The sequence below is a fragment of the Megalops cyprinoides genome, chromosome 18 (genome assembly GCF_013368585.1).
Source record: "Megalops cyprinoides isolate fMegCyp1 chromosome 18, fMegCyp1.pri, whole genome shotgun sequence".
Classification (NCBI taxonomy): Eukaryota; Metazoa; Chordata; class Actinopteri; order Elopiformes; family Megalopidae; genus Megalops; species Megalops cyprinoides.
The window spans coordinates 29,654,029-29,769,389 of record NC_050600.1 but is presented as its reverse complement, the minus strand read 5'-3'; the positions used below and the strand labels follow the sequence as shown (position 1 = coordinate 29,769,389).

At 42.9% G+C, this 115,361-nt stretch overlaps 4 protein-coding genes and 1 non-coding gene across 12 annotated transcripts; 2 read left to right on the top strand and 3 right to left on the bottom strand.

The window, feature by feature from the left end:
• Window positions 1-6,197: 6,197 nt before the first annotated feature.
• On the bottom strand, window positions 6,198-34,349 carry st3gal5 (ST3 beta-galactoside alpha-2,3-sialyltransferase 5). The gene is made up of 7 exons (XM_036551325.1): window positions 34,137-34,349; window positions 31,163-31,286; window positions 13,749-13,866; window positions 13,076-13,413; window positions 12,662-12,848; window positions 12,275-12,433; window positions 6,198-7,948 (listed from the first exon to the last, which is right to left on the bottom strand). The coding sequence occupies exons 2-7, from the start codon at window positions 31,267-31,269 to the stop codon at window positions 7,691-7,693; spliced, it is 1,167 nt and encodes a 388-aa protein (XP_036407218.1). The 5' UTR covers window positions 31,270-31,286; window positions 34,137-34,349; the 3' UTR covers window positions 6,198-7,690.
• Window positions 34,350-36,220: 1,871 nt separating this feature from the next.
• Window positions 36,221-76,832, bottom strand: polr1a (RNA polymerase I subunit A). 4 transcript variants are annotated; one of them, XM_036550806.1, is made up of 34 exons: window positions 76,636-76,832; window positions 75,475-75,679; window positions 74,389-74,538; window positions 71,883-71,990; window positions 71,676-71,761; window positions 70,752-70,867; window positions 70,035-70,121; window positions 66,198-66,306; window positions 65,639-65,801; window positions 65,041-65,214; window positions 64,681-64,803; window positions 63,686-63,913; window positions 62,977-63,231; window positions 62,002-62,193; window positions 61,265-61,414; window positions 60,689-60,872; window positions 60,126-60,208; window positions 59,810-59,968; window positions 57,899-57,997; window positions 57,088-57,240; window positions 48,714-48,796; window positions 48,331-48,496; window positions 47,701-47,922; window positions 46,788-47,002; window positions 46,247-46,414; window positions 45,715-45,850; window positions 45,153-45,310; window positions 44,919-45,048; window positions 43,156-43,272; window positions 42,758-43,033; window positions 39,352-39,552; window positions 39,151-39,268; window positions 38,228-38,392; window positions 36,221-36,486 (listed from the first exon to the last, which is right to left on the bottom strand). In XM_036550806.1, the coding sequence occupies exons 1-34, from the start codon at window positions 76,710-76,712 to the stop codon at window positions 36,386-36,388; spliced, it is 5,157 nt and encodes a 1,718-aa protein (XP_036406699.1). In that variant the 5' UTR covers window positions 76,713-76,832; the 3' UTR covers window positions 36,221-36,385. The 4 variants fall into 4 exon arrangements, with proteins under 4 accessions (XP_036406699.1, XP_036406700.1, XP_036406702.1 ...); XM_036550807.1 differs by having other exon boundaries at window positions 63,686-63,883; XM_036550809.1 differs by having other exon boundaries at window positions 75,571-75,679.
• Window positions 76,833-76,838: 6 nt separating this feature from the next.
• On the top strand, window positions 76,839-88,612 carry ptcd3 (pentatricopeptide repeat domain 3). Its single transcript, XM_036550810.1, has 24 exons — window positions 76,839-77,150; window positions 77,413-77,465; window positions 77,832-77,871; window positions 78,000-78,045; window positions 78,128-78,196; window positions 78,429-78,533; window positions 78,852-78,975; window positions 79,147-79,262; window positions 79,372-79,451; window positions 80,271-80,358; window positions 80,506-80,566; window positions 81,521-81,603; window positions 81,691-81,835; window positions 82,166-82,216; window positions 82,493-82,582; window positions 82,949-82,977; window positions 83,081-83,187; window positions 86,122-86,200; window positions 86,291-86,381; window positions 86,644-86,729; window positions 86,831-86,979; window positions 87,687-87,728; window positions 87,935-88,093; window positions 88,513-88,612. The coding sequence occupies exons 1-24, from the start codon at window positions 77,062-77,064 to the stop codon at window positions 88,580-88,582; spliced, it is 2,052 nt and encodes a 683-aa protein (XP_036406703.1). The 5' UTR covers window positions 76,839-77,061; the 3' UTR covers window positions 88,583-88,612.
• LOC118793772 lies at window positions 85,841-85,983 on the top strand. Its single transcript, XR_005005708.1, has one exon. It is a non-coding gene; the product is annotated as a small nucleolar RNA SNORD94 (small nucleolar RNA).
• Window positions 88,613-89,424: 812 nt separating the features above from the next.
• immt (inner membrane protein, mitochondrial (mitofilin)) lies at window positions 89,425-114,476 on the bottom strand. Of its 5 annotated transcripts, none has more exons than XM_036551068.1 (15): window positions 114,276-114,476; window positions 111,572-111,645; window positions 110,380-110,569; window positions 110,006-110,156; window positions 105,769-105,903; window positions 103,428-103,544; window positions 102,772-102,908; window positions 99,493-99,596; window positions 97,594-97,729; window positions 96,997-97,126; window positions 95,270-95,284; window positions 92,351-92,574; window positions 91,529-91,660; window positions 91,069-91,198; window positions 89,425-90,610 (listed from the first exon to the last, which is right to left on the bottom strand). In XM_036551068.1, the coding sequence occupies exons 1-15, from the start codon at window positions 114,315-114,317 to the stop codon at window positions 90,003-90,005; spliced, it is 2,325 nt and encodes a 774-aa protein (XP_036406961.1). In that variant the 5' UTR covers window positions 114,318-114,476; the 3' UTR covers window positions 89,425-90,002. The 5 variants fall into 5 exon arrangements, with proteins under 5 accessions (XP_036406961.1, XP_036406962.1, XP_036406963.1 ...); XM_036551069.1 differs by having other exon boundaries at window positions 92,351-92,571; XM_036551070.1 differs by lacking the exon at window positions 95,270-95,284.
• Between the last annotated feature and the right edge of the window lie 885 nt (window positions 114,477-115,361).

Below are 115,361 nucleotides of genomic sequence, written 5' to 3'. Positions count from 1 at the left end.
CAGTGCAGCCGGACTATCACAGGCTGCTGCTCTGTGTGGATAACGTTTATTGGAAGCTAGATAGGCATTCTGGCAAATACACAGTACCCTCCAAAAGTATGTTAATAATAGAACAGAATGTAATTTTTGTCATTAACTTAAGGTTTTTGGATTTGAAATGAAAAGATGATAGTTTCTACTTTTATTTCACATTCAACTTTTATTTAATGATCTTCACATGCACATACATTTTACCATTTTAGAGAAATGGCTGTTTTTGTGCTGAGTGCCCCCTTTTTCAGGTGTGCAAAAGTAAGTTAACGAATAACTGACAGGTGTAACTCATTGCTCAGGTGTTTCCTTTTGCATTGACTGTTCACACGTAAAAGGGCAGTGGGTGTCTAGCCTTGATCTTTTCATCTGTGGAGATTGCATTTGGTGCAAGAAGGCATGCAACAGCATGAAAAAGAGAACTATGGTAGAAAAACAGCTAATCTGTAAGAAGAGAGAACAAAAAAAGTCATTAAGAACCATAGCACAGGAAATGGCTCTATCAAGTACAGCAGTTTGGAAAGTTCTGGAAAAAAAAGAAACCACTGGCGGACTTCAAAATAAACACAGAGCAGGTCACCCATAGAAAAAAAAAAAACTGCAGCTGATGACAGAAAAACCCTAAAACCACGGTCAGTGACATTGCCACCAATCTATAGAGTGCAGGTGTGAAAGTATCACAATCCACTGTTCGCAGAAGACTTCGACAGCAGAATTATAGAGGGTATACTGAAAGATACAAACGTCTTAGCAAGAATCGAAAGGCTAGATTAGAATTCGCCAAAAATACAGAGACGAGCCAGAAGCGTTTTGGAGCAAAGTTTTATGGACAGCTGAGACCAAAATAAACCTTCACCAAAGTGAAGGGAAGCCAAAAGTGTGGAGAAAGATAGGAACTGCCCATGATCCAAACCATTCCACCTCATCTGTGAAATATGGGAGGTAATGTCACGGCCTGGACATGTATGGCTGCTTCTGGAACTGGCTCACTTGTCCTTATTGATTATGTAACAGATGATGGCAGCAGTAGGATGAGTTTAGAAGGGTACAGACGGATTGTGTCTGGCTATGTACAAAGTAGGGCTGGGCGGTATGGCCTAAAATTTATATCACGGTATAATTTGAAGCACGGACAGTAATGGTATATATCACCGTATATTTGTTTTTCTTAACATTTCAATATAAATGCTTCTGAAAGGGTGAAGCACTGGTATGGCATCTGCATGGTAGCTATTACTGTACTCTCAACTGTATTACTAGGACATATTTCATAGTACAGAGGTATTTTAAGAGCGTTTATTGTGCAAAACTAAAAATAAATAGAAAAATACAAAACCTTTTCTCAAGTAACTTCCATCTCTGAAAAACACTTTTTATGAAGTACAATAAAATCAAGCTGCACAAAGTGAAAATAAAAACTGACTAAGGGATTAAAGTTCTCCATCACTACAAGAATTGGATTCCAGAGAGGCCATGTATGAGATCAGTGTAGATCCGAAGGGGGGAAAAAAAAAAGCGAGGGGAGGGGGGTGTTACAGGATTTAGGAATCGCGCTACCAGGTGATAGGTAGCCGATTTGTACAGACATACAATCTACTTGGATGCCGGTTATCCCATCGAAACAATTGGAGGCGCTAATATAGCTCCACGGTGTACTGAAGTAGGCTAATCAATTAATCACGTCTTGGTGGACACGCGCACATTCAACTTTAGTCTACACACAAGCCAACGTTCGATTAACACCAAAACATACATTTATAAACGTGACAAAATACCTCAAAACCCCCAAAGTATGAGAGTCTTAATGTCCAGCAAGCAAAAGAAATAGTTCAAATACGAACAAAAATCAAGATTGCATTTGAAGTCTAAGTTTGTGATGAAGGAGGAGCGAGAAGCCGCAGTTCAAAAAGGAGCAACCTGCAATCTGACCACTCTGACGAACGCGAAGAAAGCAATCCTTTTGCAACCACCCACATCTTCCGACCGAGAATAATCCACAAGGAAAAGTTTATTCCAGTAGCTAAGAATCGTGACAGTTTGCAATCAGATGAGCCTGAACGCCATGTTCACCTGTATGCGCACACTAATTTCCCCTCATCCCTAGCACTTGGCCTGTGAGGACGTCCTATCCGTCTTCATTATACAATACCACCAACTGATAGCACACACAATGCATAGCATAATTCAAGAGTAATGGAAAGAGAATAACATGTTATTAGAAGAAAATAACATGCAGATAGACTTTTAATGGGTGGTCATTATAGTGGGACATAGGGGTTTTGAAGGGTTTTGTCACGTCGTTGTATGTAGGCTACATTTTGTGAGGTTAGGCTACTGCTTTGTGTGTGTGTGAGCGAGAGAGAATGGGTGCGCGTCTGACAGTAGCGCAAAGTCACGGTGCCCCGTAGGCTATACAGCCGCCAGGCTCACAGCGTCCTGGACAACAATAATTTAATGCTTCAGAAAATTCAGATTAATCACTATCAGGTCAGCAAAGATTTGTGTATCTAGATAAAGCTTAGTATCGTGTCTTTTTAATGAAGTTACACCTAGATCTGTGAGGGATCTACCAGTCAACATGGTATGGTCAAAATACATACCGGTATACTTTCTATACCAGGGCTCTCCAACCTTTTTTCATCGGAGAGCTACTTTGAAAAAATGAAAGTGGCCGAGAGCTACTCATGTCTTAAATTACTCACACTTATTCACATAACGTATCAAAACACAGTATGCAGCATAAATGAGTACACCCTCTCTTAAACCTAACAAATTCAGTGATTTCTCTTTACAAATAAGACATATTTGCGGTTCCTATATGATGTAATGTTCCTGCAACTTTCCTTTATCAGTTATCAATGATATGTCAATACTAAACAGGAAAATATGATTTTCTTGTCAAAAAAGGCCATGTTGCAAAAATGAGTACATCCTCCTGAAATTTACAAAATAACATTTAATAAAATGTTTTTTTTTGGTGCTTGTTAAGGGCAATTGATCACCAGATGAGTCTGTTGAACCATCCCACTCAAACAGGTGTAATTGGTTGACAATTAAAGTGGCACTTAACCCACTGAATCACTCTCAGACTTAATGCTGACAATGGCACTATATGGGAGAGAATTGTCTGGAGACTTGAGAAAAAGAATTATTTCACTGCACAAGGGTACAAGAGAATTAGCACATCATTGTTATTAAGTCAGAACACAGTAGCAAAAGTGATACAGAAATTCAAAAAGGATAGAAACGACCAGGTCCTTGTCGTAAGCTTTCACCTTGTGATGAGCGAGGTTGAGAAAAGAGCAGGAGAATCGGCAAGCAAGTGCCTCAGAGCTGGCAAAAGCTGTGGAAAGCCAAACTGGAGTGACTGTTTCATCTCACACAGTAAGACGCACCCTGCACAGAAATGGAATGAATGGTTGTCGTCCACGCAGGAAGCCACTGCTGAAGCCAAAGAACAAGAAAGCCCATTTCGCCTTTGCCAAGGCCCATATTGACAAAGGTGAAGACTTTTGGGAATCCATACTCTGGTCTGATGACACCAAAGTCAGTCTTTTTGGATCTAATGGCATTCAAAATGTATGGTGTCGCAAAGGGGAGAAGTACAGTGTATGGTCCCCACAGTGAAGTATGGCAGTGGTAAAGTTCTTATATGGGGATGTATGAGTGCTGGAGGTGTGGGGGAATTGTACTTCATTGATGGCATCATGAATTCACAGATTTACTGCAAAATCTTGAAAGAGAAGATGCTACCCTCTCTCCACACCCTGGGTCGTCTGGCACTTTTTCAACATGACAATGACCCTAAACATTCTTCCAAGGCCACTGCTGCATTTCTAAGGAAGAACAAGGTGAAAGTGCTGCAGTGGCCATGTATGTCACCCAACCTCAACCCCTTTGAGCACCTGTGGGGAATTTTGAAGAGACAAGTTGAGCAGCTCTCATCCTCCAGTAGTGGAACAGGATAGACGGGACAACTTGTCGCAAACTTGTACACTCGATGCCAAGAAGGGTCAGTGCAGTACTTAAAAGTAAGGGAGGACATACTAAGTACTAGAATATTACATACTTGTTGGATTGAATCAAGGGTGTAATCATCTTTGCAACCTTAGATTTAAGCAAAGTTGCCTAATTTACTTATTTTGCAGATATTGATGACATATCTTTCCATGTTGTTAAGTATATGTTTAATAAATTTCAATTTTGTCATCTTCCTATGAATTGTATTGGTGATCATTTTGAAAAAAAAGGTTTATGTTCAAAGGGGGTGTACTCATTTATGCTGTATACTGTACATGTATCAAATGTTAATATCCAAAGCTCACTTTTTGGATCAAAAACATCTTAAAATCACATCAATAGCATGTCAAATGTATGTTCTGTATCCATATTTCAAATTTCAACGTGTCAAGCTCACATAATATATCAAAACATCTTAAATTCACATCAAAGTCATAGAAAACATAACTACGTGTTTATGATGTGAGATGTCAGACAAATTTGGTGATCATTGGACACTGTTTTGGAACATTAAGCCACGTTAAGCCTTTTCCTTATGTTAGGAGAGTTTTGTGGAACAGCACGGCGTTTGATCCGGAGACACGCGATGTGTATTCGAATACAAAGCACTGCCGCTACATCCAATCGGAGCCAAACTGCGCCTCTTGTGAACCCTACGGAGCCAATTAGGTTACAGGGCTCAGGAAATACCCAATTAGAGAGGGAGCTGTTTAGCTATGCACAGCTCCACAAAACCAATCAGAAACAGCACCCACTGGTCATCATAACTCATATGTAAATGTGCCTGCTATTAACTGCATAAAAATGAACTAAATGCTATGCCTGTCGAACTTCTGCTCAATGCTGATGTTCCCACGGCCGGTTGTGCAAATAAACCTTCCTGTCTTTTTCTACAAACATCGAGTCTGCTTCTTTGTCGTAAAGAAACACGTTTGGTGTTCGGGACTTGTACTAACACTTATAATGGGCGTCAATAGAGAGGAAAACGCTTGCATGTAAGATAACGTCCATAGTCATAGGATTGAGGTTTTTATTTTCTGACAGGTGGAAGTGTTTATGACAAGACATGTCCAAGAGAAATTTGGTGTTCACTGACCACCGTTTTGGAACATTAAGCCACGTTAAGCCTTTTCACGTTTAGAGTTTTAGAATGTCCCTGAAGTGGTGCTGAATGTTGCATCTTTTACCAACTGAAACGCTGGTACCGCAGATGAGGCGCACACACTTGTCCTTCACATTCGCGGGGAAAAAAAAAAAAAAACTCGCATTCCCATTCCTCATGGAAATAGTACGTTTTCTGCTTTTCTTGGCCTGGCCACTTTTTGTTCATCATAAATCTGGCTATTTATAAGCTAAACTAGTTTGCTAACACCACCAAACTCCTTGCTTTAGCTCACTATCAACCTCAGTAGCTAGCCTACAGCGTAACTGACGTGACAACGTGTTGACAATCTAGCCAGTGTAGCTTATTTGATTGACAGCTGATATCATTTTGTGTTGATTGGATTGAAATGGGAAGAGGTTTCCAGGGTGCATTTATTTGTCAGATTTTTTAAAAGAATCTTCGAACCTTTTTGCGAGCTACTCAAAAACATGCAGCGAGCTACCGGTAGCTCGCGAGCGACGTGTTGGGAGTCCCATGTTCTATACTGTTTATACTGTCCACCCCTTCAGCAATTCCTCCAATCTCATTGGTTGGTGCTTCATCCTGCAACAAGACAATGACCCCAAACACTCTGTCATTGATAAAAGCTTTGCTTGCATGGGCAAAGTGGAAAGTTTTAGACTGGCCAAGTTAGTCACCAGATCTAAATCCAATTCTATATCCATTTTCCTTTGAAGAGGAGATCAAAGGCATAGAGCCCCCATAACAAACATCAACTGAAAGCAGCTGCAGTGAAGGCATGGAAAAGCATTTCCAAAGAAGAGACCACATGTTTGGTAATGTCAATGGGTCACAGACTTGATGCAGTCATTGCATCAAAGGGCTATGCAACCAAATATTGGACCTTATCACTTTGATTTGTTTTAAAACAAAGTTTTAAAGTTTTGCACATCTGAAAAAAGGGGACTCTAAAATGATAAAAATGTATGTGCATGTAAATAGCACAAAATAAAAGCTACAAGCTAGTCTCTACTTTTGTCTCAGTCATTGTTTGATCTCAAATGCAAATGCCTAAAGTAGCAAAAATATCAAATTCCACTCTACCATTAACATACTTTTGTAGGGCACTTTACATTTCACACAAGACTTAAAGACTTGGCCAAACTCAAGCAAACAGTAGTGGAGAATCTTCCCTGCTGGAGACCTGTGCTGCTCCCAGGTCTTAATGTTCCTGCCGGCTGCCATCTGTTTCACAACCACTGTGTTCCTGAGCGGCTCACACCCCAGCTCCAACATTTGTTACATAATACCCTTGTTCTTGGTGTACTTTGGTTAATGAAACATGCATTTCATATGGTCACCTTATTATTACCAGAGACCTAAATAACATGCCACCCAAAGGGACGTGTTCATCAGCACAGTACTATTGTAGCAAAAACTACCAAAAAACAGAAAAAAACTAAACATCAACTTCAGCTGAAACATGCACAAAATGCACACCTTGCTGCTCACAGGTATCTCGCAGGCTGTCAGGAGCAGAGTAGCACCTATCCTCAAATCAGCGCCAACTTCAGTGTGGTGCACTGTGGGACTTGTAGTGTGGCTGTCCTCTAACAGTGTAGGTTGTCACACTGAGATGCATCAGATGCAAGTGTCATTCCAAACAGATGATCGCCAAGAAAAAAAAAAAAAAAAAAACATACAAAGCAAAACTCATATCGCTTCAGAACAATTAACACTTAACTACATTTGTGTGCATTTCCTGAAGAAAATGTGATGTGTGGTTGCCCGTTTGCATTATTGACCATACGTGCAAATTTGTATGCATTGGAGTTGCTCCGTTTAAGATAGGTAAATGTCGAGATGCAAGCTCCCTCGTTATAAGGGAGTTTGTTATACAACTATAAATTTATAAAAGTACAAGCACACCAATGGTGAATGAACTTCTGGCAGCCACACTAATAAGGGACGCAAGAACAGTAGTGTGCTTGCCCTTCAGGCAACCACACTAATAATTTAACAAGCTATCAATGTGTTTCCTTTTCTGGGGATTTCTTAACCAAGGTATAACCATATTGCATTATTAAATAAATACATACATTAATCACTTTGTTTACAACATTATGTATTTTTGGTCAGGAAAATTCTCCTTCAGGAGATTTCTCCATTGGTGGTGGCTATAAAGGTAGTGGCAACTTCTGTAGCACTGCCTACTGTTGTATTTGCTAGAGATTTCTGATGGCACAAAGAACCATTTGAGTAAGAAAAACCATTTGAAAGAGATGCTTGGAATGAATAAGGCAATTTGGAGAGGCAGGATGTGTTCTTCGGCTGAGCTCCTCCCAAGCAGTGACATTCCGGAGCAGTCCCTATCCTCGGTGGCAAGGTCAGCGTGTCGTCTCCAGAGGCAGCCTCCCTATCCACGCCAGCCCGTGCCTGTGGATGCCAGCACTGTACTCAGTACAGTAAGCCAAGGCTCTCAGTTCCAAACTCCCTCTGTCAGTCTGTACTCGGCGCCGTTTAAAAGGGTCCTCCTCATTTGGCGCAAAAACTGCAGTGCACGCCTCCCGTGAGGTCGGAGATGACCCCAGCCTCCGCTAGTTGCCGCAGCAGCATCCTCTCACGGTCCACGTTGTGCATGGGCTGCTGCAGCATGCTGGCCATGGGCAGGCTGTCGTAGTAGTGCAGTGGCACCCCCTCCTGGCTCAGGTTGTACCCGAAACCAGCCAGGCTGACCTCATCACACAGGTAAGTGGCCAGGTTGAGGGCAGAGACCCCTATCGTGGGGACGTTCTGCGGGGGAAACACGGGTAGGGTGAGTCAGGTGACAGCCCAGAGCAAAGCCAATCGTCGCTGTCGCACTGGAACTCCAGGGAGTGGGTCCTTCTGCAGAAATGCTGCTACTAAGTAGCTGGGTATGCCTCTCTAGTGTAATTCTATCACACCAAACATACTTATGTACAGCAACACAGTGACCGCCCTGATTAAGCTGGTACATATAGCTTGTGTGTTGTATAAAAAATGTGACTGCTCCATTTGTCTACACAGATGAGGAACAGCATTATTATAATTGTATTATTATGTCACACACACAGACACAAAAGAAGCAGATGCCAAATGGTCACAGTGACAATCATAAAACAGGCTGGCTTAAGCCTGATTTATGCTTCTGCGTCGAATCGACGGTGTGCCCCCGCAGAGCCCTCTGCGTCGCCGCGTACCCCTCCGCTGTCGCCTGACGTGCACCTCCAAAAAACTAACTTTGCGTCGAGGCGACGCAAACCGCAAGGGCTGTGATTGGTCCACTCAGTACATCATTTCTGGCATTTAGCTTTTCTGGTTTCTCCCTCCCGCTATACCGCCATTTTTAAAGTTCTCGTATTGGAGTTGTTTTCCGCGCGATAACCATAGATCAAGTTGAGGAGTGTTTAACCGAAAAAGTACGAAAATACTAATAATCAACATTTGCAATAAAAGCATTTGTTGTTCTACATCAATCATCTCCAGCTCCAACAACACTCTTTCCCTTTCGGTCGCCATTGTTCACTGTGAGCGGAAAATCGAAGCGGGAAGCTAAACAATCAACGAGTTTCGCAATTGACCCTTCAGAAACCACACATCCCCTAGCATTATGGCGGTGAATTGCACAGCGACGCAGAGCAATGAATTCAACCCCGACGCAAAACTTTGAAAGGTTCACGACGGCGTTGAAGCGACGGCAGGGGTACGACGCAGAAGCATAAACCAAGCTTTAGCCTAGTGCAACAAGGTGAAGGGTGTGGCACAGGGCAGGGGGCCGGGTACAGTATACATTATGGCAAGAATGGCACCCTCTGCTGGAGAGCAGGGCTCCTGCCGCTCTCCCACCCTTCCAGACCTGCCACCAATCAATCCACAGTGGAAGCCAACCAATCGAGGCACAGCACAAAGGGAACTCAGCTCTTTAGTTTAGAGGTGAGTTTTTATCCTCTGTCTGACCGGACTGATTCTGAGAGGTCTGGACTGCTGACCCTGCTTTAGACTTGGATAGATACTGAGAGGGTTTTAACATATGTGCTGTGGTTTTTTTTTTGTTTCCTTTCACTCTTGCTTTCTCATTCAATGTTAGGATGGGCGGTTCTTCTAGAACACCTGGTTTGGGGGTTTTTCATTAAGCAACAGCTGCATTTGGAAGTTTTCAGCAGTGCTAGCATTTGTTTCATTTTCTGTTTCATTGTGTAGCAAACAGCCACCACACCCGCTCTTCTGTCATGCTAGCGTGGCAAGTACAGATGAAAGCTGGGCTACAACAAAGTACTACATGTAAAGGCTAAATACATATTTACTGTTTGCAATACCATTTGCAAAGAGCAAAAAAAATGCACAAATGCAACAACTTTATGCAAATACTGATGTCAAGTTCTTACCAGTTGCTGTCTGTGGGGCAGGGTGGGGACAGGGGACAGGGGACAGGGGACAGGGCTAAGGCTTCCATCTCTGCGGGAAAGCTGTGAGAAGGTGCACTCACCTACATGGCTCCTTACAAACACAGACACTGTAGGGTCTGCACCCTTTCACTGGCTCTACTCCTACCGTCTCTCCAAACCCCCTCAGCCCTGAGAGCCTTTTCTCTACCTCTCTGAGGCTGAATGCTCCATACACTGTCATGTCATGTCTCTCCGAATAATAATAAAAATAAAAATAATAAATTTTTAAATTATTATTAGTATTATTATTAATAATACTAAGTAGAAGAATTCCCATGAAATCACAGCGTGAAGGTTGCGTTTGATGTGGTTATAGTCCAACAAAAGGATTGTTGCTCGAGGTTGTTGACCCCCCCCCCCCGGAGGAAGTGAGGTGGAGGAGGGATGCTGTGAACAGCTCATGCAGAAAGGAAGCGCTAAGTGGGGTATTTATAGTCATGGAGGAGACCAGTTTGTTTGTGTTTGGGCAATAGCCCAAAATAGCACAGCCTACACTGGCTACCTGTTATGGCAGGTAAAAGTCCAAACTCTGCTTGTGACAACAGCAGTAAGATCAGCACCCTCACGCATGTGATGGGAGAATGTAGAGAACAAGAATTTTCCATCAACAATGGAACCGGTTCAGCCATGTTGCCCTTGTCTTGGAGCAATGGCAAAAGTCCAACGAAGTGGAAATGAAATTGGGGCAATGTCCAATACCCAGGGCTTAATGCAACAAATTTTTCTGAGCCAGAAATGTCCCCCCCCCCCCCAAAAAAAACAGCTTTTTTTTTGACAGCTTGTGCGCTAAACATGGCCATGTGACAGACAATGTCGTGAGTGGATAGGTAGCTGGCCTGTGTATTTGACACGCTAAGCTCGGAGAGTGCAGTTCTGTCTTCTGATGTTTCGCACAGGTCAAGTAGCGCTGGCGCTACCCTGAAAGACAAGTCATGTTCCGCTATAAATGTTGACTGGATGATATGATTGATATGATATGATTGTACACGCGGTCTTGGATGGATGAAGCGGCAGCAGCTACAGTGGCCACAGCTCCCGGCAGCGTTGACGTATAACGAAGAGCCCGAACAGCTGCTTTGGGTGAGGGATCTGTATCATGCCGAGACAATACCTTTTGCTGCTTGTCCCATAGCACCTCCTGGGCTCGTTTAATTTGTGACAACATACGCCGAATGTTTGTCCATCATTACCATTTTCATCTAACCAAGCCTATTGCCATTTATTTTTCACCCCCCCCGGCCTTTTCTACACTGCTGGGATTCACCTCCGAGTAGGACAGCGCCAGTGACAACCACACCCAGAATCAGGGCTGCAACAATGTTGCAGTCATGCCGTGGCTCTATACTGTTGATTTATTTTTTTATCCATGTTAATGCAGCAGTCTGAGGAAAACTAGAGCACCTGTGACAATCCTAGTTACCGCTGAACACTGTCATTTCATGCTTCAACACTGTTTTTTTAAACAGACTAATTTTAAGGTATTGTTGAATTATATTGCATTGAAACACATCATAGCACAGAGAGATCTGCGCCTGAGGTGAATTACTGCCCTTCGTGGACATGCCAAAGACAGTGCAGAGTCAGGAACAACATGCAAACACTCATTTCTGAGTTCACGGCCCGTTTATTATTTATGACATGGTTAATAATTAACTTAACAAAATAACCCTGGGTATATACATTCACCATTAATGACCAAATAAACTTGATCATACAGCCACAACCAACAATCACAACTAACAGTGTGTGTCTCCCACTTCTGGAGAGACTAAATTTTCCCTGTTCTTTCCTGTAAAGCTGAAAATACACCCGTAAATGGAGGAGATGATGATCTCCTGGCAGTCTTGGTAGGCTTTTGTAGAGAAATGTAAAGACTCTGAGAGCCACTTCCAGGCCCTGTGAGCCTTCACTGATGCAAACCAGACTACATTTCACACCCACCAAAACCGTTCTGAAGTGGTCTGTATTTTTATCATGGGTATGTGAGGTGAATGTTCATTTGCTCCTAAGTGGTTTTTTACCAGTTGCAACTTTGCCAGCAGCCAAGCTCATTTCATCAGCCTCATCTTCTAAGGTGAACTGTAACCAAAGTCATTTTGAATGTGAGGGGGAAGACCAGCAACTGGCTAACGGGCCTCATCTGGCCAATCAGGCTTTAAAAGCGGTGTGCAGCTGCTACTGTAGGGCAAGGCTCTGGAAAGGCTGGTTTCTGGCTTTACTTGTTGGATTTTTTAAATAATTTGTTTTCAAAACTGTACATTCTTGTCAATTTTGTGTGTGGTGCACCAGCCAGCACTGTCACATCCCGCCGATGAAAAAGCCCCATTTACTTGCACTACTCATATACTGTGATTGTGGAGTGAGTCTGTGGGTCAGTCCACAGAGCTATGAACAGAAATCAGACCCAGGTGGAGGCTGCAGCAGGGAGAGGTTGATATGACAACAGCTCGGTACTGAGGATGCTGACTTTAGCCGCTAATGACAAAATTGTAAAACTGATTCATCAAAGTGAATATATAATATTCCGCATAACAGGGGGGAATCACCAGCTCGTCTATCAGCTCCCCAACCCCTGGAGGCGTGTCATCTCACCTGGTCCCATCCCCTGCCTCATTATGTGACCTCACTCAACCCCAGAGGGATGTCATCTCACCTGGTCCCATCCCCAGATTCGGGATTGTGGCTCAGGGAGGTGCAACAGGTCCAGAGCAGTCTCCCTGATGATCTCAGGGTTCAGGATGCGGAACTGGGACAGCCGGAGAGGTACTTCATCTGGCACCTTCTGCCAGAAAAAGAGCCAGTCCCATAGAGACTGTGGGGAGGATGCAGCATGGCCAGTCAAGACAGTCGCAGATGCAGCAAAGACGAATGCCAACCTGTCAACTATACTATACTTTCACATAATCCAATCCAGTTCATTTTACAGTATCTTACGAAGTGAACAAGTGCCAGGAGAGAGAGGCTCACAGTGCACTGGAGTTTACAGAAACGTTTTTTTTTTCAGGTACTGTGCCATGTAAGCTATCTGACAGAGACTCACCACTCCTTCTCGGGTGATCATAGCCTTCAACCAGTTAAAATCCACCGATTTATACACCACAGCCACAAACTGCAGGTTGGGGTCAACGTCATCCCACGTCCTGGGGGTCCCCTCTGGGTAGCTCATCCTGATGTCGGTGCGTTTGCCTACATCTTCACTGAAGTCTCGCACAGGGCCACTGTTCAACCTACAGTCATAACAAAGGAGGCTTGACAACACGCTGATTAGAGTAGAGTCCACATCTCCTGTTAATGTGCTGTGATGCTTTAAGTTTAAACGACGTCAAGCCAAACAGCCAAATAAACAGGTTGAGGGTTGAGAGCGTGCAAACAAATCTGTCACCTATACTAGCATAAGTGCACGGACTCACCTGAGCCTGCTTCCTATGCCTGAACAGGGAGGGCGGAGACTCACCTGATGACCATGTCAAACTGGTCAATGAGGTGCCCCAGTGCCAGGCCTCGAAGCACACCACCGTTGCCCACAACAACACACCGGTGGCAGGCCTTCCCGTCATGCTTCTGGGGGATGGACCTAGGCAGCAGACTGAGGATGTCTTTCAGTTTCCCTTGCAGGTCACGGAACCCGAAAGGGGGTGGGTACTGCAACATGGGTGTGGTGAGTGGTGTGTCCCTCCATAGGAAGTATTCGGTCACCTGACTGGAGTGGTTGAATCGGGCTTCCATCTCTCTCCTGGCGAAAGCTGGTCTGCACTCCTTCGATAGCATGCTTCTCACATAGCTGTGCACTAGCTGGATGAGATAGATGATAGGCTTAGTAAATTATTAACATGACTAATGATGCCTTGGTCCTTACAAATGTCAGAGGGAGAGCTAGCATGGACTGGGACGGACTGACACACCTCACTTAAGCAAGAACACATTCATTCCTGTCATGCTTCACAGCAGAACACTCCAATCAACAACAATCAAGCAGTTAACCTATGGTGAAATATTACATCCTAAGGAAGATCCTTCTCTCTCCATGAGAATCACCCTGACCACGACACTTAAGTCTCACACATGCCAAAGTGCACTGTGCCTTGCTTCCATGGAAACCATGTGGGGAAAGGGGCGTGTGGCCATACCTCTATGTGGCTGCGGTCCACCATCCACATGTAGGGCTTTGGGTTGGCCTTCATCTGCTGTAGCACTAAAGCCCCGAGTGAAATCAGTGTCAGGACCATCAACAGCACCAGGAATTGCCTGTAGAGACACATAGGGCCGTACGCACTAAAATCGTGCTGAGCACTTTTGTACACATAAAATGGTATTTATGAAAAGATACTTGCTCAGAAAATATGCGTACCTCTGCGCATGGTCTCGAGGTGGCGTACGCATAAAAGTTATAATTTGGAGATTGGTGACACCAAGAGGAAGTAATGGTGATGCAAGTTAACGGGTCTTGTGTCAATCATTGATGAGTGCATCTATGTGAAAAACTGGTTTAACTAAACTGTGAACAATGTCGGACATTATGGCAACACTGAATGTCAATTTGGCATTAATATATTAACATTGTAATTGGGCCTTGTAGTCAAAAAAAAAAAATGATTAATTTTTACAAAAAATTAAAACGTCACAGATCATCATGTGTAATCAAACTTTTAATGCGTACTCATATATAACAGGCTCATTTAGGATGTATAATCTTAAAGCATTCACAATCAGTATGGCTGTGCTAGTGCTTTTAGAGGATATCGAGAATAACCTAATCAGGCATGAACGTGTGTTCAGGGACCAGGCAGACTTCTTTGCCAATGATGAAGTTCTAACCACCTTGGGTTTTCTCGCCACCGGGACATTCCAAAGAGAGCTTGCGGATAGGACGGGAATATCACAATGCTCTCTGAGCCGTATCATGCCCACAGTATGGGAAGGGATCACCCGGATGACTCCAAGGTATATAATGTTTTGTTACACTGAGGAGGAACAGGCCAATATCAAAATGCACTTTGCAGCGATGGCTGGTTTTCTTAATGTAATCGGCGCAATAGACTGCCCTCACATTGCAATACGGGCACCAAAAGAGGATAAAATGTTTTCGTAAATCGAAATCACTTCACCTCCTCCACCGTACGCACGGTGTGGCCTCCAAAAAGGACGATTTTTCTCCTCTCCACCTCATCAACCATCACCTCTTATCTCTGTGTCCAAATAATTTCTTTTCTTACGTCCTGCCATTGATCCCCAACATCAATCTGTGCATTTCACTCAGATTTACCTGGGACCTTTATATGCTAATGACAAATTAAGGGCATGTCTCGGACCATATAAGAACAATTGTGGGGGTGGACATTAAGTGCGTTCATGTGCACATAATCTCACGCTGATTTGATTTACACTCAGATTTATGAAGACAATTAGGCGTACGTGGTGTTTGACAACTCTGATGAAAAACCTCCGTACACAAATCGTGAGATTGTGTGTACGCATGGTCCTACGGCAAGTTGTACACAAAGATTGATACATGGCCCATACACACACTAGGGGCACAATGAATAATCGACGTAGTTGACTAAAATCGATGACCAAATTAGTTGCCAACAAATTTAATTGTCGATTAGTTGGTGACATCATCGCATGTGTTTTTTGTGCTGACTCAGAATGCTCAGACATGTAGCCTAAGCTACGTTGATTTACTGGAGTGAACAATAGAGACAGCAACACCTTCACGACCAAAGACCTCAAAAGTGTGGTCTTTTTAATTATGTTTATTTTTAACTCAAACTTTCAGCTCAACAATTTCAAAATATTAAGGGACAAGTAACGTCAAATGAATGAATAATTAAACACAGGGGGGTTTGGTTGCGGTATTACCGCAAACCGCATTCCTCGAATACCACAGTAAGGAAATTTCTACACTGCTGCAGCCCTAGTCTAGACCCTAAAGAGTTCTTGTTAGATCAATGAATTGACCATGTGTGAATGTGTGTGAGATCTGTCCTGAAAGCTACTGCCAGAGGGCGCTGGCTACAACATGACAAAGCATCTCCATGTGTCACTGTTTATCTCTTACCAACACAGTTATATTTTACATTTTCTGTGAAACACTTCCTGCAGGTCACAAACCGTTTTGCTTCCGTTGTGTCACCATAAAGTGATGCACAACATTGTATACCTTCCAAGTGCATTGCATGTGTGGTGTGTGGCATTCACTGCAGGGCTTAAATGAAGATGCGGTTTTCATATCCCACAGTGATTTTCATATCTCCACCTCCATTGTGTTTAAGAACCTGCTGAAGTCCTCAATACCCACAATTACTAACTTCCTGCTCAATCACTTCCTCAAATGCCAGCTCCCCACAGAAGCCATGTGTGGTATGCATTTCAAAGTAGTTAGCATACTGCCTTCATAAGCTGGAGCCCCACCCAAAAAAGATCTCATATTCCCAGAGCTCAGATTCATATCTCCAAGTAAGTGCACACTGGCCTCGGTCTCCTGTATGTCATCACAGAGATTGAAACCACAAGCTCCGCTTCCACTAACCCACCCCATCAGCATCTGTGCTGCTCCAGTGCAGTTTACTGCCCTATCAGTCTATAGGGATAACGTTGCATTCCTCTGAGGTCAGCTTATGATCAATGCTTATAACCCAAGAACCCTTGTTGGTTGGCTGTAAGCAATAAAATGAGTTGAAAAGTTCTATTCAGCCAAGTCATGGTAGAGGGGCAGGATGTAATTCTGTGCCCACTCACTCACTTCCTGTTTGAATATAATTTCTGTTGGTCTGCCACAGATACCCTTCTCCCAGCAAGGCAACCTTGTGACCTACTTTCTGCACTGGCTTGATTGCATTTTTTCATGTTCATATTTGTACAAGCAAGTTCTTAGCATATGCAAATGCTAATGTTGCAGTTAGCTATCAAAAGGGTCCCCATCAGGTCTTCCTTTTAAGGAGGGGGGAAAAAATCTTTTTTGAGCAGCTGGCACCTGAACAACATGATGGGGAAATTGAGCACTGCTTCTCAAAGTCATTAAAGAGGTTCTCTGGGAATACAGAAACAATCTAGTGCAGGGCGGTATGACCAAAAATTTGTATCACGGTATTTTTTAAGATTCTCTGATTAAGAGCATGCGCAGCACACGTGTGCGCGCAGCACACGCACGACTCAGAACAAAGGAACACACACGCTATGCCGTGTTCACACACACTAGCGCACGACATTCGCTCCAACCTACATACAATTATAAATACATACAAATGCTTCACTTATTGTACATAAATGTATTGATTCGTGTATGACTACGGTATTTCAATAAATGCATTATTTTTCCAAGGTTGTGTTGTAATGTTACACGTGGAATGAATATTGCCATCCTCTGCTGATTAGAATTCTAAATACCTTCACTTCTGAGTTGAATCAGTGTTATTTGTTTAGTTAGCTAAATAGATAATATTGTGATTTGATTGAGACTAACTCTTGATGTGGTAATTTCGATTATGATTATTAATTTAATTATTAATTGAAGTTCCAAATTAATAGTTAAGTATATTTTATGAGACTGATATACGAAACAGTTACGAACGGTTATTTTAACCACTATGGTAGACACCATATTCTGTATGGCGCCTCCAAGTGTTTAATTTAATTATCACCAACATAATTGGTACCTCATGAAAGGATATTCCTTACACTTAACTGGTACCCCCCTCTAATCGTAAGCATTGTCCCTACATAATTGGCATTGCCTGTGTGAGACCAACTTCCCCCTACATTGCTTCCTTTTCAAAACAAAATATTTTAAGATAGGTCTATGAACTGCAGACAAAGCTCGTCTCTTGGGCATAAGTTCTTCTAGCGCATCTCCGGTCTCTCTTCATCCTCCATCTTTGTTTTATGTGCTTTAATCTACCATAGCGACGGAGCCCCTCCCAGCTGTTAACAGACCGTTATGCTACCTGGCTACCTAGCGAGCTGTACCCAGTATGTCGTTCAGCGGTGTAATTTTGTAAACATAAAATTATTAGTGTTACACAGTGGCAGCTGGTGAGCTGGCAACAGGGGAAGCGGAAACACTAACTTTAAATCTATCATTACTTTCAAACTGTTCCCCTTTATCCTCCTTGATTAACAATAAAACAAATAATTCACAGAATAATCGACACCAATCGCATAATTAGAATAAATGATTATGCTCGCGAAACACCGCAGATTGTGTTATTTTGTGTGCTATTGCGAAAGCTACAGCATGAGATTGTTTAATTAACAAGGATGGCAATTTGAATAATTAAGTGGCAAGTAGGCGTAATCCCAAAGCTTTCTCTTAAATGTTTCACATTATAGCTTTCTTGTGTTACAAAATAAAACTTAAATCGATTTAAGCTACTGAGAATAAACTTTTAGATTAGGTTGAGTGCAATGAACAATAACGTTTAGAACACAGACCTCACAAAAGCTGTGATATGTCATGAGCATTTAACAATTTAAATTGCTAAATGCCATCCTTATTAATGAAACCATCTCACGTTGTAGCTTTCGCAAGCACACAAACTACAAACAATCTGCGTTTTAACCGAACGCAAAGTGAAATTTATGAGCAACAAACACATGAAAAGTCCACTGCAGGAGGCGAATGGGCGGAGTTAATCGTGGTGAAACTGCAAGCGACGCGAAACAGACGAAACGAGCATTCGCATCCGATCGCTTCAGTTAAAAAATGTTCAAGTCGAGCGAAAATTTCGCCTGGCGAAAGCCAATCACCTTCAAGTAGGGCTAGAAGCCATGCCCCCCACTCTTCAGCAACTTGCTAGCAGCATTGGCAATCAAAAATGCTTGTTATGACGTGGCACGAAATTTGCTTGTTCATTTTTCAGGCAAGCGATCAAACCTGCGCGAGGAAAGCGAAGCGAAATTTCGCGTTCGGTTAAAACGCAGCTTTAGTTGTTTCAGCTACGCTACAGTATGGCGGTATATGAAAAACACATACCGTACGGGAAATTAAAACCGGTATACTGGATGAACCGGTATACCGCCCAGCACTAAAACAATCTTATTAGGAATGTGCTATTCTGCTAGCAAGCCAGGTTCTTTTAGCCAGGGCTACTGCCCAGCCTTAACAGATGCAAAGGAAAACCTTTTTTTCTCCAGCTCATCTCAGGTAGAAGCCTCCCCACAGCTCAGCTGGGTTAGTGGAAAGAGACAGAGAGTGAGAATCATCTCTGCCCTGGTCAGAGGAAGGCAATGGCAGATGCTGCCTCCACCTGACTCTGGATAATACTTGCTTTTATGAGCTGTTGGTAACAAACCTTACCTCCAATTACTCACCACTAAACACTGACAGTGCGACTTCTGTTCATTCTGGTCCATTCTGACAACACTTATTTTATGTTGCACTTTTACGTATCTCATACATCATCAGCCTGACATTCATATTTTTGTCATTTAGCAAACACTCATTAAGAGGAACTTACAATGCACTCCTTCAATAATACTCATATCATGTAAACACTCCCAATTTACAGTGCTAATGTTCATTCTTTTCATAGTTTACAAAAGGGGAGACAGACCGGTGTGAGAAGGGAAGTTTGCCTGTGATGTAGATGCATTTATCATGCACAGGGCTAGGAAAGTGGGTACAGGTACACTGAAGTATCTGAATAAATTTAGATAAAATGTAGTCTAACAAATGGTAGAAGCTGTGATATACTCAGATACAGCATCTATAACAATTAAGCCGTTTTCACAGATGAACTCCGGACAAATGTCTGGAGAATCGGGTCCGGAAATTGGCCGGAATTCCCCTTTCACACATGTAGCACACAACAGGAGATTGTCTGTGACTGATGCGTTCTCACATATTGGAAATATTCTGGTTGGTTTAGGCGAGGGGCCGCGCCTGAGTAGAGTGTGCAGGAGACAGGACATGATGCAAAAAGTATGCTGCAGAAATCGCACTGGCTGTATTCGAAACCGCCTACACTGCATACTGTGTACTACACAAGTATATACTGTATACTGCACGCTATTTTTCAGTGTAGTACCCAGTATAGTACCATTAATGATTACATTTGTAGTATGTTACATTGTCGCGTGAAATCATTGCGAGTTTAGAAATGTCCAGATTTAGATTTCCTCGTGGTATTTTCCAATTAGATGCCACTTACATTCTCATGGCTGAAAAGTATTGACGAGTTCACAAAAAGTATTCTAAAGTTCAAGTATTTTCAGGTTTTTTCATTTCAATGTCTTACCTTTTGGTCGTACGGGCACATAATGTGGCACGGAGGAGGAGGAGGCGAACATAGCTATTGTACTTTTGGGTAGCCTATAAAAAAAAATCACACAGATATCCAAATGGTGCTACCGGTACACATAATTTATTATTAATTATCAGGGGTGCAGTGGATCACAAAACTCACGGTTCGGATTGTATCATGGTTTCTGAGTCACGGATCAAATCATTTTTCGGATCAGCGGAAAAAAAGGAGACAAATATAACTTTGCTTTCCATTAATTACTTAAAGGACACTTAAAGCAAGGAAGTTTTGCCCATGGTCTTAAATGAATACAACATTCAAGATGTCCAATAAAATCTTAATTTTATTTAATTTTAAATAAAGGCAGACGAGAGCCTCCTATTGGGGGGGGGGGGGGTTCCATTACACCACTAGTAAACTAGTAATTATACATTTATTATAACAATTTATTATAACAGGAAGGTAATTTCTTGTTGTTTGCTATGTAATGTTAGGTCAGTTCATCTCACTAGACCTATCACTATTAGCTGCAGCTTAGCTAGCTACTAACCAGATAATAAACTACTAACCAACATTATTAATCATCGCAAGAGACAAGTTTGACAGTGTTCAGTCCTGCAAGAGGAAAGAAGACTGTTACTATTATGTACAGGATTGCTACAGCCATATGTTTGGATTGTTGGTTTGTTGTTTGGATTTGTTAAAACTTTAGCGAACACAAGCGTTGTTTCAGGTGCACACGAAACAGGCGATCGGGTTTGCTAATTTGACAGACAGCAATTATAATTGTCACTTTGGAACAAATGTGATAAATGCAATTAAGTTTGAAATGACTCACCTGTGGGTTAGAGCTGCTACCGGGAACGGGCAAAAGGAGTGTGTACACGGAGCAGGGGAATTATATAGTCTTATGGGTAGCGTAGTTACCATGTTAAAACGTGGAAGGGGGAGAATGTGCTGCCAATGTAAATTTTATGCAGCAGTCTGTTTAATTGGAACAAAACATGTGGGTTTGTCAATGGAATGTGTGTACTTCATTGTGGGATGAATTGTTGTTATAACTTTGTCATTTTATTTCTGTAAATTGATTTTAATATTTTGACCCAGGTAATGGGTTAGTCCAGGGTGGGGCTCAGGCTATTTAAGCACCCAAGTTCTGTCATTTGGAAGGCTGTAGGAGAGTATAAACTCTGTGAGCCTATGAAGGAAGGAGGCACCTGGGAATAATTGCCCGGTGTTTGTTTATTTTTGTAAATAGTTTAGCTTTTGTTTATTGTATAACACAATTAAACGTCTTGTCTTCGTTCACCTCAATCTCTGTTGTTGTCGTCACCTGTTTGCCGCTTGCCGTCCCGTCACAGGGTGGGACAAAATATTGATACGGGAATATATTGTATTACTTCCTCTTGTGATACGTTATCGATACACTGATGCCAAATATCAATATTTTTATTAAAACATGCAGGCGCTCAAAATGGATTCCCACACCAACTTGACTTACCAGAGTCACTACTTCATGACTCCTCGTGGTGGCACTTATCAAATGAATGAGGGTAAACTTGCGGTGAAGAAATGCGCACAACTTCTCTTTCTCAGTCCTCCCTGGAAATGAGACCTGTCCAACTCAATTTCAGTAAGAAACGCTGACTAAACGGTTTGGATGGCAGAGACTTGTTTTAGTACAGTAGCTAGCTTCAGTTGAGTAGTTAGCCAACTTGGGCAGCTCCTACTTACAAAATTGTCTAAATTGAAAGGTACTTTACAATTATATCGCTAGTATTCTGCGTGATTAGGCATTTAAACAAAAGCTTATCTACCTAACATTATCCAAAAAACAAAGTGGTTAAAGCACCAGTCTCAGCTTGAATACGTTGTTGGTTCCTGTTAGCAATTACTTAACGAACGTTACCTAGTCTTTTCCCTGACCACCCTGAACGTACCTCCAAACTTACACCCCGGTGGTACTAGCTAGCTAACGGCTAGCTCGCGAATTTACACTGTTATGTTGCATAATTCTTAAACTTGGAGATGTTCATTTTAATAACTTGTTTTATGGTTAATTTGATGACTTTAGCTCAGGGACATGGCTTTTTGCTGGCATGGATCATAGAGTCTCTGGTGGACTAAGTGGTCATTGCTGTCACTTTATCATGGCATCAACTGTGCTATGATCTGGTGTCAACTGCTTTGGGGTCGCCCTCATGATTATACGGGTCCCTTGCCTCCTGCCCCCTAGGTATTCTGCCATACTGTTAGTCTGCTGGGGTTTTTTCCTTGTTGTGCACTGGCATCTTTTTCCCTGCACCTCCTCTCCTGCCTCTCTACTGTACATTGCTGCCACTCTTATCCACCAACCTATGTTTTTCAATTCTGTTTTCTCCACCCGGCTCCAGGCTCTTGCCTGGAGCTGTAACTCAAGCGCCACTTCAGGACCCCCAGCTCAGCTTCCTTGCCTTCATTTCTGTGGAACCCTCCATGTACCAAGAACTGGACCCTTGAGGACTACGTGCCATGCATATTCTGCTGTATAACTTAAGATTTACAAGACTCATTATGTCTTATGGACCTTACTACCTACATATTTCACCATTCTGAAGTACTGCTAAGAACTTCTTAGGAAATTCTTTACTACTCTATTTGTCCACCCAGTGCCAGCCAGAAGCAGACGGGCTCCCCCTCTGACCTGGGTTCTGCTCAAGGTTTCTTCCTATTAGTCAGGGAGTTTTTCCTTGCCACTGTCGCCTTTGGCTTGCTCTGAGGGGGCATCAGGCCTGGAATACCGATGTAAAGCTGCTTTGTGACAACTGTGCTGTAAAAAGCGCTATATAAACTGAATTGAATTGAATGACCTACTTAGTTATTATTGGACAACTGACCGCCATAAAGATGTAACAACTGTAGTATCAACTAGCCAGCCAGCTAGTTGGCTAACTATAATGTCATGGGTTGATGAAAACAGGGCATTGACTTAACTGAGATAACTTAGCTAACATTTCTTAGCTGGCAAAGTAGCAACGTTATGCATAAAGAAGAAAAAAAATATATCTTCACCTATGGCTGTCAAGTCGGCCAACTGGTCCCTCATCACACTTTTTTCTACCAAAGCTGGTTTAAAAAAAAAAAACATCAGCTAGCGTGCTAGCTAACATTAACTCCCTCTTATGATGTAATCCAATGTCTTGGTACCATTTCCCAGAATGAAGTTGAAAATGTATCCACACACATCGGTAGTTGTATACGGTGATTGTCACGTTGAATTTTCTCTATATAAGGATGAGCAGCAACGCTTGGGGCTTTCCGTGGTTTGTGTCTTCACTTATGGTTAGCCAACCTCCAAACTCCTCAAAACTAATTTGAACTGCGGCTTGGCCTCGGAAATGCCTCTTCATGCTCATGATCGTCCACACACACCATCACCACATCAGTGGAGACCGAAGAGTGTATTCAGTAAAAAGAGTTTCGTACTGATGGTGTGGTGTTGTGTAGCACTCAGACAAAAACTAGACTAACGATGTAACCATTACAAGCCAATGCAGGCAATTCATGACACATAGGAGCTTGTCATCAACATGTCCCTACAAGAAATAACGGAGCCAGCTGATAATGGGAAATACATGATCTAGCTTGTCACCTAGCCTAACCACTGTATTTCAATACACATGGAGGCCAAACAGAAAACTTCTAATATAAAATATAGGATGAACTCATGACTTTAATGGAATGACTAATTTCCAGAGTTTCATTTCCAAAGTTTAGATAATTGTCAAATTCTGTGAAACTGACACCACAATGCAGTGAATACATACATAATTCCTGCTTTTTGCCTTTTTAGGGGTATTTTTTCCTTCTTCAGTGACGCAGATATTATGATGTATCGTATCGTACCTGGATCTTGCAATGTATCGAGTATCGCTGCATCATGATACTACCGCTATCGTGGGCAACGTATCGTGATAGTATTGTATCGCGAGTTACTCTGCGATTCCCTCCCCTACTACTCTAGCAAGACGCATGCATAATCCTTGATTGATATTGCTATCTCCACAGGCCTTAACTGCTTGTGCTGCAGAGATGAGTAATTTAGGATAACCATTTTTATGTGGGATGTGAGCCTCAGTCAATAGATTGGAGACCTTACATATAAGACAAGATAAGAATCCTCCTAAACATATGAAGCTCATAGGAAAGGAAACCAGAAAATATTTGGGTGATACCTTTACCTTTGTTAGAGGTGGCTTTCGAGACCTTAAACAAAAAGAAAACGAAAGAGGAATTTAGTGCTTTATGGGTTGCAGTTGTGTATTAAAGCATTTTCAAATCCAGCCTCTCAGACGGAGCGACGCTGTCCCTACAAAGAGGCACTTTCAACAGAGATTATGGAACAAACTGAAAGCATGGTGTGCCCTGTGGCAACCTGAGGGGTGCAAGGTGGAGAGAAAGAGCCTTCAGCTGGAGACGCATTAGTGGGAGAGAGGTCTTAAGACTGCCAGGCTGTACTCACGCACACACACCACAGCTACTAGCAACCAGTCTGAGCGCAAAAAGCTCATAAAAAGTGTCAAACAGGAACTGAGCTGGAAGGATACACCTACCTCTGCCCTCCAAACAGTCTGCTGCAGGATCTGAGAGCAAAGTGGAAACTGCTGTTTACAGCGTGCACCTACTAAATCCGTCTCTGCAAAATAATACCAAAGTACCAAAAAAGAATCGAGAAGTTCCCACACTTTGCAAATGTAGCAGCGCTTCCTCTTTTCCCATGCAAAGGCTAAAGCCAGAGTCCTCTGTGCTTCCTGCAAGGTCCTGAAAATAGCGGCATGCTTTGCTAACATTTCTTCCCAGTCAGACAGGTTCTGACTGAGGGTGTCCAACAACAGCCAGTCCAGGGGAGGTGAGGCCTCCTCTGGGGCTGTGATGGGGCCAAACAGGGATGAATGCAATCACCCTACAACAGAATACTGGCTGTTGGGAATGAAGGCCCAGAACAAGTGCTTTAGATACAGGGGCTTCCGGTTCTATCTTGCATGCCACCTCCCCCTCTACACACCCTTTCTAGCACTTAATCGACTCAACTATCCCCACTTTCTGGAAATTAAGTGACCATAATGCCAGCACAACCCTACTCTCTACCTTTAAGGATGCAAGTGCATGCAAACCAAAGCGCGTGGCATTTGTTGGAAGAACACTCAATCCTTGGGTCTGATGTGTTAAGTAACAGATTTTTCCCTAAACGTGCTGTCACTGTGCATGGCACAAACAAAGATCTAGTAATGCCAGATGTGCACATTGCGCATAGAGCAAAACCACCAGGACTGATGCCAGATGCGCATGCTGTGCAGAGAGAAACCACCAGGATGGCAGAAATATCCATACAGCCCACATCCACTCTCACAAGCACTGCTACACTAGCACTTGCAGAGTTTGCTAAGCATAAGCATGACTCTGGCAAGTGTGGTGGCTGGATGAATGCAAATTCATCAGGCCACTATCAGAAATGGTGCAGCATTCTCATGGAGAGCAGTGACACCATCTTCAAAACTGGATCTTTATTACAGTAGGGTTTGCATCAGAGGTGTGTTTTCTATGGCTAAGTGTCCTATCTGGATACTATGGAAACCTATCACAACATGGATGGAAGCTATCCACAGTGTGGAAGCTGCAGACATACACAGATAGTGCTTATTAGAGCCCAACCGATAAATCGGTGTGCCGATATTATCAGCTGATATGAGCGAATGGCAGATAAATCGGTATCGGCGTTTATAATGGCCGATAAATGACAATCAAAAAAGAAACGGAGAGACAGAAGATGGATCCTTCAACCATGTTATGAGTGTTGTCGTTGCATAGTTAGTGGCAACTCCACTGTTGGCAACGCACGTGTTTGGAACGCCACAAATGACTACAATCTGCTGATCCAAGCAGAGTAGCTCACGACGGAGATCATCTGTGTTCATGGTAAGTTGATAATTGTCCCGTGAAATACATTACTTAAATAAGAATAAATATCCCCCATCACTTCTCCTCTTAGCCTAAACAAGCCTGACAACATTCATGTCAGCCATGCCTGGTTTTGCTGCAGTAACATGAAAGCCAGTACCGTCAGTCAAACATCAAAATTATGTTTAACATTACGCTAGTTGAGTGGTGTAGGCTAAGCTGTTGACAAACTTGATTGTAGGTTTATTTATGAAACAGTGTGGCAGTTCTAGCGAGTAAACAAACAACGGTCCTATCATTTCTCTGTCGTCACTTTTAAAAATTTTCTGGCAACATCGCTTACAGCAGCTTATAATGCTGTCCATTGCTAGATTAGGTTACCCACAAAACTCGCTAATGCTATGTTTATCAGTGGAAGACTGCTAACGTTAATGAGTGGTTAAATTATATCATTTCAGTTATTCTGCCTAAATGAAGCAATGCTAAATATATCTGCGACTCGCATGTCTGTAGTTACAGTCGGTGCATTGGAAATGATTAACCCTTTTGCACGTATGGTCACACCGATGTGATTAGCCGTTTAGCGCGTATGCTAAAACTGGTGCGATTAGAACACTAGAATTGGAGAATTCTAGCCAATTTTAGCTTTGAGGAAACGGCGATTTAACATTAAAAAATATAGCAAATGCTAATTGAACACTATGAGAAGCTTAACACTAATGAAAACATAAACCATGTAACGTAAGACGTGCACTACATAGCATAAAAAATAAGTTACATGCGAAAGGGTTAAACCAGAGAGGACACATAAATAAACGTGAACTGAACAAGTATCTAACATGGCTTGGTAGCCAAACAAAGTTATCTAGCTTCTCTTTCAAACGTGTAGTGTGAAATCTCAAAGTCGCAAGTCCTTGTTGCAGACAGTCATGTGGTATTAGATGCATTCAACAGCAGTGTTTACTCTAGGTCAACTGTAGAAGTTTACTGCATAGTTTAAGATGGCATGATACTTTTTTTTTACTTTTTTGTATTTTTATACATTTGACTCTTATCAAAACTAATATTTTGTTCACAGTACTATTTATGACAAAGTTTAATTTTAAACTGCATTGTCATTATGTCAGTTATCTTGATGAGGACTTAAATAACTACACAACAAATGTTAGAGAAAATCTTTATGTTAAGTGTTTCTGATAGAAAAGAAAAGAAAAAAGAATATCAGTCGATATATAATTATTGGATTTTTAAATCATCAAATATCGAAATCGGTATCGGTCTTAAAAATCCTATATCGGTCGGGCTCTAAGTGCTTATGTTGTCACTGCATCTTCATTGCTACAACTACATAATAAAAACAAACTGAAGTCTTCTGACAATCAACCCATTTGAACACACTGAGCTTTTTAAGACAAGTATGGGTAACGGTAACAGTGAAGCCAGGTGCAGAGCATGTGTCTAAACATGGCAACCCACAGTGGTTAGACAACCCTGTGCTGTCACTGCTGGGCCCTGCTTACTTCCTGAGAGGCAGGTCAGAAACCAAAAGGTACAGCTGAACTTTCAAAATGAATTTCCAAGATAAAACACCACCTCGACCCACAGCATGGTGACAACACTCATAGGCAGCTCGGCTGGCGATACGCTCCTGATCACCACACTGTTCCACAAGTACTACTGCTAAAATCTGGAAAAAAATTTAATCTTACAATGAACTTAATTTGTGAGGTCTACATCAGCATATTACTGTGTCTGCTTACAACTGTTTGTTTATGACGACGGTATTAGCATGCAACAGCATTCTACCACAGCCGTCTAATGTGTTAGAAGAACTGTCTGCAATAGTACAAAAATCAGTAATAACCCAGTTAAGGTAATAACAGTAATAATAGTAGATGCTTTTAAATGCTTACATTTCTATTACATTTCTATTATAGCACAGAAGCAATTTTTAGCACAGGTACCATGTCGTTTTGTATCAAGGAGCCAAATGCTGACAGGCAAGTTGCTACAGGCTAGAATTGGAATGTGATAACATTGGTATCGTATCATTCCCCATCTCATCCCAAGCAACAACATGCAATCTGCTTAGTCCTTGTTAGTAACTCATATTGATTACCTAAAAACACTGCCTTCAGTACTTATCAGTTTAGCAGAAATGACCAAACTGTTACCAAATTATCATCAATTATTTAACAACAAACTGGGGTCTGGGGGGACAGGGAGGTTATACAGTGAGATGGGTAGGGATAGACAGACTGCCGGAATAGAACACACCATGGCTAAATATTTTATTAGTAGAGAGGAAACGATGCTTGTAAATCAGTCAGAGCAGCACTGTAATAGAGGTGGTTCTGAGCAGTTGGGGGCGGGGGTGAAGGACAAGAAATCCACACGTGGTACCCTGAAATTCCTCTGTTTAAATGCTAGAAGCATAAAAAATAAAATTTTGGATCTGGAAACTGCTATGAGTAACAGTAATTATGATGTTGTTGGGATTACAGAGACATGTCTTGGTGCAGGGGATGGGGATGAGTACAACGTAGAGGGATACAAGCTGCTAAGAAAAGACAGAATCAATAGAAGAGTAGGAGGCGTAGCTCTCTATGTAAAGGATAATCTTAATATTCAGGAAATACCAGGAATGGAGCCCCTTGGTGTTAGTGAAGACATATGGTTTAAAATATTGGGGGGAAATGAAAAAGGTCTGAATGTTGGAGTATGCTATAGACGACCAGCCTCAGACAGCAGTGTCAACAGTATGCTCTTTGATAACATTAAACTAGCATGTCAGGAGGGTGAGACAATAGTAACGGGGGACTTCAATTACCCTTCAATTAATTGGGAGGCTATGTCAGGTCAAAGTAAATGTGAGGAAGAGTTTTTGGATGTTGTAAATGACCGTTTTTTGATACAGTCTGTTGCTCAACCCACGAGAGAGAACACAATCCTAGATCTGGTTCTGTGTAATAATCCTGATAGAATCAGCAGTATTGAGGTAGGGGAACCACTCGGTACAAGTGACCATAGTTCAATTACATTTGAAATTTTTTGGCAAGTTAAGTCTGCATTCCCCAATGCTAGAGTATTCAACTTTAGACAACCTGACTTTATTAAGATGCGTGATTATACAAGGAATATAAAGTGGGTACCTCTTCTAGGTGGTAAAACTGTCAAAGAAATGTGGTGCATATTTAAAACGATTATTCTGGATGTACAGTGCAAATTCATTCCGCAAGTGAGAAAAGGGAAGCTGAAAAAGAAGCATCTACAGTGGATGAATAAGTCGCTACGGGACAGTTTGAAACAAAAAAGGAAATTATTTAGAAAATACAAGTTGGAGAGCTCAGACAGTAATAAGATTGAATACAGTATATACATACAATATTCGAGCTCAAGTTAAAAAAAATAAGGGAGGCTAAAAGGTGTTTTGAAAGACAGATTGCACTAGATGCAAAGAGCAACTCTAAACGTTTTTTTCAATATTATGGTCAAAAAAGGATAGTCAAGGATGAAATAAGAGGTATAAAAAAATAAGGATGGAGTTTAGGGGTGTGATGATAACCGCATCACCGCAATACTGCGGTCATGAGACGCCTACCGCGGGGTTGGGCTCATTACCGCATCCCTGCAATTTATTTATTTTAGGGCTGTCAATGTTAATGCTCGTTTGAGATTAATCTGGAAATTTTAACGCGTCAATGTTTTGACGCAAATTGATCATATTATCAAGTTTGACCGCAACTTCCTTCCGTAATTCCAGCGTGGATATTTACCTGGCTGAATTACTGAAAGGCGTGGCAAACAGATGTGCTGAACGGCAAATTTCGTTTTAACCCTTTTGCATGTAACTTTGTTATATACAAGTTTCTTATATATTTCTTATATATTTTTTGATTACAAGTACAGCCTGCCTATATTTTGTTGTTGTTGGAGTTCTGAAATACTTATATTTTGATATAATGGCATATTTTGATCAAACAATGACCACTAGTAGAATGATATTTAAAAAAATAAATAAATAAAACTATAGGCCATGTCTGGCCTGTGAATACGTGGTGATTTTTTAAATGTGGCCCCTTCAGTGATTGAGTTTGACACCCCTGAACTGAGGTAATACAGGAAGACCTAAACAGCATCCAAAAGTGGGCAGATACCTGGCAGATGACATTCAATTTAGATAAATGTAAAGTCTTGCATGTGGGGAATAAGAACCTTAGACAAGACTACTTCATGGGTGGAAAAAAACTAGAATGTGCTCAATTTGAAAAAGACTTGGGAGTAATAGTTGACCCAAGCTTAACAGGATCTAGGCAGTGTGCTGTAGCAGTAAAAAAGGCCAACAGGATGCTGGGAAATATAGCCAAAAGTATTGAGTATAAATCTAAACAGGGTATATTGAAATTATACAATGCCTTAGTCAGACCTCACTTGCACCGCACTATAAAAAAAAAAAAAGAAGATATCGAAGTTCTTGAAAAGGTTCAAAGAAGGGCAACTAAATTAGTTCGTGGCATGAAATATAAAAGCTATGAGAAAGACTCAAGTTACTTAACCCATTTAGACTAAGCGAGAGGAGGCTTAGGGGTGAATTGAGGTATTTAAATTTATAAAAGGACTCAATAAGGTTAACTATAATAGGGTGAGTTCAGTCTGTAAAACAAGAGGACACAAATGGAAACTAGTTAAGAGTAAGTTCCGCACCGATATAAGGAAATATTATTGTACACAAAGAGTTATCAATACATGGAATAGGTTGCAAGGTCATGTAGTTGAGGCAGAGACCCTTGCTGTGTTCAAGTCTAGACTTGATGCAGTTTTGGATACTCTTTACGAAATGGCGAGCTTAGTTGGGCCGAATGGCCTGTTCTCGTCATAATAATATGTTCTTATAACTTTTACCACTTTGTGAATGAACTGACCACACACACTCAGCAAACGATGTAGGAATTAAATTAAAATCTAATATAAATTGTCTACACAGGAGGTCCGCCCATTCGATGATCTTTATCTTACTACCTGTCTGCTCTTATGAAAGGAGATTTATGCATGGGCATAAATTATGTTGACGACCACTGACCTAGCCATTTACTGAGGTATTACTGGCCGATGTATTAGAAAGAGATGCCAATATTTCAAGTAACCCCTTACAACTCTGACTTCATTATATTGAAACTGATACTTTGTTCTTTGCTTCTTTGTAATGAGACAGCCACTATGTGCCAAATACAGGTGACGAATCCAAATTTGCTAAGTTACTTAATTTACCCCACACCCCCTTTGTCCTAGTTCAGATACTACAACAAGTATTTCTGAGAGAGAAAGAAGTAGGAGGAGCTTGCAGTCATGTGGGAGGAACTCACCTGAGTGAACCACAGTACATCATTCTTGGTTTCCTCATGCTGTCCCGTGTGGTACAGGGAGCCCTGTCTTGGGCAGCGGCCTCACTGTTCCTCTCCCTGCTCCTCATGTGCCCACCCACTGTCCCTGAGATCACACACACACACCTTAAGTTAGAGCCCTGCCCAATCACGGCAGTGTAACTCTTGATTTTGGCAATGGCGGAACCTTTCAGCGATGCCCAATCAAAGCATTCTCCTTCAGTTGATCAAACTTGCATTAAATTACCTGTTGGGCCATTCCATTTAAATTTTCAATAAAAATTCATTTTCTGAAATGCTACCAGATATTTCCTTGTTGAAATGTGACAAGCTGCTTCTATTATAAGTTAAACACAGTTGAAAACGTTTCGGCATTTTCTGTGCTTACCCAGGGTTTAAGATGCCAAATAAATCATCTTCGTATGACTTAAGCAGCCGCTGAAGTTTTTTAATATGTTCTGCTTGCGTACAGCAGCTTTCCTACATACATCTTGCTTACTTAACACATTATGGGCATAGTGCGATAGCATGCAAAGTCATTCAAGGCATTACAACAAATAAAACAGCACTTATATTGTACATATGCACAAAGTCTTGGAAAATTCTACATATCTTCTAGGAAGCCAATTGCCTTAAAATGGTAGATTTTAGCGATCCCAAACGTAACATTTGCTAGCTATACTGTGTTGATCCTTCACTAGATAACGTCATCTTCCTCGGACGCTTTAATATAACACAGGACTGCAGAGTCATATGCAAGCTATGAATATTGTTACAAACATGTTAGAGGGGATATGCAGGGAGATAATTATCTGCCTCCAACATTTAGCTAAATTACTTTACCGGGGCTTACCATTCGTTATCTAAATTCCATCGCACCTAAAACTGAAAGAACAAGTGGACAGCTCCATCCACGGCCGTGGGAAGTAGGGGTGCTACAGGTGCTGCAGTACCCCCTGTTGGAAAAGGCAGACATCACAGGCACTGCACTCTCTGCCAGATGAACGTCTTAAAACATTTAAAATAATTCTCCTGTTATTTACCTAAGAACTTAATGCTGGAGGAAGTTTTGAGAAATAATTAGTAATACTGAATAATTAATAATTATTAACATAACGCCGAGCATCATGGTCAACGGACGTAGCCTAGTCATCCGGACAAACGCTTAACGTGAAAAGGCTTAACATGGCTTAATGTTCAAAGACAACGATCAATGATCACCAAATTTCTCTCTGGACATCTTTTGTCATAAACACTTCCACCTGTCAAAAAATCAAAACCTAAACCCTATGAGTATGGTCGTTATCTCACCTTAAGCGTTTTCCTCTCCATTCACGTTACGTGACATGTCTTAATGTTCCAAAATAGCGTCCAATGATTACCAAATTTGGGATCCTGTGGGGAAAACTTCAATGAAAACGTCAGTGTTTATATGAAATCCATTGGGTCGTCGTATTGGTTCTTGAATGTCACGATCAGAAACGTATTAGAGAAGTGTAGTCCGGATACGTCGCTGTTTTGGTCCATAATGCTATGTTAAGCTTTTTCCTTATAATGGGGGTCAATGGAGAAGAAACGGCTTAAGGCAGGATAGTGACCCCTTTCGTTGGATTTCAGTTTTGCTTTTTTGATAGGAGGTAGAGTTTAAGACATGTGAGGTGACAGACAAATTTGGTGGTTACTGATCGCTGTTTTGGGACATTAAGCCACGTTAAGCTTTTTCCTTACAATGGGCGTCAATGGAGAGGAAAACGCTCAAGGTGAGATAACGACCATAGGATTTTGGTTTTGATTTTTTGACAGGAGGAAGTGTTTCTGACAAGAGATCTCCGAGAGAAATTTGGTTGATCTTTAATCGCAGTTTTGGAACATTAAGTCACGTTAAGCGTTTTAGAATGTTCCTAGTCATCTAGTTGCTCGTAATGTTGCATCATTCAAGGTACCTACCACAATGACACAGAAACGAATTTCGGATTTCTTTTAAAAACTTTTAAAAAGAGCACAACGGAAGACCAGCGGATCCAGGAAAGCATCCCGACGCCGACCTGTGTTGTTGTGCTGTTAAAATATTATGCGTATGTGAATATGTTCTTGTCCGGTGTGCACGACAGCCTTTTGGATCTGTTTAACTATGTCTTGGCTATTTGTATGTTCTTGTCTGCTGTGTGCAACGGGGTCTGGTCGTTTCAAGACTGGCATGTTTGATTCATATTATAGTAGCGTATATTAGAATGTGACGTTATGATTGGAATTTTCACCAAAAAAAGCTTTCACAAACTCGTTAAATAAAAATTAATTTATGTGTATGAAGTAACCTATAGCCTATTGATCGCGAATGGTAATCCCCCCTCCCCCGCGCCTCCTACTACAGCACCCCCAACTTAAAACCTTTTCCCACGGCCCTGGCTCCATCGAAAGTAATGCGAAGCACCGGCAACCGCTCGGGTTCTGTTTGGAGAAACCAGTCCAAATTGGCCAAGTTTGACGCAAGTAACGTTACCATCCAGCTAACCACGGCGTTTAGATCGCTATGTACGTCATGTGGCAAGCTAGTGATGCATGAACATCGCCCTTTCTATATTCACTATCAGTGTGTCGACCTTAGGTATTGTGAATGTTGTTCGCTAGTTAACTAGCCCGGCGACTGTTAATACTAAAACGCACATGAGTAACGTTAGCTCAACTTTGCTACCGAACCCATCCAGCTAGCTAGGTTACTAGCGAGCTGATCATTCAGTGATCTTATTAGCAAAAAGCTAATTCGCAACGCTGACATTCTTTCTGGTTAGCCAAGTTAACTTAGCAAGCTAACATTAGCTAAAAAAGCTCCACCATCTTCCCAAAAGCTCTCTTAACAAGTTATCTAACTTTAGTTAACCTGGAAGGTAAACTCGCTTCTACAAACTGTTATTTACGTTAATGAGCTGTCGGACAGCTAGTTACCTACGAAACCTACCGTTCTACACACGTTGAAGTCCCACCGTTCCCTTGGAAGACATGTTAGCTGAGTGCCTTTCGTTACTTAAACACAGTAACTGCATTCCAAAAAAACACATTGCCAAAAAAACACATTAAAAATAATTTGGCCCAGTCAAGCTGCTTCTCTCTGAAACCGCTGTCTGCTTAGAAGTGCGCCTGCTCCACGAGCTGCGCGTCATTGTTGATTGGCATAACAATGAGCCAATGAAAAGGTGAACTGCGCATAAAACAACGCTTATTTCAATAACAATATACCAATGAAGAGGCGAGCTGCAACCCTTGTACCCTGTTTTTCATTTAACCTTTTCGTTTCGTTCTGACAACCGCCCTCAGCAAGATTATCAAATAAGTATTTATTTTGATTTTTTTTTCCAAAAGCTTACCAAAATGTACATATCCGCTTAATTAAACAACATGCATCTGTTACATCTCCTGAAAAATCTGAACATTACTTATCTTTGGAAATGAAATCAGGGTGCAAAACAAACTTCTGGTATCATTCCAGCGAATCCATAAAAGATGTTTAAACATTTCCATGTTTACTTACAGACAAAGAAACCCCCAAAACGAAAACGTTCTTTAAATATGGATTAAAGGTTGTTTGCATGTAGCCTACGCGCGCGTCGTAAAAGCATGATATAGCCTAGTTTAGCCTTGTCAGGTGTAATGTCACACGCCGTTTAGAAAATGCGGTTTATTAAAATAGCTCTTTGGACATAGCCTGTATAATGTCACGATACAGCGGCAGAGAGCATACAATAGCACCTCAAACTGAGCTGAACCTACCTGATAATCATCGTCAGATCATCTATTCGGCAGAAAACAGCGTGTTGCACCTCGGCATACTGAAATGTCACATTTATCTGTAAGGCAGTAGAGTGAAATAAATGGAAAGAGCTTGTTGCATTAAAACAGACTCTGGCCCTGTGGCCCACCTCCAAACATACTGTACTTACCACAAAACAACGGTATGCACCAAGCCGTCCGAGCTTATCGGTTTAGCGTTTTAAATTACGTTACAGTAGAAGACTGAACAGGTCAAAGCTGAAACCTCACTCACATATACATAAACACAACCGAAAACACACACTCACAATGATAAATTCATTAGAAAACACTCATAGACAACTAGACAATCACTCACAAACACGCCAAACACAGTGGCGGCGGGTGAGCTAGAAACAGGGGAAGCCCGAACATTACCTTTAAATCTATCATTACTTTCAACCTGTTCCCCTTTATCCTCCTTGATTAACAATAAAACAAATAATTTACAGAATAATTGACATCAATCGCGTGAATAGAGTTAATGATTATGATCGCGAAACAGCGCAGATTGTCTGTCGTTTGTGTGCTTGCGAAAGCCACAACGTGAGATTGTTTAATTAACAAGGATGGCATTTATCGATTTAAATTACGTTAAATGCCCATGACACGTCACAACTTTTGTGAGGTCTGTGTTCTAAACGTTATTGTTCATTGCACTCAACATAATAAAAGTTTATTCTCGGTAATGTAAATCGATTTAACTACATTTAGCTCCGTTTTGTTATTTGAATTTTGTAACACAAGAAAGCTAGTGTGAAACATTGAAGAGAAAACTTTGGGATTACTTGTCACTTAATTATTCAAATTGCCATCCTTGTTAATTAAACAATCTCATGCTGTAGCAATAGCACACAAATTTCAGACAATCTGCGGTGTTTCGCGAGCATAACGATTTACTCTAATTACGTGATTGGTGTTAATTATTCTGTGAATTTTTTTTTTATTGTTAATCAAGGAGGATAAAAGGGAACAGGTTGAAAGTAATGATAGATTAATGTTAATGTTCGGGCTTCCCCTGTTTCCAACTCACCCGCCTCCACTGGCCAAACACACACACACTTGAACATGCAACCAAAGACACTCTCACAAGTACATACCAAGACTACCACAAACATACAAATGAATGCTTCAGCAATAACACACAAAGACACAGAACAAAGATGCAACCGGTCAGACACTGCCAAATCCATTTATTTAAGAATTCCAAAGAGAATAAACATGAAACCAAAGAAATATAGAATACAGCAACAAAGGGATTTGACTTGTGCCCTGTTTATTTTCACATATCCATGCTGGGGCATGAAGGTAAAGGCACTTTGATCTGAGCACAGGGGATGGCGTGCATAGAGGGGTGTGTTTGGCTGGGGGCATGGCTGAATGGTGTTAAATATAGACACACTACTGCAGCGGCTGCTTCAGGTCGAACAGGCCAGTTCCCCCCTTCACCACCTTCCCGACCACCAGGCGTGCAGAGGGAGATGACAGGCTATCATAGGACCCTACAGCAAACATGGAGAGAAACCATCATTTAGCAACAGGACCATGATGCTTAGTCAGGGTGCAAGTCAGTGTTTATTCATTCAATGGAGAGTTAGTTTGATGTGCATTTCAAGGGAGGTCTGCGAACCAGACATACTGTGATAACATAGGTTTCATATGCCATCTCCTCTTAGGGCCAATCCAGCCTACACTGGGACTGATATTAACGTTAACTGACACTAATCAAAATTAACTTAAACAATATTAAGACTGGAACTGCTTAAAACATTCCCCAGTTCCAGCACCATCTGTGTATGAGCATTCACCTGGGATTGGACTGCATTCAGAGACAGCTTGGAAAACATAGAATTATGGGAAATATTAATTGGACTAAACACTCTTATAATTCAGCACAATTAAATACATTCTACAGCTTTAGACAGAGATGAGTCCTGTTTTCAGACCTATTTCCTTGAACTCTGTTAGGCTGATTGAAAGCTGCAGTTAAGGTATTTTCAGTATTTTCCATAATTATGCATCCGCAAGATTCTGGGGCCTAAAAACCCCACTGGTAGTGTAGTTTCTCAGACCAGCCTGGCATTTTATGTGAGTTTTCCCTCTGGGAAGATCAGATGATCGCAGTCGGCTGACCTCTTTACATTCCAATCTGAGCCTGTCCATGAGATATTGTGTTCCTATTAATTGCTACCAAGACTTTGTTTACCTTCAGTTAGACTCAGTGGAGTCTGGCAAGGATCGCAAGACCTATACTGAACCTGGCTTTGACCTCTGTTCAGATACATCTGAATTTGCTCCTTTCAAGTTGGAATTAATGTAGTTATTTACACTTACTAATGTGAGGTGTGTGAAGTCACCTCTATCTTTTTCTTTACTGGTTTACATTAAGAAGGGCATGCACTATTTTTGGGGTATAAAATGTTATCACATTACCATGGTTTTGAGGTACTGAGTTTGCAGATGTCAGTCAGATAATTTACCCCACCTGAGTCACACTAGATGAAAGCATCTACTAAGCAAACAAGTAATATAACACTAAACATAAATACTTGCTAACAGTAAGAGAGATAATCAGTGCTGTTACAGGGACCTTTGAGACAAACATTTCAGCCATTTAGTGGGCACCACAAGACACTAAACTCAGTCATCCTATGAAATGGCCTTAAGCATTTCCATAACGAGTCAGACACATCAACTTTATAAGAATGTGTGTCATTTGGGTATGCTTGAATGTTGCTAGGTCTGGATATGAGATTTGGAAGCACTGCAACATAGACTGAAAGCAAGACATTTTAACAATCAAAAGTTTCTTTCATGTTTTAGAAGCCATACAGGGAAAACAAAGTGATCCTTTTTTCAACGGGGAAAAGCTTCTCCTCTGGTAGGTGGAAATGCCTAATGTTAACACATCTGGGCCAATTGTAGACAAGGGTACTGTATGGAAAACACCAATCACCAAATAGCAGCATAAGTGCCAGCAGTTGCACAGAAGTAACTTTTACCTTTGAAGAAGATCCCGTCTAAAGATCCCATGAGACCCACATGGAAGTTATCAGCTTTTTTCTTTTTGAGTACAAATAAATTGGCTGCCCAGGTATATACATTTTTGAGTAAGGATCATAATCTCTGCATTTAGAAGACACAAATTAGCATGCTGTTTCTGAGGTTAAAAAAAACTGTTAAGAGCACACAGCTGGGGGTGCTGCCTATGGGCAACTCTCTGTACCCGGGGCTTGCTCTTACCCAGCATGGTGGCTTGCTTCAGGAACTTGTAGCTTGTTTCAAATGTCATCTGCTGCAGAGGGGAGGAGTTGGACTGGATGGCAAAGCGATTCAGTGGCTTGTATGTCCCCTCAAAGCACATGTAGTCGGCAACCAGGGACAGATGACGAGGGTCAACCTCAATACCTGTGTGACGGTGAGGGGAGGGCTGTGAGCTATCGGACATGCCTTTGCCCCGCTCCCAAAGCTGAGGCTTCAGTGGTTGCTTACCAAACCAGTTTGGTGCCATATCTCAAAACTCAAGGAGGTAGGAGACTGTACCATTGATTCATTATTAATAATTATAACATTATTGTCATTTCAGAGATGCTCCTTTCCAGAATGACTAGTTCAATTTGTGTACTGTCTACAATTTGTATTTACAGTAGAATTTGGACTATATACTATTTGCATACAAATAAAGTTCTTTTTGTGTCATGGAAATGTGGTATTTAACCTTACTGTACTCCATAAACTTAACATAGTCAGCATAATATATGATGTGATTACTAGTTGAAGTGTGTTAAGTGTGTCTTTTAAGGCCATGTGGGGTGAGCATTGTAGATGAGGGACATGTTAGTAAAGCATTCACAAAGCCATCCATCCATTCATTCCCCCATTCCTCTCAAAGTTGCGACCCAGGCCCAAAACAACAGGAACAGATAGAGCAAGGAGGAACACCCAGATGGGCGGTGCATTCATGTCCAGCTAATCACTGACATGGTAGGGACTGGTCAAAAGACCCTCCAAGACAAAACACTATGGCTGATCCAAATCAGTGTGTCATTAATCACACCAATAGCCACAGTCACTCTCCCCTTACAGATCACATCAGCCCCCTATAGGTCCCTTTTAGGTCACAATGAGCCATTCATGTCCTGGAGCACGTTCAGGAGAATCCTCACCATAAACAGCGAACACGTCTTTGATCTCCTTCTCAATGACCCTCAGTGCCACCTCGATGCCATACGTGTTGGCCATGGCATGGACCTCGTTGGAGTACAGCCGATTAACATCCAGAATCTGTGGGCAAGGCAGGGACAGCCAGATGAGCTTTGTGTGGGGATGGGCAGGAACTCCCAGACGAGGTTGGGATGGACACTCACCTCGCTGTACTTGAAGAGCTCCTGTAGGTTGATGCCCTCCGTGTTCAGCATCAGCTCCTTCCCGCCTTGGGGTGTGGTAACCTCGCTCAGCAGGCAGCGAGTGATTCCTTTGGTCTCATGCACGACCGCACTCCGTGTCTGAGCTGCCACCAGCGATGTCAAGTCAAAGTGCACCTTACTGACAGGCAGGGCTATTGTCACCTATGGAAAACATAGTGGGCTCACATGCTGATAGGCACTCACATGTTCAATTGTATTTAATTGTCTTGTTTTCTTATTACAGTTTTTTTTGGCACAGACCAAAAAAAGTGTCGTTTTTGTAAAATGTCGTTCTGAAACAATGATTTCGGTAGGTTTTCTTATTTTTAATTCTGGTTGTAATCTTGTAGTCGGTTGTGAAAACAAAACAGATAGAAAATGAGACAAAAGATTCTTCAGAGTCCATGCTATAGTAAAACATAACAATCCAGAAAAGGAGAAAAGAATTGTTAACTACCTGCAAACTGAATCCACTTTACATGAGTTAGCTAGTTTCTCAAAACGGACTGTCATCTGTATGAATTAAAGCATATTAAAGGAATGGTCCAAGAGATAACAAGCTAATTAGCCAATATTACCAAGTTGTTAGAGATGTCAAACTGTTTCTGGTAGCTAACTGGCCAATTTCCTGATAGCTAGCTATCCTACCTGACATACAAGCTAGCTACACATCCTAGTGGTAGCTCTCTCACTAGCTAGTGATGTAGGATACCCCCCTGGTTTCCCAGTTCCCAGGATGTTTTGTCCACAAGAAGGAAAAATGCACAGGAAATCAACATGTCCGCCTATATAAATCACAACAGAAAGGCATGATCTGCGTCTGCTAGCAGGGAAGAAGCAGCAGCCCCCTATGCCCTATGAGTGAGCTGACATTTTCATGATTCATTCAATGGGATGATTGATGCTGTATCTGATGGATCTGATGCCTTTGATCTATGCCTTTGACAAGTGTTTCCAGTTCAAACAAAATTAAGACACTTCTACATCTAAAATGCTCATTTTAAATTTCGGATTTATGGATCTTCATTTCAATTGTTTGGGTGGCAAAACCAAAATTAAAAATAAGAAAACCTACTGAAATCATTGTTTCAGAGCGACATTTTACAAAAATGACTATTTTCTTCTCTATTTTTTCGGTCTGTGCAAAAAAAAAAACTAATAAGCAAACGCGGCAATTCTGGATTTTTGTTTTACCATCAATTAAAAAAAAATGAAAGAAAAGAAGGTACATGGACTGTCTACACACCCTTATGAAATTGCAGGTTTTTGAAATGTAAAGACAGAAATAACAATGTAAATGTCTGACTTTTTCCATCTGTAATGTGATCTTCCAACAAACAAGAATCCAGAGAAAAAACAAATAGTTAATTATTAGGAACATTTTAAAATAAAAAAAACTACAACATTCTGATTGCACAAGTCAGCACATCCTTTCATAATGGGAGCTCTAGCTGTGTTCAAAGTTTACCTACAGGCATGATTTTGAATGTGATTGGTTAACAGCATACACCTGCCATCAATGAAATTGATTCTGATTAAACCCAGATTAAAGTCAGCTGTTGTTGCAGGATTTGCTTGAATGTTTGGGGCTGCATCCGAATATTCAGTATGCTGTATCTTCGGTTAAGTACGTACTACCCGACCGTTACTGCAGTACATACTATTGAGTATGCGAGCAAGTGGTAAGGACACAATTCGGACGTACTCCGCTATCTTACCTGTCCTTTGACCCGGATGTTTACATGTTTTAAAAATCAGTCTGCTTTACTTAGCTGACAACCTGAGGTAAAACGAAAAGCTAACGTTATGTAACAAGCCAATTGATTTGTTAGCTTAACCAAGTTGACTACACTGCCATCCTCTTTCTTTTTTTTCCCGGGGACTTCTTCTTCGGTTATTCGGGCTCCAGCTGGCTTATGGGATAGCGTAGTGTTGTACGTTTGCATACTTCGGACGTATTAGGTCATCCGGATACCGTTCGACTACTATTAAATACCTGCTAAGTATTCAGACACCCTACGGATTGTGACATACTGCTTTTTGCATACTATATAGTATGGAAGTATGAGTATTTGGATGCAGCCATGGTCTGCAAAGAGTTGCCAAAGAAACTGTGAGAGCTAATTGTTGAAAAGTATCAATCAGGAGAGGGATATAAAAGAATATCGAAGGCACTGTATGTACCATGGAGCACTGTCAAAACCATCATCAATAAGTAGAGAAAATGTGGCACCACAGAGACATTGCAAAGGTCAAGACGACCCTCCAAAGTTGATGAAAGGATGAGGAGAAAACTTATCAGGGAGGCTACCAAGAGGCCAACAGCAACACTGAAGGAGCTACAAGAATTTCTGGCAGGTACTGGTCACTCCTTGCATGTGACCACCATCTCTCGTATTCTGCAACTTGTGCACTCGGCAGCTCCCTAAACCGGTGCACTCCGCAGCAACACTAACTCCAGCCATAAACGTCGCCATGACAACGATGCAACGTTTAAGCACAGAATTTCTAATCAGCAGACCGGCTCTGGTTTAACATTGTAAAGTTAGGGCACATTTGGAATGTGAACAGGATCGTTGTGAATAATAGATTATTATTTGCTACACTGTATGTTCAACATCATTAATAATTTATTGATCAAGAGAAAATGTATTTCAAAATAGAAAGCTTTAGACAGCTCATAACGTGAAGTAACATGGCTTTTACCATCAACATTAGCTATGCTAGCTAGCTAATTTAACAACACGAGTGTTTATCATCCAGAGAGCCAACGTGCCACCTCTTCAGATGCTCGAGCATAACTGATGTGCTCCCATGCCAGGCAAGGTCAGCTTTGCAAATGTTGCAGTTCACAACCTTCTTGGCAGAGTTAACCCTTTCGCGTATACGGTCACACCGGTGTGATTAGCTGTTTACTGCGTATGCTAGCACTGCTGCAATTAGAACACGAGATTCTAGCTAATTTTAGCTTTGAGGAAACGCGATTTAACATAAAAATTATAGCAAATGCAGCGGTGAAAACTATCAGATGCTTAATAACTAATGAAAACATAAACCATATTTAACGCAACATGCGCACTACATAGCATAAGATAAGTTACGTGCAAAACGGTTAAGAGCGAAATGCTGCCACACTTTTGAGGTCTTTGGTCGTGAAGGTGTTGCCATCTCTGTTGTTCACTCCAGTAAAGCAATGTAGCTTAGGCTCCATGTCTGAGCATTCCGAGACAGCACGAAAAACACACACGATGACGTCACCAACTAATTTACAATTAAATTCGTTGGCAACTAATTTGGTCATCGATTTTAGTCGACTACGTCGATTATTTGTTGAACCCTTAACATGCACATGCACAAACATGCCCACCTCACACCACAGGCCGTCCTGGCTGTCAAATGCGTAACTCTCGATGGCTGAGTTGATGTCTAGGACGGCGTTGACTCTCAGCGTGTCCTGGGAGCCCCGGGCCTCAGGCTCCGGACAGGCAGCTGCAGGGCGGGACAGGGTGTGCTCCTCTCTTGCTGGCTCCTCCTTCTCCTCCTCCTCCTCCTCCTCCTCTTCCAGAGGGGGTGTGTCCTCTTTCTCCTCTGATAGCTCTTCCCTCTCGTCTGCATCCTCCCCCTCTTCGCTCTCATAGTCCACCTGCAACGAGGAACACAGCCGCCGAGTTTTAATCAGAGAGCTCCCTCAGATTGAGTGTGTGAGTGTGACACTTTGCTGTGAGCAACGGGTGTAGAATTTGGAGGGGCCACCCTTCTCTGTACCTCCTCCTCTTGCTTCTCTCTCCGTTTGGCATCGGAGGCATCGGCATCTCCTTCATCTGCCTCACCATCCACAATCTGGCCTCCTTCCTCTGCCTCGACTTCTGTCTCACTGATATCCTGCAAACAGGCCAATCACAGACTTATCCTGCAAACAAGCCCAGGGTTTCTACAAATTTTCCATTTCAAAATTTCACACTTTTCCAGACTCAAATTTCCAGACTTCTTGGTAGATTTTTCAGACCATATTTGACATCTTAGTACAAATAGCTAGATGTTTATTATGTAAATCAATGGTTGTAAAATCCAACTGTTAACATGTATGATACATTCTGACTATGTATGCTATTATTATTACTATGTATGCTATTATTACAATTGCCGCCTCCCCCATGTTGGAGACGTCGAACAATTTTACACAAAGTTTACATCTAGCTTTCTTTTCCCATTTGGAATCCTTAGCCAACCAGGCTTTATATTTGGGATTGTCAAGCCAGACCTCGGAAAACATTTACCCACTGTGGCCATTCAGTCCACACTCCTATGCATAAAGTTGGACGACATTCCACTGTCAAACATCTCTGCCCAAAGAGCAAGTACACTAATCGGTGCTACCTATACTCGTATTATTTTCCCTTAACACATTGAATAAATAATATATTATTTTCCCCCCATATTTTTTTAGCCTCTTTCATAAATAAGAAGCGAAAACGAGTTGAAAAAAGTTAAAGAACTTAATTTTCATGGCATCTGTGCAGCCTTGTTTATTCACTGCGTCCATGGAAACGATGATGAACGCAGCCGTATGGTTTTCTTACACAGAAAAGATCCGTTTACTTTTCTGATAACTACATCGAGCATTACTCATAAATGTTCAGACAAGCTTAATATTTGGTTATTTGTGATGCTATGTACAGTATATATGCCATTCAAAGATATTGCCGCATTTTCTTTCACACTAATTTGGTTGCGGATGTCCGGATTTGGTACAGTTATAAGGCACTTGGAGCAAAGCTGTTGTGCAGGCTGTGACGTACAGGCGTAGAGGCAGCTCTGCGTAGGAGTGTGTGTTCAGTTGCACCCCATACTTCTTGCCCTGCTTTCGATGACATCAAGCTCTCTCTGGCCCATACTTTGGTAAACATTTTGGCTGCGCTGGCTGCCTGCTCCAAATCCCATGAAAAACACTCTGCTTGTATGATTTACTTTTAGAAATTCTGAATTTTATATTTTAGAAAACAGAATAGGGGCAATAGTCTGGAAACACAAATATTTTTCCATACTCCCTTTTCTTTTTCCATACTTATCCAGACCTGGAAATGACTAAAATCAAATTCCATACTTTTCCATACTGCATAGGAACCAATTACAGAATGATCCTGTAAATAGGCCAATCACAGAGCTATGCTACCAACAGGCTAACCATAGAGTTACCCTGTAAACAGGCCAGTCCCAGTGTTTTCCTGTAAAAAGGTCAATCACACTGCTCTCCTGCAAGCAGGACACATCACACCTTTACCCTACAGGCAGTAGTTATAGGGACACTGTGCAGCTAGAAGTCTTTCAGGTGAGATGTTAAACAGTCTTTAAGGCCCACAGCACGACTCCTGAGTGGGTGATCATTAATGCAGTACTTTCAGCACCTCCAACAAAGGGGTGAAAAAAGGAAAAACAAAATGCATGAAGAAAAACTCCTACAAAGCCTACGTGGTTTTAGGGTATTAGGAGTGGTAAATCCTCAATGAGATTTTGTCTACTCAACTTACCAGAGCACCCTGGCCGTCCCCTGTGTCCCGATCACTGTCCCTCTGAGTGGCTTTCCTTGAGTCGACTGCGCTGATGGATGCCAGCTTGGCACTGCGCTTCTTTATGGCTTCCAGCAGGAGGCGGAAGAACCTGGAGAGAGATCCAAATCTCAGTGTCAAGAGGCAATTCCTTATAGATGAATGTTAGATAGGGGTGTCAGTTAAGAGACCAGAGATGGAGAAGTGGGGGGTCACCTGGTTTCCATGTAGTGCAGGATTTGCTGTGGGGAGATCAGCTTGTCTTCCTGGTAGCACTCTGGAGGCAGGAAGTGGAAGGTGAGCTTGAAGACACGGCTCTTCTGTCGTCCACCTTCAACTCGAAGAATTTCTTGCACATCTAACCTTTGCAACACCTACACAAACAGCACAGAAGAACCCACCTGACAGAGTGCAGCATTCCAGGGGAAGCATTTCGTGAAAGCACAGCAGAGAGGAAACTACTTCACAGAGTACAGGATGCCAAGGGGAAACATTTAGTGCCAATACGCACAACAGATTAACCCCCTTTCCAGAGTGTAGGATTCCAGGGGAAGCCTTTAATGCGAGCAGGGCTAACAGAATAAAGCGACAACTCATAAACCAAAACAGTTAAGAACACATATGTACACTAATTCATCAGACAACCAGCTTAAGTGGAACCACCCACTTCTGACATGGTCACCCACTCATATTGGTCAAACTCTAATCTGCAAAACACACACACCCGCTTGGGACACACCCACTCCATGGGACACGCCCACCCTTGAGACACACCCACCTCTTCCAGGCACACGCGTGTCAGTCTCCTGCGGAGGGTCTTGACCTTCTTCAAAGCTCCCTTAGTGTTGAGCACAGGGATGCTCATCATGGGGGTCTTTATGTTGGAGCTGGCAATCATCAGGATCTCTCTAAGCCTGGGCAAAGAGTGAGCAGCAACACAGCAGAGCAACATGTTACACACTGTGCTCTCATACATTACACATTACATTACACAAATTGCACTCTCATTACACACACTCTACACACATTGTACTCACATTAAACACACTTTGCTGTCATTACACATACTCCACACAGACCATGCTCACATTACACACACTGCACTCACTACTCTACACGTACTGTACTCACATTAAACACATTGCAGTCTCACTGCACACATTGTACATGCACCATTCTTACATTACACATACTGTGCTCTCACAACACACACTGTACTCCTCTTACACACCATATTCCCACTACACACACTGTGCTGCTATCATACACAGACATCCAGTGTGCTGTGCTGTCCCCAGGCCCAGTCATACCTGGGGATTCCCAGCGTGACATTCATCTCCCCCCTGCCTGCGAAGTGGAAGGTGTTCAGGGTCATCTGGGTGGAGGGCTCCCCGATACTCTGGGCTGCCAGCAGCCCCACAGCCTCACCTGGGTCACACAGAGCCCGCTGCCACTTCAGCTGCAGCAGGGCCCGCAGCCTAGGAGGGACAGGGTGGACTGCTGTTACCACTGGGCACCATCCCAACTGAGCTCCTACACAAGCTATCATTGCCATGCGCCAACCTTTGAAAACAACTGTCAAATATTTTTCTGTTTACTACTGTGAAATATTTACAAGACTTCAATATGTGCTAGAATCTTTCAGAATATAGAATGATAAAATGTTGACATTCCAATTTTTATGAATGCTATATCACTGTGAGAACAGTCTCCTGGAAAAGTCCCAACCTGTCTCCAGGTCTGTGGCGATATTAAGTGGATTACAAGGTGTGCTCTGTTGGTCCCATTGTCACAGCAGTTAACGGGGATGTATTAACATGTGGCCATGGTGGGGTTGTTGGCAGAGGTCACCTGTCCGTTTCCGGGTCCTGGCTGACTCCCCCAGTGCCGGGCCTGGTCTGACACTCAGAGAGGTAGGACTCCATGATGGAGTCGAAAGTCTCAGAGACCGAGCCGAAGAAGATGTCTGGGCGCAGGAGGGCCAGGCAGGGATCGGGGCAGCGGGAGGTCTTCCTCATGTACTTGCTGCGGTTAGCCTCATCTAGCAAATGCCACCTCTCCACCAGCTGAGTGCAAAAACAGTGCAAAAAACAGTGACAAACTAGATCTGGCCGGCTCTCAGAGATGAGGACAGCCCTTTCAGTGATCAGGAGCAGATAAAGGTTACCAGCACTGCCCTCATTCCACCTACAGGACAGCGAGAGTTCTGCATGTAAATATAAACACAAAAGTAAAATTTGGTTTCATTTAACAACATATGTAACACACAGGGAAAAAGGACGTAGCAAGCATTTATAATTTACATCATACGGGGAAATATGACTGGTCCAACCACTTTCCCTGGGGTTTCCAATTCATCTCTCACTCTCTGTCTTTCTCTCTCTCTGTTTGGTACCATAAATCTAGGACTACAGTCACTCACACATCCAAACCAAAGTAAACTCAGGTGCCTAAGAGTAGAGAAATATTGTAACCTTGGAAATAATACTCTTAAACTTGCAAAACAGTGTCAATTTTTTGTCTGTGTTTCACTGAGCTGTCAGTCTCACAGGACCCTCTTCAGAGTGTTGTAAGGCATTTATATAAAGTGTCAGGCATTTGAGGAAGGTCCTGAGAGACTGAATGCTCAGTGCAATACAAAAAAATAGAATGTTTTGCAAGTGTGAGAGTATTCTTTCCAGTTGTACCATACCACTGACAGCAATACATGCATTGCCTGTGAAAAAGGAATATTCAAGGCGGGGCTCTGAGGGATAGGGCGAACCTCCAGCATGGCTCTGTTCCTCCCCCCAGCCAGTTCCTGGAGCTCGCCCTGTGCCTGCAGTTTTGCCAGCTTCTTCTGGGAGAAGAGGAGGAACGCCCCCTCCCTGGGCGAGGCTGCGCCCCTCCGCGCCCTCCACTTCTTGATGGCTCTGAAGTGTTTGGCTGCCGCCTCGGGCTCCATCCGCTGCAGGACCTCATCCAGGCACTGCGACCTACTGATGACCTGCATCCCAGGGGTTGAAGGTGACTGCTGAAATGGTTGATTTCAGTACACTGCCACAATTTCATCAACTGGACAAAACAAATGACGTCAAAACCCTGATATTTCAGGTCTCTCGTCTCTCTCCATTAAATAAGGTGCATCCAACTCCAATGGACATTGTGTGTATGTAGGCTTTTGCTGAGAAAAAAAATATTAAAACTGAAGCTAAAGATTGAAGACTAAATTTAAACTGAAGGACACAGCTCAAGCTAAACTTTAGAATGCAGCAAATTAAAACCACTGAGTTTGATGTCCCTAAACTTGGCTTTCTGTGTTAATGCAGAGGCTGATTCCAGAGATGATGTAGAATGAAAAGCAGATCAGATGAGCATTGCTTTGCCCTACAGGGGATAAGGCCATGTCTCCGACCTCGTAGTTGTCCTGGATGAAGGGGAACTGGCGGGGCTGAAGGAACTGGGTTTTGGGGATGTCCAGGCCATCCTCCCCATACAGGAACTGAACCACACTGCCGTCACTGTCCCGCACTGTCAGGTCATACTGAACCACCAGGCCCTCCAGGTGCTTAATCACACATCTGAGAGATAAAACATATACACCTGAAACAGGACACACTCCATCACATACACACTCCATCTCACACATACATACACACCACATCACATGCTCTGTTACACATTCACCTGAGATGACACATACACCTGAGACATAGCACATGTTCTGTTACACACACACACACACACACACACACACACATCTGAAAGACAGTGCACACTCAATTTTTGGAAGCTCACCTCTGCAGGTACCCTGATCGACTCGTCTTCACAGCAGTGTCCACCAGGCCTTCCCGCCCAGCCATGCAGTGGAAGAAGAACTCCTGCAGACACAAACCCCACCCAGAGGAACCCAGTTAGCAGTTACCTTACAGTGCATTACATTACAGCACCTTATCTTATAGTGCATTACATTACACAGGCATATGATTGGCAAAGGACAAAAAAGCAGGAAAATATACAGAGCGCAGAGCACGGCGCAGATGCATCCCCCCCCCCAAAAAACACACACACACAACCATATCTTCTGGTTTTTATTCATGTTTACGTAAAGATTTTAACTGTTTAAGGCTTTTTCTCTACCTATGTAGGTGCACCATCGCTAGTTGTCACAAGTCAGCTTTCTCACAGACAGATAAAATTAATGTTGAGGTGCGGTCCATTCCTTGTCTTAGCAAAGAGGACCTAATAGAACACTATAAGGCAGCCCAGCCATTTGTTTTCCCCCAAAAAGGGGGCGTTACCAGTGCTTAATTTGTAAATCAGGAGGTCCCGGAACACAGAGAGAGTGTTCTTTTTTTTTTTTTTTTTTTAAATCAAGGTCTTTTTATTAAAGATTTTCACAGTATACAAGTACAAACAGTACTAAACCCCTAAACCCACCCATACCACCCACCCTTCAGACCTGTACCAATGAAATAGAACTAGTCATATTCCAAAATTACATGAAAAGCAGAAATACATAATAATACCAATAATAAGGGAAGAGGAAAAAGAATGAATGAATGAATAAATAAATAAATAAATAAATAAAAGGGGGGGAGTGGAGGCATACTATAGGTTTAGATTCTCTGGTTCCATATTTTCCACAAATGTCAAGAAGGGCTGCCAGATCATATAAAATCTCAGTACGGACCCTTGGAGAGAATATCTTATCTTCTCTAGTTTGAGATATTGCACAACCTCTTTAATCTATTGAGAGTAAGTAGGGGGAAGAGGATCTTTCCACCTAAACAATATTAATCACAAATGCAATGCTTTTTGTACTCTGTTGTCCAGGCGACTATTTAATTGGACATCCGGCGGTACAACACCAAATAATGCAATATAGGGGGAGGGGTCTATTGGCTCCTCTAGGATTTTGGAGAAAGTATCAAAAATAGATTGCCAGAAATAATGTAGTCCTGGACACATCCAAAACATATGTAATAAGCTTGCAGGGACTTGTTTACACCTATCGCATGTAGGGTCCAAATTTGGTCTCATTCTAGACAGTCTAATCTTGCACCAATGAAGTCGATGTACTACTTTGAACTGTATAACAACATGCCGTTGACAGATGGATGATGAGTAAATTTTTAGAATAATTCTCTGCCAGATTTCTTCTGAAATTTGTTCATTTAAGTCCTCTTCCGACCTGCTCTTAAGATCATCTAAAATTACCAAATTGTGTAGATTGAGAAGGTCATATATCCTACCTATAATCTGCTTGAGGTCTATCCTGAGTTTGAAAATAGAGTCTAACAGTGACGTGGGGGGATATAAAGGAAAACAATCAAAATGTGAGGCTACAAAGCTCCGCAGCTGTAGATATCTGAAAAAATGTGATCAAGGAATAGTAAATTTATTCACCAGTTGTTCAAAGGATGCAAAATTATTATCTATATAGAGGTCACGAAATGATGAGATCCCACTCCTAGACCAAATATTAAATGCTCCATCTGATGTCGAAGGGGTAAACATGTGGTTTTTAACTATCGGAGCGAATAGTGAGGAATTGTGAAGTGCAAATGACCGCCTAAACTGATTCCAAACTTTTACTGACTGTACAACAATGGGGTTATTGGTATAATAAGAGATGGGCTTTTCCAATGGGAGTTTGGAGCACAGTAACGCTGGTAAGGAGGTAGGGCTGCAAGATGAACTCTCTAAGATTAACCATTTGGGGGCATCAGTACCATCTACGTCCTTCAGCCAATACATCAACGCCCTATCAAGTGCATCTATGGACCTAAAAAAAAATTTGGTCAAAAAAATAGGAAGACTTTGAAACAGGTATAAAAATCTAGGTAACACATTCATCTTAATTATATTGATCCTTCCACCCAGAGAAAGGGGCAGCAAATCCCAACGTTTGATATCCTGTTTCAAACAAGATACCAAGGGCAGAAAGTTGGTCTTATAAAGGTCTTTGTAATTATGCGTAATCCAGACACCCAGATACTTAAACTTCTCTGCACTAATTTTAAAAGGAGTTGAACTAAAGGAGGCACTTTTGGCAGTTGCATTAATTGGCATTAATTTATTTTGTAGCCAGATAGTTTGCCAAATTTACTTAAGTCAAACAATCTAGGAAGGCTTGACAGAGGGTTGATATGTACAGCAGCAGATCATCCGCATAAAGCGATAATTTATATTCCCGACCTCCACGACCAATTCCTTTAATATGAATATCCTGTCGCAGGGCTAGTGCTAGTGGTTCAATAGCAATGGCGAACAGGAGAGGAGACATAGGGCAACCCTGTCTCGTGCCTCGTTGCAATTTAAAGTAAGCGGATAAATTATTGTTCGTACACACAGCAGCCATTGGGGAAGAATATAGAGTCTTAATGTAGGATATAAATTTTGGACCAAAACCGAACTTTAAGAGTGTAAAAGAGATAATCCTCCACCCGATCAAAAGCTTTTTCAGCATCAAGTGATAGTAAAATCTCTGGAATGACGGATGGAGAGGGATTATAAAGGATATTTAAAAGGCGCCTTATGTTAAAAAATGAGTACATGAGGAGGCTTTGGGCCTACTGTTTGAGGTATCGCCGTATTTATATTTACGGAGACTGGCGGCCATCGACGCAACAGATACAGCTCAAACTTGCTCCGAAATATTCGTACATGTATTAAAGAACAGATTTCACCTCAAATGTAGGAACAATGCGCAACAAAACTGTGATTTAAAGAAAGTCAGGCAGGAGCCTCTTTCAATACATCCTACTCCATTACCAACTCACGAGCACCCCCCGTGTTGTTCTTTTTTGAATTGTTTTTGGGGTCTTTGCTGATCCATCTAGCCATTTTCTGATTTCTTCAAAAGGTAGATACAGACACACGTCAGACTTTTGGTCCACTTTGCCATAGATGCTGACTGAAGTGTTACCCTGCTCCCACCCTGAGCGTGACACAAGAGCAAAATGGACACAATACGAATATGACTAAAGGGAAATAAAAGACAGAACAGATAACATTAAATATTACACAAAATTTATTTACAGATTTTGATAGTGACAAAGGAGGTGCCGGATCCAATCAAATAGGTGCCGGTCCCCATCTGGGAAGTCACGGATCCTGTTCCGGCAGGATCTGGCACAAATTAAGCCCTGGCCATTACCGTTTCGATGATGCGACCCCTGTTGTAATCTATAGATGTAGCAGATCAAGAAGATAAATCAATTACAAAGTATAATAACAGCTAATCAAGTTTGCTGGAGCGCTATGACACCTACTGCAGTTTTCATTTATGTTAGTGAAAATTTTTGCCAACCTAGCTTTGGGAAAGTGCATCCGATGAATAACTTTGAACTGGATTAAACTCAGATGAGCACAGGATGTGGTTCCATTCACTCTATCCACAGCCTCATCCCAGACTCTCTCCGGTACTACCTCTCCTAATTTGTTGTCCCACTTTGCTTTAATCTTCTCCAGAATAGTGTCTCCGTAAGAAGTAATAATATTATAAATTCTAGAAATGATCCCTTTTAAATTAGAAGGCATTTCTAAGATATCCTCCACGACAGATGACTGAGGTTCATTGGGGAAATCTGAAATGTTACAATGAATGAACTGGCGGATCTGAAGATACCAAAAGTGGTTTCAACAAATTTCATTAAAACTTGCAAACACACCTTCATTATAAAAATCTCTAAATCTGGAGAGACCATGTCTATTCCATTCTGAAAATGTTGCATCTATTCTGGCTGGAATAAATAAATGATTATAACAAATGGGAGCATGAGTGTAGAAGTTAATTAAACCAAAATGTTTTCTAAATTGTTGCTAAATACGTAAGGTATTAATGACAGTTGGATTTGAAGTGTATGTTGTGATATGTAAGGGGATTTTAGAAGTAACTAAAGCTGGGAGAGATTTTGAAAGACGTTTTCAGTTTCACACCAGATCCAATTTGGTGACTGACTGACCAGATAAATGATGATACAGTCTCATCAATAGCCTGAAAAAAAGATTTGAGGAGATAAATTGGAAGGCTCTAAAAAAGGTAAAGAAATCTAGGGAGAACATTCATTTTGATACAATTAATCCTTCCTACCAGTGACAGATTAATGGTGTTCCATCTCTGGAGATCAGATTGGTGGTGTAAAGTTCTTATGATAAAGCGCAGGGAAGGTCTGAGTTATATATATATATATATATATATATATATATATATATATATATATATATATATATATATATATATATATATATATATTTTTTTTTTTTTTTCATTTTTCCATTTTCTCCCCAATTTGGAATGGGCAATTCCCCAAATTCTGGAATGTCCAATTTATCATCGATGTTCGGTCCCATTGCACAACCCCCACTGTCAATCCGGGAGAGCGTGGACAAGCACATGCCCTCCTCCAAGACACATGATGTCAGCCGCTGCTTCTTATCGTATTGCGGTCCACAAGCTAAGCTAGCACAGAGATGAGTCGGAGGAAGACATTTCGTATGCAGCTTTGGTACATGGACCACAAGCGCCCGATCAACCAGCAAGGGTCACTGTTGCTAATGGGACCGAAGCCCCTGCCGACATACCCACCCCTATCCCTGGTGGAATGAAGCCAATGTGTTCCGCCTGTGAGCTCCCTGTCACTGTAGGCTAGTGACACGGTCGGGTTCAAGCCCGGGCCGTAGCGCTCAGTCTACACTCAGAATGAGTGCTTTTACCGACTAAGCCACTCGGGAGCCACTGAGTTATTAACACCTAGATATTTAAACCCATCTATGGACATACAAAAAGGTAGATCTGAATCTGGAACAGATCGAGCTGGAGTATTTATGGCGATTTTTGGCAGTATTTATTCGCTCTTAGTAAAGTTAAGTTTATAACCAGAAAAGACACTAAATCGATGAAATATTTTTAATACATGAGGAATGCACTGTACTGGGTCTGACGCATACAGTAATCAGTCATCAGCATACAGAGACACCTTATGGTTCAATCCCCATCTGTGAATCCCATATATTTCTGGCGTTGACTTGATGATAGCATGCTAGAGAGGGGTTCGATAGCGATAGCAAATAAGAGTGGGCTTATCGGTGATCCCTGGCATGTACCCCTTATCCATGGTTCCCATTAGTAACCACAGATGCCTTTGGAAATGAGTACAAAAGCTCAACCCATGCCATAAAATTGGGACCAAAACCAAATCTTCTCAAACAATGAAAAAAAATGAATAACTCCACTCTACCCTATCAAATGCTTTCTCCGCATCTAGAGAAATAACCACTTCTGCCACTCCACTGAATGCTGGTGAATTTAACATTTAGAGGGTGATGCAATTAGAAGAGGAATGACGTCCTATCATGAATCCTGTTTAATCCGGGGAGATCACCTCCACCATAACTATCTACAGACATCATGCCAGTGCTTTTGCTAATATTTTTATGTCGCAGTTGAGCAGCGAAATAGGGCGATACGACCCACATTCCTTTCTGTCTTTCCTAGGTTTCCTAGGTTACAGAGACCTCTGTTAGTGTCCTCGGAAAGACCCCATTAGCTTGTGAGTCCAATAAAGAAATAGTCAATTCTACTATATGTATAGTGGACACGTGAAAAATATGAAAAAGTTTTCCCCAAGGGGAAAAAAAACGCCATGGGTCAATACTACCTACTTGGTCCATGAATGCTGACAACTTTTTCGCCATTTTGAAGGGAAAATTAAATTTTGGGTTGGAGCGATCTAAGGAAGGATTGATTGGGCAATTTAGATCTCCTCCAAAAATGAGAGAGTGTGAATTAAGGTTGGGTATAGACCAGGGCCGCCCAATTTGGGGCCTGCGGGCCAAACGTGGCCTGCGCTCCCTTTTTTCCGGCCCGCTATGAGCTATGCGCTCCCGCCGCCACGTTCTTCCGGGTAAGATGATGCGTCCATTAAAACTGATGTTCCACCAATGAGCAGAAATGGGCAGGGGTGTAGCGAGCGCTGGTTGAGTAGGAAATAAAATGCACTCAAGAAGCGTGTCTTTGTGATAAACTACAGTCGGCCTTTTCGACAGGGTTGCCAGTCTGATTTCAAGTGACGTCACATAAAAAGCTGAAATCGTGTTACACGCTACCAAAACCGATTCCCGACAAGGTTCGCTTTGGAAAAAGCACTAAAACACCACGCTGCCAAGTGGTTACTTACAATAAACTGCTAACCATGGAAACAAACCATGGCTATTTCTGCGCAGGAACAACTGTTGAAAGCGATGGCTGAAATGCATGTTTTATTTTGTTAAGTTGACGCAATCTCAGTAAGGAAACCAAACTGAAAGAGGTCTGAAAACTGACACATAGATCATAATAAACAGATAAATATTAGGCCTGATCACTTGTTATACATGTCCTACGAGTATAGCCACAATACCTTACAATGGGAATAGGACCACGTGTAAGCTTATGCCCCTTTACTGGTAACTTACTGAAGTGACCAAATTAAAAGCCCCTCATTTACGAATAATTGTAATTTACGAATAATCTTTAAACAGAATCCGATTGTTGTAAAATTCTTGTGCTTCCTCCGGCGATTCAAAGGTGAGCGTCTCCTTGCCAAATGTCACCCTCAGGCAGGCTGGGTGTAGCAGGCGGAACCTTATTTTGGCGGAAATAATGCTTATTTAATTCTGTTGAAGGCTGCGCGTTTTTTCACCAAAGCCGCACTCAGGTCCAGATAAAATCGAATGGTTATGTTGTGAAACTTCACCTCATGATTCCCTTCCCATCGTAATACCGCTTCTTCCTGTTGAAATCGACGAAAACACACAACGAATGCTCTCGCCGACTTCTCCAGTGCTGGTTTTAGGGTGAGAGACAGATGAGCGCTCTCCAATTCTGGCAGTTCAGTGAAAACATTTGGACCCATACATTCCATGAGTAGCTCTTCTATAAATTTAACTGGATCTTTGCCATTCTCGCTGCCCTTTGGTATATTCACTATTCTCAGGTTCGATCTGCGTGATCTGTTTTCAAGATCGCCCACCTGGTCTAACAACGCCTGATTTTGAGCTTTTAGAGTTTTAATTGCCACTTCAGCGGTAAAAAGTTCGAAGTTCTCACCAGCTATAGCTTCCGCAGATGCGAGTCTGGTCTGGAACGAGTTGACTTTGTCCCGTATGGCATCCACGGCAGTCTGAAGTGGTTTTAGCGATTCTTGAATCAAGTTGGAGATGTCCTCGTTTAGAGCGGACCTTTGCTTAGCTAGCTCAGTTACTAGTTGATTCATGGATATGGTGTCAGTATCTTCAACACAGTGAAACTAGCCGTGTTTCCTGCCATAGCTGAAAGTTTACTGGCTAGGCTAGCATTTTGTGTTGCCAGTGGTAGTTGCGAGTTTTTAATCTTAGAACTGCTCATTTCGAAATTAAAAGAAGTAGTGAACGATACCTCTCAAACTTTCAATTGGACAAAAACATATTAGGTTATTTAGGAAAATGGTGATGTTAAAACGGTGTAACTGCACAAATTGACTGGGATCTCTGTACTTCGTGTCTTACCACCACATCACCATACCAGAATACTGGAAGTCCCCCCCCCAAAAATTTTTTTAGGGATCTGCATGATTCACGTGGGTCACATTTTCAGGTCGGAAAATCCGGAATTCCAGATTAATCCAGAAAAATCACATCCCTGATTACAGCAACTTACCTTACAGCACATTACAAAACCTTACCTTACAGTGCATTACATCACAGCACTTTACCTTACAGCACATTACAACACCTTACCTTACAGTGCATTACATCACAGCACCTTACCTTACAGAGCATTACATTACAGTTCAAAACATTACCTTACAACACATTATGTTTCAGTACAAATCATTGTCACCCAGTGCTTTAAATTACACCTGAATGTAGCACAGGGATTTTGGAATGCAAACTAAGGTCAGACAAATATAAACAGAAAATTTCTCTACAATAACATTTTCACAAAATGTGTATCATGGAAGAATATGAATAATAATCACAGCACTAAGAGGCACTTCTGCTTTCCTGCTCCCAGATGATAAAGGACTGGAATATGACGTGTTGAGTCTGACCTAGCATGTTCACACCTTCACATACTCCTCTGCCTCTGGCAGCTTGACAGTCAGTTGGCTACAGTCACATGACAGGGAGATGAGAGCTGACTCACCGAGGGCTTGATGCCCGTCAGGAACCTGCCCGAGACAAACCCTCCTGAACGGGGTGACACGTCATAGGGCTGGAAGCACGGCAGGGATTTCCCAGAAGGCATCAGGGGAGGGCGCCGGCCCTCCAGCTCAATCTGACCCAGCAGGCAGGAGATCTGTGGAACACCATCTCATGAGACTCAGGGGCCCAAGAGTGGGCGCTTCCTACAACAACCACAGTCATCTCTCCAACCATAAGTGTTTCAGTGGGCAGGACAATGAAAAACTCTCAGATGCAAAAATGGGAGGTCTTGAACTTGAAAATGTGAACTATGCTTAGCAAGTTCTAGACTTCAGCTCCCATCAGCACCTTTTGCCTGTTAAATTCAACTGGTTCCAAACAAATCACACTGAATCCAGAGGGAACAATAGCACAAACCTAATGTTCTGTAAACTTGGGTATTAAGGTTAAGGTATAGGTAGCTAAGTACAAGCAATATGCCAAACTATGCAACACACATTATGATTACTAATTATTTACACTTTGATATACACAACCCTATGTAAATAATCTTGAATATATTACATCAAAACATCACATTTTATGACATAAACTATGAAACTTACATGAATGTGACAACAACTGCTGTATCCTTCTGTGAAATATATGTTGTCATTTTTCAAATATATTCCTAATTGTTTTGATTTTATATTTCAACACTTATTCTAACTATTACTTCTTCATACCAAACTACAAAAATGGTTGCTTTCCTTTCAAATCATGTTGAAAGGTTCAGTTTCTATGAATGTAACAGCACCCCCCACAGGCCATACCTGCATGGTGTTGACAGTGGAGCCCTTGGCCCCAGACTGCACCATCAGCTGGAGGTTGTTCTCTGGGAAATTGCGGTGTAGCCCCAACGGCATGCACACCTGCGGACACATCGCACTTCACCAAGTGTGACCAACATGTTCCTCTTACACTTCTCCATTACCAACACGTTCCTCCGACACACAGTCATATCATAGTTCTTACACATTGTCATCACCAACTCATTCCCCCTACACACTGTCATTATCAACTCCTTCCTCGTATTACATACTGTCATTACCAACACACACCTCCTATACACTATCATTACCAACACGTTCCTCCAACACACGGTCACTTTCACAATGAACCTGTTTATGAACTATTCATGCTATATCCTTACAAACATCTGCTATATCCTTAAACTTCCTCCCGCACCTTCTATGGCATGTTCTCTAATGGCTCTTACAAGTGGATTGTAACAATTATGACCTAGTATTGTCTCTGCTCTTGGCTTAACTTTCTTGTATGGACTTTTCTAAGAATGTCTGTTAAATAACTACATTTAAACGTACAGTACCAGTCAAAAGTTTGGACACATTTTTATTTTATTTTTACCATTTTCCACATTTTAGAATAATAGTACAGACATCAAAACTATGAAAGAACAAAAATGGAATTATGCAATCAAATCAAATCAAAATATTTACATTCTTCAGAATAGCCAAAAAAACTTTTTTAAATTAAAATTCTTTGGAAAGAAATTCATACAAAGACAAATATAAACCGTGAAGTTGATGCCTAAGAAAAAAATTCATGCATTTAAGCATAAGTCTTTAGATCAAAATGTCTTTGAATACATGTTTCCCATTATCTTAATCAGGTGTGTCCAAACTTCCTGTGTCTTTCCTTTTACAGTCATTGTCAGTGACATCGAGCCACTGCAATCACTCCCTCTCCACAGCTATTTTTGGCCTTTGCATTGTGCTTTGTTCTTGTATTTATATGCTGGACATATTCTGTAAGCTGGATAAGGGTAACTATGAACAGAATTAAGCAGTGATGGAATAATAACAGGGTTCTATTAGCCTAGCTAAGAAGAAACGGCACTTTGTGTGAGGGACGACTGTTTCAGAGAGGCTGTTCAGAAAACAGCAAAACATCAGCCTGCTACATTGTCAAAATGAATGAGGAATTTCACAAGCTGTAAAGTTAACTGAAACAAGCCAAGGATGGGGCTGAGACATCTAGGGAGCACTTTTCTTTCCAAATAAACATGTTGAATTAGTGAAAGTTTTTGGTAAAGTTGTCACTGTACATCATTGTACATGCTGGCACTGTTCAGAGTTCAGCCAAATGTGATGATGACTATAAGGACCTGTGGGAATCATGCTGGGAAATTTGAGGTTTCTGGGAAATCTGAGGCGTTTTATCCTGGAATAAATCTAATTTGACACTTGCAACATGTTAATCATAATAAAACTACATCCACTGTGGGCTGAATTTACAGAAGATTCCCAGTACTTCAATTCCCGAAGGACATAGAAGTATGTAGTGGAAGGAACTGTTACCGATCTAGGCCTTTTGCCCTTGTCACTGTGGACAGGGCCGCCTGCTAAGACTGTAAGCATTTGATTCTCTGTCTATACAGAAGGAAGACCACATTGTGCCTTAAAAAGTTAGTTCTAAATCAAAATGGACTGATTACATTTTCTGAATGTCCAGGCAGGAGTAGATCCCTTAATCACTGATCACTGCCCTGCTCTACCTTTTGGATCTCCACTGGTGGGCATTATGCAGTTTTGCTCTGCCTATTGGATCTCCACCAGTGGGAGTGGTGCAGCTCTGCTCTGCCTATTGGATCTCCGTAAATTAGTTATGGAGCTTGCGTGTCTGCCACAGTTGGCATGCAGTCACAGGTCCTGTGAGCTGACCTTGTTGATGTCATTGTTGACCAGGTTGGCCTCCTCCTTGAACTTGAGGTCCACCGTGTTGAAGTCACGCTGGTCAGGGTTAAGGTGGGCGTCCTGCCAGCGGCTGCACCCCTCACTCTTTGAGGCCATGGAGGGGAGGTTGAAGGCCGCTCGCAGGGCCTGCCGGAGAGTACGGAACAGTCACAACAGGGTCAAGTGGTCAGAGGTGCAGTCACATATGCAGACATGGCCCTAGTTTTTGTTCTGTCTCAGCAGAAATATTCTAAAGGATGAGGAGAACTGCTGGACCCAGGATGGAAGGGGCTGACATTAGTACCTTCGCCCCACACTTGGTCGACTCCAGAATGATTTTCTTTCTCTTCCTGTTAGCTCCTGGTTTGACCAGAATGTCTTCCACACCTGTGAGTGAAGAGCAACAGACCTGTTCACTTGTGGGTGGTGCAGAGAGGTTCACAGGGGGTTAAGAATCACAGACCTGACAATTAAAAACAGATTTAAATCAGCGGAGTCTACTTCTGGGCCTGGATCCACATCCCCAACAGACATATGGGGGATTTCACCTCTCATCCAATCAACACTTCCAATTAAGTAATTAAGACCTGACCTGGGGAAAACCAAATGCCCCTCTATTCCCAGTCAGCACCCCTGATTTAACCACAGGAGGAAATGCCTGGTATTACTAGATTCATCCTTCATGATTTAGAAGGATGACCACAGCCACTGGGGAAAAGACAGTGAAAACAGGAGTGGCCAGACTCTGCACCACACACACCCCCGAGCATTCAACCAATCAGCCAGGTGAAGTTGAGACTGCATTTTCCTGTATGGCGTAGGTGAATGCAAGTGTGTGGAATGCACCTTGGGATGCATCAGCCTTACCCAGAGTGAACCCACGGTACAGCTGCAGGTAGGCGGTAAAGACACGTGCCAGGCAGCTGAGCAGATTCCCACTGGTCTCTCCTCCGTACAGCTCATAGCAGCAGTGAACCAGCCCGTAGGCCGAGCTGCCATACTGCGCCTTATCCAGAACCCCCACCAGCAGCTCACCCTGCCGCATGATGATCTGAGGACAGACAAACAGGCAGCAGACGTCACTGTACACAGCGGCGTATGCCCAAGCTCCATTTCACTGTCAGTACCCTACACCTAGGTGGCTGGCCCAACATAACCCCAAATGACAAGTACATGATGTCTTATGGATGAGGTGCCAGTCCCAGGTGACAACGATCGACTACAGTCTTACACATCAACCGTAAGACTGTTTGTACTCTGCCTCACTTGTAAGTTGCTTTGGATAAAACTGTCTGTCAAATGAATAAATGCAAATGCAAATGTAAGACTGTGATACTACAGTCTTACATGTCGTCCATATGACCATGATACCACAGTCCCACATATCAACCATAATATACACATGGTTCACAATACCATGGTACTGCAGGGTGATGGTCTCACCTGGGACTCACACATGGATTCGGGCTGGTACCCCGGTACTGGGCGGGGTGGATCTTTCACCCAGGCTTTGCTGGGGATCTTGGCTTTGCCCGTCAAGTTGAGGGGGAGGTGGTTTTTGGGAATCACGTTCAGCAGCAACGTGGACACCACCTGTACACACCAGAAAAACAAATGTGCCAATTGTTACCAAGGTACCTGAAATGTTCAGACACTTCCGGACCAGGGTACAGCCACTCAGCAGTGGCTTCAAAATTACCATCACACACCCCTCTGCAATTCAGCTGCAACCCTCTGCTGAAACCATGCTCGAACTCTATGGCAACTCTTCTATAGCTGCATAGCTATACACATATGGTTGCTCTCCTATAGCTCTTAGACAACTTTTTTATAGCTCTGCTGTAACCATGCAGTAACCATATGGTAATTCTACTGATACTATTCTGTAACTCTTTGATAACTCTCTTGTTACTCTGCAGTAACAGAAGTGCACAGGACCATGAGCAAAACAGGAGTGATTGGCTGGGATGTCAGCCTGTGGCCAAGTTGGTCCCAACTCAGAATCCTGACATAGTGCTAAAGAGCAGGGTACAGGCCTCAGGCAGGACCAATCACTGGATCTGCTAACTGCTCCAGTCCAGTTTGCATTCTGACCATACTACTTCTGGTGCTTACCAAACAGCCCATGAACAGGGGGTGCTCACGTTACACCCCACCCCACACCCCCACGCGCCTGCTACCTGTTTGCCTGTCCAGAGTGGACAGGGCTTGAGGAGGGCAGGTGGGAGCAGTGTGACCCGGCCCCTCTTGTCGGTGAGGCCACGGTACACCAGCTCAGTGTACTGGTCACGGGTGAAGAAGCAGCCTCGCACCGTCATGCTGGTGCCGGCCACCATGTGGTCCTGGATCAGCCCAGCCAGGGGCTTCCCGTCCTGAAGAAAGACCAGGCGCATCTGTCAGCTACACTAACACATCCACCAGAGGGCGCTATTGCATACATCACAGGGCAGAGGATGGAGTTATGCAGTTGTCATCATCTCATTTTCTCCATTGAAAACCCAGTATGAAATTCCATTTTTTACCTTATGTGGTTGCTTATGTGGTTTAATATCATCCATTTACACAGCTGGATATGGCCACTGCAGTAATCTACACAAAGCATTGTGCTCAATGGTACAGCAACAACATCCCCTATCCTGCAATTTGACCCTGAAATCTTCTCTGTACCAGTCCACCCTTTCTCTGACCCCAGACTACAGATAGAAATCCTCAGTGCTACCCATCACCAGGACACAAATATTATCATATGACCAACAAGTTTCCAAATATTCTTCCCCTTTTTCATGCTGAAAGGAGGGCAAACAGCTGAGCACATCCCCCCAATGTACCCTGAGAGACTTGCACACATTTAAGGAGAGGTCAGACAAGGGGTCCCTGGCCAAGGGCCAAGACCCTAAACAAAACTGATACTCTATGAATTAGGCATAAAGGCGGCAGTGTAGCATAGCGGGTAAGGAGCAAGGCCCATAACTTAACCCGTAGGTACTTAACCTACAATTGCCTCAGTAAATACCCAGCCATATAAATAGATAACGTCAAAAAACAGTAACCTATATAAGTCGCTCTGGATAAGAGTCCGTTAAATGCCAATAATGTAACATAAAGCCAGCTCCAACCTCCTCTGCTGGACTCCTGAGGCTGGCTCTGCCTCCTACCTTGGGCACCAGGTACTGCTGGTCGGTGCTAACCAGTGTGTAGGCCTCGGCACGGCCCAGCTCACTCTGGGGGAAGTGGGCGTTCATCTCGTCGCCATCAAAGTCGGCATTGTAGGCCTTGCAGTTGGCGTAGTGCAGGCGCAGGACCTTCTCCCCGGGCAGGATGCGGGCACGGTGAGCCTGGATTGAGGGCCGGTGCAGCGTGGGCTGCCTGTTCAGCAGGAGCACGTCACCGTTCTTAATATGTCGGTTCACCTAAGGGGCAAAGGTCACACTCATTGCCTGCATACGTACAACAGAATTGAATGAACTTTGCTGTCCCTGAAGATAAATACAATCAAGCTCCTCTGCCAGTTTACATGAGAGCAAAAGTCACGGTCACCATTACAGACTGTGCCAGTTCACCTGAGAGAGCAAAGGTCACAGTCACTGAACCCTAATGTGCCAGTTTACCTGAGGGAGCAAAGGTCACAGTCATTGAACCATAATGTGCCAGTTGACCTGAGGGAGCAAAGGTCACAGTCACTGAATTCTAAGGTGCCAGTTCACCTGAGGGGGCGAAGGTAACAGTCACTGAACATTAATGCACCAGTTCACCTGAGGAGGCAAAGGTTATGGTCCATGATTCTTTGGCTATGATTTTTATGAACAGTGGAAAGGAGGCGTCAGGGTGGGTGGGGGAAGGGAGAGCAGGGGGTGTGACTCTTACAATCTTCATGGGCATCTTCTGTGGGCCCTGGGATGGCGTGAGCAGCTGCTTGGCAATGGCCTCACGCTGGGCAGGGTTGGTGGTGCTGAGCATGGTGCGTGAGCCATCCTCGTTCACCACCATGGAGGCACCCGGGTGCACGTTGGGCCCGTTCATCACCGCCTGCCGCAGCTCCTTCACGTTCCACGGCGTCACAGGCTGTGGGTACGTTAGCTTTGTTGCGAACACCTGGGGCGGGAGCACGGGTCACACCAAAACAGAAACCCATACCAGAGAACCCCAACATCAAGGCATCAGACTGCATCTCAATTTTTTAAATACACAACAGATGATGCTATAAGATAAGCTCTGAAAAGGGAAATGAGTGGAAATGGCACTAATGTTCCAGATTCAAAATTTCAGTTTATTAAGATGAAGACCTTTACCAAACACTTTATATACTACCATAAGTGTCACCAACACCTGTAAGATCCCAATCAATACCATGATAAAATATCATGTTAATATTTAGCTCATATTGTATCTATTGTACTTTATGAATCACACATTCGCCAAAAGAGGAAATCAATGCCATAACAATAACAGCACTACATCATTATGATGGAAGATAAAAATGTATCCAAATAAAGGAGACACTGTGTACCCTCTGCCTGTCCTCCTGGTAGAGCAAGGCATAAATCACAGAGGAAATGGAAGTATTGTGACTAACGTGCTTCCATACCCTAGTGAAATGATATGTGAAGTTAACCAACATGGTCTATAGCATGGTCTATAACCAACATGGTCTATAGCAGATTCCCACTGAAAACAGTGCTGATCCCTGATCCTAAGCATGTATGCATTTGTTTTTATAGACATAAACAATATACAGTACGTCTTGTTGGTTATAGTGACATTCTGATTGGACAAAATATCACGGAGCACTGTAATTGGTAAAACTCATCCCGTTAGTTTTCATACATTATTGGTTCGGCAGTGCAGACACAGGCTCGTACCATGGGTATTCCAATCTCATTGGTTGCTATGTACATGTCAGGGCAGATGACTGAGCGTGCTGCATAGTCCACTCGCTTCCCCATCATGTGCTTCCGGAAAAGCCCTTCCTTCTTCTCCAGGATCTGGGAATACAGTAGATGTACAGGCATGCTGAGCACAGGGGATGTCAAGCTGCACTCCAGTGGATCAGAGGCACTCAGTAAAGCAACATGTCGTTGCATTTTCACTGGAATCGCAGCAGTACCTTACTGAATGCAACAGATGTGTCACAGCCAGGACTCAAACCCATTTCCATGCTGCCATGCAACCTGACTACAGAGGGGATGGTAGGTAAGAAAGGTGTGTGTTTGTGTGCCCACCTGGCGAATCCCGGGGAACTTCTCGGTCATGAGCTTGTCCATGTCACTGTCAAACACAATGTTGACATGGCTCTGTAGCCGGATCCACATGTTGTAGAACTTGTCCATGAGCGTCTGGCCTGAGAGCGCAGATAGGAAGTCCTGGTCGATCTTGCTGGGGCCCATTTCCTGTGCCTATGACAGGGAGAGGGAGAGAGACAATGAGGATTTCTCACTGGATGTTCCTGGGTGAAGGCGAATGTACTCGGAAAGATCCTGAGCTGAAAAACTAAGTGACCATCAGGAGGTAGAGCACATAATGTGAAAATGGCCTGCCCCCACACACACCCCATAAGGGAGATGCTGCCCTCCCTGAGTCCTGTCAGCCCTACCCTGCCCCACCCACTCCACTCACCTCCTCCAGCCCTGTCCAGCCTACCCACTTCACTCACCTCCTCCAGCCCTGTCCAGCCTACCCACTCCACTCACCTCCTCCAGCTCTGCCCAATTCACCCAAACCTCTCACCTCCTCCAGGAGCACCCATTCAACTCACCTCTTGCAGCTCCGCCCAGCTCACCCAATCCTCTCACCTCCTTCAGCAGCGCCCACTCCACTCACCTCCTCCAGCTCTGTCTCGCCTTTGGCAAGTGACCGCGCCTTCTCTCCCGCCATGAGCACCAGCAGCCTTCTAATGACTTCACAGTCCTTCATCACTGCCTGCATGTTGACTGTCTGACCATTTGTGAACATCTGGTCCCCCAGGCAGTTTATTGGCCTATACCTGTGCAAGGACGAGACCCGCTTATGAAAGCCCACCCGGGTGAGTGCATGAGGGCCATATAACCCTCTTTTCCATGTTTGGATTTAAATCACAATTCAGCCCTCAGTGCAACTTTACAAACCCACCATGCAGATGCTGTGCCTCCAATACTCACCACAGACAAAACATTTTGTGTTTGTCTCTCCAAAACAGAATAACTGCATGAAAACATTTCATTTATAAAGTGAAATCTCAAGTGAAGTTCTCACCAGGTCCAAAAACATAGCAAAATTAAGATAGCATACAGTAAAACAAACAGGGTGCTCACAAAAACAGGGCAAGTAAAAGATGAGCTTTTAAAGTGGGTCACCCTCAAAGCCCCCAGCAGAGAACAGTGCTGTCTGATTGCCATCTTACCTTGTCGGAGGGACAACCAGGAGTTCCAGGAAGAAGGCATTAGGGCTGAAGGTGGACTTGGAGCTCTTGCACATTTCTAGCCCAGAAAACAGGTGCCTCAGGAAGAAACCTGGAATATAAACATGGCCGACGGTGGGTGGACCAAGAGCGAGGCTGACGTTGTACAGCGCATTTCATTTAGACAAGCTCAGAGCGGCATTCGGTCAAGCATGCACCCGGACCTGCTGGCCTGGTTAAAGGCCTGACCCAAATTAAAGTACTAACACCCACTGAGATCGTCTGTTTGTGTATGTATATATATATATGTGTACATATATGCATACATATATATATATATATATATATATATATATATATATATATATATATATATATATATAGTGCTGTGCAAAAGTTTTTGCCCCCTTACTGATTTTTTACCTTTTTGCACCTTTGTCCCACTTAACCTTCTCAGATCATCAAACAAATTCAAACATTACACAAAGATAACCCAAGTATTAAAAAAATGCAGTTGTCCTGTTGTGATTTTATTTGTTAAGTGAAAAATCCTATCCAAACCTACATGATCCTCTGTGAAAAAGTAATTGCCCCCTTGTTAAAAGGTGAGGTAATTGTGATAAATCCTATTATTGGGGAATGCTGAGTTCAATTTCATGGCCACACCCAGGCCTGATTGCTGCCAGACATTTCCAATCAGGAGACCACTAACATAAAACCTGTCTGACAAAGTGAGGTAGGCCATACTGAACACACATCATCATGCCGCGTTCCAGTGAGCTTCAAGAGCAAACAAGAAAGAAGATTATAGAGATGTCTCGGTCTGGGAAAGGATACAAAGCCATTGGTAAATGTTTGGGACTCCAGCGGAGCACTGTCAGAGCCATTATCCATAAATGGAGAAGGCATGGCACAGTGGTGACCCTTCCCAGGAGTGGCCGACCTAGCAAAATTACTCCAAGAGCACGGCGCAGACTAGCTGCAGAAGTCCAAAAGGATCCAAGAACCACGTCTAAACAACTGCAAGACTCACTTGCCACAGTTAATGTCAATGTTCATGACTCCACCATCAGAAAGACACTAGGCAAAAATGGCATCCATGGAAGAGTTCCGAGGCGAAAGCCACTGTTGACCAAAAAGAATATCAAGGCCCGACTCACTTTTGCCAAGAAGCATCTTGATCATCCCCAAAGCTTTTGGGAAAATGTCCTCTGGACTGACGAAACTAAAGTTGAGCTTTTTGGGAGAAATGCATCCAGTTACATCTGGCGCAAAAAGAACACTGCATTTGATAAAAAGAACATTGTGCCAACAGTGAAATATGGTGGTGGAAGTGTGATGATCTTCCACCACCATATTTGCTTTGCTGCTTCAGGACCTGGGCAACTTGCCATTATCGATGGAACCATGAATTCTGCTCACTACCAAGAAATCCTGGCAAAGAATGTTCGGTCATCAGTTCGAGACCTCAAGCTAAAGCGCACCTGGGTTCTGCAGCAAGACAACGATCCGAAGCACACCAGCAAGACCACTTCTGAATGGCTAAAAAAGAACAAAATGAGGGTTTTGGAGTGGCCTAGTCAAAGTCCCGACCTGAACCCTATTGAGATGCTGTGGCATGACCTTAAAAAGGCTGTTCATGCCCGAAAACCATCCAATCTGGTTGATCTTAAACAATTTTGCACAGAAGAGTGGGCCAAAATCCCATCACAGCGATGTGAAAGACTCATCACCTCTTATCGCAAATGCTTGACTGCAGTTATTGCTGCAAAAGGCAGTTCAACCAGCTATTAGGTTTAGGGGGGTAATTACTTATTCACATGGGCCTATGTAGGTTCAGATGTTTTTTTTTTTCCCTTAATAAATGACATTGGCACTGAAAACTGCATTTTGTGTTTACTTGTGTTTTATCTTTGTATAATATTCAGGTTTGCTTGATCTGAAATGGATGAGCGTGACAGACGTGCAAGAAATGTCAGAAATTGGTCAGGGGGCAAATACTTTTGCACAGCACTGTATATATATATATATATATATGTATATATACACATATATATAGATATATATGTATATACACAGACAGGCCTAAAACCAAATGATTTCTTCCCCATGCGCAAATTTCCCTACCACTGAAATCCACAATTTCTTGCTGATCAGACAGCAGTCAAATTTACTGTCTGTACCAAACAGTAAGGATAAGAGAGCAACATTTCATCAGCCCGAACAAGGGAAAAGCTGTCATGTGTCATCAGTGACTCACTAACCTAATCCAATCATGTGTGTATTGCTTTACAGCAGGGGTCTCCAACCTTTTTTCATCTGAGAGCTACTTTGAAAAAATGAAAGTGGCAGAGAGCTATTCATGTCTTATATACTCACATGTATTCACATAACATACTAAAACACTCACATTAGCCAGCTGAATTAAGCTACTTTTGTATATACACGTATCAAATGTCAATATCCAAAGCTCACATTTTGGATCAAAAGTATCTTAAATTCACATCAATAGCATGCCAAATGTACGTTCTGTATCCATATGTTTCAAATTTCAATGTGTCAAGCTGGGATACCAAGCTGCAGCTTTGACTGCGATGCCAAAGAGCCAGACTCGTTGGTATGGCAGTCAGAGTGCATACTCAACCATAGTGACAGCACTCTGTCACACACATAATATATCAAAACATCTTAAATTCACATCAAAGTCATAGAAAACATAGAAAACATTACTACATGCTTATGACGTGAAATGTCAGACAAATTTGGTAATCATTGGCCACTATTTTGGAACATTAAGCCACGTTAAGCCTTTTCCTTATAATGGGCATCAATAAAGAGGAAAACGCTTAATGTAAGATAACGTCCATACTCATAGGAATTCGGTTTTGATTTTTTGCCAGGTGAAAGTGTTTATGGAAAGACATGTCCGAGAGAAATTTGGTGATCACTGATTGCTGTTTTGGAACATTAAGCCACGTTAAGCCTTTTCACGTTTTCACAGCTTTAGAATGTCCCTGAAGTGGTGCTGAACGTTGCGCCTTTTACTGACTGAAACGCTGCTACTACAGATGACGCACACATACTTTTCCTTCACATTCGTGGAAAAAAAAAAAAAAAAAAAACTCGTGTTCCCATTCCTCATGGAAATAGCATGTTTTTTTGGTCTGGCCACTTTCTTTGTTCATCATAAATCTTGCTATTTTATAAGCTAAACTGGCTTGCTAACACCACCGAACTCCTTGTTTTAGCTCAGTAGCTACCTACTACTAACTGATGTGACGACGTGTTGACAAACTTGACAGTAGCATAACTTATTTGATTGACAGCTGATATCATTTTGTGTTGGAGGGGGGTGGGACATGACATCTGTGTATTTGATTGGATTGAAATGGGAAGAGGTTTCCAAGGTGCATTTATTTGTTGTCAAATTTTTTTTGTACATGATCTCTGAACCTTTTGGCGAGCTACTCAAAAACAGGCAGCGAGCTACCGGTAACACATGAGCGACGTGTTGGAGACCCCAGCTATAGAGAGAGAATAGTTTTGATGGGTTCACAGGAGTCAGCATGTTAAGGAGCTCATGAACAGGATGGGTGCAGAGTGCAACCTGGCTCTCATATCCAAACTCAAACATTACCCTTACATGTGCAGTTTTTGCATTACTGTTGGGTATGTTGTATTGCACATATGATATCACTACATGCTATAGCACTGTTTGGTGGATTGACACAGTCATTCAGATGTAATTCACTTTGGATAAGAGCGTCCATGAAGAGACAAAAATGTCAGTCTTAGCCCTGATCAAGCTGTGATGAGACTGCAGTCAGGCTGTGGTCCTACCTTCCTTTTCCCACAGTTTGACCACATGCTCCTTGGCAGTGCTGGGGGTTAGGTAACCCCTCTTCCCCAACTGAGACTCCTCAATCACTGTCACAGGGGAAAACCAGAAGTGAAGCCCTGACCATGGAGAGCAAAAATCCAGCCACTGCACCCTTAAATGACCATGCTAAAGACAGGAGCAAATGGTAAGGATTCAGCAGAGTATGTCACACTTACGGGGGCTACTGCAATGGTTAAATAAGAATAGTTTATAAAAGCTAAAAAAATGACTGCTTCAATCATACCTCTACCCTCTACATCACAAGAAAAGGTGCCATATCACACAATCTCTTTATGATCTGATTCAGTTTCCAAAGTGTTCTTAACATTTTTCCACAAAGCTTCTTGATAACTCTCTCAATAACTTTCAAACATCACAGCAACACATACCACACATGCCTGGTGATATTCAACAGACTGAACATTGGAAACTCTTGTTTTTTTAACCTTGAAGTGGAAAGCATTCTGCTTTGCTAGCTAATTCTGAATATTTTTACAGGGGTGTGGCCATCCACAAAACAGCCACATCTAGCACCCCAACATTGACATCATATGAACCTCCTGGATATGAAAATGCAACAGGTGGAAGGACCTTCAGAGCTGAATATCTGTTCAGTAATTAGAGTATCTGTGGTAACACTGAGTGGCGACCTGTGACCTGTGCCTTGTGTCAGTTACCTTCCGTTTTCTTCTGATCAAGACCGACCTTCTTCTTGTTCTCCTTGCACAAGGCCGCAGGCAGCATGACGATCAGCTTGCTGTTATGTTCCTTACGCACCTGTGATCGGCCCATTCTGTGGAACAGCGGCCAACCAAATGCATATGTTGAACTCCAACATCTGAAAACTATCAGCCATCTAGAGGTAAAATCTGAGATAATTTGATTAAATTGGCTTTTTAAGAATTAATTCATTGAAATTCAAAATTCAGACATCTTCTGGAATATGTACCCAGACAAAGTACAGAAGATGTGAACGTAAACTTAAGAGGAATGGCTGTGAAAGATACAATGCCAGGCACAGCATTATAAACTGAACAAGACCAACACAACAGATTGAAAATTGCTTGGTATGCCAAACCAAACATCTTCCCCGGCTTTTACATCTCACAATACCATTCTAGGCGTAAATCTTCAACTCTGAACCATAATCACAGCAAAGGCATGCAATACCAATGCAGCAAACATGTGGTATACTGACGTGTCCTGAGGCTATAGGACTGCCACACTGACGACCAACTACAAGCACCACATCTTTCAAAGCCCACTCATAGCTGTTCTCAGGCAAAGTGTCAATAACTTACATTATCACCACTGACAATATGGCTACTGTCATGGCTACTGAAGATCTTTGGACAGTCAACCGTTATTTGCATTTATTGTATATTTAAAAGAAGTGTTTGGGTGGATGTACCAAGGACTTGTGTCCAGTAATGATTAATGCATGTTTGAAACAAAACACTCGTGACAAGCTAAAAATCTACCTAATAATCTGTTTAACAACACAATGGTCATTTCACACAATGGCAAATGTAAATAACATTCTGACAAACAATTTGAAATAAATTTGAGAACATGAGTAGCCCCCCCACACACACACTCACTTGCAGTTGGGACACCTCCGTGAGCTCATGTGCATCCTCCAGAAGTTTGTAATGAGGTTGCTCCTTCTCTCACAGACGTGTTTCACCTGAAGGTTAAGCAGAGGGGAGTGCTTAGCCATTTGGCTTAGTGGAGAGAAGAGTGCATGACTAAGCGGTAGAGAGTCACTAATTGTCTGAGGAATGTTGGCATGCAACTGGCTCACTCACAGGCGACTGGTAGTCTCCCTGTCTGTGATTCCTGAGGATCCCATCAGCAAAATCCTCCAGCACCTCCTGGATCTCTACACCGGTAGCTTGGGCGTTACCCTCCAGGAACTGAAACAAACCTCATATAAGAATCATGCAGTGCAGCAGGTCTAGGCTCCTCACACCTGACTATAGGGACATTGCATGAAATCCCAAACGGGACACTGAAACAATCCAAGCTCAATTCAAGTCACAGCCTCAACAGGGAGATTAGTCATAGAAACACATGCATATTTTGGAGTGCCGTGTGGCCTTGTGGTTCGAGGATGGGGTTTGCCACCACACTGTTGTAAGTTTAAATCTCTGGAACGCACTGCTGTTATACTCTTGAGTAGGGGTGCAACGAATAATCGATGTAGTCGACTAAAATCGATGACCAAATTAGTTGCCACCAAATTTAATTGTCGATTAGTTGGTGGCGTCATCGTATGTGTTTTTTGTGCTATCTCGGAATGCTCAGACATGTAGCCTAAGCTACGTTGAGTATGGAGTATGGGGTTAACAATAGAGACGGCAACACCTTCACGACCAAAGACCTCAAAAGTATGGCAGCATTTCGCTCTTAACCGTTTCACACGTAACTTATTTTATGCTATGTAGCGCACATTACGTTATATGGTTCGTTGTCGGAACATATGGAACAATGGTGGCGACACCTGAAGATTTATATGTAAGTAATACTGACAGATGGCTTTGTCTAACAACCCAGCAATTCACTTACTCTGAAATTTGGTTGGAACATGTAAATAGCTAAGGTTAGCTAATTAACGTTAGCTATGCTTCCCCTATCATTCAGCCGATCGCATGCAATAGACCAAACGTTAAGGAACGTTAAAGTAAGTAAATTGCTAAGTTGTTAGACGAAGCCATCTATCAGTATCACTTACATGTAAATATTCAGGTGTCGCTGCCATTGTTCCGTCCATTGTGTCTTCATCTCTGAACTTGTTGTCAGGACTCAGGTGTTTGAAATAACAAGTCTCTGCCCAAACAGTCTGCCTGTCGTTCAGTTAACAGAAGCTGTCAATCAAGGTTCAATGAGATCGTGTGGGTGTGATTGTGTTGAAATTGACCTATCATATGAGTGTCAGTGCCTCCCTTGGTTTCCACCCCCAAATTGTCAAAACTCAGGTCAATTCGCGCGAGCACAGTTAACCCGCGCGAGCGCATATGCCCTCCAGCGCTTGCCAAGCAGAAATTCTCCTGCACGTGGTGGTTGCTTTGTGTGCGAGAATGTTTTCTGCGCTCAAGAGAATGTTTTATGCGCTCAAGAGAATGTTTTCTGCGCTTGTGACTTTTGACATAAATCTGACACCATATGCTCAAGCATTTGAAGAGGTGGCACGTTGGCTCTCTGGATGATGAAGACTCGTCTCGTTAAGTTAGTCAGGTAGCTAGCATAGCTAATGTTGGTGGTAAAAGCCATGTTACTTCACATTATGAGCTAATGCTTTCTATTTTGAAATACATTTTCTCTTGATCAATAAATTATTAATGACGTTGAACATAGTGTAGCAAATAATAACCTATTATTCACAACGATCCTGTTCACATTCCAAATGTGCCCTAACTTTACAATGTTAAACCAGAGCCGGTCTGCTAATTAGAAATTCTCAGCTTAAACGTTGCCTTGTTGTCATGGCGATGTTTATGGCTGGAGTTAGTGTTGCTGCCGAGTGCACAAGTTTAGAGAACACCGGAGAATTTGATACTTTCTAAATCGCAAAAGATTCCTACAACTCACGTCTATGCATGCGTGCCCAATGGGGGTTGCATTCGAATTAACTCGAGAGAGTTATGGGTTTGTTAGATCTCCTCATGCAACCATGGATGGCTTTCTTCAAAGGAAGCAGACTCGTGCTCCCTAGCAAGCAACTGCCCTCACTGAATTATTCCTAGTAACCATTCATTAAAAGACATATTTTTGAATGAATTTTTTTATTGTCTTTATTGTTAGTTAGCATATGTCTAAAACAACCTAAGGCTAAATTTAAAAGCCGATCGATAAATAAGAGCCATTGAGTAATTGTGCGATTCATAATCTGAATAGTCGATTATTTGTTTCAATAATCGATAGATTATTCAACTATCAAAATAGTCATTAGTTGCAGCCCTACTCTTGAGCAAAGGTCTTTGCCTACAATAGTTATGACTTGAAACCTATTACCAGTACACTGCAGCTACTTTTGGAATTTGGGTAAAACCACCTCATAATCTTGCTGAAAGCATGCTAAACACACTGATAATGCTTGTTTGTGTGGATCAGTCAGTCTGTATTCTACAGGGTTACAGGAATATTTTACAGGCTCATAGAACGGACATCGTGAATGTATTCCGCAGGGTAATGGAACAATGTGTATCGATAAAGAGGAAAAATCAAAGCTCCCCCAAAGTATTGTTTGAAGCTGAGGAAGCTAATAGGGTGCCGCCCATCCTCCTAGAGCCCCAAGGGTCTGTGCCAGCTCACCCGGTTGAGTTCAGCATCCAGCTCGTCCACAGCCTGCAGTGCCCCCACCTCCAGCACCTTCAGCTGGTAGAGAAGCAGGTGGATAGCAGCCCTGGGGCAGGTGAGCATGTGGCAGCTCAGGCATGACCCCCGCACCAGCAGGTAGAGTTTCTGAACAGAAGAAACAAACACACCACACAACACGCTCAGAATCATTTCTTCACAGATATCAGCAGTGCTGCAGCATGGCATAGTGCCGCAGAAGGGCTCATAACTGCAAGGTTGCTGGTTCAATTCCCCACTGGAATACTGCTGTTTTACTCTGGAGAAGGGCATTTAAGCCACAACTGCCTCAGTAAATATCCAGCTGTATAAATGGAAAATTGAAAACTGTAACCTGTGTAAGTCACTCTGGATACAAATCTCTGCTAAATTATGTAATTTACAGTAATGTAATTTAGGTGTTTGTGACTTGCTGTGTGTGTTTAGGAAAGCAAATGAGAACTTTGACAGTTTATTATGGACAAGGATGAAATAATGGTCAATATACGAAGGTATGTAAATGAAAAGGGAGCAAACCATCAATCTAGGATGGGAAGTTTGCCAGCCAAGGCTAAGACCCTTCGATCATTCAAGATGAAACTGAACACCATGCTGGTTTCATTCTGAATGTACTCTGACCTTAACAGAGTACATATTGTATTTATGGCTGTTTGAATAGCTGCCTTTGTTGTTTTAATGCTGTAATTGATGTTGTTATTGTTTTTAATGCATTATAAATGCATAATCGAGTATAACGTAAACACAGGTCATCATTATTATAAATACAAGGGTGCAGACGTATGAGCTAAGATGGACTGAATGGCTTCTTCTCATTGTAATAGTCTTGTCTGTCACGCAGGAATTCAAAGCTGTGTGATCTTGGTGCACCTCATTAGATAGGCACCCACTCCACATTTAATCTCCTCTGTTCTGAAAATGTTTTTTGTGTTAGCTTAGCTTGGATCATTTTACAAACTCACGCCCATCTTTCTGACAAACTGGGGCCACAGTTCAACCAGATCAATAACAGAGCATAATTCAACTGTGCCACAGGAGGACGCTTACATCGAAGAAGAGGGGGTTGTAGACAGGCAGGGGCAGCTCCACGTGCCCCAGGTGGCCGGGGCAGTTGTTGAAGTCCTGCATGCAAGTAGTGCACACCTCTTTGGAGTCCGCCGGCCCGAGTGACAAGTCATACAGCCCGTTGGTGGCAGGATTGCCCACACTGTCCAGGAACCTTGGGTTGGTGATTGTTTTCACACTTAGTTTCCTAAAAGAGAGGCGGGAGGGTTTGAGATCAGAGGGAAATCGACTGTCCATCTTGATCGCTGTAGCCACGTAATGACTGATTACAGATCTTGACACCCTTACCATACGAGGATGTGCATTTACATCTACTACGCTTCAGTTAATAAACAACTAGTCGGAAAGAGATTTTGGTGTTTGGTGTTTTCGTTTATGAAAATCCGCTAGCTTAGAGCAGCGTTTCCCCAAACCTCTCCATGGTCAACTCGTTATGAACTCTTGAAGCTGCTTAATAACAAACTGATCATTTAAATCAGCTGTGTTGGAGCAGGGAGAGATCTAAAACATGCAGGACAAGGGGTCCTCCAGGAGAGGTTTGGGAAACGCTGCCTTAGAGCACACACGGACGGTGTAGCAAGTTGACAGAGCGCGTCAGTGACTAGCTAGCGTCCGAACCAGAGACGTGATCTGCCGTTTTTTGCACGTAATGGTAATACTGTTCATGTGACCTTATTATATTCGCTGTCGCGCCTTTGCGTTTAACGACGCTGTGGATAAATGCGTCTGCCAAGTGACCAAGTGTGAACAGGGATACACTGTGGCTGCCACTTTAAGTGAGGCGCTTCTGCTGGCGAAATCTATTTAGTAGTGATCCAGCAAGGATGGCGAAGGAGTGATAATGTGTTAGACCTACCTATAATGCTCTGGTAGACAAATATTTACCTAGTCTACCTAGATAACTCGTATTATAACTATTTGGCTATTAGCTGGCTGAATTCAAATATACCCATATAACTGGCTATACGCAACTTGTGTTTGTGTTGTTGAAAGATGCACCAAGTTATGTACCCGGCTAGATGGATGAACATTACAAACAAGTAGCGAACGATTGGTTAACATTTCAAAATTTGCCAACATGTACTACCTGAAATTTGCTAGCAAGCAAGGTTGTCCTGCTAGCCAACTAGCTAAACCGCTCACCTGATTTCGTCTGAGGAGTACACGCCAAATGACATGCCTTCGAGTCGCCTCCATGGAAGCTCTTTGCCAATCAGCATTTTTGAAAGAAAATTTAACTTAAGCAAAAAACATTAATTTATTTTCTGTCGCGTATGCGCCTGGTTCTACATGTGAAACAAGCAGTAACCGTCACACGTGGTGCTCAATATGGACGATACCAAGAATGGCATAGAATTTAGGGGTAGGGGTCGGCAAAGATTGTATGAGGGGAACACGCCATCTGTTATTTTGGTTTGATTAAGCCAGTACAAAGTAATGTATTATTATTTGTTGCTGACCGCACGTAGTATATTACTACACTAGACAACGAACATATTATGTACACAGTTTAAAATATCGTTTGAATAGTGCATTCCTTCCCGGCATTCATTGTGGCGTTGTGGCAAAATGGCTGCTCCCTGTGCTGTTGCGGGGTTATTCAGCCATAGGTGTAGAAGAATAATTCTCAGCAAATTGGAAAAGTTATGGCTTCAGAGGTGAGACACATCCCAGTGAGATTAATAGCCGCTATGGCTTTTTCCATGGCTTGTGTTTTTGTGTTCATTTTACAGGTAAAACACCGTCACGGCGTTTGACCTGTGTTAGGCTGTGAGAAGACAGACTTGGCTAAAATATGTCTTGGGTTGGCTTAGAAGCTGATGATTTTGCTTGTTCTGTGTAACGGATAACTATATAACTAGTTAAGCGTATTTGACTTAAATTTTTGTCGATGTGTTAAACTGCATTTTTCGCTTACAGGAATTTCGGAGTGAACTCGTCCGTGGGTCAACACACCGAAACTGGAAAACCAGGTAGACTTGCTTGTTACCTGGCTGAGTATGTATAACTGTGTCAGACAGTGTCAGATACTTATTTAATCCAATTAAAAACTACAATCCCTACCACAATAAGTACTAAAACTGGTAAATTACGTATTTTACCGCCGGAGTCTTCACATGAAGAGAGTTGGTGGTTTTGAGATCAGTGACAGTGAACGGAACGTTAAAATGGACGAGCAAGCCAAGATTTGTAATGCCTCCATTATGAGGAACCTGTAGCCTTTCTTTATTAAAAATGAAATGACGTGGTTTCTGCGCTGATATTGCATTGGTTTCCCTTGAGGCGCGTTGGTGCTGTTGGTGCTGGAGTTGCTAAATCGATGTCATGTTTATTCCTAGCGTCTGTCGACGAGATTGTCGTTCCGAAAAAGAAAACATGGTACGTGTCTGACAAGCATTTATTCCAGCAATAGAAAGCGTAGATGGATAGATTTGCTCAAAACAATCCCACAGCCCAGCTTTTCCCGTATTGAAATGATGGATCCGTTCCTGTCCTCCTCTCTACAGGGACAAAGTTGCAGTTTTGCAGGCCCTGGCCTCCACAGTTAAAAGGGTACAGTTTAAACGTTCACTTTATCATACTGCTCTAGGTATGTTGCTGCTTTGTCAGAAGCCTAAAATGGATTCTTTTACAGGATGCCACTGCAGCACAGTACATGTTTCAAGATGATCCCTATCTCACCCCGAAGATGTCTGCTGAGTTTGTGAGTAGTATGGTCCCACCTACTGGTTTAGGTATTGTGGTGTTTTACACAGTGGTTTTTAATTAAACAGAGTAGCTTGTTGTTTCTTAGCAAGGGTTGATTATGAGTGGGGGCCTTGCATTTTTGGCAGTTGGGTGTTGTAGCTTTTGGGTAGGGTGCTGTGAATAATTGGCGATTATTTAGATAACTTCATTAAAATTGATCTCTCGCTATCTTTTGATTTTGCCCACAGAAACTGTACTCCCTCTCCCTGGAGTCAGGAAGAAGTGCTGCGAAGTACATTGTCAACAGCTACCCCAAGTTCTTTCAGAAGGACTATGCAGCGCCCCATATTCCTGTGAGTTTATTACGGTAGCGTCTCAGATGCTCTATTTATTATGACCAGACACTCAGCTCTATATGCTTCACATTGGAAGTTGTCTGTCTGCTCTTGTTGAAGCTGTAACTATTCTGAATTGCTGGCTCAACAGAAATGTGGTCTAAAACAGCATCCATAGTCAGCTTGGGAATGCAGACAGCATCAGACCTCCTGTAAGCAACTGGAACCTCTGAGATAGATATCAGAAGGAACACAGGAGCTGGAGGTCTTGACAAAATAAATATAACTAAAATCTGTGGTGGAATCCAAAAGTTTTGAATTCTCTCTTTTCCATAGTGCCTGATGCCTGAGACCCTGGAGCCTCAGATCGAGGAGGTGAGTGAGGCCGCCCTCGTGGAGAGGATCCAACTTCGGAAGGTGGGCGCGGCTGTGGACCTGTACGACCAGCTGCTGCAGGGAGGCGAGTAGAACAGGAGTGCCTGTGGGTGTTTCAGCTGCACAGCTCTGTACCACTAGCCTCACCTCTGTCAACTACAGGCATCTACACTAGGACCTATGAAAATGTGTTGACCATATAATACAGCACAAGACGATACGCATTACTGAAAGTGACCAGACTTTCCCGATGCAGGCACCGTGGTGTCTACGGACGTCACCAACGACTTGCTGGATCTGATCTGTTTCTACGGAGACCGTGATCCTGCACAGGACGGACCCCGTAAGGAGGAAGTGGAGGTGGAGGATCTGGTCAGTACTGAAGCGCATTTGGGGTGGACAGAGGGTCAGGTTGTCATGATATCAGCTGTGGGGTTGCTTGGGGGGATGAGTTCCAACAGGAGGTCTGCCCCCGTTTCAGGAGGAGGTCCAGGATGATGTGCAGAAGCAGAAGAAGGGGAGGCCGCGCACAGCGTCTGAGCTGATTGGAGTGGTGTGGAGGTGAGGAGCTTAGGCCGGCCTTTAAAAGACACTGCGGACTCAGAAGCAACAGTAGTTTTGCCTCATGAAAGAATGGGCATTTCATTCACGTGATCATAGTTGTCTCCAAAACACTGGTAGGTTTAACTCACAATCCAATGTGTGTATCTTTGCCTCTTGAAATTTAGACTTTTCTGGGAAGGGCTTTGGAAAGGTATATCCAGGATAGAAGTATTTGGTTGGACGTACTTATCTCGCACCATGTCGGTGGCGCTTACAAGGCCAGTTTAAGAGCTGGGTGCATTCAGCCAAAACCTTTCCCTAGGTTTTTCTTTCTATTTGAATGGCCCTTGGTGTCTAGAATGCAGAGCATTACAGAAGCATGGCGCTCTGAGGTGAAAGCAAGGAGGTGAAACCCTGCCATCTAGTCAGTACGCAGCGCTGTCTTCTTTGCCAGCAGACAAACCTCCTTGTAGCCTTTGTGCCATACAGTGAGTACTACACTGGGCTGGACTCAGTTGGCATTCCATTAGAAACATCCTGAGAAAACCAGGTTGCAGTTGGAAATGGTGTCAGTGGGCCATCTTACTTCTGGACCACCTAACAATCAAGTGCCCTAGGGCAGCGGTTTGGGCAATTCATTAAACTGAGTTCTCTGAAACTTGCCTCACTGTGCTCATTATAGATCCACAGTTACAAAAAGAGTAGGGTTTTCAACTCGTAGGCCTTCTAAAAAATCACCCCTGCCCACCTGTTGTTGATTGGTTGCACTCTCCCCCACAGTCCCCTCCCACCCTTGTGGGTAACCAAAGGTTTAAAAATGGCACTCATTTCATGCAGGAAGAACAACAATGCGGAGAGGATCTTTAACCTAATGCCAGAACTGAACCAGAGGGCCTACTGTGCTCTAATCAGAGGCATGGTGAAGGTAACCAGTCCTGGGAGGACTCTTGGACACTTCGTGTTCATTTATGTGCTTCATACTCTACTGTTATTTTACATTACTATTCTAGTTTTAGTTTCTGTTGTTTCTTTCTGGTGTATATAACAACATTATGTCTGTATGAATCTGCAGCATGGAGGGTACGAAAAAGCCTTCAGCACTTACACTGACATGCTGAACGACAGGCTGACTGGTGAGTTCCACAACAGGAGGAAGTGGGTTTGGTCAGCAGTCCTCATGAGTGGTGGGGTATGTCCCTTGGCTGAAGGGTTGAGCGCATGACTGAACAGTGATTTTTATTGTGTTGCTCCCTTAGGAGTGTTTCACACACACACACACACACACTCTGCAGAGAAACACAGAGAGAGAGAGAGAGACGTTCTCTGGTATTATGTTAGCAGACGTGGACACGGTGGGTATTTTACAAGAACAGACCAGATAAAGCAACTCCTTTTCTCTTTATCGTGTAATTGTTCTCTGACTTTGGTAGTAGCTTCGAATTCTATGAAGGAAAGTGGCAGCTATACTGCATTGGTAGCTATAAGACTCGAGTGTATTCAGCACACGTAACTTGACCATTGCGCAACATACAGCAAAGTTGTCCTGGCTAAATATAAGAAAGATAATAATTTGTTTTCTCTTCGGGCTATGGCAGTTAGAAAGATACAGAGTAACTTTAGCTAAAGTTAGACTACTAATTTTTCAGCACCACAGGTAACTTAGCCAACGTTAGCATTTAGCGTGAAATGGCAATAAATAAATGTATAAGCCTCAATAATTACATGTGAAATTAATAGAAATATTCATTAAATCAAAATATTGTGTTAAAGGTTGCACGTATTTGTTGTTTGTCACATTTTTGTGCTGGGTAATGCCAGCCCTTTCTGCCAGCTACCACCACAAGTATATTTCAGACCTGTGGGAAACACTGTCATGTGTTTAGAGATTGTGTCTCTGGCTGAGATGGGGACTTTCGTTGTTGTGAATTCATAAAGCATTTGAGAACCTCAGGAAACATGTCCAATAAGACGGCAAGGAAGTCACCAATCACCAGTCAAATCAGTCACTGAATGTGATACTGACAAGCTTTAATTTCCATGGCAGTTCTGTACAGTACGAAAAACTTGTCCTTCTCTGTCTCTCTCAGCGGATGTCCATACCTTCAACGCACTTATCAATGCTGCCCCAGAAGTCCGGGAGAAGTACAGCGACAAGTGGGACTTGATTGTGGTGAGAATGGAAACTGCTAGCCTCAGAGCCAAAATGGCGCCCAGTGGCAGCCCCAACATTGAGACCCCTGTCCCTCCTCACCTGCAGGGTATACTGAAACAAATGGAAGAGCAGAAGGTGCAGCCAAACCTGTTGACCTTCAATGCTGTGCTGAAGAGCCTGCGGCGCTGTGGTACCCATGGGAGAGCACAGGCTCTGCACACGCTCAGCGAGATGAAGGCCCTCGGCATCGGTCAGTACTGTACAGCACTGCCATGCACATTCCAACACCACAAACACCATGCAGGCGCCACCATATGGAGCAGCAGTCACTAAGTAATTTTGGATAGACACAAATGTGTGTGAGAAGGCATGCTAGATTCCGAAATGCATCACTTCATGACTTTATTCTTATGTCACCTTATTAATCTTTGTTTGTGTGATTTGTGCATCAAACCCATTAGATGGACCAGCAAAGTGCATCTCATTTTGTCCAGCATCAAAGCATAAACCCAAGCCTTTCCCCTGTGTCTTTATATATGGCTTGTCTCCTCACATCACCTCCCCTCTCTCCTCCTAACAGAGCCCAGTCTGGCCTCCTATGCCCATGTCCTGGGGATTTTCTACAAAGGAGGTATCTCTTTTCTCTCAGGAAAGTCATTATCAATCTGCTCTGGAAATGTTTTCCCTGTAGGTGGAGTAATAGCAATTTCTCTGAGGGCTTGAACCTGCAACCCTGATTATGACTCTGTATCCAAGCCCCAGTCACAGTTCTGCTCTTGTCAATTCCATAGTGTGACTTAGCTCTTGGCAAAATGGATGTTACAGCCTCTGTCTGTGTGAAAAGGGACATCAGGATTACTGTCTGTCCTCCATGTGTTTGTTTCTCTGCACCCTGTCACTGCTGCAGCCTCCTCCACCCGCAACCCCACGAGGATCCTGCATGAGGTGTTGGATGAGGTTTTGGGGAAGAGCTTTGTTGCCCGCGATCCGGATGATGGTGTGTCTTCAAGCTGTGTTGTTGCATAAATTCAGTGTCAGTTAACCTTAGTGTCACATGGAGGTTTGTTTGTTCTATAACACAAGTGAGAACATTTGGCTTTGGCTGCCATGTAATGTTAAAGCGTTGCTTTAAAGGGGCATGTCAAATGTTGCATTTGTTATGGAATGCTGAGGGTCATTCTCTGGTAAATGTCTGCATATTTGCAGTGCTATCAAGGTTAATTTTTACAAGGCTAGATTGACAACATGAGATATCTCATAATAAGTGGCACTTGCTGGGGTGTTCCTTTAAAATGCTACAGGTGAGACTAAGAGGGGTTTGGACTTTGGATGTGAAATCTTTTTTTCCTCTGATCTCTCACAGTGATGTTTTTCCCTGATGCCATGAGAATAGTAAGTACTCTTAATTTTGGATGCTGTGCGTTGTGGGTCTGATTAGAGGTGCAGTGTAGCTGGTGATCTTGGCAATTTGGGCTCAGCTCTATTGTCTCTGCAGTGCCTGGACCTGAAGGATGTGGAACTGGCCTACAGACTGCATAGGTTCCTGGAGGAGGGGGACAACTGGCAGCTGCTGGGAGATTCTTACCAACGAAGCATCTACTAGTGAGCGACACTGCCCCAGTTTTTGTTTGAGTGTGGGAGATTGTTACACCCACAGCGAGCCAACCCACTTTTAGCTCTGCAGTGGGAAAGGGGTATAATGAGCCATCCTGGATCCAGCACAACAGTGGGAAAGGGGTATAGTTAGTTAGGGCTGCCCCTGACCAAAGATTTTCCTAGTGGACTGGTAGTCGTTAGTTCAAGCCATTAGTCAACTAGTCGTCGCACTTTCTGACATTAATTTGATTATTTAAATATATATACTTTTTGGGACATCAGAAAATGGTTTGAGTTCCAGGGCTGAGAAAGAATGTTATAAGTAACGTTGTTAACACTGTCCTGCGTTACAGAGAAATACAAAACCGTAATAATGAGCCTTTAAAATATACATTTTACAAGCGCATGCACGAAGCGAGCCGTCTGTTAATGACAATGCTAACGGCAAAAGCGGTAATGATTCTGAATGTGTTGGAACAACCAGCAAGGAGACTGAACATTTTGTTAATTTATGTCAACACACTATAACATAATACAACTTGTAACACCAACACAATGACCTATAAAACAAATGATAAATAAAAAACAGAACATGAAGTTAAACATGCAGTAAGCAAGGTAATTTAGCTTCTCCAGTCCCCACGAACACTTGGATAAGCCTAATAGCACATATGACAATATATTTATTTAGCTGCATATAGCCTTAACTTTGCAATTCGTTAATGTTAATTAGGCCATTAATTATTTAGCCTAATGGAATAACAATGACTCTTGATAGTTAAACCTGACTTGCTTCTAAACTGAGAAACTCTGATATGGCAAACTTCAGGATGTGTTCAAGTACTAGGCCTAATTAATCTGTCAAATGATCATGACTATGACACATGAAAGAATAGACACAACTTGTCATTCCAAAAAAAAAAAAAAAAAAAATTACCGCTTGAGTGAATTTAGCCTACTTTCCGCGATCGAAAACAGCTTCTCGGGTAGCCTATAACTCTGCGAAAGTATGATGTATTCACACGATTTTTCAGGGTTCTCGTAAGTGTTGCATGCTGTACTTGCTGACACAGGCATATCAGACTTGTATGTGCTCGGAGAAAATCGCAGTGTTACTTTTGTCCCGTGTTAGTTTCATCCCGGCTCTCCCCTACATGTTTCATATGATAAATCATGTTTGAGGTCGACGAATGATAGGCGAATCTTTGCATGCAGAGTTTGCATGTCACATTCTTGGGGTCGTCTTTTACACGCTCAAAATGATGCCATACTTTGGATGATTTCCTGCCCAACATAGTCTAATAAGTTTTTAACGACAAGGCGCAGCTCCCAAATGGAGTTTGAGACCTGCGAGAAGTTGGCACCCCAAGTATTTAAAAAGTTCAAAATGGTATTACTGTTCGTTTGTCCTACGTTTGTGCCGTAAAAATTTCAGGAGCATTTAGGACTATTTAGGAGCAATTTGGAGAAGGTTGGGGTGCTGGGTGACGACATTGCCTAAAATAATGTTTATATCTAAAAAACCATAGCAGCACAAATGAAAAATTTTACGGCACAAACGAACAGTAATACCATTTTGAACTTTTTAAATACTTGGGGTGCCAACTTCACGCAGGTGAGTTTTAGGGGTTTTTTTTCTGCGACTAACCGACTACTGAAAACTTGGTCGACTATTAGGGGGCAGCCCTATAATGAGTAGGGTTGGGTGTCATTCCGATTTGATTCCGATTCTGCTTATCAATTCCGATTCTTATTGATTCCCCATTTCGATTCCAAATGTTAAAAAAAGAGGTCAAATGTTTAGATAACAAAAATATCTTTGTGAATTTTTTAAACATTAATTGAACAAAGTAAATAGTATTTACTATTTACTAGTATTTACTAAATACATACAGTAAAAACATGTGATCCACAGACATGTATTAAAAAAGCTAGAGCTGTTAATTAAACTAACTGCTAACTGTTTTGGAGAGACTATTTTAGTGTTCTGGTGACAAACACGTGCATTTTTATTTGTCCTATATTTTACTATTCAAGTACATCACATACTATCCCAACTATCAACAAATAAACACCTCGACCAGAGGTAATTTTAACCGTAAAAAGCAAATATAAAGGTGATTATACTTAGGGTTGGGTATCGTTTTATCGTTTTTTTGGGTATAATTTTATCGATTCACATTCTGCTTATTCTTGCTTGTTGCAGCACTGTAGGCTACAGTCTTTCAGATCAACGCCATGCTGCCTTAAATGGTCAGATTTAATGTGCAACCTGACTTGCTGTTGTGTTGATGTGTGACGTAGTCATGTAGACAAGTCCTGGCAGATAGTTACGGACGTCCTTGCAGATATGTAGCCTTTGTTTGCAGTAATAAAGGGTTATCGCGTTTAGGAACCGATAAGCAGAACCGAAATTGTTTTTTACGGGTACCCGGTACTTGGCATTTTGGATTCGGTTCTAATTTGGAACCGAGTTTTGGTTCCCAACCGTAGTAATGAGCCATCTTGGATCCAGCACTGTAGTGGAAAGTAGGGTTACCATATGTCCTCTTTTTCCTGGACATGTCCTCGTTTTGGGACCTAAAACATGCGTCTCTAAACGAGGACATGTCCGGGAAAAAGAGCACGTATGGTCACCCTAGTGGAAAGGTGTATTTTGGGGGCAGTGATGATTGGCGCAGGGGTACGGACCTCAGCTGGTGATGGGAGCTGAGCGTTGGCACTTTGCCTTTGCTCAACCGGCATGTGGCTGGCCCTCCAGAGGTGGTGTCAATGCGATACAAATGCCAAAATCTGAGCCTCTCAAAACCTAGTCAAGCAAAACCGATGCCAGCGGCATGACAGTGACCACTCCCTTTGGAGCCCACAAGTCCTGGGCTGTTTTCTGTGTGTTTTTGTTCTCTTTCACCATCTAAATTTCTCTCTGTCTCTCTGCACCAGTGGGAGATTTTTCAACCTGCTCTGCATGATGGAACACATTGATGTGGTGCTGAAGTGGTACAGAGACTTGATCCCCTCAGTGAGTAGTAAGAGCTCATCCATGGAAGTACAGCAATATTTGCCTCACGGCTTATGGGCAGTGTCTGACCAGCTATCGTTCTGTCCACAGCTGTACTACCCCAACCATCAGGGGATGACGGATTTGCTCCAGGCTCTGGACACTGACAACAGACTGGATCTCATCCCTGAGATATGGAAAGGTTTGTAATATGGATGAAACCAATTAATTCATTGGTTGAATATCAGTCCACAAGATGAGTAATCAGTTTTGTGGATCTGTATGGGAATGCTTGTTGAATAGGCAGAAATTAGATTCTCACAGCCTTAATCTTTCTCATCAGTAATGAACATTTTTTTTGTTAGTAATCACATTTTAGAAACAGTATTGATCCTGGTTCAGTTGATGATGATTGAGGATATAATGGTGAAACTGTACCTCTAATTGTGGTCATGTCATTACAGACATCAAGCAGCTTGGCCATGCAAACAGGCCAGATCTGGTAGAGGAAATGCTGGCCCTGATGGCCCGGGATGAGCAGAGCCCAGAGGTAAGGGGAGAGGGTGGTCAGCCTTTTCAGCAGCTCAGGTTGCATGTGTGGAGGTGGGTGTGGCTTATGCGTGTGTGACCCAGTCCTGGTGGTTTGCGCAGATCCAGGAGTCATTCGCTGACTGTGCCCTGGCAGTGAAGGCAGTGTATGAGCAGGGCATCCAGGGCAGGGTGAGCCTGGAGTGGACAGCCAGCTCTCTCGGGAACATCACGACCATTCTGCTGAGAGCACGCCGGACTGAGGAGGCCTGGTGAGACTGCAGGAACGGGAAATAAAGGAGTGGGTGGGGGAAACTGTGGAAGCAGGATGTAAAGGGGTGGGTGTGGGGGGACCGCGGGAACAGGATGTAAAGGAGAGGGTGGGGGAAACTGTGGAAACAGCACGTAAAGGGGAAGGTGGGGAGACTGCAGAAATAGCATGTAAAGGGGAGAGTGTGGGGACTGCGGGAACAGGATGTAAAGGCGAGGGTGGGGAAAACTGTGGAAACAACATGTAAAGGGGAGGGTGGGGGAGGGGATTGCGGGAACAGGATGTAAAGGGGAGGGTTGGGGAGGGGATTGCGGGAACAGGATGTAAAGGGGAGGGTGGGGGAGGGGATTGCGGGAACATAATTATAGAAGAGGGACAGAATTTGAAGAGGAAAAGAGGATGGAGGTCATGGGAAAAGGGTATAGAGGAGAAACAGAACAGAAAGTGAGGAGGAGGTAGAGACTTGAGAGATGAAATGTAAGAGGATGTAAGAGGTCTGAAGAAGGGGAACAAAGGTCTAGGTGGAACTGCATTTTGGGAGGAGAGAGGTCAGTGGCAGGGGTATGCCAGAGTGCTGGAGATTATTCTCAGATCAGTGTGCATTATACCTGTTTTTTTAGGGGGCCTTTTGCTGTTCATGGTTAAATAAGCCTCATATAAACCCCATAAGATGTTCAGCTTTATTTATCAAATGTTGTTTTGTATCAGGGCAATGCTGCAACTCTTCAAGGCTAACAACAGAGTCCCACCGTAAGTATGTGTGGTGTGTGTGTGTTTTCTTGTATGTGACCTGTAGTCAGAGTAAAAGAAAAGACTCAACAAGATTGAAATTATTGGTCAAGAACCAAAACATGACAGTGACTGGATTTTAGCTCAGTCCCTTTGAGTTTGTAGATAGTGATGTATGTAACTGCAGTGTGTGATGGAGACTTATAGGCATATCACTGTCTGTGCAGGGCGAGGCTGCTGGAGGAGTTCCTGACATGTGCCCAGTGCAGCGGCAGCTCCCAGCTGGCTGTAGAGCTGGTGCTACTGGCTAACAGCTTCAGCTTGCCTGCAACTGCACACATTGCCTACAGGGTGGCCAAAGAGTTCAACCTCAGTGACAAGCAAAAGTAAGATGCCATTTCTGTGATGCCCATTGCATGAACGTGTGTATGAGATGAGGGTAATTTGTTTCAGCACTGGTGATTTCTACCAGTGTTGGAGTTCTTGCAACAAGCAACTAATTCACACCTCATTTTCAAAAGGTGGCTTCAGTTAAATAATTAAGAACTGAGGCAGAAAAAGCTGATCGGATCTCCCTACAGGGTTGGGATTTTTGACCTCTGACCCAAACAAACAAGCCCAGAAATGTAAACACTACAGGAAGAGTTATGCTTGCACCCAAACGACATGAGGCAAAGTCAGATATTGATAAGTGTCTACATTTGTGTCAGTCTTTGTGAGTCTAAGAGCTCACAAAGAGTCTAACAGCTGAAAATCTGTTTCTGCCAGATTGTTTTTGAATGTGAAAGACTGTTTGCTCCCACAGGAAGGCTCTAGCAGGGCTGGAGGGCTCCAGTGACAGCAGTGGGAGTGACAGCGACAGTGACCACGAGTGACACCAGGGAGGAGTGACATCCATCAGCAGGGGGCAGTCAGTGTTATGTGTGTTTGTCTCAGTCTGTCAAATAAACATTGACTGAAACTGAAATATGTGTCATGTTTGTAAAGGGCCATTCATGGATAGGAAAATGTACTGACTCTGCAGCTTCTAACTGAAGACCAGTGCTGGTTGTCCAGTGCAGTTTTTTTACTATACCACAGAGCACATGCGGTTAAACTCATGAATGAACTTTCTTATGTTGAGCTTTCAAAAAAGCTCAACATAAACCATAAACAACTACTACAGTGGTGAAGTTTGTACAGAACCTTTAGGACCTCTGACACAATGCATCGGTCCATGCTCACAGATAAGAAAACTTGACTTGGTTATACTAGACCTGAAAGTGGCTCTTGAAAAGAGGATGCATTAAGTTCACTAACATGTTTCAGGATCCAACTCATTTTCTTGGGGTTCACTTTCTGTGGGGAAACTAGGTTGAAACTCCAATTCAATAAAAAAGAATCATCAATGACTAAGGTAACTAAGGATTTCTCAGAAAACAGCCCTAATGGTACTTGGGGGGGAAAAAAAGGCCCCTCCGCAGTATGTCAGTTGTTTCAGGGCCTAAGGGAACATGTGATCTATACTTTCTACATCAGTCTGTTCACATGCAACATGCAGTAAAATGGAACATGTTTTGTTTTTTTACCATGTTCAATCAGCAGTGATCAGTAACTGTCTGCTGTGTGGATGGGCTTTGGGGGTTGACAGTATCATCGCCCTACTTTTGCTAAGTAACAGTATTTATGTAAGCGAGTTTAAGGAAAAAAAAAAGAGGCAACTGACATTAAATCTGGTTAATATTTTCCATGATTTATTGATATGCAGCAGTGCGGGGAGGGGTAATGAATCAACAGCAGGTCAAACTGAATAATTAACATTTAACAAACCCTGGAAAATAAGCGACCAGGGGAACTGAACACATCCATCTGAACAAAGCACTCCAAAATTCTGTGTCAAAATGAACACAGTGAACTTCAGACAGTGAAGGGGTTAGGGGCAATGGCTTTCTAAGTGAGGGAGATGACTGAATGACGTACCGGGAGCCCTCATGTCCACTAAACACACACACTTCCACTCAGTGCAGGGTGCTTGCTAGCAGCATGGAGGCTTGTCTTCCCTGTACGTGAGGTACTGTATATGTGAACATTATATTACAACTTGAAATGCTCCCTCCTGCGGAGTGGGCGGGGCTTGCAGCCGGAGGGACATCGTTCCGAGAACACATCTCTACTGGCACCATACTACATTCCATTTTTTTCTTTTACATATTTATTTTACCACACTCAGAATTTAAACCCAAAAGGACATGAATCTGCTGTTTATGAAGATGAGGGTTCTCCCATTGGAATGGGACTCCACGGGACGGGGGGGGTCTAGGGGGCATGCGTGGTGCCCAGGCCGACCGCGTTGGCATAAGCCGACAGGAGGCTGACTGCCTGCCGCGTCTCCAGTGTAAGCCGTGCCTCCTTCAGCCAGTCCTGCACCACCCTCCGCGACTCACCGCGCAGCTGGTTGACAAACTTGGCAGCCAGCTCCAGGTCGCCGTGCTCCAGGCAGTAGGTGGCGTAAGAGAGCAGTTTGAAAGTGTCGAGGTTGTTGGGGGACAGCTTGGTGGGCGGCGGCTCCTGCTCTGGTTCAAACAGCAACACAGCCTGCAGGTAGGACAAGAAATACTGGTACAGGCTGTTGCGCGTCTCGTCGATCATGGCGACGCGGCGTGCCAGCCGGCGGATGGCAGAGAAGCGGGCTCGGAGTGAGGCCTCGCTGTACACACCACGCCGCAGCGACTCCTCAGGCAGCGCCACAGCCAGCGCCTGGGCAAACTCGTTGTCGGCACAGCTCTCCCGCACGGCGCGCACCGCCGTCTCCAGCGGCTCAGTGGGGGCGTCGGCGCCCGCTGTCCGCAGAGTGTAGTTGAGTGCCTCCACCGTGAGCCACAGCTGGTGGGCCTTCCGCGCCTCCTCCTCAGCCACTATGTGACCTGGGAAAGAGCCAGGCCATCACCCACTGCTCTACACACAGCAGAACACACACACACACACACACACACACACACACACACACACACACACATACATACACATGCACATGCACATACGTATACAACAAACCATCCACCCTCCTACTCAAACTGTATATACTCAGATCCCCATCCACCAACCCACCCATCAACCCACCCACACACACAAACAAATAAACAAACACAAACATACACCCACAAACACACACAGTGGACAAACTCCATAAGTCCCAAGGGATTTCTCATTCAGCTGTGCCTCCAATGCAGCCCATTGTTTTTGGAAGACTGCTTTACACAGATTGCCACACCTGCAGTCTGTGGTGTCCACCGGAGATCCGTCCTCAAGTTTCATGTCTTTGCTCTAACCTGCATGCTCTGTAAAGCAGCGACACGGCTGGCCCATCAGTAGAGTCACTTACTGTCAATGGCCTCCTCCATGCCTTTCAGCCGGGCGTAGGCAGCATTCATGTCCAGGGTGAAACCATCCAGCTGCTCCTGGGCCAGCCGCCTGAAATCCGTCTCCTGTTCCATCAGCTTGTTGGTCAGAGTCTGTGAAGAAAAAGAGCCCAGATCACTTTGGTCAGAACCGTCCACACCTGGTTACACCTGGCCAAAACAAAGAAGTGATGCCTCTGCAGTGTATGCCAGGTTTCGTCTAGGTGTAGGAAAGGCTAGTCTAAACACACTGATCAGGGGCAGGTTTAGGACTAGACTGGTCAAAGGGGTAGATTTGGCAAAAGACTCATCAAAGGGGTAGATTTAGGACGAGACTGGTCAAAAGGGCAGGTTTAGGACAGGACTGTCAATGGGGTAGATTTAGGACTGGACTGGTCAAAAGGGCAGGTTTAGGACTGGACTGGTCTAAGGAACAGCACTTGCCTCCTGAGCCTCTGCACGCAGCTCCTGCTCCTGCACCTTTAGGACGTCTCGCAGGTGGTCTGTGTGAGCTGCTGCCTGTCTGCGTAGCTGAGTCCTCATCTCTGCTTCCATCACCTCCCGCACCTCCTCCACCTGCACACACACACACACACACACAACTCATTATCACACCTCCTTCCATCCTCTAGAAAACAATGCTGATTTGACTGTTTTTAACGTCTTCATGTCCTGACAGGCCAGAGGTAGGAAAGAAAAGGCTCTATTACTACAGAGCTACATGCACTTATGGGCCTGCAAGCTCATCTATGCCTGGCCGAGCGTAGAGGGCCAGCAGTGCACTGCTAGCAGAGCCCAGACACAGTGCATACTCACAGAGGGCTGATAGAGACCGGAAGGAGTACAACAGAAAGAGGAGAGAAAGCACAGTTTAAGGAGGCTACACCCTACTACCACACTCTACTAGCACGCCCTACCCCACACCATACTACCACAACAAATACCACACCCTACCACACACTCCACTAGCACACCATACCTCCCACCAAATACCACACCCTACTACCACACTCTATCCCAAATTTCAAAACCTCACCAATTCCCACACCCTACTACCACACCCTACCCCACACTCCACTATCACACCAAACCCCACACCCTACTACCACACCCTACCCCATACTCCACTATCACACCAAAACCCACACCCTACTACCACACTACACAGTGACAACCTATCCCACAATCCCCTACCACACCCTACATCACAACACCCCCTCTAAGCGCTCAGGGGCCCCCTTTACACAACAGTGTCATTCCACCCACCTTCCTCTGCTGCTCTAGGCGCATCTCCTCGCGGCTGTGCTCTAGCGCCGTGGTGACAGCCGCCTCCAGCACCTTCTTGTCCTCCTGCTTCTGCTGCTCGAGCGCGGCCTCAATGTGGATCTGCTCCCGGACCCGCTGCTCTGCCAACTCCCGGTTCAGCTGGTCGATGCGACGGTGTGCGTGCGCGATCAGCGAGTTCAGGTCATCAGCGGTCAGCCTACCTGCTGGAGCACATGCAACAGGTCATTTCTTAGCACGCCAAACGCCACCATGGGAGAGTGGCTTCCCGATGCCCTTAATGGGTGGAGTGTCTATATTTACTCTCAATCATATGAACTAGCAAAATGCTGGGATTGGTTCAAAGGTATGTCATTCGTAACATAGCTGCACCCACTTTGGGATTCATGAAGCAATATCTTCCCACTGCCAATAAGGCAGTGTTAACTCACTGATCGCTGATAGGAACACAGGGAATACTACAGTCAGAGCGTTCTGCAGAAGAAGTGTATGTTACGGAGGCCAAAGTTTATGTACATGTGCTACTGGGGGTGAACATGTGATGCATTCAGCAGCCTGTCAGCTTCAGCATCAGAAACTGGCCTTCAGTCTACCTTCATAAGTCCCTCATAAAGCTGCCATCAGTGCGTGAGCAGGGTGCCACTACACTGAACAGCAGACAAAAGCACATACTCCATGACAGCTGACACATAGCAATATATCTCATACGTTCATGTGCTAAATCGCTGTGTCATGAAGCAGTGCAGCAGTTTATGACTGCCTTCTAAAAGCAGAAATGCCACACTCACAAAGGTGTATTGTATGCTTTATGAAGGCCTTACGAATTTATAGTATGACATTATGATCACCTGCAGAGATGAAGCAGTTAATGCTGAGATGAATGCAGAGATCCCAAGTGCAGATTAATACTCAGATTACTCGCATTCTCGAACAACACACACAGAGAACACGCCTGCATGCAGTAATTATTAACCTCAATGCAGTCTGTACTTTGCATTATACTGAACTCATATCTACCTGCTCTGCAAATCACTACAGATAAGGCTGTCTACTAATACTACTACTAATAATAATACTGCTACTACAGATAACAATTATAAAAATAATAACAACAATTTCTAGCCAATCTAGCCCAGTAGAGTTAGTAGAGTAGAAGTAGTAGAGAGTAGTGTTAGTAGAGAACAGGATCTCTGTTGCTATGTAGTTGATCGGGACATTTAAATGCTCAGTGATGTCGCTTTCACATTCGGTCCGTTTTGCTGGTCCGAACTCTTGCGATTATTCCCCCCTGCCCCCACTGGTCTTCGTTCACATGACATTTTTTGTTTGCGAACCCTGGTCCATTTATGTCATCAACACGTTAGGAACGTGCAGCTTTTATTTGCCAATGTTGCTAGGCAACGACGCAAAAAGGGGAGCAAAATGGAAACCCACACTAGTTTTCTTATTCATCTTTTTGTTAATATGGTGTCAGCACCAAAACAACCGTGTTCAGCATTTTCACTATGCCATAAATGCATCCCGCTGTCTGACAGTGATACAAGCTGCTCGAATAAGGGTTTTTGCAGAGACAGGCGGCAATGAGAAAAGAATGTGCAGCTTTTCTTGCAGAGCATACACGCATACTCTCAAGGTGAGCGAACAGTGTGGCTACCTGCAATTACTTCCCGAATAGTTTTTAGATGCGACAAGCAAATAACAAATGACACGTCATCAGTAGCGTTTACTTCCTGGTTTTAGATCGGATAGCTTTCACACCAAATGCGAACCACACTGGAGTTCAAGTGAACCGTACCCCAGACCCCTGTTTTCTGGAGGACTCCGGTATGGTCCCTGGTGCACACCCGAGTTCGGAAAACAGCGTTCACATCAGCAAAACGAACCGAACTAACGTCTCAAGCGAACTCGTGTCCGCACCAAAAGCTCTAATGTGAAAGCACCCTCAGATCATGGATATGGATACAAAAAGCACATACAAAAAATGCATGCTTGAGTTTCCCCAAACAGTCCTGGAGCATCACTCAGTTTGCTGTTTCCTGTTCCTGTCAACATCTGAGGTACTGCTAATCAGTTGAGCCAGTTCTCTTGACAGCTCTCCTTGCAACTCAAAGAACAGGTGTTCACATGCAAACACTTCCAGCAGGCCACATGATGGAGCTGAACTGATAAGAGCCCAGATCTAAACAAACTGTCCACCCCCATGTCTGCTACTGTAAATGCCTCTGTGGCCGTGAGAGTGCTGTAAGCCCTATCTGTTACAGAGGCACCAGGTCTGAACTACAGACAGCCATTATCAGTAAGGTTCAGCCATGTCTGTGCATATGGGAGATCACAGCATGCTCATCCAAGCTGTCTGTAACACTGCATTGCTAACAAACACCTCACCAGCAGACCCTGTAAGCCTACAGAAAGGCACAGCCCATCCCTACAGAAACTGCCGTTAAGGGCAACCTGGGGTATTTACTGGCCTCATTTTAAACTCCTATCTACCACACTTTCACAGATTTTTGAAAAACAGAGTGGTTGTAGTAATGTTAAAATTAAATCCAAGAAAGGTGTTAGCTGGCAACACCAATCACACTCCTGAGTTTGGGGCTCTTGCAAGGCTGAAAGATAAATGCTTTGTCCATTCACTTTCCCCAGGTTTCCCTACTCCAGTGAATAATCTACTGTGCCCTTCAAACGCATGACCTGAATTTATCTCCAGGAGGCAAATGGCATCAAACGTGACATGTGCTTCCTTGTGGGCAGCGTGATGCGTTTGGCACCTGTGTGTGTGATCGCATCCAACTAGGAGAGGAGCAGTGCTTTGTGGGAAATACAAAAAGCAAAGCGCCCCTGGTGACACATTACAGATGATTCGGCCAGTGGAAACGAGAGAAGGCCACAGTGGGCACTCACCTATGTCAGACACCTCTGGAACAGAAGGGAAGTACAAGAGGTTAATGTAGGTCCACCACAGCAAGTCTAGTGTTATCCACATGACAGGCCAGCAAGAGAGAATAATCATTCTTGGATGCCAGGCCCCATCATGGAGCTCAATTCCATGTCAATTCAGTCAGTTCAGGGAGTGAAAAGAATTTCAGTTAATGAACTGTACATTGGCCATCATCTTCTGTTAAGGTATATCAATTAACGAACTAAACCTCAATAAATGTCCTTAACTGACAAAACTGAAATGGAACTGTCCTCAATGCTGCACAGAGCAGAGTCCTTCTCTTTGCCTCACTTTGCTGAAAAGAAGTCACTGCCCTAGGAAATCCCTAGGTTTCCTCAACAGATTATAACCGTTACCCTTTCTTCATGGACAAAGACTCAGAAATGAAAGAACATTCCCCCCAGCCACACTTCCTGTCCTGAAATTGCAGAATGCAGAAGGTGTACCAAACTTAGACAGAGGACAGAGTCCGCACTTAAACAGCACGGTGTAACCTTAAAAATGCCTACGACTTGAAAAATGAAAAATTGCCCATTAACTGCTGGCTTGAATGTAGCAAAACATTCTAGTCTTTTGGTTCATTTTGCTCACCTGGTTCCTTTTGGTTCAATATCTATTATCATAACATCCAAAAAGCTTAATTTCTTTTCATAACTTCTTTTCAACATTATTTTTTTATTTCAAGATTTACATTTATTTTACAAATAATTTATTATTTGTAAAATAAATTTATTTTTTTAATTTAAATTTAATTTATAAATTAATTTATAAATTACATTTATTTTACAAATAATTTTATAAAATAATAATCAGGCCAAAATAGCACGACAGCACGCCCGGTATCACACGATGCCTGTTCGTGTGAAGTTAAACTGGGCGGAGAAACCCTTGGCGATTCTATGCATGGAATGCAGTGTGGCTCTGATAAAATGGTTTTATCAAGGACAGTGTCAGTGTAAGGGCATTGTTGGCAGGGTGCACAAATAGCCTGCTGTGCAGTGCCCAATGCAAATAAACCAACAGATGGCATTCCCATCCAAGGAGGCTAAGAATGTTGCCACAGCGCAACACTGCCTCTAAAAACAGTGCCATGCTCACATGCACACTGCTCCTCAGGAAAACTTCCATCTAATGCTTAAAGCACAGACACCGCTGATGGAATGAGCTGGTGTAGCTTCTCATCTACACATCTGTTCTGTACAAAGCACAGATGAGCAGTCACCAGCATCGAATGCACAAACCACAATGTGACGTTGTTCCTTAGATTTAAATAGCCTTGTGCCTGCAGTCTTTCATATGTCAATCCACAATGTGTATTCCTGCACCAATGCATATCCTCAGGCTTTTCACTACCCTAAGGCTTTTACTGATCACTGAATAATCTGGATGGACTCATGCTGTTTTGCTCACAGCCCATCCTAATGGTATTCAGATCAGTGGGTCCATGCACATTTCGCCTTCAGGTGGCACATTTCAAATGTAAAATCTTCACTTTGTTTCTGGAACCGATGATTTGAAACATAATACAAAACAAGATTTTTACTTATAGTATATCAAGAGTTTCAAATGTAGGGAACAACTTAACTTTACAGCATTAGCCCTTCAAGGGGCAATTTCGTTCTCTTAGCGGAGAATCCATAGGAGTGTGCGGTCTATACGAGGGAGCGCACTGAGCACATCACACACTTACTGAGGCCCTTCCAGCCAGACTGGATCTCGGGGGTGATGCTATCCAACTCCTTCTGGAACTGTGCCTTAGCCTCATTCACCAGCTGGCTGTACTGAGATAGGATCTTCGCCTCGCTCTGGGCCGTCTGCAGCTGGAATGGAATCGCCAACATTTCAGGCTTGAGTAACTGACCCACATCCCCCAACCTCCAACCTCAGCATCACAAAAAAACCCCAAACCTTTACCTCTCCTCCTGCTCCACAACCACTGACTATCTACATGCACCCCAATACTTATGGTTAATAGAAAGGAATGCAATGGAAGCTCCTACTCCTTTCTATCATCCTCCCCCCAGCTTTGGGAATGGGGGGTGGCGTCATCCTAAATGCGGTCTATTACCACTTCCATTCAACTTAACGTTTTAGTGCTGTATTAATTCACAGTTATGCAACACAAAAGTGCTTGTGCTCTACAGCCCCACCATTTTACATTTAGTCATTTAGCAGATATTCTTTTCCAGAGTGACTACCATTTCTAACTAGCATTTGTATACGTAATATATGAGAAGACCAACCCCTCCATGTGACCATGCCCTTGATTGATCATGTTCATGTTTACCTTGTGTACTATGTTGTCCAGGTCCACCAGCATTTTGTGCAGGTTCTCCTCAGCAGCCAAGATCTGCGGACGGGCCGAGGAGATATTAGTCTTCTTGGCATCATCTATGGCTCCTCTCAGCTTCTCCAGCTCATTCCTGAAGGACCACAAAGACATAGGCTCTAGAACACTGCCACTGTCAAAGGCACAGGCTCCAGGACACTGCCACCACCAAAGGCACAGGCTCCAGGACACTGCCACAGTCAAAGGCACAGGCTCTAGTACACTGCCACAGTCAAAGGCACAAGCTCTAGTACACTGCCACAGGCTCCAGGACACTGCCACAGATACAGGCTCTACACATTGCCATAGATAAAGGAACAGACTATAGAACACTGACTGTGGCAATGCTCTAGAGCCTGTGTCAAACATACAGGGTGTAGAAGGATGCCACAGTTAAAAAAAGGACACTGCCAGACAATGGTAGAGGCTCTAGAACACTGGCACAGACAAACATGCTACTTTCATAGATTATTAACATGTTAAAAAAAATATTAAGCTCAGTCAATTCCACACTGAAAATTCCTCTCTGCCATTTTGAAAACTATAAGTGCTCTGATTTTCTGACTCATTGTAAACATTCCTGAAGGGACATGGTCTGAAACAGAACATCCATATTCATCTTAGCAATGCAGACATAAACTGAAAATTCTGTTAGAATCTAGAACCTCCTAGGGTATGGAGGGAATGCAGGAGTTGAATCTCTGCTCACAAGTATATGTCTGTGCTGCTGCTCTCAGGAAAAATAATAAGGACAAATTTTATATGCTTGCTTGACAATTTGGCCTTACTTCAATAACAACACACTACAATGTTGTATTTTTTGTTATGGACACAACATTCTAGCTCATTTCAGTTCAACAATAAAAGGAAAAAAGAAACAATCCTTCCATATATTTGTACATCAAAGAGGTCAAACCACTAAGCTGGAGGACTGAAGTTTGTCTCACTTCATTGAAAGTAGGGCTGGGCGATATGGACCAAAAATCATATCTCGGTATTTTTAGGCTGAACGGCGATACACAATACATATCTCCATATTTTCTACGACATGAGATGTCACAAGCACTTCTCATTTTTTTCATTTATTTTTAATTTGTTTTTCAGTTGAATTATATTTAAAGTTCAAGAAAATCCACTGTTAACCCTTTCGCACGTAACTTATTTTTATGCTATGTAGCGTGCACGTTATGTCACGTTATGTATGGTTTCGTTATGTTTTCATTAGCATTATTAAGCTTCTCATAGTTTTCCATTAGCATTTGCTATATTTTTTAATGTTAAATCGCTGTTTCCTCAAAGCTAAAATTAGCTAGAATTTTTCCAATCTAGTGTTCTAATCACACCAGGTTTAGCATACGTGGTTTTTTTTTTTTTTTTGTAAGTTCAATAAATGCATGATGTTTCCAAAGTGAATGAGTAATCGTGTTCTCAATATTGACCAAGATAATTGTGATTATGATTTTTACCATAATCGAGCAGCCCTACCAGGGCGAGTGGGGCCGGGTTTGCGCACAGACGCAGAGGGAGAGTGGGGGGCGGGGTTGCGCGGAGAGTGTGAGAGAGGAGAGATGCGAACACTGGCACGGCTTTACGGGGGAAACGGGTTATGTAACCCGTGTATGTATGTAATCAAACTATATCAATATAAACGGTGTTGTCTCATCCTATATATCCTAAAAACTTAAATGTAAATACTCCCCTAAGGCTCCTTTTGCTGAGACTAAACAAATGAATAACATCTATGAGATGGGACTAGCCTTGTTGCCCTTCTCAGTGTTAACTAAAGCAAGGCAGTGTGCTTCAGGTCGGTGACAGTGCAGACTGCCTGAAGTGCCCAAAGCCCTGTCAAACTCTGACCTGGCAACATGCAGAGTGTCTGCTGCCTCATCCACCATCTGGCTGCGCTCCTTCAAGGCATCTTCGAGGACACGCCACTGCGCCGACTTCTGTTCCGTAGAGGCCTGCCCAATCAAAACGCAGCACAAATGCATTTCAGGAGACCAAACTCCAGATCCAGGCAAAACGTAAAGTTTAATTCTTTATTTTTCCTTCCTTTCATCAAGCAACCAACTCCAGCAACCATACTGTGCAGGTAACTGAAAAGGGCTTGCTTCATTTTGCTGAGATTCAGACTAAAGAGCAGCATGCAGTGCAGCTGAATGTGATCTGGGCCATGGAGAAGAAACAGATGGCCATTCCTAGGTCACTCACTCAACACAACAAATCAAAGCAAACTAAAGAGTATTTAGTGTGATTGCTTTGCAAACACACTATTGAAGCAATAGCGTGTTTGCAAAGCAATCACACTGTTGTTATCGAATCGCTTTATTCTTCTTTTTTCTTTTTCACTCATTCTCCCACAGTTTTCAAGATGTCGACCCCAAACCAACTGTAACCAGTCCAGTCTGACCCCGATCGGGTTGCTTGTATAAAGCTAAGCCGTGCCCTCACTCATTCTCCGGTTTTTGTCGTTTTTTTCATCCCTTTTTTCCCCATAGACTCCCATTCACTTTCAAAATCACCCCCCTCACACTTGATGGCCTTCCCACTCAGTCACTTTTCACCCCATAGCCACCATACCTCACATGTTGCCTCGGGACAAATCACCCAACACCCATCCAAGACTGTCTTGACCCGCACTCGTCTTTTTGTCGATCACTCATTCCTCCATCCTCCCATTCACCTCAGTTCATTTTTCAAAGTCTTATCGCTCGGTCACCTTTCGGCCTACGGTCATAGCACGTCACATGCTACCTAGGGCTACCCCCGACCAAAGATTTTCCTAGTCGACCAGTTAGTTCAAGCCATTAGTCGTCTAGTCGTTGCACGTTTATGAAAGGCCTATATATTTTTTGGGGCATCAGAAAATGGTTTGAGTTCCAAGGCTGAGGAAGAATATTATAAGTAACATCGTTAACACTGTACCACATTACAGAGAAATACAAAATTGTAATAATGAGCCTTTAAAACATAAATTTTACAAGCGCACACACGAAGCGAGCCGTCTGTTAATGACAATGCTAACGGCAAAAGCAGTTATGATTCTGAATGTGTTGGAACAACCAGCAAGGAGACTGAACATTTTGTTAATTTATTTCAACACACTATAACATAATACAACTTATGAACTTGAGACACCAACACAATAACTTATAAAACAAATGATAGATAAAAAACAGAACATGAAGTTAAACATGCAGTAAGCGAGGTAATCTAGCTTCCCCAGTCCCTACGAACACCTAATAGCGCATATGACGATATATTTATTTAGCTGCATATAGCCTTAATTTTGAAATTCGTTAATGTTAATTAGGCCATTACTTATTTAGCATAACAGAATAACCCTTTCGCGATTAGAACATTAGATTGGAAAAATTCTAGCTAATTTTAGCTTTGAGGAAACAGTGATTTAACGTTAAAAATATAGCAAATGCTAACTGAAAACTACGAGAAGCTTAATAACGCTAATGAAAATATAACGCACCATGTAACGTAACAGTGCACTACACTGCATAAAAATAAGTTATGTGCAAAAGGGATAATAACGTTGGGCTACTTAGGGGAGAGCCAGGACGAAAGTAACACTTTTCAGATAAACGTCATTTGAAGATAACGTTACAGACAGAAACTAATTTTCGTTGTGATCAACAACTCACATGTGTGTTCTATCAATACCAGGTGCTATTTTGTACAAATGCCGAACAATTTTGGTATAATAATATATAAAGTTAATAATATATATAGTTGTTATTGTAGAGGGAGGAAAGAAACAGCTGTTACAATCGTCCTGACAATGACTCCTGACAGTTAAACCTGACTTGCTTCTAAACTGAGAAACTCTGATATGGCAAACTTCAGGATGTGTTAAAGTACGAATTAATCTGTCAAATGATCATGACTATGACACATGAAAGAATAGACACAACTCGTCATTCAAAAAAAAATTACAGCTTGAGTGAATTTACTTTCCTTGATCGAAAACAGCTTCTCGGGTATAACTCTGCGAAAGTATGATGGTTCCACATTGTTTTTCGGGTTTCTGGTAAGTGTTGCACGCTGTACATGCTCACGCAGTCAGGCATATCAGACTTGTATGGGCTCGGAGAAAATAGCCATGTTACTTTTGTCCCGTTTTACTTTCCTCCCGGCTCGCCCCTACATGCTTCAGATGATAAGTCATGTTTGAGGTCGACAAATGATAGGCGAATCTTTGCATGATTTCCTGCCCGACATAGTCTAATAAGTTTTAACGACAAGGCGCAGCTCCTGAATGGAGTTTGAGGAATTTTTTTGCGACTAACCGACCAATGAAAACTTGGTCGACTAAGACTCTTCTCATCGACTAACGTTTGGTCGACTATTAGGGGGCAGCCCTACTGCTGGCCCAGGTCATGCCACCCAACACTCATTGAAACCCATACTGACCCGCACTCGTCTTTTACTCATTTATTCATCCCTCCATCCTCCCATTCACTTCAGTTCATTTTTACCGCTAGATCACCATTTGACCTGATATGCTGCTTTGGGTCATGTGACCCAACATTCACCAAAGGTAGGTGTGCCCCTAGCAACCATATCGTTAACCCTAGCAATCGCCTAGCAACCACTTAGCAACACCCTGGCAACCAGCCAACAACGCCCAAGTGACCACCTCATATACCTTAATAACCATCTAGCAATGCCCTAGCTACCACCTAGCAACACCATAGCAACCACCTTAAATACCTTAGCAACCACCTAGCAACCACTTAGCCACATCCTAGAGATTGTCTCATATACGTTAGCACGTTTTCTCTGCCGGGTCACAATCACACTCTGCATTTTCTTCAGGAAATGTACTTTTCTAGTTACAAGTGTGTTTCAATTGGCAAAACTCAGCTCCACCCCTTTCTATTATCTGAGGACTACCACATGCAGAATAAATTTTGCAGATTACCAAGACAATATTTATACATTTCTGTCTGAGTGGTCTAGAAATCTTCCAACAAATTGACATTCCTTGTGTGTTTTTTGAGGTTTTCCATTCTGATTAAAACAAGGGCATTTCTGAGAGACTGAAAGCAGAATGCAACCTTAGACAAGCACACAGTAAATTGCATGGTGTGATGTTCACTGTGACGCTGTGGCCCCCATCACCTCGGCATCATCCATGGCCTCCTTTAGTCTCTGCGCATGCACAGTGATGGCCTTGATAGCGGCATCCTGGGCTGCCATGGCCTGCAGGGTCACTTTAGCCGAGCTGCCGAGGGCCTCCTCGAGAGAGGCTGACAGGGCTGCACACAGAGACACCTTCATCATTACCATCATTTTCACCATCATGGCTGTTATTTCCATTGTTCATCTGTATCACTCATCTTCATTCTCATCATCATAATATTACTATTATCTACGTGTAACTTGTAATCATAAATATAACAATTACTCATCACTCTCATTATCATTTGTTTTATTCTTGATTTAACTATTACTAACACCCTCATGGCTGCTTATGAAAAACAACTGTTAACCTCTGGCATAAAATCTGACTGTGTATATAATCACATGGAAGTTTGTTTGAAAACCTCATGCTGCAAAACTGTTCAGACTGACCTGTAAATCACCTGAAATGTCTTTCCATTCACTCAGTCCACTGTATTAGCAATCCATATACTATAAAATTCAGAGACCCTGGACAGAAATTAGATCTGCACGATGCCTGGGGGGAGGTGTGTGTGTGTGTGTGCATGCGCGTACATGCGCATGTGCATGGGGTACATCATCTGGACTGAGCTGGGAGCGCCAGAGACACCTACAGGCCAGGAGGTCCTCTTCAGCCTTGTCCTGTTCAGCGAGGCGGGCAGCTACTTCCTCTGGGGGGCGCTCTTTCAGTTCAGTGTGTGACTCATGAGCACACTCATTACATTCTCCTCCTATAGGACACATACCACGACATTTATACACCAATACATTCAACTTAAAACGACCATCAACAGACACTTACACCAACATACAGTTAGGTCGATAAGTATTTGAACAGTGACAATTGTCATGATTTTGGGATTGTATGCCACCACAATGGATTTTAAATGAAGCGATCAAGATGTGATTGAAGTGCAGACTTTCAGCTTTAATTCAAGGGGTTTAACAAAAATATCGTATAAACCGTTAAAAATTACAGCAATTTTTATACATAGTCCCCCCCATTTTCAGGGGCTGAAAAGTAATTGGACAAACTAACATAATCATACATAAAATGATCGTTCTTAATACTTTGTTGAAAATTCTTTGCACTGAATGACTGCCTGAAGTCTGGACTCCACGGACATCACCAAATTCTGGGTTTCCTGCCTAGTGATGCTTTGCCAGGCCTTTACAGCAGCTGTCTTAAGTTGCTGCTTGTTTGTGGGTCTTTCTGCCTTCAGTTTTGTCTTCAGCAAGTGAAATGCATGCTCAATTGGGTTGAGGTCAGGTGACTGACTCAACCATTGAAGAATGTTCTACTTCTTTGCCTTGAAAAGCTCTTTGGTTACTTTCACAGTATGTTTTGGGTCACTGTCCATCTGTACTGTGAAGCACCGTCCTATCAGTTTTGCAGCATTTGGCTGAATCTGAGCAGATAGTATAGCCCTATACACTTCAGAATTTGTCCTGCTGCTTCCGTCAGCACTCATATCACCAATAAAGTGACCTAGTTGCACTGGCAGCCATGCATGCCCACACCATAACACTGCCTCCACCTTGTTTCACAGATGGTGGTATGTTTTGGGTCATGAGCTGTTCCTTCCCTTCTCCATACTCTTCTCTTCCCATCATTTTGGTACAGGTTGATCTTAGTTTCATCTGTCCAAAGAATATTGTTCCAGAACTGGGCAGGTTTTTTTAATTTGTTTTCCGGCAAAGACTAATCTTGCCTCCCTATTCTTGAGGCTTACCAGTGGTTTGTACCTTGTAGTAAACCCTCTGTATTTACTTTCATGAGGTCTTCTCTTGATTGTAGACTTTGACAATGATACGCCTACCTCCTGGAGAGTGTTCTTTACTTGGCTAGATGTTGTGAAGGGATTTTTCTTCACCAAGGAAAGAATTTTGTGATCATCCACCACAGTTGTCTTCCGTGGTTGTCCAGGCCTTTTGGTCTTTGAGCTCACCAGTGTGTTCCTTCTTTTTAAGAATTGGTGACTTTGCCACTCCTAATGTTTCTGCTCTCTCTCTGATGGTTGCGTTTTGTTTTTTCAGCCTAATGATGGCCTGCTTTACTTGCATTGACAGTGTGTTCACAGCAGCAGCTTCCAAATGCAAATTCCACATTTGGAATCAACTCCAGACCTTTTAACTGCTAAATTTTGTTAACGAAATAACGAACAGCCCATACCTGGCCATGAAACAGCTTCTCAGTCAATTGTCCAATTACTTTTCAGCCCCTGAAATTGGGGGGGGGGGGGGGGGGGGGGGGGGGGGGTTTGTATAAATATTGCTATAATTCTTTATGGTTTGTATGATATTTTTGTTAAACCCCTTGAATTAAAGCTGAAAGTCTGCAATTCAATCGCATCTTGATTGCTTCATTTCAAATCCATTGTGGTGGCATACAGAGCCAAAATCATGAAAATTGTGTCAATGTCCAAATACTTATGGCCCTAACTGTATTTACACAGCAATACACTCACACACACAGACACAAATACATTCACACAATAAACACTTCACACACACATAAGAAACCCATGCACTCAAACAATACTGACACACATTGACTCACAAAAAAAATAATTTACATTCTGAACACTACCGTCCAAACAGGCAGATAGACAGACATACACAGGTCATGCTGTGAGGCCCTCAGTAACACATGTGCAAGGGGGTTAATGTGGGTTAGCAGATGGCATAAAAATGAGTGAATGGTGCTTTTATGTTAGAAATTGAGTGACAAACCCCTCCCCTGAACACAAGCAACGTACAAATGTAAAGACAGCAAGGACACACCCACGAATAAGCTTTCATGCGCACAATGGAAAGAGAAGACAGAGGCATGCTGGGTAAATGAGGAGGAAGGGGCTGGCGGGCACCCGGATCGAGCCCTCTCGTTAGTGACATGGCAGGCGGGCAGGCAGGCATGAGCACCGGCTCACACAGGGTGGACCCGTCCCCTCTGACCTGCCACAGCCTCCGGGGCAACCTGGGGTGAGGCCTCTGGCTGGGGCTCTGCCTCCGGCTCATGGATGACAGGAGCAGGCACAGAAGGCACCTCGCTGATGGCAGAAATGATGTGCGCTGCCTCTGCTGAGGCCTCTGGAACATATTGAGGGGGAGTGCAAGGGGTGAACTTTCCGTTCAATGCTAACTCAGAGTGCAAACATCCCTCCCGTGGACATTCACAATCTGATATTTGAGCATTCTACGACTGCCAAGACCCATATACAGAACCCACCAGAACCCTACTTTCTGTTCAACTCCCAATGCATATACAGCACATCTTGACCACCTTGCATGCAATTTTATTATTGTCAGTATGCTAGAAAAGAAGGTGTGACTACAGCAAGGACACAGAAATTGGGAAAACTACTGCCTCCCTATTCAAAAAAATTTAGAATATACTTTCTGGTTCCAACTTGCTTTCAACTGAGTGATATGCAGGTCTGGTTCCCATTATATCAGCAACAACTTAACCCCACTCATTTTGTTATGTTATGTTATTTTGTTAAAGCTCAAATGAAATTAAAGCATTACATTACATTATTGTCATTTAGCAGTTGCTCTTCTCCAGAGTGACTTACATTCATACAGACTTAAAGCAGTATGACTGCATGACAAAACCTTGGTAACTTCATAACTTCAAAGCTTGAAAATTACACTCCACATCTTTCATATTTGGCATTAAAGTTGTGCAATTATGTGACCAACTGTCAGTGGGTTGAAGCCTTAATATAATTTACTACAGATATACTGTAGAAAGGGGAAGTCAAATGGTTTCTCATGTGCATTTAAAAGCATGACTCCAATTAGAAACACTAAGCTTTGAAGAAACCACAGCATAGATAGCATTATGTGCTTACCTACCAAGTAACATGCTACAGAGTCTAGAGATTCTAAGTAAATTCCAGTTATAATTGTCAAATGTTACTTGCATGAAGAATACAAAGTTGGTGGATCCTCTCATTAGTGCCTTTTCATCACCTAGCAGTAATAAAAATATATTGACATTACCCTGAGGAAGCCTCTACCTCACTAAAACAGTGAGTGTGAGAGGGATGCTCTCAATTCTAGGGCTGTTTGTCCGCAACTCAAAACCATCAGTGAACCACCAGGTTCCAAAGGTGCTGTTGACACAGACATCACTTCACCAGTCACACCAGCAGATGGTGCCACAGATCAGTCGCTCTGGACTGATGCTGGCACAGCAGAAACAGTAAACCGCAAACTAAGGGTGTACTCACACTAGGCGATCCGTACCGTGCCCGAGCACGTTTGACCCCCAAAGTCCAGTTCTTTTGACAAGTGTGATCGCTCCGTACCGTGCCCGGGCCCGCTTGAAGAGGTGGGCTTGGGGCACGCTTCAGTTGGACTCGGGCACGGTATGCATCAGTGTGATCGCTAAACTTGCCCGAGCATGAAACTTGAAAATGATGCCAATGATGCGACTGTCCCATTTAACAAATATATCCATTATAGCAACAGTTAGCTGGATATCTGTTAGTTACACGCCCAGTCATAATAATTCCTTTAAACCATCATTTGATTAGCTAGCTGACTTCCTTAAATACAACAAGCTGGCTGCCACCAAAATTCAATTGGTTAGTTCTGTAGATCTATATCTAAAAATAACTCTGTGGATCCCCACATTAGCTTAATTTCTAGCAAGTGAAATAAAACTAACCACACTTTATGTGGCGATGTAAGCATTGCTGTTGTCAGGGGCTTAGTCAGAGTATCACAAATGAAGCAGCCAACCTGTTTAAGTAGCTAGTCTTCAACAATCATTCAGATACAGTCCCCTCCACAATTTTTGGCATCCCTGGTAAAGATGAGTAAAAAGGGCTATAAGAAATTCACCTTTTGGTGAATTAGCTTAGTCTCACACTGAAAAAATGAGAAAAATACAACCTTTAAGTAAATTTATTCAGAGAAAAAAAAAATTACCTCATCAAGAAATAATAAAACCACATGTGCCAACAATTATTGGCACCCCTGCATTTAATACTTTGTACAACCTCCCTTGCCAATAAAAACAGCACTGAGTCTTCTATAACATCTTATAAGGTTGGGGAATGCAGAGCAGGGAATTTGAGACCATTCCTCCTAACAGAATTTCTCCAGATCGTCCAGGGTCCTAGGTCCTCTGTTGTGCACTTGACTCTTTAGTCACCCCACAGGTTTTCTATGGGTTTAGGTCAGGGGACTGAGATGGCCCATGGCAGAAGCTTGATTTTGTGTTCAGTAAACCATTTTTGTGTTGATCTGGACATATGTTTTGGATCATTGTCCTGCTGGAAGATCCAACAATGACCCATTTCTAGTTTCTTGGCAGAGGCAGCCAGATTTTGATTTAAAAATGTCCTGGTACTTCATGGAGTCCATGATGCCATGTACCCTAATGAGGTTCCCAGGGCCTTTGGAGGAAAAACAGCACCACAAAATCACCCTCCACCATACTTAACAGTGGGGATGAGGTTCTTTTCGGTATAGCCATCCTTCTTTTTACGCCAAACCCACCTTGAGTGTTTGTTGCCAAAAAGCTCAGTTTTCGTTTCATCTGACGATAGAACACGGTTCCGGTCAAAGTCCCAGTAGCGTTTAGCAAACTCCAGGTGCTTACGTTTGTGGTGAAATGACAGGAAAGACTTTTTTCTGCCATGCCTTCCAAATAATGTTGGCATGGAGGTGGCAGGTCTAATGGTAGTTTTTGAGACTTGGTGACCCCAAGATGCTATTTTTTTCTGTAACTGTCCAACAGTGTTCCTTGGGGATTTTTTGCCTCAATCCTCCTCACTGTGTGTGATGGCAAAATAAACTTGGGTCCTCGTCCAGGCAAGTATGTCACAGTTCCAGTTGATTGGAACTTTTTAATTATTGCCCTAACAATAGATATGGGCATTTGCAGGCGAACAGCTGTTTCTTTATAGCCATTCCCTAACTTATGAAGGTCAACACACTTTTCCCTTATATGATTTGTGTGTTCTCTTGTCTTATCCCTTGTTGAAGAATGACTAAGGGAATTTGGCCTCTGTGTCACCTCATATTTATACCCCAGTAGAACAGGAAGTCATGGATTACTGCTTGAAAGTTCCAAAACACTCTGATCAACTTAAAGTAAAATATAAATGGAAAAAATGCTTCAGTTACATTTTGTTTATAAGAATTTCTACGGGTGCCATTAATTGTGGCACACGTGATTTTGTTAAAAATAATTATTTCTTGATGAGGTTTTACTTTTTTCTCTGAATAAATTTACTTCAATTAAAGGTTGTATTTTTCTAATTTTTCCAGTGTGAGACTAAGCTAATTCACCAAGAGGTGAATTTCTTATAACCCTTTTTACTCATCTTTAACAGGGGTGCCAATAATTGTGGAGGGGACTGTAGGTAGCCTGTTAGCTAACTAGCTATGTTTGTCGAATCTATTGCTAGATAGCTAACGTTAGCCCCCCAGCCAGTTAGCATCGATTATGCAACGCAGCGATTTTCAGTTAATCGTGCCGCATGTATTGTAAGAAGTGTAAGAAGTGTAATGTAAGAAGATTTTTATGGAGGCAGCTGATGTTGAGGGAGGAATTTGGAGCTTTACTCGCCGACTACAATTCACGTTCATCAATAAGGTGAGAACCAGACCCGTTATCAACCCAAATATTCTCGAATGAATTGAAAAGTGTACTAAGCAGTAATAGAAGATTGTTGATGACAGTAGCACACACACAAGTAGTAGCCCTAACTGGTTAACATTAGCTAACATTATTGTGATTAGGCTACTGTAATCTGACACAAAATATTGGTCTGTCCCTTAGCATAATGATAATCATCTGCCTCCATAAAAATCTTCTTATACATGCAGAACGATTAACTGAAAATCGCTGCATTGCATAATCGATAAATCTATAAGGCATGTGAGAGGGCCGTGTGTCACCGCACCCAAAAAGTCTCCAAATAAGCCATAAAGTAAGTACAATCATGAACTCCACTGTGCTGTGCGAGAGCGCTTTTCTTCAACACAAAAAGTTTGCATCGTAATGACGTAAGCATGCTCAGGCCCAGAATGTTAAGCGCAATGTGAGCACAGGCCAGCGGGGGAGTGGGGAGGGGGGACAATCGTGCTCGGGCACGGTACAAGGTAACCGGGCCGAGTGTGAGTATGCCCTAAGTTGTACACCTGAGAGGTGCAGCGGCAGTGACACACTCACCCTCAATGTTTTGGGGCAGGGATGGAGGGGGTTCCACAGCAGCCGGCGGCTCCACGGCCTTCTCCTCCTTTGCTTTGCCTTTCAATTTAGGCTGCTTGGACTCCTTCGAGACCTCAACCATGGACGAGATCTGCAAAGGTTCACTCTTCACCTTCAACAGACAAAGCCCAAGAATGACGTCCACAGTAAGCAAAGCAGCGACATTTTCAACCAGTGTTTCAAAGTGGAGCAAAGTGTTTCTATAGTGATCAGCAGCTACACAGATAAAGACCATCTATATCACTGCGGCCATGTGATCATTACTCTGATGTCCCACAGCTACAGAATTACATGGTCAGTGCCAATATTCTTTTGGCCCAAAGAGCTCCCCTTACCGCTTTTTTTGGCAATGGCACTGGGGGGGTGGGGGGGCCAAGGGTCATTTCAAACACCTGGTCAGAGTAAGGTACAGACTTCTCTACATTGGCTCTGAACTTGGGGTCCCATTTGGCATACAGGATGGTGCCTCCAAGACCGCCACCCACAAACAGCAGACTAGCTCCCACGATTTTGCCTGCAGTGGCCCTGAAAACACATTGAACACCATCAGCTGACAGAAATGGCTTTTCAACTTACACATTTTTAAACTTACCTATCAACCATCATGAGTGAAAACTAACTCAGATTCTGTTCTTAGAAATAATTTCAAGAAACACATCACTGCTACACTGTTAACATTACCCTTAAACTATGATGTAGACTACATACGATATGACAAATACTAGAATATTGTTATAGAAAATATTAAGAATTGCATTCCATGTAAACACAGCTTATAAGTTAAATTTGAAATGCAACAATATGACATAAATTTAATAGACACTGGGGAACAGCTGCTGTTGGGGGGAAGATGTTTTTGAAGAAAACTTATGTGAAATTAAGTGAACTGGGGCCAACACATGGGGCCTGAATATTAGAAAAGGAATAAGCAGAGTCAACGCAGACATGTAGCTTGTAGAACAGTGTCCAAAAGTTCATATTCACTTTACCCCTGTCAGAGCCTTCTCCATTTCAATATTTACACTGTATGCTAGCCCACTGACACAGTAAAACTGTACTAATAATGAACAGCATTTATATAGTGCCCTTCATGCATCTCAAAGCATTTTACTTTTGGGACTATAGTTTTTTTTAGTGGTTAACATAAACCACCAAAGTGTTGCCTCCATCTAGGTGATATGAGGCAGCTATTTTGCACCACAACCCTCAGGACACATCCTCTGAAGAGAAGCTGAAAAGAGGGCAGGTTTTGTTCATGCAGTATAACTGGGGGATGACTAAAGTGGTAGAGATAGAGTAGGGTAGGGACAGAGAAAGATTGGGAATTTGGCTAGGACTACTGGGCACCCTTCCACTTTCAGTGACCATAAAGCCAGTCTGATCTGTCCCCTCCCCCAGGTGGGAATGTGACCCCTTGACCTTTCCCCACAGGGGTCACCAGCTGTGCCTTGGCTGGGGAGGGCTTGGGTGTCACAACCTTTTTCTGGGTCCCCCTCCCTCACCCCTCCCTCCTACGGTGGTACATACCCTGAGTCTCCTGCCGAGGTGTAGTGGCGGCGGGGCTGCAGGGGACGGAGCGACATGTTTCCGCACAGGCACTTCTGCAGGAGAGACACACACAGTCCATGCCTTCAAAAGATGCCCACATCCTCTCATTCCAGGATGGTATCCAGTAACTGCTCAATCACCTTATGCATGATACAATGCTCTTCTTTATCTTTCCCAAAGAATATTTCTCTGTTGTTGCAGACAAATTTTCTAAATATTTAAATGAAAATGATCCCCCTTGTTGAAATGGGGTAAAGTACAGTAAAGAATACAGAGACACCAGACAGGAGTACACAATGAAAGTAATTAGCGTGTAGCTCCTGCTCTGCTGTTGTCTTTATGGACTGCTGGAAGAAGTCATCTCCTCTGTCTCCTACTGTCCTCTGGGGAGACATGGCAACAAGGAGCTCCAACAAGGAGCACTTCCTTCACTGTTTGAATATTTGACTACTTGATTACTGCAGACTAGTACAGTCATGCATGAAATTACCATCACTGTATGACCCCATGAACCCCTGATTCAGCTGACTGAATGATACCTTTCCCTATTAATAATACTGAAAATATTATATTTGACATCATCAACCCACAGCTGCTCTCTCCAGCAGCCACATTCTTAATGCTGCAGGAGCATCAGCTTCTACACATTTACTAAACAGTTGCGTATAGTGTGTGTGTGTGTGTGTGTGTGTGTGTATGGTGTTTTGATAACAGCACCTCAAGCCTGCACACTGATTACTTTATGATGGCGGGAGTTTGGGTATTTACATCAAGCTGATACTGACTTCAGCGTTGCTAAGATTTCCATTTTCAGACGACTGTCATTCAACAATGGTCAGCACAATGGCCACACACATATAAAACAAAAACTGGGCGACAAGCAGCTGCCATTCTGCTTTAATGGGGCTGAAAAGGGACAGTAACATTTGGTACAATGATCAAAATTATTTGGCTGAGACACCAAGACGGTCACCCCTCGTCTTACTGTAATGGATGCTATACAGCTGTTTGCCATGCCTTCGAAGCTTACAATACACAACAGCTACTGCTTAAACTGTAGGTGACAAGCAGAAAAAAAGAAAAAAGCAGTAATGTTGGAGGACAAATCCAACCAGAATGTAGCTAACTATTAATGTTATAACTATAGTAGGGCTGCCCCCTAATAATCGATCAAACGTTAGTCGATGAGAAAATTCTTAGTCGACCAAGTTTTCATTGGTCGGTTAGTCACAGGAAAAAAAACCCCTCAAACTCCATTCTGAACTGCGCCTTGTCGTTAAAAACTTATTAGACTATGTCGGGCAGGAAATCATCCAAACTGTGGGATCATTTCGAGCGTGTAGAGGACGACCCCAAGAAGGTGACATGCAAACTCTGCATGCAAAGATTTGCCTATCATTCGTCGACCTCAAACATGACTTATCATCTGAAACATGTATGGGAGAGCCGGGACGAAAGCAACACCGCGATTTTCCATGTCAGAGTTTCTCAGTTTAGAAGCAAGTCAGGTTTAACTGTCAGGAGTCATTGTCGGGACGATTGTAACAGCTGTTTCTTTCCACCCTCTACAATAACAACTACACTTATTATACCGAAGTCGTTCCACGTTTGTACAAAACAGCACCTGGTATTGACAGAACACACACTGTTGTTGAACACAATTAAAATTAGTTTCTGTCTGTAACGTTATCTTTTCAAATGACGTTTATCTGAAAAGTGTTACTTTCGTCCCAGGTCTCCCCTAAGTAGCCTAACATTATTATCCCTTTCGCACATAACTTTTTATGCAATGTAGCACGCTGTTACCTTACATGGTTCGTTATGTTTACATTAGCGTTACCTGTACCTGTTGCCTCAACTTAAAGTATTTGGCAGACTAACTAGCGCTACAGCTATCAAGTTGAGTGGCTAGCTAAGTAGCCAGCTACCTGCCAGAAAACCCCAGAAAGTAACAGCTGTTTGCTACAGACGTTGCTAACAAAGACTAGCTAGCTAGGAACTTTTACAGGCAAGGTCATGTCCTCATAGGTTAATAAAATATACAGTAAACTGCTGTTCTGTCCAAATCTGATCTCGCTTGAGATGCGGTAATAATCAACGACTCTACATTGACTTTCTTTGTGCAAAGGGGCATCTCATCCATTCACAAGGTAAACTTATTCAGGTTTACTAGCCAACAACACTAGCTAGCTAACGTTAGCCAAGCAAGCTAGGCTACTTGAAATTCGTCATTGTTAGCCACTCCGTGTAGAGCGTTAAACCTTGTACCACTATCATTTCCAAGGCAGGCACATTATCTAAATCCTGCCTTCTGGCACGCTAAAGGCACTGATTGGTTAGAAATACATGTCAGTCTGTAAACCGCTTAGGGTTACTCGCATACCAGTAATGCCAATCAAAAGCAGAGCATGGTATGCCTCTTCCAGCGCAAAAACTACGTGTTTCCTGTAGATGTACGCACACGGCATAAAACATATATTTTGTCTATCTAACTAATTTCCAACTAGCTACTACAGACGCAATAATATTATTCAACGCCGTACAAAAATGCACATTACTAACTACGCAAAGGGGGTGTACAAAGTTATGAAGTATTCCTCTGTCTAGTTGTTCTGCAGGCCTAGAAAGCTGGGTCGGTGAATGACAGTCACTAACCTACTCCTGATTATAGAAGTGCCCTTACCTGAGCTGCTGCAGTCGCCGCTTTCCTACATACACGCAGCATTTTGTGAACAAACCCTTGGAATCTTCGTTATCTATGATAAAATAGTGTCTTCGCTCAGAAAAACATTATAGAAGTGATCAACCTCAAAGGCAGGTTTTCCCAGACCACTGTCTCCTCAATCCCCTTTTTGCCCTGTGACAGAGAGAAAGCATGGTACGCATGCGCTATAAGGCACGCCCAGATAAAAAAGAACGTCACGCGTCTAGAACAGGTCTGAACAGAAGCAGGATTAGCCTGTTTAATACGAACCACAATTTCACTGTGTGCAAAATATAAAAGTTTCAGGATCAGCGCTTGTGGGAATAATTTATCAACACTTAGGAAACCACACAGATGATTTCCGTCCAAGAAAAACGTGTTTCCCGATTGTTCCACAGCTTTTGACCATATGGAACAGTGAACACGATATACAACCACTTCAACAAAAGCCAGGCTAATGTCCAGTTGAAACGCATTTCATTATCAATACAACTGTTGTCATGGATTACATTTATGTGCTGGTATAATAATAACTATAATAATATATAGCTATAATAATATAATACCCTTGTCTGACAGGATGTCTCTCGAACCATTCACTAGATCCACACAGAACTACATAGAATTATATAGGCTAATGTTATGAATTATATAATAATGGTGGCTTTGTGGTTTCTCAGTCATTTTTTAGATTTACTATCTTTCAATAAGACAGTAAAATAATACTAAGGTAATTAATAACAAGTTTAATACATTTTTAGTAATTATGCTCTATTTGGAATTTGCATGTATAAAATACTAATGTTATGTAGAGCTGCGTACTTGATAGGTCAATCTATGACGAAATTTTATTCTAGCCAAAAAAGTGCACTTTATTTCTCTCATTTATGGCATATGGAGTTCAGTTTGCTCTTAAAGTAGAGGCATAAAGCCAGATAGTTATTTTTAGTTAGCTAGTTGTTTTGTAGTAATTTTAAATCACTGCACTAATGGGGGCAATGTTCTGAAAATAAATACTATTGCAATGCGTCTTAGCTACTTGTCTTTACTATGATCATCTGGAGA

Bases quoted from the DNA above. Each gene is read 5' to 3' on its own strand.
- st3gal5 (XM_036551325.1), bottom strand. From the start codon at position 31,269: ATGAGGAGCAGGGAGAGGAACAGTGAGGCCGCTGCCCAAGACAGGGCT. The intron at 13,414-13,748 runs GTATGGCCACAC...TATCTCATCCAG, and splicing joins TGGACCGCAGCCACATAGAG to CTAGTGCACAGCTATGTGAG. The intron at 12,849-13,075 runs GTGAGTCTCCGC...TTATGACTGTAG, and splicing joins CAGTTTGACATGGTCATCAG to GTTGAACAGTGGCCCTGTGC.
- polr1a (XM_036550806.1), bottom strand. From the start codon at position 76,712: ATGCTGATTGGCAAAGAGCTTCCATGGAGGCGACTCGAAGGCATGTCA. The intron at 63,914-64,680 runs GTACGAGCCTGT...CTCCCGCCCCAG, and splicing joins ATGAGATTGGAATACCCATG to GTGTTCGCAACAAAGCTAAC. The intron at 59,969-60,125 runs GTACTAATGTCA...ACTCTCCGGCAG, and splicing joins CGACCAAGTGTGGGGCGAAG to GCCCTGCGAGCGGCCTTCAA.
- ptcd3 (XM_036550810.1), top strand. From the start codon at position 77,062: ATGGCTGCTCCCTGTGCTGTTGCGGGGTTATTCAGCCATAGGTGTAGA. The intron at 80,567-81,520 runs GTGAGTTCCACA...TGTCTCTCTCAG, and splicing joins GCTGAACGACAGGCTGACTG to CGGATGTCCATACCTTCAAC. The intron at 86,382-86,643 runs GTTTGTAATATG...ATGTCATTACAG, and splicing joins CATCCCTGAGATATGGAAAG to ACATCAAGCAGCTTGGCCAT.
- immt (XM_036551068.1), bottom strand. From the start codon at position 114,317: ATGCTGCGTGTATGTAGGAAAGCGGCGACTGCAGCAGCTCAG. The intron at 111,646-114,275 runs GTAAGGGCACTT...TCTCTCCTGCAG, and splicing joins CGGCGACTGCAGCAGCTCAG to AAGTGCCTGTGCGGAAACAT. The intron at 97,730-99,492 runs GTCAGAGTTTGA...GTGGTCCTTCAG, and splicing joins GACACTCTGCATGTTGCCAG to GAATGAGCTGGAGAAGCTGA.